Source organism: Schistocerca serialis, chromosome 11, assembly GCF_023864345.2.
Source record: "Schistocerca serialis cubense isolate TAMUIC-IGC-003099 chromosome 11, iqSchSeri2.2, whole genome shotgun sequence".
Lineage (NCBI taxonomy): Eukaryota > Metazoa > Arthropoda > Insecta > Orthoptera > Acrididae > Schistocerca > Schistocerca serialis.
This window is the reverse complement of record NC_064648.1, coordinates 9,001,454-9,145,632: the sequence shown is the minus strand read 5'-3', so window position 1 is coordinate 9,145,632 and position 144,179 is coordinate 9,001,454.

Sequence of the window (144,179 nt, the reverse complement as noted above, 5' to 3'; positions counted from 1 at the left end):
ATCGGAATCTATAACTAGTGTCTCAGGAATGGTTCAAACATAGACAGTAAGAGGAGTTAGTTTTCTTGTACTTAAGTCGGCATTGTGCCTTTTGTATTTAATTCCGATGCAATTTCTGTCTTTCATCGTCAATGAGAAGGTCAGAGGGATGCAGCAAACCTGAAGTGATACATCGGAATCTATAACTAGTGTCACGGGAATGGTTCGATCATAGACAGTAAGAAGAGTCAGTTTTCTTGTACTTAAGTCGGCATTGTGCCTTTTGTATTTAATTCCGATGCAATATCTGTGTTTCATCGTCAATAAGAAAGTCAGAGGGATACAGTAAACCTTAAGTGCTGCATCGGAATCTATAACTAGTGTCACATGAATGTCTCAAACATAGACAGTAAGAAGAGTCAGTTTTCTTGTACATAAGTCGGCATTGTGCCCTTTGTATTTAATTCCGATGCAATTTCTGTGTTTCATCGTCAATAAGAAGGTCAGAGGGATGCAGTAAACCTGAAGTGAAGCATCGGAATCTATAACTAGTCTCACAGGAATGTTTCAAACATAGACAGTAAGAAGAGTCAGTTTTCTTGTACTTAAGTCGGCATTGTGCCTTTTGTATTTAATTCCGATGTAATTTCTGTGTTTCATCGTCAATAAGAGAGTCAGAGGGATACAGTAAACCTGAAGTGAAGCATCGCAATCTATAACTAGTGTCACATTAATGGTTCAAACATAGACAGTAAGAAGAGTCAGTTTTCTTGTACTTAAGTCGGCATTGTGCCTTTTGTATTTAATTCCGAAGCAATTTCTGTGTTTCATCTTCAATAAGAAGGTCCGGGGGATACAGTAAACCTGAAGTGAAGCATCGGAATCTATAACTACTGTCACAGGAATGGTTCAAAAAATAGACAGTAAGAAGAGTCAGATTTCTTGTACTTAAATCGGAATTGTGCCTTTTGTATTTAATTCCGATGCAATTTCTGTGTTTCATCGTCAATAAGAAGGTCAGAGGGATACAGTAAACCTGAAGTGAAGCATCTGAATCTATAACTAGTGTCACAGGAATGGTTCAAAGCATAGACAGGAAGAAGAGCCAGACTTCTTGTACTTGAGTCGGCATTGTGCCTTTTGTATTTAATTCCGATGCAATTTCTGAGTTTCATCGTCAATAAGAAGGTCAGAGGGATACAGTAAACCTGAAGTGAAGCATCGGAATCTATAACTAGTGACACAGGTATGGTTCAAACCTTAGACAGTAAGAAGAGTCAGTTTTCTTGTACTTAAGTCGGCATTGTGCCTTTTGTATTTGATTCCGATGCAATTTCTGTGTTCATCGTCAATAAGAAGGTCAGAGGGATACGGTAAACCTGAAGTGAAGCATCGAAATCTACAACTAGTGTCACAGAAATGGCTCAAAGCATAGACAGTAAGAGGAGTCAGTTTCTTGTACTTGAGTATGCATTGTGCTTTAAGTATTTAATTTCGATGCATTTTCTGTGTTTCATCGTCAATAAGAAGGTCAGAGCGATACAGTAAACCTGATGTGAAGTATCGGAATCTAAATGTAGTGTCACAGGAATGGTTCAAAGCATAGACAGTAATAAGAGTCAGTTTTCATGTACTTAAGTCGGCATTGTGCATTTTGTATTTAATTCCGAAGCAATTTCTGTGTATCATCGTCAAAAAGAAGGTCAGAGGGATACAGTAAACTTGGAGTAAAGCATCAGAATCTATATGTAGTGTCACAGGAATGGTTCAAAACATAGATTGTAAGAAGAGTCAGTTATCTTGTACTTAAGTCGGCATTGTGCCATTTGTATTTAATTCCGAAGCAATTTCTGTGTTTCATCCTCCATAAATAGGGTCAGAGGGATACAGTAAAACTGAAGTGAAGCATCGGAATCTATAACTAGTGTCGCAGGAATGGTTCAAAACATAGACAGTAAGAAGAGTCTGTTTTCTTGTAGTTAAGTCGGCATTGTGGCGTTTGTATTTAAATCCGATGCAATTTCAGTGTTTCATCGTCAGTAAGAAGGTCAGAGGGATATAGTGAACCTGAAGTGAAGCATCGGATTCTATAACTAGTGTCACAGGAATGGTTCCAAACATAGACAGTAAGAAGGTCAATTTTCTTGTACTTAAGTCGGCATTGTGCTTTTTGTATTTAATCCGATGCAATTTCTGTGTTTCATCGTCAATAAGTTGTCGGAGGGATACGGTAAACCTGAAGTGAAGCAACGGAATCTATAACTAGTGTAACAGGAATTGTTCAAAACATAGACAGTAAGAAGAGTCAGTTTTCTTGTACTTAAGTCGGCATTGTGCCTTTTGTATTTAATTCCGATGCAATTTCCGTGTTTCATCGTCAATAAGAAAGTCAGAGGGATACAGTAAGCCTGCAGTGAAGAATCGGAATCTATAACTAGTGTCACATGAATGGTTCAAAACATAGACAGTAAGAAGAGTCAGTTTTCTTGTACTTAAGTCGGCATTGTGCCTTTTGTATTTATTTCCGATGCAATTTCTGTGGCTCATCGTCAATAAGAAGGTCAGAGGTATACAGTAAACCTGAAGTGAAGCGTCGGAATCTATAACTAGTGTCACAGGTATGGTTCAAAACATGGACAGTAAGATGAGTCCGTTTTCTTTTACTTAAGTCGGCATTGTGCTTTTTTGTATTTAATTCCGATGCAATTTCTGTGTTTCATCGTGAATAAGAAAGTCAGAGGGATACAGTAAACCTGAAGAGAAGCATCGAAATCTATAACTAGAGTCACAGGAATGGTTCAAAACTTAGACAGTAAGAAGAGTCCGTTTTCTTGTACTTAAGTCGGCATTGTGCCTTTTCTATTTAATTCCGATGCAATTTCTGTGTTTCATCGTTAATAAGAAAGTGAGAGGGATACAGTAAACCTGAAGTGAAGCATCGGAATCTATAACTAGTGTCACAGGAATGGTTCAAAGCATAACACAGTAAGAAGAGTCAGTTTTCTAGTACTTAAGTCGGCATTGTGCCTTTTGTATTTAATTCCGATGCAATTTCTGTGTTTCATCCTCAATAAGAAGGTCAGAGGGATACAGTAAACCTGAAGTGAAGCATCGGAATCTATAACTAGTGTCACAGGATTGGTTCAAAACATAGACAGTAAGAAGAGACAGTTTTCTTGTACTTAAGTAGGCATTGTGCCTTTTGTATTTAATTCCGATGCAATTTCTGTGTTTCATCGTCAATAAGAAGGTCAGAATGCATACAGTAAACCTGAAGTGAAGCATCGGAATCTATAACAAGTGTCACAGGAATGGTTCCAAACATAGACAGTAAGAAGGTCAATTTTCTTGTACTTAAGTCGGCATTGTGCTTTTTGTATTTAATCCGATGCAATTTCTGTGTTTCATCGTCAATAAGCTGTCGGAGGCATACGGTAAACCTGAAGTGAAGCAACGGAATCTATAACTAGTGTAACAGGAATTGTTCAAAACATAGACAGTAAGATGAGTCAGTTTTCTTTTACTTAAGTCGGCATTGTCCTTTTTTGTATTTAATTCCGATGCAATTTCTGTGTTTCATCGTGAATAAGAAAGTCAGAGGGATACAGTAAACCTGAAGAGAAGCATCGAAATCTATAACTAGAGTCACAGGAATGGTTCAAAACTTAGACAGTAAGAAGAGTCCGTTCTCTTGTACTGAAGTCGGCATTGTGCCTTTTCTATTTAATTCCGATGCAATTTCTGTGTTTCATCGTTAATAAGAAAGTGAGAGGGATACAGTAAACCTGAAGTGAAGCATCGGAATCTATAACTAGTGTCACAGGAATGGTTCAAAGCATAACACAGTAAGAAGAGTCAGTTTTCTTGTACTTAAGTCGGCATTGTGCCTTTTGTATTTAATTCCGATGCAATTTCTGTGTTTCATCCTCAATAAGAAGGTCAGAGGGATACAGTAAACCTGAAGTGAAACATCGGAATCTATAACTAGTGTCACAGGAATGGTTCAAAACATAGACAGTAAGAAGAGACAGTTTTCTTGTACTTAAGTAGGCATTGTGCATTTTGTATTTAATTCCGATGCAATTTCTGTGTTTCATCGTCATTAAGAAGGTCAGAATGCATACAGTAAACCTGAAGTGAAGCATCGGAATCTATAACAAGTGTCACAGGAATGGTTCAAAACATAGACAGTAAGAAGAGTCAGTTTTCTTGTACTTAAGTCGGCATTGTGCCTTTTGTATTTAATTCCGATGCAATTTCTGTGTTCATCGTCAATAAGAAGGTCAGAGGGATACCTTAAACCTGAAGTGAAGCATCGGAATCTATAACTAGTGTCACAGGAATGGCTCAAAACATAGACAGTAAGAGGAGTCAGTTTTCTTGTACTTAAGTCTGCATTGTGCTTTTTGTATTTAATTCCGATGAATTTTCTGTGTTTCATCGTCAATAAGAAGGTCAGAGGGATACAGTAAACCTGATGTGAAGCATCGGAATCTATATGTAGTGTTACAGGAATGGTTCAAAACATAGACAGTAAAAAGAGTCAGTTTTCTTGTACTTAAGTGGGCATTGTGCCATTTGTATTTAATTCCGATGCAATATCTGTGTTTCATCGTCAATAACAAGGTCAGAGGGATACAGTAAACCTGAAGTAAAGCATCGGAATCTATAACTAGTGTCACACGAATGGTTCAAAACATAGACTGTAAGAAGAGTCAGTTTTCTTGTACTTAAGTCGGAATTGTGCCTTTTGTATTTAACTCCGATGTAATTTCTGTGTTTCATCTTCAATAAGAAGGTCAGAGCGATACAGTAAACCTGAAGTGAAGCAGCAGAATCTATAACTAGTGTCACAGGAGTGGTTCAAAACATAGACAGTAAGAAGAGTCAGTTTTCTTGTACTTCAGAGGGCATTGAGCTTTTAGTATTTAATTCCGATGCAATTTCTGTGTTTCATCGTCAATAAGGTGGTCAGAGGGATACAGTAAACCTGAAGTGAAGCATCGGAATCTATAATTAGTGTCGCAGCAATAATTCACACATAGACAGTAAGAAGAGTCAGTTTTCTTGTACTTAAGTCGGCATTGTGCCTTTTGTATTTAATTCCGGAGCAATTTCTGTGTTTCATCGTCAATAAGAAGGTCAGAGGTATAAGGTAAACCTGAAGTGAAGCATCGGAATCTATAACTAGTGTCACAGGAATGGCTCAAAACATAGACAGTAAGAGGAGTCAGTTTTCTTGTACTTAAGTATGCATTGTGCTTATAGTATTTAATTCCGATGCATTTTCCGTGTTTCATCGTCAATAAGAAGGTCGGAGGGATACAGTAAACCTGATGTGAAGCCTCGGAAGAGTCCGTTATCTTGTACTTAAGTCGGCATTGTGCCATTTGTATTTAATTCCAAGCAATTTCTGTGTTTCATCCTCAATAAGTAGGGTCAGAGGGATACAGTAAACCTGAAGTAAAGCATCGGAATCCATAACGAGTGTCACATGAATGGTTCAAGACATAGACAGTAAGAAGAGTCAGTTTCCTTGTACTTAAGTCGGCATTGTACCTTTTGTATTTAATTCCGATGCAATTTCTGTGTTTCATCGTCAATAAGAAGGTCAGAGAGATACAATAAACCTGAAGTGAAGCATCGGATTCTATAACTAGTGTCACAGGAATGTTTCAAACATAGACAGTAAGAAGAGTCAGTTTTCTTGCACTTAAGTCGGCATTGTGCCTTTTCTAATTAATTTCGATGCAATTTCTGTGTTTCATCGTCAATAAGAAGGTCAGAGGTATACAGTAAACCTGAAGTGAAGCATCGGAATCTATAACTAGTGTCACAGGAATGGTTCAAAACATAGACATTATGAGGAGTCAGTTTTCTTGTACTTAAGTCGGCATTGTGCCTTTTGTATTTACTTCCGATGCAATTTCTGTGTTTCATCGTCAATAAGAAGGTCAGAGGCATACAGTAAACCTGATGTGAAGCATCGGAATCTATAACTAGTGTCACAGGAATGGTTCAAACCATAGACAGTAAGAAGAGTCAGTTTTCTCGTACTTAAGTCGGCATTGTGCCTTTTGTATTTAATTCCGATGCAATTTCTGTGTTTCGTCGTCAATAAGAAGGTCAGAGGGATATAGTGAACCTGAAGTGAAGCATCGGGTTCTATAACTAATGTCACAGGAATGGTTCAAAGCATAGACAGTAAGAAGATCAGTTTCCTTGTACTTAAGTCGGCATTGTGCCTTTTGTATTTACTTCCGATGCAATTTCTGTGTTTCATCGTCAATAAGAAAGTCAGAGGGATACAGTAAACCTGCAGTGAAGAATCGGAATCTATAACTCGTGTCACATGAATGGTTCAAAACATAGACAGTAAGAAGAGTCAGTTTTCTTGTACTTAAGTCGGCATTGTGCCTTTTGTATTTATTTCCGATGCAATTTCTGTGTTTCATCGTCAATAAGAAGGTCAGAGGTATACAGTAAACCTGAAGTGAAGCATCGGAATCTATAACTAGTGTCACAGGTATGGTTCAAAACATAGACAGTAAGATGAGTCAGTTTTCTTGTACTTAAGTCGGCATTGTGCTTTTTTGTATTTAATTTCGATGCAATTTCTGTGTTTCATCGTCAATAAGAAGGTCAGAGGGATACAGTAAACCTGAAGTGAAGCATCGGAATCTATAACTAGAGTCACAGGAATGGTCAAAACATAGACAGTAAGAAGAGTCCGTTTTCTTGTACTTAAGTCGGCATTGTGCCTTTTGTATTTAATTCCGATGCAATTTCTGTGTTTCATCCTCAATAAGAAGGTCAGAGGTATACAGTAAACCTGAAGTGAAGCATCGGAATCTATAACTAGTGTCACAGGAATGGTTCAAAGCATGGACAGTAAGAAAGTCAGTTTTCTTGTACTTAAGTAGGCATTGTGCCTTTTGTATTTAATTCCGATGCAATTTCTGTGTTTCATCGTCAATAAGAAGGTCAGAGGCATACAGTAAACCTGAAGTGAAGCATCGGAACCTATAACTAGTGTCACAGGAATGGTTCAAACCATAGACAGTAAGAAGAGTCAGTTTTCTTGTACTTAAGTCGGCATTGTGCCTTTTTTATTTAATTCCGATGCAAATTCTGTGTTTCATCGTCAATAAGAAGGTCAGAGGGATACAGTAAACCTGAAGTGAAGCATCGGATTCTATAACTAGTGTCACAGGAATGGTTCAAACATAGACAGTAAGAAGAGTCAGTTTTCTTGCACTTAAGTCGGCATTGTGCCTTTTCTAATTAATTTCGATGCAATTTCTGTGTTTCATCGTCAATAAGAAGGTCAGAGGTATACAGTAAACCTGAAGTGAAGCATCGGAATCTATAACTAGTGTCACAGGAATGGTTCAAAACATAGACATTATGAGGAGTCAGATTTCTTGTACTTAAGTCGGCATTGTGCCTTTTGTATTTAATTCCGATGCAATTTCTGTGTTTCGTCGTCAATAAGAAGGTCAGAGGGATATAGTGAACCTGAAGTGAAGCATCGGATTCTATAACTAATGTCACAGGAATGGGTCAAAGAATAGACAGTAAGAAGATCAGTTTTCTTGTACTTAAGTCGGCATTGTGCCTTTTGTATTTACTTCCGATGCAATTTCTGTGTTTCATCGTCAATAAGAAAGTCAGAGGGATACAGTAAACCTGCAGTGAAGAATCGGAATCTATAACTAGTGTCACATGAATGGTTCAAAACATAGACAGTAAGAAGAGTCAGTTTTCTTGTACTTAAGTCGGCATTGTGCCTTTTGTATTTATTTCCGATGCAATTTCTGTGGCTCATCGTCAATAAGAAGGTCAGAGGTATACAGTAAACCTGAAGTGAAGCGTCGGAATCTATAACTAGTGTCACAGGTATGGTTCAAAACATGGACAGTAAGATGAGTCAGTTTTCTTTTACTTAAGTCGGCATTGTGCATTTTTGTATTTAATTCCGATGCAATTTCTGTGTTTCATCGTGAATAAGAAAGTCAGAGGAATACAGTAAACCTGCAGTGAAGAATCGGAATCTATAACTAGTGTCACATGAATGGTTCAAAACATAGACAGTAAGAAGTGTCAGTTTTCTTGTACTTAAGTCGGCATTGTGCCTTTTGTATTTATTTCCGATGCAATTTCTATGTTTCATCGTCAATAAGAAGGTCAGAGGTATACAGTAAACCTGAAGTGAAGCATCGGAATCTATAACTAGTGTCACAGGTATGGTTCAAAAGATAGACAGTAAGATGAGTCAGTTTTCTTGTACTTAAGTCGGCATTGTGCTTTTTTGTATTTAATTTCGATGCAATTTCTGTGTTTCATCGTCAATAAGAAGGTCAGAGGGATACAGTAAACCTGAAGTGAAGAATCGGAATCTATAACTAGAGTCACAGGAATGGTCAAAACATAGACAGTAAGAAGAGTCCGTTCTCTTGTACTTAAGTCGGCATTGTGCCTTTTGTATTTAATCCGATGCAATTTCTGTGTTTCATCCTCAATAAGAAGGTCAGAGGCATACTGTAAACCTGATGTGAAGCATCGGAATCTATAACTAGTGTCACAGGAATGGTTCAAACCATAGACGGTAAGAAGAGTCAGTTTTCTTGTACTTAAGTCGGCATTGTGCCTTTTGTATTTAATTCCGATGCAAATTCTGTGTTTCATCGTCAATAAGAAGGTCAGAGGGATACAGTAAACCTGAAGTGAAGCATCGGATTCTATAACTAGTGTCACAGGAATGGTTCAAACATAGACAGTAAGAAGAGTCAGTTTTCTTGCACTTAAGTCGGCATTGTACCTTTTCTAATTAATTTCGATGCAATTTCTGTGTTTCATCGTCAATAAGAAGGTCAGAGGTAAACAGTAAACCTGAAGTGAAGCATCGGAATCTATAACTAGTGTCACAGGAATGGTTCAAAACATAGACATTATGAGGAGTCAGTTTTCTTGTACTTAAGTCGGCATTGTGCCTTTTGTATTTAATTCCGATGCAATTTCTGTGTTTCGTCGTCAATAAGAAGGTCAGGGGGATATAGTGAACCTGAGGTGAAGCATCGGATTCTATAACTAATGTCACAGGAATGGTTCAAAGCATAGACAGTAAGAAGATCAGTTTTCTTGTACTTAAGTCGGCATTGTGCCTTTTGTATTTACTTCCGATGCAATTTCTGTGTTTCATCGTCAATAAGAAAGTCAGAGGGATACAGTAAACCTGCAGTGAAGAATCGGAATCTATAACTAGTGTCACATGAATGGTTCAAAACATAGACAGTAAGAAGAGTCAGTTTTCTTGTACTTAAGTTTTCATTGTGCCTTTTGTAATTATTTCCGATGCAATTTCTGTGGCTCATCGTCAATTAGAAGGTCAGAGGTATACAGTAAACCTGAAGTGAAGCGTCGGAATCTATAACTAGTGTCACAGGTATGGTTCAAAACATGGACAGTAAGATGAGTCAGTTTTCTTTTACTTAAGTCGGCATTGTGCTTTTTTGTATTTAAATCCGATGCAATTTCTGTGTTTCATCGTGAATAAGAAAGTCAGAGGGATACAGTAAACCTGAAGTGAAGCATCGAAATCTATAACTAGAGTCACAGGAATGGTTCAAAACTTAGACAGTAAGAAGAGTCCGTTTTCTTGTACTTAAGTCGGCATTGTGCCTTTTCAATTTAATTCCGATGCAATTTCTGTGTTTCATCGTTAATAAGAAAGTGAGAGGGATACAGTAAACCTGAAGTGAAGCATCGGAATCTATAATTAGTGTCGCAGCAATAATTCACACATAGACAGTAAGAAGAGTCAGTTTTCTTGTACTTAAGTCGGCATTGTACCTTTTGTATTTAATTCCGATGCAATTTCTGTGTTTCATCCTCAATAAGAAGGTCTGAGGGATACAGTAAACCTGAAATGAAGCATCGGAATCTATAACTAGTGTCACAGGAATGGTTCAATACATAGACAGTAAGAAGAGACAGTTTTCTTGTACTTAAGTAGGCATTGTGCCTTTTGTATTTAATTCCGATGCAATTTCTGTGTTTCATCGTCAATAAGAAGGTCAGAATGCATACAGTAAACCTGAAGTGAAGCATCGGAATCTATAACAAGTGTCACAGGAATGGTTCAAATCATAGACAGTAAGAAGAGTCAGTTTTCTTGTACTTAAGTCGGCATTGTGCCTTTGTATTTAATTCCGCTGCAATTTCTGTGTTTCATCGTTAATAAGAAGGTAAGAGGGATACAGAAAACATGAGTGAAGCATCGGAATCTATAACTAGTGTCACAGGAATGGTTTAAAACATAGACAGTAAGAAGAGTCAGTTTTCTTGTACTTAAGTCGGCGTTGTGCCATTTGTATTTAATTCCGATGCAATTTTTGTGTTTCATCTTAAATAAGAAGGTCAGTGGGATACAGTAAACCTGAATTGAAGCATCGGAATCTATAACAAGTGTCACAGGAATGGTTCAAAACATAGACAGTAAGAAGAGTCAGTTTTCTTTTACTTAAGTTGGCATTTTGCCTTTTGTATTTATTTCCGTCGCAATATCTGTGTTTCATCGTCAATAAGAAGGTCAGAGGGATACAGTAAACCTGAAGTGAAGCATCGGAATCTATAACTAGTGTCACAGGAATGGTTCAAAACATAGACAGTTAGAAGAGTCAGTTTTCTTGTACTTAAGTCGGCATTGTACCTTTTGTATTTAATTCCGATGCCATTTCTGTGTTTCATCGTCAATAAGAAGGTCAGAGGGATTCAGTAAACCTGAAGTGAAGCATCGGATTCTATAACTAGTGTCACAGGAATGGTTCAAACATAGACAGTAAGAAGAGTCAGTTGTCTTGTACTTAAGTCGGCATTGTGCCTGTTATATTTAAATCCGATGCAATTTCTGTGTTTCATCGTCAATAAGAAGGTCAGAGGGATACAGTAAACCTGAAGTGAAGCATCGGAATCTATAACTAGTGTCACAGAAATGGTTCAAGGCATAGACAGTGAGGAGAGTCAGTTTTCTTGTACTTAAGTCGGTATTGTGCCTTTTGTATTTAACTCCGATGCAATTTCTGTGTTTCATCTTCAATAAGAAGGTCAGAGCGATACAGTAAACCTGAAGTGAAGCAGCAGAATCTATAACTAGTGTCACAGGAGTGGTTCAAAACATAGACAGTAAGAAGAGTCAGTTTTCTTTTACTTCAGAGGGCATTGAGCTTTTTGTATTTAATTCCGATGCAATTTCTGTGTTTCATCGTCAATAAGGTGGTCAGAGGGATACAGTAAACCTGAAGTAAAGCATCGGAATCTATAACTAGTGTCACACGAATGGTTCAAAACATAGACTGTAAGAAGAGTCAGTTTTCTTGTACTTAAGTCGGAATTGTGCCTTTTGTATTTAACTCCGATGCAATTTCTGTGTTTCATCTTCAATAAGAAGGTCAGAGCGATTCAGTAAACCTGAAGTGAAGCAGCAGAATCTATAACTAGTGTCACAGGAGTGGTACAAAACATAGACAGTAAGAAGAGTCAGTTTTCTTGTACTTATGTCGGCATTGTGCCTTTTGTATTTAATTCCGATGCAATTTTTGTGTTTCATCGTCAATAAGGTGGTCAGAGGGATACAGTAAACCTGAAGTGAAGCATCGGAATCTATAATTAGTGTCGCAGCAATAATTCACACATAGACAGTAAGAAGAGTCAGTTTTCTAGTACTTAAGTCGGCATTGTGCCTTTTGTATTCAATTCCGATGCAATTTCTGTGTTTCATCGTCAATAAGAAGGTCATAGGTATACAGTAAACCTGAAGTGAAGCATCGGAATCTATAACTAGTGTCACAGGAATGGCTCAAAACATAGACAGTAAGAGGAGTCAGTTTTCTTGTACTTAAGTATGCATTGTGCTTTTAGGATTTAATTCCGATGCATTTTCCGTGTTTCATCGTCAATAAGAAGGTCAGAGGGATACAGTAAACCTGATGTGAAGCCTCGGAAGAGTCCGTTATCTTGTACTTAAGTCGGCATTGTGCCATTTGTATTTAATTCCAAGCAATTTCTGTGTATCATCCTCAATAAGTAGGGTCAGAGGGATACAGTAAACCTGAAGTAAAGCATCGGAATCCATAACGAGTGTCACATGAATGGTTCAAGACATAGACAGTAAGAAGAGTCAGTTTCCTTGTGCTTAAGTCGGCATTGTACCTTTTGTATTTAATTCCGATGCAATTTCTGTGTTTCATCGTCAATAAGAAGGTCAGAGAGATACAGTAAACCTGAAGTGAAGCATCGGATTCTATAACTAGTGTCACAGGAATGGTTCAAACATAGACAGTAAGAAGAGTCAGTTTTCTTGCACTTAAGTCGGCATTGTGCCTTTTCTAATTAATTTCGATGCAATTTCTGTGTTTCATCGTCAATAAGAAGGTCAGAGGTATACAGTAAACCTGAAGTGAAGCATCGGAATCTATAACTAGTGTCACAGGAATGGTTCAAAACATAGACATTATGAGGAGTCAGTTTTCTTGTACTTAAGTCGGCATTGTGCCTTTTGTATTTACTTCCGATGCAATTTCTGTGTTTCATTGTCAATAAGAAGGTCAGAGGCATACAGTAAACCTGAAGTGAAGCATCGGAATCTATAACTAGTGTCACAGGAATGGTTCAAACCATAGACAGTAAGAAGATTCTGTTTTCTTGTACTTAAGTCGGCATTGTGCCTTTTGTATTTAATTCCGATGCAATTTCTGTGTTTCGTCGTCAATAAGAAGGTCAGAGGGATATAGTGAACCTGAAGTGAAGCATCGGGTTCTATAACTAATGTCACAGGAATGGTTCAAAGCATAGACAGTAAGAAGATCAGTTTTCTTGTACTTAAGTCGGCATTGTGCCTTTTGTATTTAGTTCCGATGCTATTTCTGTGTTTCATCGTCAATAAGAAAGTCAGAGGGATACAGTAAACCTGCAGTGAAGAATCGGAATCTATAACTAGTGTCACATGAATGGTTCAAAACATAGACAGTAAGAAGAGTCAGTTTTCTTGTACTTAAGTCGGCATTGTGCCTTTTGTATTTATTTCCGATGCAATTTCTGTGTTTCATCGTCAATAAGAAGGTCAGAGGTATACAGTAAACCTTAAGTGAAGCATCGGAATGTATAACTAGTGTCACAGGTATGGTTCAAAACATAGACAGTAAGATGAGTCAGTTTTCTTGTACTCAAGTCGGCATTGTGCTTTTTGTATTTAATTTCGATGCAATTTCTGTGTTTCATCGTCAATAAGAAGGTCAGAGGGATACAGTAAACCTGAAGTGAAGCATCGGAATCTATAACTAGAGTCACAGGAATGGTCAAAACATAGACAGTAAGAAGAGTCCGTTTTCTTGTACTTAAGTCGGCATTGTGACTTTTGTATGTAATTCCGATGCAATTTCTGTGTTTCATCCTCAATACGAAGGTCAGAGGTATACAGTAAACCTGAAGTGAAGCATCGGAATCTATAACTAGTGTCACAGGAATGGTTCAAAACATAGACAGTAAGAAGAGTCAGTTTTCTTGTACTTAAGTAGGCATTGTGCCTTTTGTATTTAATTCCGATGCAATTTCTGTGTTTCATCGTCAATAAGAAGGTCAGAGGCATACAGTAAACCTGAAGTGAAGCATCGGAATCTATAACTAGTGTCACAGGAATGGTTCAAACCATAGACAGTAAGAAGAGTCAGTTTTCTTGTACTTAAGTCGGCATTGTGCCTTTTGTATTTAATTCCGATGCAATTTCTGTGTTTCGTCGTCAATAAGAAGGTCAGAGGGATATAGTGAACCTGAAGTGAAGCATCGGATTCTATAACTAATGTCACAGGAATGGTTCAAAGCATAGACAGTAAGAAGATCAGTTTTCTTGTACTTAAGTCGGCATTGTGCCTTTTGTATTTAATTCCGATGCAATTTCTGTGTTTAATCCTCAATAAGAAGGTCAGAGGTATACAGAAAACCTGAAGTGAAGCATCGGAATCTATAACTAGTGTCACAGGAATGTTTCAAAACATAGACAGTAAGAAGAGTCAGTTTTCTTGTACTTAAGTAGGCATTGTGCCTTTTGTATTTAATTCCGATGCAATTTCTGTGTTTCATCGTCAATAAGAAGGTCAGAGGCATACAGTAAACTTGAAGTGAAGCATCGGAATCTATAACTAGTGTCACAGGAATGGTTCAAACCATAGTCAGTAAGAAGAGTCAGTTTTCTTGTACTTAAGTCGGCATTGTGCCTTTTGTATTTAATTCCGATGCAATTTCTGTGTTTCGTCGTTAATAAGAAGGTCAGAGGGATATAGTGAACCTGAAGTGAAGCATCGGATTCTATAACAAATGTCACAGTAATGGTTCAAAGCATAGACAGTAAGAAGAGTCAGTTTTCTTGTACCTAAGTCGGCATTGTGCCTTTCGTATTTAATCCGATGCAATTTCTGTGTTTTATCGTCAATAAGAAGGTCGGAGGGATACGGTTTACCTGAAGTGAAGCATCGGAATCTATAACTAGTGTCACAGGAATTGTTCAAAACATAGACAGTAAGGAGAGGAATTTTTCTTTTACTTAAGTCGGCATTGTGCCTTTTGTATTTAATTCCGATGCAATTTATGTGTTTCATCGTCAATAAGAAGGTCAGGGGAATACAGTAAACCTGAAGTGAAGCATCGGAATCTATAACTAGAGTCACAGGAATGGTCCAAAACATAGACAGTAAGAAGAGTCAGTTTTCTTGTACTTAAGTCGGCATTGTGCCTTTTGTATTTAATTCCGATGCAATTTCTGTGTTTCGTCGTCAATAAGAAGGTCAGAGGGATATAGTGAACCTGAAGTGAAGCATCGGATTCTATAACTAATGTCACAGGAATGGTTCAAAGCATAGACAGTAAGAAGATCAGTTTTCTTGTACTTAAGTCGGCATTGTGCCTCTTGTATTTACTTCCGATGCAATTTCTGTGTTTCATCGTCAATAAGAAGGTCAGAGGGATACAGTAAACCTGCAGTGAAGAATCGGAATCTATAACTAGTGTCACATGAATGGTTCAAAACATAGACAGTAAGAAGAGTCAGTTTTCTTGTACTTAAGTCGGCATTGTGCCTTTTGTATTTAATTCCGATGCAAATTCTGTGTTTCATCGTCAATAAGAAGGTCAGAGGGATACAGTAAACCTGCAGTGAAGAATCGGAATCTATAACTAGTGTCACATGAATGGTTCAAAACATAGACAGTAAGAAGAGTCAGTTTTCTTGTACTTAAGTCGGCATTGTGCCTTTTGTATTTATTTCCGATGCAATTTCTGTGTTTCATCGTCAATAAGAAGGTCAGAGGTATACAGTAAACCTGATGTGAAGCATCGGAATCTATAACTAGTGTCACAGGTATGGTTCAAAACATAGACAGTAAGATGAGTCAGTTTTCTTGTACTTAAGTCGGCATTGTGCTTTTTTGTATTTAATTTCGATGCAATTTCTGTGTTTCATCGTCAATAAGAAGGTCAGAGGGATACAGTAAACCTGAAGTGAAGCATCGGAATCTATAACTAGAGTCACAGGAATGGTCAAAACATAGACAGTAAGAAGAGTCAGTTTTCTTGTACTTAAGTCGGCATTGTGCCTTTTGTATTTAATTCCGATGCAATTTCTGTGTTTCGTCGTCAATAAGAAGGTCAGAGGGATATAGTGAACCTGAAGTGAAGCATCGGATTCTATAACTAATGTCACAGGAATGGTTCAAAGCATAGACAGTAAGAAGATCAGTTTTCTTGTACTTTAGTCGGCATTGTGCCTTTTGTATTTACTTCCGATGCAATATCTGTGTTTCATCGTCAATAAGAAAGTCAGAGGGATACAGTAAACCTGCAGTGAAGAATCGGAATCTATAACTAGTGTCACATGAATGGTTCAAAACATAGACAGTAAGAAGAGTCAGTTTTCTTGTACTTAAGTCGGCATTGTGCCTTTTGTATTTATTTCCGATGCAATTTCTGTGTTTCATCGTCAATAAGAAGGTCAGAGGTATACAGTAAACCTGAAGTGAAGCATCGGAATCTATAACTAGTGTCACAGGTATGGTTCAAAACATAGACAGTAAGATGAGTCAGTTTTCTTGTACTTAAGTCGGCATTGTGCTTTTTTGTAATTAATTTCGATGCATTTTCTGTGTTTCGTCGTCAATAAGAAGGTCAGAGGGATATAGTGAACCTGAAGTGAAGCATCGGGTTCTATAACTAATGTCACAGGAATGGTTCAAAGCATAGACAGTAAGAAGATCAGTTTTCTTGTACTTAAGTCGGCATTGTGCCTTTTGTATTTACTTCCGATGCAATTTCTGTGTTTCATCGTCAATAAGAAAGTCAGAGGGATACAGTAAACCTGCAGTGAAGAATCGGAATCTATAACTAGTGTCACATGAATGGTTCAAAACATAGACAGTAAGAAGAGTCAGTTTTCTTGTACTTAAGTCGGCATTGTGCCTTTTGTATTTATTTCCGATGCAATTTCTGTGTTTCATCGTCAATAAGAAGGTCAGAGGTATACAGTAAACCTTAAGTGAAGCATCGGAATGTATAACTAGTGTCACAGGTATGGTTCAAAACATAGACAGTAAGATGAGTCAGTTTTCTTGTACTCAAGTCGGCATTGTGCTTTTTGTATTTAATTTCGATGCAATTTCTGTGTTTCATCGTCAATAAGAAGGTCAGAGGGATACAGTAAACCTGAAGTGAAGCATCGGAATCTATAACTAGAGTCACAGGAATGGTCAAAACATAGACAGTAAGAAGAGTCCGTTTTCTTGTACTTAAGTCGGCATTGTGACTTTTGTATTTAATTCCGATGCAATTTCTGTGTTTCATCCTCAATACGAAGGTCAGAGGTATACAGTAAACCTGAAGTGAAGCATCGGAATCTATAACTAGTGTCACAGGAATGGTTCAAAACATAGACAGTAAGAAGAGTCAGTTTTCTTGTACTTAAGTAGGCATTGTGCCTTTTGTATTTAATTCCGATGCAATTTCTGTGTTTCATCGTCAATAAGAAGGTCAGAGGCATACAGTAAACCTGAAGTGAAGCATCGGAATCTATAACTAGTGTCACAGGAATGGTTCAAACCATAGACAGTAAGAAGAGTCAGTTTTCTTGTACTTAAGTCGGCATTGTGCCTTTTGTATTTAATTCCGATGCAATTTCTGTGTTTCGTCGTCAATAAGAAGGTCAGAGGGATATAGTGAACCTGAAGTGAAGCATCGGATTCTATAACTAATGTCACAGGAATGGTTCAAAGCATAGACAGTAAGAAGATCAGTTTTCTTGTACTTAAGTCGGCATTGTGCCTTTTGTATTTAATTCCGATGCAATTTCTGTGTTTAATCCTCAATAAGAAGGTCAGAGGTATACAGAAAACCTGGAGTGAAGCATCGGAATCTATAACTAGTGTCACAGGAATGTTTCAAAACATAGACAGTAAGAAGAGTCAGTTTTCTTGTACTTAAGTAGGCATTGTGCCTTTTGTATTTAATTCCGATGCAATTTCTGTGTTTCATCGTCAATAAGAAGGTCAGAGGCATACAGTAAACCTGAAGTGAAGCATCGGAATCTATAACTAGTGTCACAGGAATGGTTCAAACCATAGACAGTAAGAAGAGTCAGTTTTCTTGTACTTAAGTCGGCATTGTGCCTTTTGTATTTAATTCCGATGCAATTTCTGTGTTTCGTCGTTAATAAGAAGGTCAGAGGGATATAGTGAACCTGAAGTGAAGCATCGGATTCTATAACAAATGTCACAGTAATGGTTCAAAGCATAGACAGTAAGAAGAGTCAGTTTTCTTGTACCTAAGTCGGCATTGTGCCTTTCGTATTTAATCCGATGCAATTTCTGTGTTTTATCGTCAATAAGAAGGTCGGAGGGATACGGTTTACCTGAAGTGAAGCATCGGAATCTATAACTAGTGTCACAGGAATTGTTCAAAACATAGACAGTAAGGAGAGGAATTTTTCTTTTACTTAAGTCGGCATTGTGCCTTTTGTATTTAATTCCGATGCAATTTATGTGTTTCATCGTCAATAAGAAGGTCAGGGGAATACAGTAAACCTGAAGTGAAGCATCGGAATCTATAACTAGAGTCACAGGAATGGTCCAAAACATAGACAGTAAGAAGAGTCAGTTTTCTTGTACTTAAGTCGGCATTGTGCCTTTTGTATTTATTTCCGATGCAATTTCTGTGTTTCATCGTCAATAAGAAGGTCAGAGGTATACAGTAAACCTGATGTGAAGCATCGGAATCTATAACTAGTGTCACAGGTATGGTTCAAAACATAGACAGTAAGATGAGTCAGTTTTCTTGTACTTAAGTCGGCATTGTGCTTTTTTGTATTTAATTTCGATGCAATTTCTGTGTTTCATCGTCAATAAGAAGGTCAGAGGGATACAGTAAACCTGAAGTGAAGCATCGGAATCTATAACTAGAGTCACAGGAATGGTCAAAACATAGACAGTAAGAAGAGTCCGTTTTCTTGTACTTAAGTCAGCATTGTGACTTTTGTATTTAATTCCGATGCAATTTCTGTGCTTCATCCTCAATACGAAGGTCAGAGGTATGCAGTAAACCTGAAGTGAAGCATCGGAATCTATAACTAGTGTCACAGGAATGGTTCAAATCATAGACAGTAAGAAGAGTCAGTTTTCTTGTACTTAAGTAGGCATTGTGCCTTTTGTATTTAATTCCGATGCAATTTCTGTGTTTCATCGTCAATAAGAAGGTCAGAGGCATACAGTAAACCTGAAGTGAAGCATCGGAATCTATAACTAGTGTCACAGGAATGGTTCAAACCATAGACAGTAAGAAGAGTCAGTTTTCTTGTACTTAAGTCGGCATTGTGCCTTTTGTATTTAATTCCGATGCAATTTCTGTGTTTCGTCGTCAATAAGAAGGTCAGAGGGATATAGTGAACCTGAAGTGAAGCATCGGATTCTATAACTAATGTCACAGGAATGGTTCAAAGCATAGACAGTAAGAAGATCAGTTTTCTAGTACTTTAGTCGGCATTGTGCCTTTTGTATTTACTTCCGATGCAATATCTGTGTTTCATCGTCAATAAGAAAGTAAGAGGGATACAGTAAACCTGAAGTGAAGCATCCGAATCTATAACTAGTGTCACAGGAATGGTTCAAATCTTAGACAGTAAGAAGAGTCAGTTTTCTTGTACGTAAATCGGCATTGTGCCTTTTGTATTTAATTCCGATGAAATATCTGTGTTTCATCGTCAATAAGAAGGTCAGAGGGATACAGTAAACCTGAAGTGAAGCATCGGAATCTATAACTAGTGTCACAGGAATGGTTCAAACATAGACAGTAAGAAGAGTCAGTTTTCTTGTAGTTAAGTCGGCATTGTGCCTTTTCTATTTAATTTCGATTCAATTTCTGTGTTTCATCGTCATTAAGAAGGTCAGAGGGATACAGTAAACCTGAAGTGAAGCATCCGAATCTATAACTAGTGTCACAGGAATGGTTCAAAACTTAGACAGTAAGAAGAGTCAGTTTTCTTGTACGTAAATCGGCATTGTGCCTTTTGTATTTAATTCCGATGAAATATCTGTGTTTCATCGTCAATAAGAAGGTCAGAGGGATACAGTAAACCTGAAGTGAAGCATCGGAATCTATAACTAGTGTCACAGGAATGGTTCAAACATAGACAGTAAGAAGAGTCAGTTTTCTTGTAGTTAAGTCGGCATTGTGCCTTTTGTATTTAAATCCGATGTAATTTCAGTGCCTCATCATCAGTAAGAAGGTCTGAGGGATATAGTGAACCTGAAGTGAAGCATCGGATTCTATAACTAGTGTCACAGGAATGGTTCAAAACATAGACAGTAAGAAGATCAGTTTTCTTGTACTTAAGTCGGCATTGTGCCTTTTGTATTTAATCCGATGCAATTTCTGTGTTTCATCGTAAATAAGAAGGTCGGAGGGGTACGATAAACCTGAAGTGAAGCATCGGAATCTATAACTAGTGTCACAGAAATTGTTCAAAACATAGACAGTAAGAAGAGCTCGTTTTCTTGTACTTAAGTCGGCATTGTGCCTTTTCTATTTACTTCCGATGCAATTTCTGTGTTTCATCGTCAATAAGAAGGTCTGAGGGATACAGTAAACCTGAAGTGAAGCATCGGAATCTATAACTAGTGTCACAGGAATGGTTCAAAACATAGACAGTAAGAAGAGTCAGTTTTCTTGTACTTAAGTCGGCATTGTGCCTTTTGTATTTAATTCCGATGCAATTTCTGTGTTTCATCGTCAATAAGTAGGTCAGAGGAATACAGTAAACCTGAAGTGAAGCATCGGAAACTATAACTAGTGTCACAGGAATGGTTCAAAACATAGACTGAAAGAAGAGTCAGTTTTCTTGTACTTAAGTCGGCATTGTGCCTTTTATATATAATTCCGATGCATTTTCTGTGTTTCATCGTCAATAAGAAGGTCAGAGGGACACAGTAAATCTGAAGTGAAGCATCGGAATCCATAAGTAGTGTCACAGGAATGGTTCAAAACATAGACATTATGAAGAGTCAGTTTTCTTGTACTTAAGTCGGCATTGTGCCTTTTGTATTTAATTCCGAAGCAAAATCTGTGTTTCATCGTCAATAAGAAAGTCAGAGGGATACAGTAAACCTAAAGTAAAGCATCGGAATCTATAACTAGTGTCACAGGTATGATTCAAAACATAGACAGTAAGAAGAGCCCGTTTTCTTGTACTTAAGTCGGCTTTGTGCCTATTCTATTTAATTCCGATGCAATTTCTGTGTTTCAATGTCAATAAGAAGGTCAGAGAGATACAGTAAACCTGAAGTGAAGCATCGGAATGTATAACTAGTGTCACAGGAATGGTTCAAAACTTAGACAGTAAGAAGAGTCAGTTTTCTTGTACGTAAGTCTGCATTGTGCCTTTTGTATTTAATTCCGACGCAATATCTGTGTTTCATCGTCAATAAGAAAGTCGGAGGGATACAGTAAAGCTGAAGTGAAGAATCGGAATCTATAACTAGTGTCACAGGAATGGTTCAAAACATAGACAGTAAGAAGAGTCAGTCTTCTTGTACTTAAGTCGGCATTGTGCCCTTTGTATTTAATTCCGATGCAATTTCTGAGTTTCATCGTCAATAAGAAGGGCAGAGGGATACAGTAAACCTGAAGTGAAGCATCGGAATCTATAACTAGTGTCACAGGAATGGTTCAAACATAGACAGTAAGAAGAGCCAGTTATCTTGTACTTAAGTCGGCATTGTGCCATTTGTATTTAATTCCGAAGAATTTTCTGTGTTTCATCCTCAATAAGAAGGTCAGAGGGATACAGTAAACCTGAAGTAAAGCATCGGAATCTATAACGAGTGTCACATGAATGGTTCAAGACATAGACAGTAAGAAGAGTCAGTTTCCTTGTACTTAAGTCGGCATTGTACCTTTTGTATTTAATTCCGAAGCAATTTCTGTGTTTTATCGTCAATAAGAAGGTCAGAGGGATACAGTAAACCTGAAGTGAAGCATCGGATTCTATAACTAGTGTCACAGGAATGGTTCAAAACATAGACCGTAAGAAGAGTCAGTCTTCTTGTACTTAAGTCGGCATTGTGCCTTTTCTATTTAATTTCGATGCAATTTCTGTGTTTCATCGTCAATAAGAAGGTCAGAGGTATACAGTAAACATGAAGCGAAGCATCGGAATCTATAACTAGTGTCACAGGAATGGTTCAAATCATAGACAGTATGAGGAGTCAGTTTTCTTGTACTTAATTCGGCACTGTGCCTTTTGTATTTAATTCCGCTGCAATTTCTGTGTTTCATCGTCAATAAGAAGGTCAGAGGGATACAGTAAACCTGAAGTGAAGCATCGGAATCTATAACTAGTTTCACAGGAATGGTTTAAACATAGACAGTAAGAAGAGTCAGTTTTCTTGTAGTTAAGTCGGCATTGTGCCTTTTGTATTTAAATCCGATGTAATTTCAGTGTTTCATTGTCAGTAAGAAGGTCAGAGGGATATAGTGAACCTGAAGTGAATCATCGGATTCTATAACTAGTGTCACAGGAATGGTTCAAAACATAGACAGTAAGAAGATCAGTTTTCTTGTACTTAAGTCGGCATTGTGCCTTTTGTATTGAATCCGATGCAATTTCTGTGTGTCATCGTAAATAAGAAGGTTGGAGGGATACGGTAAACCTGAAGTGAAGCATCGGAATCTATAACTAGTGTCACAGGAATTGTTCAAAACATAGACAGTAAGAAGAGTCAGTTTTCTTGTACTTAAGTCGGCATTGTGCCTTTTGTATTTAATTCCGATGCAATTTCTATGTTTCATTGTCAATAAGAAGGTCAGAGGGATACAGTAAACCTGCTGTGAAGAATCGGAATCTATAACTAGTGTCACATGAATAGTTCAAAGCATAGACATTAAGAAGAGTCAGTTTTCTTGTACTTAAGTCGGCATTGTGCTTTTTTGTATTTAATTCCGATGCAATTTCTGTGTTTCACCGTCAATAAGAAGGTCAGAGGGATACAGTAAACCTGAAGTGAAGCATCGGAATCTATAACTAGTGTCACAGGAATGGTTCAAAACATAGACACTAAGAAGAGCCCGTTTTCTTATACTTAAGTCGGCATTGTGCCTTTTCTATTTAATTCCGATGCAATTTCTGTGTTTCATCGTCAATAAGAAGGTCAGAGGGATACAGTAAACCTGAAGTGAAGCATCGGAATCTTTAACTAGTGTCACAGGACTGGTTCAAAACATTGACAGTAAGAAGAGTCAGTTTTCTGGCACTTAAGTCGGCATTGTGCCTTTTATATATAATTCCGATGCAATTTCTGTGTTTCATCATCAATAAGAAGGTCAGAGGGATACGGTAAACCTGAAGTGAAGCATCGGAATCTATAACTAGTGTCACAGCATTGTTCAAAACATAGATAGTAAGAAGAGTCAGTGTTCTTGTACTTAAGTCGGCATTGTGCCTTTTGTATTTAATTCCGATTCAATTTCTGTGTTTCATCGTCAATAAGACGGTCAGAGGGATACAGTAAACCTACAGTGAAGCATCGGAATCTATAACTAGTGTCACAGGAATGGTTCAAAACATAGACAGTAAGAAGATCAGTTTTCTTGTACTTATGTCGGCATTGTGCCTTTTGTATTTAATTCCGATGCAATTTCAGTGTTTCATCGTCAATAAGAAGGTCAGAGGGATGTAGTGAACCTGAAGTGAAGCATCGGATTCTATAACTAGTGTCACAGGAATGGTTCAAAACATAGACAGTAAGAAGATCAGTTTTCTTGTACTTAAGTCGGCATTGTGCCTTTTGTATTTAATCCGATGCAATTTCTGTGTTTCATCGTCAATAAGAAGGTCAGAGGGATACAGTAAACCTTAAGTAAAGCATCGGAATCTATAACTAGTGTCACAGGAATGGTTTAAATCATAGACAGTATGAAGAATCAGTTTTCTTGTACTTAAGTCGGCATTGTGCCTTTTGTATTTAATTCCGATGCAATTTCTGTGCTTCATCGTCAATAAGTAGGTCAGTGGGATACAGTAATCCTGAAGTGAAGCATAGGAATCTGTAACTAGTGTCACAGGAAGGGTTCAAAGAAAAGACAGTATGAAGAGTCAGTTTTCTTGTATTTAAGTCGGCATTGTGCCTTTTGTATTTAATTCCGATGCAATTTCTGTGTTTCATCGTCAATAAGAAAGTCAGAAGCAAACAGTAAACCTGACGTGAAGCATCGGAATCTATAACTAGTGTCACAGGTATGGTTCAAAACATAGAGAGTAAGATGAGTCAGTTTTCTTGTACTTAAGTCGGCATTGTGCTTTTTTGTATTTAATTCCGATGCGATTTCTGTGTTTCATCGTCAATAAGAAGGTCAGAGGGATACAGTAAACATGAAGTGAAGCATCGGAATCTCTTACTAGTGTCACAGGAATGGTTCAAAACATAGACAGTAAGAAGAGCCCGTTTTCTTGTACTTAAGTCGGCATTGTGCCTTTTCTATTTAATTCCGATGCAATTTCTGGGTTTCATCGTCAAAAAGAAGGTCAGAGGGATACAGTAAACCTGAAGTGAAGAATCGGAATCTATAACTAGTGTCACAGGAATGGTTCAAAACATAGACAGTAAGAAGAGTCATTTTTCTTGTACAAAGTCGGCATTGTGCCTTTTATAAATAATTCCGATGTAATTTCTGTGTTTTATCGTCAATAAGAAGGTCAGAGGGATACAGTAAACCTGAAGTGAAGCATCGGAATCTATAACTAGTGTCACAGGAATGGTTCAAAACATAGACAGCATGAAGAGTCAGTTTTCTTGTACTTAAGAAGGCATTGTGCCTTTTGTATTTACTTCCGATGCAATTTCTGTGTTTCATCGTCATTAAGAAAGTCAGAGGCATACAGTAAACCTGAAGTGAAGCATCGGAATCTATAACTAGTGTCACAGGAATGGTTCAAAACATAGACAGTAAGAAGAGTCAGTTTTCTTGTACTTAAGTCGGCATTGTGCCTTTTGTATTTAATTCCGATGCAATTTCAGTGTTTCATCGTCAAAAAGGAGGTCAGAGGGATATAGTGAACCTGAAGTGAAGCATCGGATTCTATAACTAGTGTCACAGGAATGGTTCAAAACATAGACAGTAAGAAGATCAGTTTTCTTGTACTTAAGTTGGCTTTGTGCCTTTTGTATTTAATCCGATGCAATTTCTGTGTTTCATCGTCAATAAGAAGGTCGGAGGGATACGGTAAACCTGAAGTGAAGCATCGGAATCTATAACTAGTGTCACAGCATGGTTCAAAACATAGATAGTACGAAGAGTCAGTTTTCTTGTACTTAAGTCGGCATTGTGCCTTTTGTAATATATTCCGATTCAATTTCTGTGTTTCATCGTCAATAAGAAGGTCAGAGGGATACAGTAAACCTACAGTGAAGCATCGGAATCTATAACTAGTGTCACAGGTATGGTTCAAAACATAGACAGTAAGAAGAGTCAGTTTTCTTGTACTTAAGTCGGCATTGTGCCTTTTGTATTTAATTCCGATGCAATTTCAGTGACTCATCGTCAATAATAAGGTCAGAGGGATATAGTGAACCTGAAGTGAAGCATCGGATTCTATAACTAGTGTCACAGGAATGGTTCAAAACATACACAGTAAGAAGATCAGTTTTCTTGTACTTAAGTCGGCATTGGGCATTTTGTATTTAATTCCGATGCAATTTCAGTGTTTCATCGTCAATAAGAAGGTCAGAGGTATACAGTAAACATGAAGTGAATCATCGGAATCTATAACTAGTGTCGCAGGAATGGTTCAAAACATAGACAGTATAAGGAGTCAGTTTTCTTGTACTTAATTCGGCATTGTGCCTTTTGTATTTCATTCCGATGCAATTTCTGTGTTTCATCGACAATAAGAAGGTCACAGGCATACAGTAAACCTGAAGTGAAGCATCGGAATCTATAACTAGTTTCACAGGAATGGTTTAAAACATAGACAGTAAGAAGAGTCAGTTTTCTTGTAGTTAAGTCGGAATTGTGCCTTTTGTATTTAAATCCGATGAAATTTCAGTGTTTCATCGTCAGTAAGAAGGTCAGAGGGATATAGTGAACCTGAAGTGAAGCATGGGATTCTATAACTAGTGTCACAGGAATGGTTCAAAACATAGACAGTAAGAAGAGTCAGTTTTCTTATACAAATTCGGCATTGTGCCTTTTATATATAATTCCGATGTAATTTCTGTGTTTCATCGTCAATAAGAAGGTCAGAGGGATACAGTAAACCTGAAGTGAAGCATCGGAATCTATAACTAGTGTCACAGGAATGGTTCAAAACATAGACAGTAAGAAGATCAGTTTTATTGTACTCAAGTTGGCATTGTGCCTTTTGTATTTAATCCGATGCAACTTCTGTGTTTCATCGTCAATAAGAAGGTCAGAGGGATACAGTAAACCTACTGTGAAGCATCGGAATCTATAACTAGTGTCACAGGATTGGTTCAAAACATAGACAGTAAGAAGAATCCGTTTTCTTGTACTTAAGTCGGCATTGTGCCTTTTCTATTTATTTCCGATGGAATTTCGATGTTTCATCGTCAATAAGAAGGTTCAGAGGGACACAGTAAACCTGAAGTGAAGCATCGGAATCTATAACTAGTGTCACAGGAATGGTTCAAAGCATAGACAGTAAGAAGAGTCAGTTTTCTTGTACTTAAGTCGGCATTGTGCCTTTTCTATTTAATTTTGAATCAATTTCTGTGTTTCATTGTCATTAAGAAGGTCAGAGGGATACAGTAAACCTGAAGTGAAGCATCGGAATCTATAACTAGTGTCACAGGAATGGTTCAAAACTTATACAGTAAGAAGACTCAGTTTTCTTGTACGTAAGTCGGCATTGTGCCTTTTGTATTTAATTCCGATGCAATATCTGTGTTTCATCGTCAATAAGAAGGTCAGAGGGATACAGTAAAGCTGAAGTGAAGAATCGGAATTTATAACTAGTGTCACAGGAATGGTTCAAAACATAGACAGTAAGAAGAGTCAGTTATCTTGTACTTAAGTCGGCATTGTGCCTTTTGTATTTAATTCCGAAGCAATTTCTGTGTTTCACCCTCAATAAGAAGGTCAGAGGGATACAGTAAACCTGAAGTAAAGCATCGGAATCTATAACTAGTTTCACATGAATGGATTAAAACATAGACAGTAAGAAGAGTCAGTTTTCTTGTACTTAAGTCGGCATTGTACGTATTGTATTTAATTCCGATGCAATTTCTGTGTTTTATCGTCAATAAGAATGTCAGAGGGATACAGTAAACCTCAAGTGAAGAATCGGATTCTATAACTAGTGTCACAAAATGGTTCATAACATAGACAGTATGAAGAGTCAGATTTCTTGTACTTAAGTCGGCATTGTGCCTTTTCTATTTAATTTCGATGCAATTTCTGTGTTTCATCGTCAATAAGAAGGTCAGAGGTATACAGTAAACATGAAGTGAATCATCGGAATCTATAACTAGTGTCGCAGGAATGGTTCAAAACATAGACAGTATAAGGAGTCAGTTTTCTTGTACTTAATTCGGCATTGTGCCTTTTGTATTTCATTCCGATGCAATTTCTGTGTTTCATCGACAATAAGAAGGTCACAGGCATACAGTAAACCTGAAGTGAAGCATCGGAATCTATAACTAGTTTCACAGGAATGGTTTAAAACATAGACAGTAAGAAGAGTCAGTTTTCTTGTAGTTAAGTCGGAATTGTGCCTTTTGTATTTAAATCCGATGAAATTTCAGTGTTTCATCGTCAGTAAGAAGGTCAGAGGGATATAGTGAACCTGAAGTGAAGCATGGGATTCTATAACTAGTGTCACAGGAATGGTTCAAAACATAGACAGTAAGAAGAGTCAGTTTTCTTGTACAAATTCGGCATTGTGCCTTTTATATATAATTCCGATGTAATTTCTGTGTTTCATCGTCAATAAGAAGGTCAGAGGGATACAGTAAACCTGAAGTGAAGCATCAGAATCTATAACTAGTGTCACAGGAATGGTTCAAAACATAGACAGTAAGAAGAGTCAGTTTTCTTGTACTTAAGTCGGCATTGTGCCTTTTGTATTTAATTCCGATGCAATTTCAGTGTTTCATCGTCAATAAGAAGGTCAGAGGGATATAGTGAACCTGAAGTGAAGCATCGGATTCTATGACTAGTGTCACAGGAATGGTTCAAAACATAGACAGTAAGAAGATCAGTTTTCTTGTACTTAAGTTGGCATTGTGCCTTTTGTATTTAATCCGATCCAATTTCTGTGTTTCATCGTCAATAAGAAGGTCGGAGGGATACGGTAAACCTGAAGTGAAGCATCGGAATCTATAACTAGTGTCACAGCATAGTTCAAAACATAGATAGTAAGAAGAGTCAGTTTTCTTGTACTTAAGTCGGCATTGTGCCTTTTGTATTTTATTCCGATTCAATGTCTGTGTACCATCGTCAATAAGAAGGTCAGAGGGATACAGTAAACCTACAGTGAAGCATCGGAATCTATAACTAGTGTCACAGGTATGGTTCAAAACATAGACAGTAAGAAGAGTCAGTTTTCTTGTACTTAAGTCGGCATTGTGCCATTTGTATTTAATTCCGATGCAATTTGAGTGACTCATCGTCAATAATAAGGTCAGAGGGATATAGTGAACCTGAAGTGAAGCATCGGATTCTATAACTAGTGTCACAGGAATGGTTCAAAACATAGACAGTAAGAAGATCAGTTTTCTTGTACTCAAGTTGGCATTGTGCCTTTTGTATTTAATCCGATGCAACTTCTGTGTTTCATCGTCAATAAGAAGGTCAGAGGGATACAGTAAACCTACAGTGAAGCATTGGAATCTATAACTAGTGTCACAGGAATGGTTCAAAACATAGACAGTAAGAAGAATCCGTTTTCTTGTACTTAAGTCGGCATTGTGACTTTTCTATTTATTTCCGATGCAATTTCGATGTTTCATCGTCAATAAGAAGGTCAGAGGGACACAGTAAACCAGAAGTGAAGCATCGGAATCAATAACTAGTGTCACAGGAATGGTTCAAAGCATAGACAGTAAGAAGAGTCAGTTTTCTTGTACTTATGTCGGCATTGTGCCTTTTCTATTTAATTTTGATTCAATGTCTGTGTTTCATTGTCATAAAGAAGGTCAGAGGGATACAGTAAACCTGAAGTGAAGCATCGGAATCTATAACTAGTGTCACAGGAATGGTTCAAAACTTATACAGTAAGAAGAGTCAGTTTTCTTGTACAAATTCGGCATTGTGCCTTTTATATATAATTCCGATGTAATTTCTGTGTTTCATCGTCAATAAGAAGGTCAGAGGGATACAGTAAACCTGAAGTGAAGCATCAGAATCTATAACTAGTGTCACAGGAATGGTTCAAAACATAGACAGTAAGAAGAGTCAGTTTTCTTGTACTTAAGTCGGCATTGTGCCTTTTGTATTTAATTCCGATGCAATTTCAGTGTTTCATCGTCAATAAGAAGGTCAGAGGGATATAGTGAACCTGAAGTGAAGCATCGGATTCTATGACTAGTGTCACAGGAATGGTTCAAAACATAGACAGTAAGAAGATCAGTTTTCTTGTACTTAAGTTGGCATTGTGCCTTTTGTATTTAATCCGATCCAATTTCTGTGTTTCATCGTCAATAAGAAGGTCGGAGGGATACGGTAAACCTGAAGTGAAGCATCGGAATCTATAACTAGTGTCACAGCATAGTTCAAAACATAGATAGTAAGAAGAGTCAGTTTTCTTGTACTTAAGTCGGCATTGTGCCTTTTGTATTTTATTCCGATTCAATGTCTGTGTACCATCGTCAATAAGAAGGTCAGAGGGATACAGTAAACCTACAGTGAAGCATCGGAATCTATAACTAGCGTCACAGGTATGGTTCAAAACATAGACAGTAAGAAGAGTCAGTTTTCTTGTACTTAAGTCGGCATTGTGCCATTTGTATTTAATTCCGATGCAATTTGAGTGACTCATCGTCAATAATAAGGTCAGAGGGATATAGTGAACCTGAAGTGAAGCATCGGATTCTATAACTAGTGTCACAGGAATGGTTCAAAACATAGACAGTAAGAAGATCAGTTTTCTTGTACTCAAGTTGGCATTGTGCCTTTTGTATTTAATCCGATGCAACTTCTGTGTTTCATCGTCAATAAGAAGGTCAGAGGGATACAGTAAACCTACAGTGAAGCATTGGAATCTATAACTAGTGTCACAGGAATGGTTCAAAACATAGACAGTAAGAAGAATCCGTTTTCTTGTACTTAAGTCGGCATTGTGACTTTTCTATTTATTTCCGATGCAATTTCGATGTTTCATCGTCAATAAGAAGGTCAGAGGGACACAGTAAACCAGAAGTGAAGCATCGGAATCAATAACTAGTGTCACAGGAATGGTTCAAAGCATAGACAGTAAGAAGAGTCAGTTTTCTTGTACTTATGTCGGCATTGTGCCTTTTCTATTTAATTTTGATTCAATGTCTGTGTTTCATTGTCATAAAGAAGGTCAGAGGGATACAGTAAACCTGAAGTGAAGCATCGGAATCTATAACTAGTGTCACAGGAATGGTTCAAAACTTATACAGTAAGAAGAGTCAGTTTTCTTGTACGTAAGTCGGCATTGTGCCTTTTGAATTTAATTCCGATGCAATATCTGTGTTTCATCGCCAATAAGAAGGTCAGAGGGATACAGTAAAGCTGAAATGAAAAATCGGAATCTATAACTAGTGTCACAGGAATGGTTCAAAACATAGACAGTAAGAAGAGTCAGTTATCTTGCACTTAAGTCGGCATTGTGCCTTTTGTATTTAATTCTGAAGCGATTTCTGTGTTTCATCCTCAATAAGAAGGTCAGAGGGATACAGTAAACCTGAAGTAAAGCATCGAAATCTATAACTAGTTTCACAGGAATGGTTTAAAACATAGACAGTAAGAAGAGTCAGTTTTCTTGTACTAAAGTCGGCATTGTACGTTTTGTATTTAATTCCGATGCAATTTCTGTGTTTTATCGTCAATAAGAATGTCAGAGGGATACAGTAAACCTCAAGTGAAGAATCGGATTCTATAACTAGTGTCACAGGAATGGTTCATAACATAGACAGTATGAAGATTCAGTTTTCTTGTACTTAAGTCGGCATTGTGCCTTTTCTATTTAATTTCGATGCTATCTCTGTGTTTCATCGTCAATAAGAAGGTCAGAGGTACACAGTAAACATGAAGTGAATCATCGGAATCTATAACTAGTGTCGCAGGAATGGTTCAAAACATAGACAGTATAAGGAGTCAGTTTTCTTGTACTTAATTCGGCATTGTGCCTTTTGTATTTCATTCCGATGCAATTTCTGTGTTTCATCGACAATAGGAAGGTCACAGGCATACAGTAAACCTGAAGTGAAGCATCGGAATCTATAACTAGTTTCACAGGAATGGTTTAAAACATAGACAGTAAGAAGAGTCAGTTTTCTTGTAGTTAAGTCGGAATTGTGCCTTTTGTATTTATATCCGATGAAATTTCAGTGTTTCATCGTCAGTAAGAAGGTCAGAGGGATATAGTGAACCTGAAGTGAAGCATCGGATTCTACAACTAGTGTCACAGGAATGGTTTAAATCATAGACAGTAGGAAGATCAGTTTTCTTGTACTTAAGTCGGTATTGTGCCTTTTGTATTTAATCCGATGCAATTTCTGTGTTTCATCGTAAATAAGAAGGTCGGAGGGATACGGTAAACCTGAAGTGAAGCATCGGAATCTATTACTAGTGTCACAGGAATTGTTCAAAACATAGACAGTAAGAAGAGTCAGTTTTCTTGTACTTAAGTCGGCATTGTGCCTTTTGTATTTAATTCCGATGCAATTTCTGTGTTTCATCGTCAATAAGAAGGTCAGAGGGATACAGTAAACCTGCAGTGAAGAATCGGAATCTATAACTAGTGTCACATGAATGGTTCAAAACATAGACAGTAAGAAGAGCCCGTTTTCTTGTAATTAAGTCGGCATTGTGCCTATTCTATTTAATTCCGATGCAATTTCTGTGTTTCATCGTCAATAAGAAGGTCAGAGGGATACAGTAAACCTGAAGTGAAGCATCGGAATCTATAACTAGTGTCACAGGAATGGTTCAAAACATAGACAGTAAGAAGAGTCAGTTTTCTTGTACTTAACTCGGCATTGTGCCTTTTGTATTTAATTCCGATGCAATTTCTGTGTTTCATCGTCAATAAGTACGTCAGAGGGATACAGTAAACCTGAAGTGAAGCATCGGAAACTATAACTAGTGTCACAGGAATGGTTCAAAACATAGACAGTAAGAATAGTCTGTTTTCTTGTACTTAAGTCGGCATTGTGCCTTTTATATATAATTCCGAAGCAATTTCTGTGCTTCATCGTCAATAAGAATGTCAGAGGGATACAGTAAACCTGAAGTGAAGCATCGGAATCTATAACTAGTGTCACATGAATGTTTCAAATCATAGACAGTAAGAAGAGGCAGTTTCCTTGTACTTAAGTCGGCATTGTGCCTTTTGTATTTATTTCCGAGCAATTTCTGTGTTTCATCGTCAATAAGAAGGTCAGAGGGATACAGTAAACCTGCAGTGAAGAATCGGAAAATGATAACTAGTGTCACATGAATGGTTCAAAACATAGACAGTAAGAAGAGGCAGTTTCCTTGTACTTAAGTCGGCATTGTGCCTTTTGTATTTATTTCCGAGCAATTTCTGTGTTTCATCGTCAATAAGTAGGTCAGAGGTATACTGTAAACCTGAAGTGAAGCATCGGAATCTATAACTAGTGTCACAGCATTGTTCAAAACATAGATAGTAAGAAGAGTCAGTTTTCTTGTACTTAAGTCGGCATTGTGCCTTTTGTATTTAATTCCGATTCAATTTCTGTGTTTCATCGTCAATAAGACGGTCAGAGGGATACAGTAAATCTACAGTGAAGCATCGGAATCTATAACTAGTGTCACAGGAATGGTTCAAAACATAGACAGTAAGAAGATCAGTTTTCGTGTACTTAAGTCGGCATTGTGCCTTTTGTATTTAATTCCGATGCAATTTCAGTGTTTCATCGTCAATAAGATGGTCAGAGGGATGTAGTGAACCTGAAGTGAAGCATCGGATTCTATAACTAGTGTCACAGGAATGGTTCAAAACATAGACAGTAAGAAGGTCAGTTTTCTTGTACTTAAGTCGGCATTGTGCCTTTTGTATTTAATCCGATGCAATTTCTGTGTTTCATCGTCAATAAGAAGGTCAGAGGGATAGAGTAAACCTTAAGTAAAGCATCGGAATATATAACTAGTGTCACAGGAATGGTTCAAATCATACACAGTATGAAGAATCAGTTTTCTTGTACTTAAGTCGGCATTGTGCCTTTTTTATTTAATTCCGATGCAATTTCTGTGTTTCATCGTCAATAAGAAAGTCAGTGGGATACAGTAAACCTGAAGTGAAGCATAGGAATCTGTAACTAGTGTCACAGGAATGGTTCAAAAAAAAGACAGTATGATGAGTCAGTTTTCTTGTATTTAAGTCGGCATTGTGCCTTTTGTATTTAATTCCGATGTAATTTCTGTGTTTCATCGTCAATAAGAAGGTCAGAAGCATACAGTAAACCTGACGTGAAGCATCGGAATCTATAATTAGTGTCACAGGTATGGTTCAAAACATAGAGAGTAAGATGAGTCAGTTTTCTTGTACTTAAGTCGGCATTGTGCTTTTTTGTATTTAATTCCGATGCAATATCTGTGTTTCATCGTCAATGAGAAGGACAGAGGGATACAGTAAACATGAAGTGAAGCATCGGAATCTCTTACTAGTGTCACAGGAATGGTTCAAAACATAGACAGTAAGAAGAGCCCATTTTCTTGTACTTAAGTCGGGATTGTGCCTTTTCTATTTAATTCCGATGCAATTTCTGTGTTTCATCGTCAAAAAGAAGGTCAAAGGGATACAGTAAACCTGAAGTGAAGAATCGGAATCTATAACTAGTGTCACAGGAATGGTTCAAAACATAGACAGTAAGAAGAGTCAGTTTTCTTGTACTTAAGTCGGCATTGTGCCTTTTGTATTTAATTCCGATGCAATTTCAGTGTTTGATCGTCAATAAGAAGGTCAGAGGGATATGGTGAACCTGAAGTGAAGCATCGGATTCTATAACTAGTGTCACAGGAATGGTTCAAAACATAGACAGTAAGAAGATCAGTTTTATTGTACTTAAGTTGGCATTGTGCCTTTTGTATTTAATCCGATGCAATTTCTGTGTTTCATCGTCAATAAGAAGGTCGGAGGGATACGGTAAACCTGAAGTGAAGCATCGGAATCTATAACTAGTGTCACAGCATAGTTCAAAACATAGATAGTAAGAAGAGTCAGTTTTCTTTTACTTAAGTCGGCATTGTGCCTTTTGTATTTAATTCCGATTCAATTTCTGTGTTTCATCGTCAATAAGAAGGTCAGAGGGATATAGTGAACCTGAAGTGAAGCATCGGATTCTATAACTAGTGTCACAGGAATGGTTCAAAACATAGACAGTAAGAAGATCAGTTTTCTTGTACTTAAGTCGGCATTGTGCCTTTTGTATTTAATTCCGATGCAATTTCAGTTTTTCATCGTCAATAAGAAGGACAGAGGGATAAAGTAAACCTGAAATGAAGCATCGGATTCTATAGCTAGTGTCACAGGAATGGTTCAAAACATAGACAGTAAGAAGATCAGTTTTATTGTACTTAAGTTGGCATTGTGCCTTTTGTATTTAATCCGATGCAATTTCTGTGTTTCATCGTCAATAAGAAGGTCGGAGGGATACGGTAAACCTGAAGTGAAGCATCGGAATCTATAACTAGTGTCACAGCATAGTTCAAAACATAGATAGTAAGAAGAGACAGTTTTCTTGTACTTAAGTCGGCATTGTGCCTTTTGTATTTAATTCCGATTCAATTTCTGTGTATCATCGTCAATAAGAAGGTCAGTGGGATACAGTAAACCTACAGTGAAGCATCGGAATCTATAACTAGTGCCACAGGTATGTTTCAAAACATAGACAGTAAGAAGAGTCAGTTTTCTTGTACTTAAGTCGGCATTGTGCCTTTTGTATTTAATTCCGATGCAATTTCAGTGACTCATCGTCAATAATAAGGTCAGAGGGATATAGTGAACCTGAAGTGAAGCATCGGATTCTATAACTAGTGTCACAGGAATGGTTCAAAACATAGACAGTAAGAAGATCAGTTTTCTTGTACTTAAGTCGGCATTGTGGCTTTTGTATTTAATTCCGATGCAATTTCAGTTTTTCATCGTCAATAAGAAGGTCAGAGGGATACAGTAAACCTGAAGTGAAGCATCGGAATCTATAACTAGTGTCACAGGAATGGTTCAAAACATAGACAGTAAGAAGAATCCGTTTTCTTGTACTTAAGTTGGCATTGTGCCTTTTCTATTTATTTCCGATGCAATTTCGGTGTTTCATCGTCAATAAGAAGGTCAGAGGGACACAGTAAACCTGAAGTGAAGCATCGGAATCTATAACTAGTGTCACAGGAATGGTTCAAAGCATAGACAGTAAGAAGAGGCAGTTTTCTTGTACTTAAGTCGGCATTGTGCCTTTTCTATTTAATTTTGATTCTATTTCTGTGTTTCATTGTCATTAAGAAGGTCAGAGGGATACAGTAAACCTGAAGTGAAGCTTCGGAATCTATAACTAGTGTCACAGGAATGGTTCAAAACTTATACAGTAAGAAGAGTCAGTTTTCTTGTACGTAAGTCGGCATTGTGCCTTTTGTATTTAATTCCGATGCAATATCTGTGTTTCATCGTCAATAAGAAGGTCAGAGGGATACAGTAAAGCTGAAGTGAAGAATCGGAATCTATAACTAGTGTCACAGGAATGGTTCAAAACATAGACAGTAAGAAGAGTCAGTTAACTTGTACTTAAGTCGGCATTGTGCCTTTTGTATTTAATTCTGATGCAATTTCTGTGTTTCATCCTCAATAAGAAGGTCAGAGGGATACAGTAAACCTGAAGTAAAGCATCGGAATCTATAACTAGTTTCACAGGAATGGTTTAAAACATAGACAGTAAGAAGAGTCAGTTTTCTTGTACTTAAGTCGGCATTGTACGTTTTGTATTTAATTCCGATGCAATTTCTGTGTTTTATCGTCAATAAGAATGTCAGAGGGATACAGTAAACCTCAAGTGAAGAATCGGATTCTATAACTAGTGTCACAGGAATGGTTCATAACATAGACAGTATGAAGAGTCAGTTTTCTTGTACTTAAGTCGGCATTGTGCCTTTTCTATTTAATTTCGATGCAATTTCTGTGTTTCATCGTCAATAAGAAGGTCAGAGGTATACAGTAAACATGAAGTGAAGCATCGGAATCTATAACTAGTGTCGCAGGAATGGTTCAAAACATAGACAGTATAAGGAGTTAGTTTTCTTGTACTTAATTCGGCATTGTGCCTTTTGTATTTAATTCCGATGCAATTTCTGTGTTTCATCGTCAATAAGAAGGTCAGATGCATACAGTAAACCTGAAGTGAAGCATCGGAATCTATAACTAGTTTCACAGGAATGGTTTAAAACATAGACAGTTAGAAGAGTCAGTTTTCTTGTAGTTAAGTCGGAATTGTGCCTTTTGTATTTAAATCCGATGAAATTTCAGTGTTTCATCGTCAGTAAGAAGGTCAGGGGGATATAGTGAACCTGAAGTGAAGCATCGGATTCTATAACTAGTGTCACAGGAATGGTTCAAATCATAGACAGTAAGAAGATCAGTTTTCTTGTACTTAAGTCGGTATTGTGCCTTTTGTATTTAATCCGTTGCAATTTCTGTGTTTCATCGTAAATAAGAAGGTCGGAGGGATACGGTAAACCTGAAGTGAAGCATCGGAATCTATTACTAGTGTCACAGGAATTGTTCAAAACATAGACAGTAAGAAGAGTCAGTTTTCTTGTACTTAAGTCGGCATTGTGCCTTTTGTATTTAATTCCGATGCAATTTCTGTGTTTCATCGTCAATAAGAAGGTCAGAGGGATACAGTAAACCTGCAGTGAAGAATCGGAATCTATAACTAGTGTCACATAAATGGTTCAAAACATAGACAGTAAGAAGAGGCAGTTTCCTTGTACTTAAGTCGGCATTGTGCCTTTTGTATTTATTTCCCAGCAATTTCTGTGTTTCATCGTCAATAAGAAGGTCAGAGGTATACAGTAAACCTGAAGTGAAGCATCGGAATCTATAACTAGTGTCACAGGTATGGTTCAAAACATAGACATTATGATGAGTCAGTTTTCTTGTACTTAAGTCGGCATTGTGCTTTTTTGTATTTAATTCCGATGCAATTTCTGTGTTTCATCGTCAATAAGAAGGTCAGAGGGATACAGTAAACCTGAAGTGAAGCATCGGAATCTATAACTAGTGTCGCAGGAGTGGTTCAAAAACATAGACAGTAAGAAGAGCCCGTTTTCTTGTAATTAAGTCGGCATTGTGCCTATTTTATTTAATTCCGATGCAATTTCTGTGTTTCATCGTCAATAAGAAGGTCAGAGGGATACAGTAAACCTGAAGGGAAGCATCGGAAACTATAACTAGTGTCACAGGAATGGTTCAAAACATAGACAGTAAGAATAGTCAGTTTTCTTGTACTTAAGTCGGCATTGTGCCTTTTATATATAATTCCGATGCAATTTCTGTGTTTCATCGTCAATAAGAAGGTCAGAGGGATACAGTAAACCTGAAGTGAAGCATCGGAATCTATAACTAGTGTCACAGGAATGGTTCTATAAATAGACAGCTTGAAGAGTCAGTTTTCTTGTACTTAAGTCGGCATTGTGCCTTTTGTATTTAATTCCGATGCAATTTCTGTGTTTCATCGTCAATGAGAAAGTCAGAGGCATACAGTAAACCTGAAGTGAAGCATCGGAAACTATAACTAGTGTCACAGGAATGGTTCAAAACATAGACAGTAAGAAGAGTCAGTTATCTTGTACTTAAGTCGGCATTGTGTATTTTGTATTTAATTCCGATGCAATTTCAGTGTTTCATCGTCAATAAGAAGGTCGGAGGGATACGGTTAACCTGAAGTGAAGCATCGGAAACTATAACTAGTGTCACAGGAATCGTTCAAACATAGACAGTAAGAAGAGTCAGTTTCCCTCTACTTAAGTCGGCATTGTATCTTTTGTATATAATTCTGATGCAATTTCTGTGTTTTATCGTCAATAAGAAGGTCAGAGGGATACAGTAACCCTGACGTGAAGCATCGGATTCTATAACTAGTGTCACAGGAATGGTTCAAAACATAGACAGTAAGAAGAGCCAGTTTTCTTGTACTTAAGTCGGCATTGTGCCTTTTCTATTTAATTTCGATGCAATTTCTGTGTTTCATCGTAAATAAGAAGGTCGGAGGGATACGGTAAACCTGAAGTGAGGCATCGGAATCTATAACTAGTGCCACAGGAATTTTTCAAAACATAGACAGTAAGAAGAGTCAGTTTTCTTGCACTTAAGTCGGCATTGTGCCTTTTGTATTTAATTCCGATGCAATTTCTGTGTTTCATCGTCAATAAGAAGGTCAGAGGGATACAGTAAACCTGCAGTGAAGAAACGGAATCTATAACTAATGTCACATGAATGGTTCAAAACATAGACAGTAAGAAGACTCAGTTTCCTTGTACTTAAGTCGGCATTGTGCCTTTTGTATTTATTTCCGAGCAATTTCTGTGTTTCATCGTCAATCAGAAGGTCAGAGGTATACAGTAAACCTGAAGTGAAGCATCGGAATCTATAACTAGTGTCAAAGGTATGGTTCAAAACATAGACAGTAAGATGAGTCAGTTTTCTTGTACTTAAGTCGGCATTGTGCTTTTTTGTATTTAATTCCGGTGCAATTTCTGTGTTTCATCGTCAATAAGAAAGTCAGAGGGATACAGTAAACCAGAAGTGGAGCATCGGAATCTATAACTAGTGTCACAGGAATGGTTCAAAACATAGACAGTAAGAAGTGTCAGTTTTCTTGTACTTATGTCGGCATTGTGCCTTTTGTATTTAATTCCGATGCAATTTCAGTGTTTCATCGTCAATAAGAAGGACAGAGGGATATAGTGAACCTGAAGTGAAGCATCGGATTCTATAACTAGTGTCACAGGTATGGTTCAAAACATAGACAGTAAGAAGATCAGTTTTCTTGTACTTAAGTCGGCATTGTGCCTTTTGTATTTAATTCCGATGCAATTTCTGTGTTTCATCGGCAATAAGAAGGTCAGAAGCATACAGTAAACCTGAAGTGAAGCATCGGAATCTATAACTAGTGTCACAGGTATGGTTCAAAGCATAGACAGTAAGATGAGTCAGTTTTCTTGTACTTCAGTCCGCATTGTGCTTTTTTGTATTTAATTCCGATGCAATTTCTGTGTTTCATCGTCAATAAGAAGGTCAGAAGCATACAGTAAACCTGAAGTGAAGCATCGGAATCTATGACTAGTGTCACAGGTATGGTTCAAAACATAGACAGTAAGAAGAGCCCGTTTTCTTGTACTTAAGTCGGCATTGTGCCTTTTCTATTTAATTCCGATGCAATTTCTGTGTTTCATCGTCAATAAGAGGGTCAGAGGTATACAGTAAACCTGAAGTGAAGCATCGGAATCTATAACTAGTGTCACAGGAATGGTTCAAAACATAGACAGTAAGAAGAGTGAGTTTTCTTGTACTTAAGTCGGCATTGTGCCTTTTGTATTTAATTCCGATGCAATTTCTGTGTTTCATCGTCAATAAGTCGGTCAGAGGGATACAGTAAACCTGAAGTGAAGCATCGGATACTATAACTAGTGTCACAGGTCTGGTTCAAATCATAGACAGTAAGAAGAGTCAGTTTTCTTGTACTTAAGTCGGCATTGTGCCTTTTATATATAATTCCGATGCAATTTCTGTGTTTCATCGTAAATAAGAAGGTCGGAGGGATACGGTAAACATGAAGTGAAGCATCGGAATCCATAACTAGTGTCACAGGTATTGTTCAAAACATAGACAGTAAGAAGAGTCAGTTTTCTTGCACTTAAGTCGGCATTGTGCCTTTTGTATTTAATTCCGATGCAATTTCTGTGTTTCATCGTCAATAAGAAGGTCAGAGGGATACAGTAACCTGCAGTGAAGAATCGGAATCTATAACTAGTGTCACATGAATGGTTCAAAACATAGACAGTAAGAAGAGACAGTTTCCTTGTACTTAAGCCGGCATTGTGCCTTTTGTATTTATTTCCGAGCAATTTCTGTGTTTCTTCGTTAATAAGAAGGTCAGAGGTATACAGTAAACCTGAATTGAAGCATCGGAATCTATAACTAGTGTCACAGGTATGGTTCAAAACACAGATAGTAAGATGAGTCAGTTTTCTTGTACTTAAGTCGGAATTGTGCTTTTTTCTATTTAATTCCGATGCAGTTTCTGTGTTTCATCGTCAATAAGAAGGTCAGAGGGATACAGTAAACCTGAAGTGAAGCATCAGAATCTATACCTAGTGTCACAGGAAATGGTTCAAAACATAGACAGTAAGAAGAGTCAGTTTTCTTGTACTTAAGTCGTCATTGTGCCTTTTGTATATAATTCCGATGCAATTTCAGAGTTTCATCGTCAATAAGTAGGTCAGAGGGATACAGTAAACCTGAAGTGAAGCATCGGAAACTATAACTAGTGTCACAGGAATGGTTCAAATCATAGACAGTAAGAAGAGTTAGTTCTCTTGTACTTAAGTCGGCATTGTGCCTTTTATATATAATTCCGATGCAATTTCTGTGTTTCATCGTCAATAAGAAGGTCAGAGGGATACAGTATACCTAAAGTGAATCATCGGAATCTATAACTAGTGTCACAGGAATGGTTCAAAACATAGACAGCATGAAGAGTCAGTTTTATTGTACTTAGGAAGGCATTGTGCCTTTTGTATTTAATTCCGAGGCAATTTCTGTGTTTCATCGTCAATAAGAAAGTCAGAGGCATACAGTAAACCTGAAGTGAAGCATCGGATTCTATAACTAGTGTCACAGGAATGGTTCAAAACATAGACAGTAAGAAGAGTCAGTTTTCTTGTACTTAAGTCGGCATTGTGCCTTTTCTATTTAATTTCGATGCAATTACTGTGTTTCATCGTAAATATGAAGGTCAGAGGGATACAGTAAACCTGCAGTGAAGAATCGGAATCTATACCTAGTGTCACATGAATGGTTCAAAACATAGACAGTAAGATGAGTCAGTTTCCTTGTACTTAAGTCGGCATTGTGCCATTTGTATTTATTTCCCAGCAATTTCTGTGTTTCATCGTCAATCAGAAGGTCAGAGGTATACAGTAAACCTGAAGTGAAGCATCGGAATCTATAACTAGTGTCACAGGTATGGTTCAAAACATAGACAGTAAGAAGATCAGTTATCTTGTACTTAAGTCGGCATTGTGCCTTTTGTATTTAATTCCGATGCAATTCCTGTGTTTCATCGGCAATAAGAAGGTCAGAAGCATACAGTAAACCTGAAGTGAAGCATCGGAATCTATAACTAGTGTCATAGGTAGGGTTCAAAGCATAGAGAGTAAGATGAGTCAGTTTTCTTGTACTTAAGTCGGCATTGTGCTTTTTTGTATTTAATTCCGATGCAATTTCTGTGTTTCATCGTCAATAAGAAGGTCAGAAGCATACAGTAAACCTGAAGTGAAGCATCAGAATCTATAACTGGTGTCACAGGTATGGTTCAAAACATAGACAGTAAGAAGAGGGAGTTTTCTTGTATTTAAGTCGGCATTGTGCCTTTTGTATTTAATTCCGATGCAATTTCTGTGTTTCATCGTCAATAAGTAGGTCAGAGGGATACAGTAAACCTGAAGTGAAGCATCGGAAACTATAACTAGTGTCACAGGAATGGTTCAAATCATAGACAGTAAGAAGAGTCAGTTTTCTTGTACTTAAGTCGGCATTGTGCCTTTTATATATAATTCCGATGCAATTTCTGTGTTTCATCGTCAATAAGAAGGTCAGAGGGATACATTAAACCTGAAGTGAAGCATCGGAATCTATAACTAGTGTCACAGGAATGGTTCAAAACATAGACAGTAAGAAGAGTCAGTTTTCTTGTACATAAGTCGGCATTGTGCCTTTTGTATTTAATTCCGATGCAATTTCAGTGTTTCATCGTCAATAAGAAGGTCAGAGGGGTATAGTGAACCTAAAGTGAAGCACCGGATTCTATAACTAGTGTCACAGGAATGGTTCAAAACATAGATAGTAAGAAGATCAGTTTTCTTGTACTTAAGTCGGCATTGTGCCTATGTATTTTATCCGATGCAATTTCTGTGTTTCATCGTCAATAAGAAGGTCGGAGGGATACGGTAAACCTGAAGTGAGCATCGGAATCTATAACTAGTGTCACAGCATTGTTCAAAACATAGATAGTAAGAAGAGTCAGTTTTCTTGTACTTAAGTCGGCATTGTGCCTTTTGTATTTAATTCCGATTCAATTTCTGTGTTTCATCGTCAATAAGAAGGTCTGAGGGATACAGTAAACCTACAGTGAAGCATCGGAATCTATAACTAGTGTCACAGGTATGGTTCAAAACATAGACAGTAAGAAGAGTCAGTTTTCTTGTACTTAAGTCAGCATTGTGCCTTTTGTATTTAATTCCGATGCTATTTCAGTGACTCATCGTCAATAAGAAGGTCAGAGGGATATAGTGAACCTGAAGTGAAGCATCGGATTCTATAACTAGTGTCACAGGAATGGTTCAAACATAGATAGTAAGAAGATCAGTCCTCTTGTACTTAAGTCCGCATTGTGCCTTTTGTATTTAATTCCGATGCAATTTCAGAATGTCATCGTCAATAACAAGGTCAGAGGGATATAGTGAACCTGAAGTGAGGCATCGGATTCTATAACTAGTGTCACAGGAATGGATCAAAACATAGACAGTAAGAAGATCAGTTTTCTTGTACTTATGTCGGCATTGTGCCTTTTGTATTTAATCCATTGCAATTTCAGTGTTTCATCGTCAAGAAGAAGGTCGGAGGGATGCGGTAAACCTGAAGTGAAGCATCGGAATCTATAACTAGTGTCACAGGCATTGTTCAAAACATAGACAGTAAGAAGAGTCAGTTTTCTTGTACTTAAGTCGGCATTGTGCCTTTTGTATTTAATTCCGATTCAATTTCTGTGTTTCATCGTCAATAAGATGGTCAGAGGGATACACTAAACCTACAGTGAAGCATCGGAATCTATAACTAGTGTAACAGGTATGGTTCAAAACATAGTAAGAAGAGTCAGTTTTCTTTGACTTAAGTCGGCATTGTGCCGTTTGCAATTAATTCCGATGCAATTTCTGTGTTTCATCGTCAATAAGAAAGTCAGAGTGATACAGTAAACCTGAAGTGAAGCATCGGAAACTATAACTAGTGTCACAGGAATGGTTCAAATCATAGACAGTAAGAAGAGTCAGTTTTCTTGTACTTAAGTCGGCATTGTGCCTTTTATATATAATTCCGATGCAATTTCTGTGTTTCATCGTCAATAAGAAGGTCAGAGGGATACAGTAAACCTGAAGTGAAGCATCGGAATCTATAACTAGTGTCACAGGAATGGTTCAAAACATAGACAGTAAGAAGAGTCAGTTTTCTTGTACATAAGTCGGCATTGTGCCTTTTGTATTTAATTCCGATGCAATTTCAGTGTTTCATCGTCAATAAGAAGGTCAGAGGGGTATAGTGAACCTGAAGTGAAGCACCGGATTCTATAACTAGTGTCACAGGAATGGTTCAAAACATAGATAGTAAGAAGATCAGTTTTCTTGTACTTAAGTCGGCATTGTGCCTATGTATTTTATCCGATGCAATTTCTGTGTTACATCGTCAATAAGAAGGTCGGAGGGATACGGTAAACCTGAAGTGAAGCATCGGAATCTATAACTAGTGTCACAGCATGGTTCAAAACATAGATAGTAAGAAGAGTCAGTTTTCTTGTACTTAAGTCGGCATTGTGCCTTTTGTATTTAATTCCGATTCAATTTCTGTGTTTCATCGTCAATAAGAAGGTCAGAGGGATACAGTAAACCTACAGTGAAGCATCGGAATCTATAACTAGTGTCACAGGTATGGTTCAAAACATAGACAGTAAGAAGAGTCAGTTTTCTTGTACTTAAGTCAGCATTGTGCCTTTTGTATTTAATTCCGATGCTATTTCAGTGACTCATCGTCAATAAGAAGGTCAGAGGGATATAGTGAACCTGAAGTAAAGCATCGGAATCTATAACTAGTGTCACAGGAATGGATTCAATACATAGACAGTAAGAAGATCAGTTTTCTTGTTCTTAAGTCGGCATTGTGCCTTCTGTATTTAATCCGATGCAATTTCTGTGTTTCATCGTCAATAAGAAGGGCGGAGGGATACGGTAAACCTGAAGTGAAGCATCGGAATCAATACCTAGTGCCACAGGAATTGTTCAAAACATAGACAGTAAGAAGAGTCAGTTTTCTTGTACTTAAGTCGGCATTGTGCCTTTTGTATTTAATTCCTATTCAATTTCTGTGTTTCATCGTCAATAAGAAGGTCAGAGGGATACAGTAACCCTACAGTGAAGCGTCGGAAACTATAACTAGTGTCACATGAATGGTTCAAAACATAGACAGTAAGAAGAGTCAGTTTTCTTGTACTTAAGTCGGCATTGTGCATTTTGTATTTAATTCCGAAGCAATTTCTGAGTTTCATCGTCAAGAAGAGGGTCAGAGGGACACAGTAAACATGAAGTAAAGCATCGTAATCTATATCTAGTGTCACAGGAATGGTTCAAAACATAGACATTAAAAAGCGTCAGTTTTGTTGTACTTAAGTCGGCATTGTGCCTTTTGTATTTAATTCCTAAGCAATTTCTGTGCTTCATCGTCAATAAGATGGTCAGAGGGATACAGTAAACCTGAAGTGAAGCATCGGATTCTATAACTAGTGTCGCAGGAATGGTTCAAAAGATAGACAGTATGAAGGGTCAGTTTTCTTGTACTTAAGTCGGCATTGTGCCTTTTGTATTTATTTCCGATGCAATTTCTGTGTTTCATCGTCAATAAGAAGGTCAGTGGCATACAGTAAACCTGAAGTGAAGCATCAAAATCTATAACTAGTGTCACAGGAATGTTTGAAGACATAGACAGTAAGAAGATCAGTTTTCTTGTACTTAAGTCGGCATTGTGCCTTTTGTATTTATTCCGATGCAATTTCTGTGTTTCATCGTCAATAAAAAGGTCGGAGGAATACGGTAAACCTGAAGTGAAGCATTGGAGTCTGTAACTACTGTCACAGGAATGGTTCAAAACATAGACAGTAAGAAGAGTCAGTTTTCTTGTACTTAAGTCGGCATTGTGCCTTTTGAATTTAATTCCGATGCATTTTCTGTGTTTCATCGTCAATAAGAAGGTCAGAGGTATACAGTAAACCTGAAGTGAAGCATCGGAATCTACAATTAGTGTCACAGGTATGGTTCAAAACATAGACAGTGTGAAGAGTCAGTTTTCTTGTACTTAAGTCGTCATTGTGCCTTTTGTATTTAATTTCGATGCAATTTCAGTGACTCATCGTCATAAGAAGGTCAGATGGGATATGGTGAACCTGAAGTGAAGCATCTGATTCTATAACTAGTTGCACGGGAATGGTTCAAAATATAGACAGTAAGAAGATCAGTTTTCTTGTACTTAAGTCGGCATTGTGCCTTTTGTATTAAATTCCGATGCAATTTCAGTGTATCATTGTCAATAAGAAGGTCAGAAGCATACAGTAAACCTGAAGTGAAGCATCGGAATCTATAACTAGTGTCAGAGGAATGGATCAGAACATAGACAGTAAGAAGAGTCAGTTTTCATGTACTTAAGTCGGCATTGTGCCTTTTGTATTTAATTCCGATGCAATTTCAGTGACTCATCGTCAATAAGAAGGTCAGAGGGATATAGTGAACCTGAAGTGAAGCATCGGATTCTATAACTAGTGTCACAGGAATTGTTCAAAACATAGTCAGTAAGAAGAGTCAGTTTTCTTGTACTTAAGTCGGCATTGTGCCTTTTGTATTTAATTCCGATTCAATTTCTGTGTTTCATCGTCAATAAGAAGGTCAGTGGGATACAGTAAACCTCCAGTGAAGCATCGGAATCTATAACTGGTCTCACATGAATGGTTCAAAACATAGACAGTAAGAAGAGTCAGTTATCTTGTACTTAAGTCGGCATTGTGCCTTTTGTATTTAATTCCGATGCATTTTCTGTGTTTCATCGTCAATAAGAAGGTCAGAGGGATACAGTAAACCTGAAGTAAAGCATCGGAATCTATAACTAGTGTCACAAGAATGGTTCAAAACATAGACAGTATGAAAAGTCAGTTTTCTTGTACTTAAGTCGGCATGGTGCCTTTTGTATTTAATTCCGATCCAATTTCTGTGTTTCATCGTCCATAACAAGGTCAGAAGCATACAGCAAACCTAAAGTGAAGCATCGGAATCTATAACTAGTGTCACAGGAATGGTTCTAAACATAGATAGTAAGAAGAGTCAGTTTTCTTGTACTTAAGTCGGCATTGTGCCTTTTGTATTTAATTCCGATGTAATTTCAGTGACTCATCGTCAATAAGAAGGTTAGAGGGATATAGTGAACCTGAAGTGAAGCATCGGATTCTATAACTAGTGTCACAGGAATGGTTCAAAACATAGACAGTAAGAAGATCACTTTTCTTGTACTTAAGTCGGCATTGTGCCTTTTGTATTTAATCCGATGCAATTTCTGTGTTTCATCGTCAATAAGAAGGTCGGAGGGATATGGTAAACCTGAAGTGAAGAATCGGAATCTATAACTAGTGTCACAGGAATGGTTCAAACATAGACAGTAAGAAGAGTCAGTTATCTTGTACTTAAGACGGCATTGTACTTTTTGTATTTAATTCCGAAGCAATTTCTGTGTTTCATCGTCAATAGGTAGGTCAGAGGGATACAGTAAACCTAAAGTAAAGCATCGGAATCAATAACTAGTGTCACAGGAATGGATTCAAAACATAGACAGTAAGAAGATCAGTTTTCTTGTTCTTAAGTGGGCATTGTGCCATATGTATTTAGTCCGATGCAATTTCTGTGTTTCATCGTCAATAAGAAGGTCGGAGGGATACGGTAAACCTGAAGTGAAACATCGGAATCTATACCTAGTGCCACAGGAATTGTTCATAACATAGACAGTAAGAAGAGTCAGTTTCCTTGTACTTAAGACGGCAATGTGCCTTTTGTATTTAATTCCGATTCAATTTCTGTGTTTCATCGTCAATATGAAGGTCAGAGGGATACAGTAAACCTACAGTGAAGCATCGGAATCTATAACTAGTGTCACATGAATGGTTCAAAACATAGACAGTAAGAAGAGTCAGTTTTCTTGTACTTAAGTCGGAATTGTGCCTTTTGTATTTAATTCCGATGCAATTTTTGTGTTTCATCGTCAATAAGATGTTTATAGGGATACAGTAAACCTGAAGTGAAACATCGGAATCTATAACAAGTGTCACAGGAATGGTTCAAAACACAGACAGTAAGAAAAGTCAGTTATCTTGTACTTAAGTCGGCATTGTGCCTTTTGTATTTAATTCCGAAGCAATTTCTGAGTTTGATCGTCAAGAAGTGGGTCAGAGGGATACAGTAAACCTAAAGTTAAGCATCGTAATCTATATCTAATGTCACAGGAATGGTTCAAAACATAGACATTAAGAAGAGTAACTTTTCTTGTACCTAAGTCGGCATTGTGCTTTTTGTATTTAATTCCGAAGCAATTTCTGTGTTTCATCGTCAATAAGATGGTCAGAGGGATACAGTAAACCTGAAGTGAAGCATCGGAATCTATAACTAGTGTCACAGGAATGGTTCAAAACATAGACAGTATGAAGAGTCAGTTTTCTTGTACTTAAGTCGGCATTGTGCCTTTTGTATTTAATTCCGATGCAATTTCTGTGTTTCATCGTCAATAAGAAGGTCAGAGGCATACAGTAAACCTGAAGTGAAGCATCAAAATCTATAACTAGTGTCACAGGAATGGTTCAAGACATAGACAGTTAGAAGATCAGTTTTCTTGTACTTAAGTCGGCATTGTGCCTTTTGTATTTATTCCGACGCAATTTCTGTGTTTCATCGTCAATAAGAAGGTCGGAGGGATACGGTAAACCTGAAGTGTAGCATTGGAATCTATAACTAGTGTCACAGGAATGGTTCAAAACATAGACAGTAAGAAGTGTCAGTTATCTTGTACTTAAGTCGGCATTGTGCCTTTTGTATTTAATTCCTAAGCAATTTCTGTGCTTCATCGTCAATAAGATGGTCAGAGGGATACAGTAAACCTGAAGTGAAGCATCGGATTCTATAACTAGTGTCGCAGGAATGGTTCAAAAGATAGACTGTATGAAGGGTCAGTTTTCTTGTACTTAAGTCGGCATTGTGCCTTTTGTATTTATTTCCGATGCAATTTCTGTGTTTCATCGTCAATAAGAAGGTCAGTGGCATACAGTAAACCTGAAGTGAAGCATCAAAATCTATAACTAGTGTCACAGGAATGGTTGAAGACATAGACAGTAAGAAGATCAGTTTTCTTGTACTTAAGTCGGCATTGTGCCTTTTGTATTTATTCCGATGCAATTTCTGTGTTTCATCGTCAATAAAAAGGTCGGAGGAATACGGTAAACCTGAAGTGAAGCATTGGAATCTGTAACTACTGTCACAGGAATGGTTCAAAACATAGACAGTAAGAAGAGTCAGTTTTCTTGTACTTAAGTCGGCATTGTGCCTTTTGAATTTAATTCCGATGCATTTTCTGTGTTTCATCGTCAATAAGAAGGTCAGAGGTATACAGTAAACCTGAAGTGAAGCATCGGAATCTACAATTAGTGTCACAGGTATGGTTCAAAACATAGACAGTATGAAGAGTCAGTTTTCTTGTACTTAAGTCGTCATTGTGCCTTTTGTATTTAATTTCGATGCAATTTCAGTGACTCATCGTCATAAGAAGGTCAGATGGGATATGGTGATCCTGAAGTGAAGCATCTGATTCTATAACTAGTTGCACGGGAATGGTTCAAAATATAGACAGTAAGAAGATTAGTTTTCTTGTACTTAAGTCGGCATTGTGCCTTTTGTATTAAATTCCGATGCAATTTCAGTGTATCATTGTCAATAAGAAGGTCAGAAGCATACAGTAAACCTGAAGTGAAGCATCGGAATCTATAACTAGTGTCAGAGGAATGGATCAAAACATAGACAGTAAGAAGAGTCAGTTTTCTTGTACTTAAGTCGGCATTGTGCCTTTTGTATTTAATTCCGATGCAATTTCAGTGACTCATCGTCAATAAGAAGGTCAGAAGGATATAGTGAACCTGAAGTGAAGCATCGGATTCTATAACTAGTGTCACAGGAATTGTTCAAAACATAGTCAGTAAGAAGAGTCAGTTTTCTTGTACTTAAGTCGGCATTGTGCCTTTTGTATTTAATTCCGATTCAATTTCTGTGTTTCATCGTCAATAAGAAGGTCAGTGGGATACAGTAAACCTCCAGTGAAGCATCGGAATCTATAACTAGTCTCACATGAATGGTTCAAAACATAGACAGTAAGAAGAGTCAGTTATCTTGTACTTAAGTCGGCATTGTGCCTTTTGTATTTAATTCCGATGCATTTTCTGTGTTTCATCGTCAATAAGAAGGTCAGAGGGATACAGTAAACCTGAAGTAAAGCATCGGAATCTATAACTAGTGTCACAAGAATGGTTCAAAACATAGACAGTATGAAAAGTCAGTTTTCTTGTACTTAAGTCGGCATGGTGCCTTTTGTATTTAATTCCGATCCAATTTCTGTGTTTCATCGTCCATAAGAAGGTCAGAAGCATACAGCAAACCTAAAGTGAAGCATCGGAATCTATAACTAGTGTCACAGGAATGGTTCTAAACATAGATAGTAAGAAGAGTCAGTTTTCTTGTACTTAAGTCGGCATTGTGCCTTTTGTATTTAATTCCGATGTAATTTCAGTGACTCATCGTCAATAAGAAGGTCAGAGGGATATAGTGAACCTGAAGTGAAGCATCGGATTCTATAACTAGTGTCACAGGAATGGTTCAAAACATAAACAGTAAGAAGATCACTTTTCTTGTACTTAAATCGGCATTGTGCCTTTTGTATTTAATCCGATGCAATTTCTGTGTTTCATCGTCAATAAGAAGGTCGGAGGGATATGGTAAACCTGAAGTGAAGAATCGGAATCTATAACTAGTGTCACAGGAATGGTTCAAACATAGACAGTAAGAAGAGTCAGTTATCTTGTACTTAAGACGGCATTGTACTTTTTGTATTTAATTCCGAAGCAATTTCTGTGTTTCATCGTCAATAAGAAGGTCAGAGGGATACAGTAAACCTAAAGTAAAGCATCGGAATCAATAACTAGTGTCACAGGAATGGATTCAAAACATAGACAGTAAGAAGATCAGTTTTCTTGTTCTTAAGTCGGCATTGTGCCTTATGTATTTAGTCCGATGCAATTTCTGTGTTTCATCGTCAATAAGAAGGTCGGAGGGATACGGTAAACCTGAAGTGAAACATCGGAATCAATACCTAGTGCCACAGGAATTGTTCATAACATAGACAGTAAGAAGAGTCAGTTTCCTTGTACTTAAGTCGGCAATGTGCCTTTTGTATTTAATTCCGATTCAATTTCTGTGTTTCATCGTCAATATGAAGGTCAGAGGGATACAGTAAACCTACAGTGAAGCATCGGAATCTATAACTAGTGTCACATGAATGGTTCAAAACATAGACAGTAAGAAGAGTCAGTTTTCTTGTACTTAAGTCGGAATTGTGCCTTTTGTATTTAATTCCGATGCAATTTTTGTGTTTCATCGTCAATAAGATGTTTATAGGGATACAGTAAACCTGAAGTGAAACATCGGAATCTATAACAAGTGTCACAGGAATGGTTCAAAACACAGACAGTAAGTAAAGTCAGTTATCTTGTACTTAAGTCGGCATTGTGCCTTTTGTATTTAATTCCGAAGCAATTTCTGAGTTTGATCGTCAAGAAGAGGGTCAGAGGGATACAGTAAACCTGAAGTTAAGCATCGTAATCTATATCTAATGTCACAGGAATGGTTCAAAACATAGACATTAAGAAGAGTAACTTTTCTTGTACCTAAGTCGGCATTGTGCCTTTTGTATTTAATTCCGAAGCAATTTCTGTGTTTCATCGTCAATAAGATGGTCAGAGGGATACAGTAAACCTGAAGTGAAGCATCGGAATCTATAACTAGTGTCACAGGAATGGTTCAAAACATAGACAGTATGAAGAGTCAGTTTTCTTGTACTTAAGTCGGCATTGTGCCTTTTGTATTTAATTCCGATGCAATTTCTGTGTTTCATCGTCAATAAGAAGGTCAGAGGCATACAGTAAACCTGAAGTGAAGCATCAAAATCTATAACTAGTGTCACAGGAATGGTTCAAGACATAGACAGTTAGAAGATCAGTTTTCTTGTACTTAAGTCGGCATTGTGCCTTTTGTATTTATTCCGACGCAATTTCTGTGTTTCATCGTCAATAAGATGGTCGGAGGGATACGGTAAACCTGAAGTGTAGCATTGGAATCTATAACTAGTGTCACAGGAATGGTTCAAAACATAGACAGTAAGAAGTGTCAGTTATCTTGTACTTAAGTCGGCATTGTGCCTTTTGTATTTAATTCCGATGCATTTTCTGTAATTCATCGTCAATAAGAAGGTCAGAGGTATACAGTAAACCTGAAGTGAAGCATCGCAATCTACAATTAGTGTCACAGGTATGGTTCAAAACATAGACAGTATGAAGAGTCAGTTTTCTTGTACTTAAGTCGTCATTGTGCCTTTTGTATTTATTTCCGATGCAATTTCAGTGACTCATCGTCAATAAGAAGGTCAGAGGGATATGGTGAACCTGAAGTGAAGCATCGGATTCTATAACTAGTTGCACAGGAATGGTTCAAAACATAGACTGTAAGAAGATCAGTTTTCTTGTACTTAAGTCGGCATTGTGCCTTTTCTATTTAATTCCGATGCAATTTCAGTGTTTCATTGTCAATAAGAAGGTCAGAGGGATATAGTGAACCTGAAGTGAAGCATTGGATTCTATAACTAGTGTCACAGGAATGGTTCAAAACATAGACAGTAAGAAGATCAGTTTTCTTGTACTTAAGTCGTCATTGTGCCTTTTGTATTTAATCCGATGCAATTTCTGTGTTTCATCGGCGATAAGAAGGTCAGAGGGATACAGTAAACCTGAAGTAAAGCATCGGAATCTATAACTAGTGTCACAGGAATGGTTAAAAACATAGACAGTATGAAGAGTCAGTTTTTTTGTACTTAAGTGGGCATGGTGCCTTTTGTATTTAATTCCGATCCAATTTATGTGTTTCATCGTCAATAAGAAGGTCAGAAGCATACAGTAAACCTGAAGTGAAGCATCGGAATCTATAACTAGTGTCACAGGAATGGTTCAAAACATAGACAGTAAGAAGAGTCAGTTTTCTTGTACTTAAGTCGGCATTGTGCCTTTTGTATTTAATTCCGATGTAATTTCAGTGACTCATCGTCAATAAGAAGGTCAGAGGGATATAGTGAACCTGAAGTGAAGCATCGGATTCTATAACTAGTGTCACAGGAATGCTTCAAAGATAGACAGTAAGAAGATCGGTTTTCTTGTACTTAAGTCGGCATTGTGCCTTTTGTATTTAATCCGATGCAATTTCTGTGTTTCATCGTCAATAAGAAGGTCGGAGGGATACGGTAAACCTGAAGTGAAGCATCGGAATCTGTAACTAGTGTCACAGGCATTGTTCAAAACATAGACAGTAAGAAGAGATCAGTTTTCTTGTACTTAAGTCGGCTTTGTGCCTTTTGTATTTAATTCCGATTCAATTTCTGTGTTTCATCGACAATAAGAAGGTCAGAGGGATACAGTAAACCTACAGCGAAGCATCGGAATCTATAACTAGTGTCACAGTTATGGTTCAAAACATAGACAGGAAGAAGAGTCAGTTATCTTGTACTTAAGTCGGCATTGTGCCTTTTGTATTTAATTCCGAAGCAATTTCTGTGTTTCATCGTCAATAAGAAGGTCAGAGGGATACAGTAAACCTTATGTAAAGCATCGGAATCTATAACGAGTGTCACACGAATGGTTCAAAACATAGACAGTAAGAAGAGTCAGTTTTCTTGTACTTAAGTCGGCATTGTGCCTTTTGTATTTAATTCCGATGTAATTTCAGTGACTCATCGACAATAAGAATGTAAGAGGGATATAGTGAACCTGAAGTGAAGCATCGGATTTTATAACTAGTGTCATAGGAATGGTTCAAAACACAGACAGTAAGAAAAGTCAGTTATCTTGTACTTTAGTCGGCATTGTGCCTTTTGTATTTAATTCCGAAGCAATTTCTGTGTTTCATCGTCAATAAGAAAGTCAGAGGGATATGGTAAACCTGAAGTGAAGCATCGGAATCTACAACTAGTGCCACAGGAATTGTTCAAGGCATAGACAGTAAGAAGAGTCAGTTTTCTTGTACTTAAGTCGGCATTGTGCTTTTTGTATTTAATTCCAATGCAATTTCTGTGTTTCATCGTCAATAAGAAGGTCAGAGGTATACAGTAAACCTGAAGTGAAACATCGGAATCTACAATTAGTGTCACAGGTATGGTTGAAAACATAGACAGTATGAAGAGTCAGTTTTCTTGTACTTATGTCGGCATTGTGCCTTTTGTATTTAATTCCGATGCAATTTCAGTGACTCACCGTCAATAAGAAGGTCAGAGGGATATAGTGAACCTGAAGTGAAGCATCGGATTCTATAACTAGTGTCACAGGAATGGTTCAAAACATAGACAGTAAGAAGATCATTTTTCTTGTACTTAAGTCGGCATTGTGCCTTTTGTATTTAATTCCGATGCAATTTCAGTGTTTCATCGTCAATAAGAAGGTCAGAGGGATATAGTGAACCTGAAGTGAAGCATCGGATTCTATAACTAGTGTCACAGGAATGGTTCAAAACATAGACAGTAATAAGATTAGTTTTCTTGTATTTAAGTCGGCATTGTGCCTTTTGTATGTAATCCGATGCAATTTCTGTGTTTCATCGTCAATAAGAAGGTCAGAGGGATACAGTAAAACTGAAGTAAACCATCGGAATCAGTAACTAGTGTCACAGGAATGGTTTAAAACATAGATAGTATGAAGAGTCAGTTTTCTTGTACTTAAGTCGGCATGGTGGCTTTTGTATTTAATTCCGATCCAATTTCTGTGTTTCATCGTCAATAAGAAGGTCAGAAGCATACAGTAAACCTGAAGTGAAGCATCGGAATCTATAACTAGTGTCACAGGAATGGTTCAAAACATAGATAGTAAGAAGAGTCAGTTTTCTTGTACTTAAGTCGGCATTGTGCCTTTTGTATTTAATTCCGATGTAATTTCAGTGACTCATCGTCAATAAGAAGGTCAGAGGGATATAGTGAACCTGAAGTGAAGCATCGGATTCTATAACTAGTGTCACAGGAATGGTTCAAAACATAGACAGTAAGAAGATCAGTTTTCTTGTACTTAAGTCGGCATTGTGCCTTTTGTATTTAATCCGATGCAATTTCTGTGTTTCATCGTCAATAAGAAGGTCGGAGGGATATGGTAAACCTGAAGTGAAGAATCGGAATCTATAACTAGTGTCAGAGGCATTGTTCAAAACATAGACAGTAAGAAGAGTCAGTTTTCTTGTACTTACGTCGGCATTGTGCCTTTTGTATATAATTCCGATTCAATTTCTGTGTTTCATCGTCAATAAGAAGGTCAGAGGGATACGGTAGACCTGAAGTGCAACATCGGAATCTATACCTAGTGCCACAGGAATTGTTCAAAATATAGACAGTAAGAAGAGTTAGTTTCCTTGTATTTAAGTCGGCAATGTGCCTTTTGTATTTAATTCCGATTCAATTTCTGTGTTTCATCGTCAATATGAAGGTCAGAGGGATACAGTAAACCTACAGTGAAGCATCGGAATCTATAACTAGTGTCACATGAATGGTTCAAAACATAGACAGTAAGAAGAGTCAGTTTTCTTGTACTTAAGTCGGCATTGTGCCTTTTGTATTTAATTCCGATGCAATTTTTGTGTTTCATCGTCAATAAGATGTTCATAGGGATACAGTAAACCTGAAGTGAAACATCGGAATCTATAACTAGTGTCACAGGAATGGTTCAAATCACAGACAGTAAGTAAAGTCAGTTATCTTGTACTTAAGTCGGCATTGTGCCTTTTGTATTTAATTCCGAAGCAATTTCTGAAATTCATCGTCAAGAAGAGGGTCAGAGGGATACAGTAAAACTGAAGTAAAGCATCGTAATCTATATCTAGTGTCACAGGAATGGTTCAAAACATAGACATTAAGAAGAGTCACTTTTCTTGTACTTAAGTCGGCATTGTGCCTTTTGTATTTAATTCCGAAGCAATTTCTGTGTTTCATCGTCAATAAGATGGTCAGAGGGATACAGTAAACCTGAAGTGAAGCATCGGAATCTATAACTAGTGTCACAGGAATGGTTCAAAACATAGACAGTATGAAGAGTCAGTTTTCTTGTACTTAAGTCGGCATTGTGCCTTTTGTATTTAATTCCGATGCAATTTCTGTGTTTCATCGTCAATAAGAAGGTCAGAGGGATACAGTAAACCTACAGTGAAGCATCAAAATCTATAACTAGTGTCACAGGAATGGTTCAAGGCATAGACAGTTAGAAGATCAGTTTTCTTGTACTTAAGTCGGCATTGTGCCTTTTGTATTTATTCCGATGCAATTTCTGTGTTTCATCGTCAATAAGAAGGTCGGAGGGATACGGTAAACCTGAAGTGTAGCATTGGAATCTATAACTAGTGTCACAGGAATGGTTCAAAACATAGACAGTAAGAAGAGTCAGTTATCTTGTACTTAAGTCGGCATTGTGCCTTTTGTATTTAATTCCGATGCATTTTCTGTGTTTCATCGTCAATAAGAAGGTCAGAGGTATACAGTAAACCTGAAGTGAAGCATCGGAATCTACAATTAGTGTCACAGGTATGGTTCAAAACATAGACAGTATGAAGAGTCAGTTTTCTTGTACTTAAGTCGTCATTGTGCCTTTTGTATTTAATTCCGATGCAATTTCAGTGACTCATCGTCAATAAGAAGGTCAGAGGGATATGGTGAACCTGAAGTGAAGCATCGGATTCTATAACTAGTGTCACAGGAATGGTTCAAAGCATAGACAGTAAGAAGATAAGTTTTCTTGTACTTAAGTCGTCATTGTGCCTTTTGTATTTAATCCGATACAATTTCTGTGTTTCATCGTCAATAAGAAGGTCAGAGGGATACAGTAAACCTGAAGTAAAGCATCGGAATCTATAACTAGTGTCACAGGAATGGTTAAAAACATAGACAGTATGAAGAGTCAGTTTTTTTGTACTTAAGTCGGCATGGTGCCTTTTGTCTTTAATTCCGATCCAATTTATGTGTTTCATCGTCAATAAGAAGGTCAGAAGCATACAGTAAACCTGAAGTGAAGCATCGGAATCTATAACTAGTGTCACAGGAATGGTTCAAAACATAGACAGTAAGAAGAGTCAGTTTTCTTGTACTTAAGTCGGCATTCTGCCTTTTGTATTTAATTCCGATGTAATTTCAGTGACTCATCGTCAATAAGAAGGTCAGAGGGATATAGTGAACCTGAAGTGAAGCATCGGATTCTATATCTAGTGTCACAGGAGTGCTTCAAACGTAGACAGTAAGAAGATCGGTTTTCTTGTACTTAAGTCGGCATTGTGCCTTTTGTATATAATCCGATTCAATTTCTGTGTTTCATCGTCAATAAGAAGGTCGGAGGGATACGGTAAACCTGAAGTGAAGCATCGGAATCTATAACTAGTGTCACAGGCATTGTTCAAAACATAGACAGTAAGAAGAGTTCAGTTTTCTTGTACTTAAGTCGGCATTGTGCTTTTTGTATTTAATTCCAATGCAATTTCTGTGTTTCATCGTCAATAAGAAGGTCAGAGGTATACAGTAAACCTGAAGTGAAACATCGGAATCTACAATTAGTGTCACAGGTATGGTTGAAAACATAGACAGTATGAAGAGTCAGTTTTCTTGTACTTATGTCGGCATTGTGCCTTTTGTATTTAATTCCGATGCAATTTCAGTGACTCACCGTCAATAAGAAGGTCAGAGGGATATAGTGAACCTGAAGTGAAGCATCGGATTCTATAACTAGTGTCACAGGAATGGTTCAAAACATAGACAGTAAGAAGATCATTTTTCTTGTACTTAAGTCGGCATTGTGCCTTTTGTATTTAATTCCGATGCAATTTCAGTGTTTCATCGTCAATAAGAAGGTCAGAGGGATATAGTGAACCTGAAGTGAAGCATCGGATTCTATAACTAGTGTCACAGGAATGGTTCAAAACATAGACAGTAACAAGATTAGTTTTCTTGTATTTAAGTCGGCATTGTGCCTTTTGTATGTAATCCGATGCAATTTCTGTGTTTCATCGTCAATAAGAAGGTCAGAGGGATACAGTAAAACTGAAGTAAACCATCGGAATCAGTAACTAGTGTCACAGGAATGGTTTAAAACATAGATAGTATGAAGAGTCAGTTTTCTTGTACTTAAGTCGGCATGGTGGCTTTTGTATTTAATTCCGATCCAATTTCTGTGTTTCATCGTCAATAAGAAGGTCAGAAGCATACAGTAAACCTGAAGTGAAGCATCGGAATCTATAACTAGTGTCACAGGAATGGTTCAAAACATAGATAGTAAGAAGAGTCAGTTTTCTTGTACTTAAGTCGGCATTGTGCCTTTTGTATTTAATTCCGATGTAATTTCAGTGACTCATCGTCAATAAGAAGGTCAGAGGGATATAGTGAACCTGAAGTGAAGCATCGGATTCTATAACTAGTGTCACAGGAATGGTTCAAAACATAGACAGTAAGAAGATCAGTTTTCTTGTACTTAAGTCGGCATTGTGCCTTTTGTATTTAATCCGATGCAATTTCTGTGTTTCATCGTCAATAAGAAGGTCGGAGGGATATGGTAAACCTGAAGTGAAGAATCGGAATCTATAACTAGTGTCAGAGGCATTGTTCAAAACATAGACAGTAAGAAGAGTCAGTTTTCTTGTACTTACGTCGGCATTGTGCCTTTTGTATATAATTCCGATTCAATTTCTGTGTTTCATCGTCAATAAGAAGGTCAGAGGGATACGGTAGACCTGAAGTGAAACATCGGAATCTATACCTAGTGCCACAGGAATTGTTCAAAATATAGACAGTAAGAAGAGTTAGTTTCCTTGTATTTAAGTCGGCAATGTGCCTTTTGTATTTAATTCCGATTCAATTTCTGTGTTTCATCGTCAATATGAAGGTCAGAGGGATACAGTAAACCTACAGTGAAGCATCGGAATCTATAACTAGTGTCACATGAATGGTTCAAAACATAGACAGTAAGAAGAGTCAGTTTTCTTGTACTTAAGTCGGCATTGTGCCTTTTGTATTTAATTCCGATGCAATTTTTGTGTTTCATCGTCAATAAGATGTTCATAGGGATACAGTAAACCTGAAGTGAAACATCGGAATCTATAACTAGTGTCACAGGAATGGTTCAAATCACAGACAGTAAGTAAAGTCAGTTATCTTGTACTTAAGTCGGCATTGTGCCTTTTGTATTTAATTCCGAAGCAATTTCTGAAATTCATCGTCAAGAAGAGGGTCAGAGGGATACAGTAAAACTGAAGTAAAGCATCGTAATCTATATCTAGTGTCACAGGAATGGTTCAAAACATAGACATTAAGAAGAGTCACTTTTCTTGTACTTAAGTCGGCATTGTGCCTTTTGTATTTAATTCCGAAGCAATTTCTGTGTTTCATCGTCAATAAGATGGTCAGAGGGATACAGTAAACCTGAAGTGAAGCATCGGAATCTATAACTAGTGTCACAGGAATGGTTCAAAACATAGACAGTATGAAGAGTCAGTTTTCTTGTACTTAAGTCGGCATTGTGCATTTTGTATTTAATTCCGATGCAATTTCTGTGTTTCATCGTCAATAAGAAGGTCAGAGGGATACAGTAAACCTACAGTGAAGCATCAAAATCTATAACTAGTGTCACAGGAATGGTTCAAGGCATAGACAGTTAGAAGATCAGTTTTCTTGTACTTAAGTCGGCATTGTGCCTTTTGTATTTATTCCGATGCAATTTCTGTGTTTCATCGTCAATAAGAAGGTCGGAGGGATACGGTAAACCTGAAGTGTAGCATTGGAATCTATAACTAGTGTCACAGGAATGGTTCAAAACATAGACAGTAAGAAGAGTCAGTTATCTTGTACTTAAGTCGGCATTGTGCCTTTTGTATTTAATTCCGATGCATTTTCTGTGTTTCATCGTCAATAAGAAGGTCAGAGGTATACAGTAAACCTGAAGTGAAGCATCGGAATCTACAATTAGTGTCACAGGTATGGTTCAAAACATAGACAGTATGAAGAGTCAGTTTTCTTGTACTTAAGTCGTCATTGTGCCTTTTGTATTTAATTCCGATGCAATTTCAGTGACTCATCGTCAATAAGAAGGTCAGAGGGATATGGTGAACCTGAAGTGAAGCATCGGAATCTATAACTAGTGTCACAGGAATGGTTCAAAGCATAGACAGTAAGAAGATCAGTTTTCTTGTACTTAAGTCGTCATTGTGCCTTTTGTATTTAATCCGATACAATTTCTGTGTTTCATCGTCAATAAGAAGGTCAGAGGGATACAGTAAACCTGAAGTAAAGCATCGGAATCTATAACTAGTGTCACAGGAATGGTTAAAAACATAGACAGTATGAAGAGTCAGTTTTTTTGTACTTAAGTCGGCATGGTGCCTTTTGTCTTTAATTCCGATCCAATTTATGTGTTTCATCGTCAATAAGAAGGTCAGAAGCATACAGTAAACCTGAAGTGAAGCATCGGAATCTATAACTAGTGTCACAGGAATGGTTCAAAACATAGACAGTAAGAAGAGTCAGTTTTCTTGTACTTAAGTCGGCATTCTGCCTTTTGTATTTAATTCCGATGTAATTTCAGTGACTCATCGTCAATAAGAAGGTCAGAGGGATATAGTGAACCTGAAGTGAAGCATCGGATTCTATATCTAGTGTCACAGGAGTGCTTCAAACGTAGACAGTAAGAAGATCGGTTTTCTTGTACTTAAGTCGGCATTGTGCCTTTTGTATATAATCCGATTCAATTTCTGTGTTTCATCGTCAATAAGAAGGTCGGAGGGATACGGTAAACCTGAAGTGAAGCATCGGAATCTATAACTAGTGTCACAGGCATTGTTCAAAACATAGACAGTAAGAAGAGTTCAGTTTTCTTGTACTTAAGTCGGCATTGTGCCTTTTGTATTTAATTCCGATTCAATTTCTGTGTTTCATTCACAATAAGAAGGTCAGAGGGATACAGTAAACCTACAGCGAAGCATCGGAATCTATAACTAGTGTCACAGTTATGGTTCAAAACATAGACAGTAAGAAGAGTCAGTTATCTTGTACTTAAGTCGGCATTGTGCCTTTTGTATTTAATTTCAAAGCAATTTATGTGTTTCATCGTCAATAAGAAGGTCAGTGGGATACAGTAAACCTGATGTAAAGCATCGGAATCTATAACGAGTGTCACACGAATGGTTCAAAACATAGACAGTAAGAAGAGTCAGTTTTGTTGTACTTAAGTCGGCATTGTGCCTTTTGTATTTAATTCCGATGCAATTTTTGTTTTTCATCGTCAATAGGATGTTCAGAGGGATACAGTAAACCTGAAGTGAAGCATCGGAATCTATAACTAGTGGCATAGGAATGGTTCAAAACACAGACAGTAAGAAAAGTCAGTTACCTTGTACTGAAGTCGGCATTGTGCCTTTTGTATTTAATTCCGAAGCAATTTCTGTGTTTCATCGTCAAGAAGAAAGTCAGAGGGATACATTAAAATTAAGTAAAGCTTCGTAATCTATATCTAGTGTCACAGGAATGGTTCAAAACATAGACAGTAAGAAGGGTCACTTTTCTTGTACTTAAGTCGGTATTGTGCCTTTTGTATTTAATTCCGAAGCAATTTCTGTGTTTCATCGTCAATAGGAAGGTCAGAGGGATACAGTAAACCTGAAGTGAAGCATCGGAATCTATAACTAGTGTCACAGGAATGGTTCAAAACATAGACAGTATGATGAGTCAGTTTTCTTGTACTTAAGTCGGCATTGTGCCTTTTGTATTTAATTCCGATGTAATTTCAGTGACTCATCGACAATAAGAATGTAAGAGGGATATAGTGAACCTGAAGTGAAGCATCGGATTCTATAACTAGTGTCATAGGAATGGTTCAAAACACAGACAGTAAGAAAAGTCAGTTATCTTGTACTTAAGTCGGCATTGTGCCTTTTGTATTTAATTCCGAAGCAATTTCTGTGTTTCATCGTCAATAAGAAGGTCAGAGGGATATGGTAAACCTGAAGTGAAGCATCGTAATCTACAACTAGTGCCACAGGAATTGTTCAAGACATGGGCAGTAAGAAGAGTCAGTTTTCTTGAACTTAAGTCGGCATTGTGCCTTTTGAATTTAATTCCGATTCAATTTCTGTGTTTCATCGTCAATAAGAAGGTCAGAGGGATACAGTAAACCTACAGTGAAGCATCGGAATCTATAACTAGTGTCACATGAATGGTTCAAAACATAGACAGTAAGAAGGGTCAGTTTTCTTGTACTTAAGTCGGCATTGTGCTTTTTGTATTTAATTCCGATGCAATTTCTGTGTTTCATCGTCAATAAGAAGATCAGAGGTATACAGTAAACCCGAAGTGAAGCATCGGAATCTATAATTAGTGTCACAGGTATGGTTCAAAACATAGACAGTAAGAAGAGTCAGTTTTCTTCTACTTAAGTCGGCATTGAGGCTTTTCTATTTCATTTCGATGCAATTTCTGTGTTTCATCGTCAATAAGAAGGTCAGAGGTATACAGTAAATCTGAAGTGAAGCATCGGAATCTATGACTAGTGTCATATAAATGGTTCACAACATAGACAGTATGAAGAGTCAGTTTTCTTGTACTTAAGTCGGCATTGTGCCTTTTGTATTTAATTCCGATGCAATATCTGTGTTTCATCGTCAATAAGAAGGTCAGAGGCATACAGAAAACCTGAAGTAAAGCATCGTCATCTATATCTAGTGTCACAGGAATAGTTCAAAACATAGACATTAAGAAGAGTCACTTTTCTTGTACTTAAGTCGGCATTGTGCCTTTTATATTTAATTCCCAAGCAATTTCTGTGTTTCATTGTCAATAAGATGGTCAGAGGGATACAGTAAACCTGAAGGGAAGCATCGGAATCTATAACTAGTGTCACAGGAATGGTTCAAAACATAGACAGTATGAAGAGTCAGTTTTCTTGTACTTAAGTCGGCATTGTGCCTTTTGTATTTAATTCCGATGCAATTTCTGTGTTTCATCGTCAATAAGAAGGTCAGAGGCATACAGTAAACCTGAAGTGAAGCATTAGAATCTATAACTAGTGTCACAGGAATGGTTCAAGACATAGACAGTAAGAAGATCAGTTTTCTTGTACTTAAGTCGGCATTGTGCCTTTTGTATTTATTCCGATGAAATATCTGTGTTTCATCGTCAATAAGATGGTCGGAGGGATACGGTAAACCTGAAGTGAAGCATTGGAATCTATAACTAGTGTCACAGGAATGGTTCAAGACATAGACAGTAAGAAGATCAGTTTTCTTGTACTTAAGTCGGCATTGTGCCTTTTGTATTTATTCCGATGCAATATCTGTGTTTCATCGTCAATAAGAAGGTCAGAGGCATACAGAAAACCTGAAGTAAAGCATCGTAATCTATATCTAGTGTCACAGGAATGGTTCAAAACATAGACATTAAGAAGAGTCACTTTTCTTGTACTTAATTCGGCATTGTGCCTTTTGTATTTAATTCCGATGCATTTTCTGTGTTTCATCGTCAATAAGAAGGTCAGAGGTATACAGTAAACCTGAAATGAAGCATTGGAATCTACAATTAGTGTCACAGGTATGGTTCAAAACATAGACAGTATGAAGAGTCAGTTTTCTTGTACTTAAGTCGGCATTGTGCCTTTTGTATTTAATTCCGATGCAATTTCTGTGTTTCATCGTCAATAAGTAGGTCAGAGGAATACAGTAAACCTGAAGTGAACCATCGGAAACTATAACTAGTGTCACAGGAATGGTTCAAAACATAGACTGAAAGAAGAGTCAGTTTTCTTGTACTTAAGTCGGCATTGTGCCATTTATATATAATTCCGATGCAATTTCTGTGTTTCATCGTCAATAAGAAGGTCAGAGGGATACAGTAAATCTGAAGTGAAGCATCGGAATCCATAAGTAGTGTCACAGGTATGGTTCAAAACATAGACATTATGAAGAGTCAGTTTTCTTGTACTTAAGTCGTCATTGTGCCTTTTGTATTTAATTCCGATGCAAGTTCAGTGACTCATCGTCAATAAGAAGGTCAGAGGGATATGGTTCACCTGAAGTGATGCATCGGATTCTATAACTAGTTGCAAAGGAATGGTTCAAATCATAGACAGTAAGAAGATCAGTTTTCTTGTACTTAAGTCGGCATTGTGCCTTTTGTATTTAATTCCGATGCAATTTCAGTGTTTCATTGTCTATAAGAAGGTCAGAGGGATATAGTGAACCTGAAGTGAAGCATCGGATTCTATAACTAGTGTCACAGGAATGGTTCAAAACATAGACAGTAAGAAGATCAGTTTTCTTGTATTTATGTCGTCATTGTGCCTTTTGTATTTAATCCGATGCAATTTCTGTGTTTCATCGTCAATAAGAAGGTCAGAGGGATACAGTAAACCTGAAGTAAAGCATCGAAATCTATAACTAGTGTCACAGGAATGGTTAAATACATAGACAGTATGAAGAGTCAGTTTTCTTGTACTTAAGACGGCATTGTGCCTTTTGTATTTAATTCCGAAGCAATTTCTGTGTTTCATCGTCAATAAGAAGGTCAGAGGGATACAGTAGACCTGATGTAAAGCATCGGAATCTATAACGAGAGTCACACGAATGGTTCAAAACATAGACAGTAAGAAGAGTCAGTTTTCTTGTACTTACGTCGGCATTGTGCCTTTTGTATTTAATTCCGATGCAATTTTTGTGTTTCATCGTCAATACGATGTTCAGATGGATACAGTAATCCTGAAGTGAAGCATCGGAATCTATAACTAGTGGCATAGGAATGGTTCAAAACACAGACAGTACGAAAAGTCAGTTATCTTGTACTTAAGTCGGCATTGTGCCTCTTGTATTTAATTCCGAAGCAATTTCTGTGTTTCATCGTCAAGAAGAATGTCAGAGGGATACAGTAAACCTGAAGTAAAGCTTCGTAATCTATATCTAGTGTCACAGGAATGGTTCAAAACATAGACAGTAAGAAGGGTCACTTTTCTTGTACTTATGTCGGCATTGTGCCTTTTGTATTTAATTCCGAAGCAATTTCTGTGTTTCATCGTCAATAGGAAGGTCAGAGGGATACAGTAAACCTGAAGTGAAGCATCGGAATCTATAACTAGTGTCACAGGAATAGTTCAAAACATAGACAGTATGAAGAGTCAGTTTTCTTGTACTTAAGTCGGCTTTGTGCCTTTTGTATTTAATTCCGATGTAATTTCAGTGACTCATCGACAATAAGAATGTAAGAGGGATATAGTGAACCTGAAGTGAAGCATCTGATTCTATTACTAGTGTCATAGGAATGGTTCAAAACACAGACAGTAAGAAAAGTCAGTTATCTTGTACTTAAGTCGGCATTGTGCCTTTTGTATTTAATTCCGAAGCAATTTCTGTGTTTCATCGTCAATAAGAAGGTCAGAGGGAAATGGTAAACCTGAAGTGAAGCATCGTAATCTACAACTAGTGCCACAGGAGTTGTTCAAGACATGGACAGTAAGAAGAGTCAGTTTTCTTGAACTTAAGTCGGCATTGTGCCTTTTGTATTTAATTCCGATTCAATTTCTGTGTTTCATCGTCAATAAGAAGGTCAGAGGGATACAGTAAACCTACAGTGAAGCATCGGAATCTATAACTAGTGTCACATGAATGGTTCAAAACATAGACAGTAAGAAGGGTCAGTTTTCTTGTACTTAAGTCGGCATTGTGCTTTTTGTATTTAATTCCGATGCAATTTCTGTGTTTCATCGTCAATAAGAAGATCAGAGGTATACAGTAAACCTGAAGTGAAGCATCGGAATCTATAATTAGTGTCACAGGTATGGTTCAAAACATAGACAGTAAGAAGAGTCAGTTTTCTTCTACTTAAGTCGGCATTGAGTCTTTTCTATTTCATTTCGATGCAATTTCTGTGTTTCATCGTCAATAAGAAGGTCAGAGGGATACAGTAAATCTGAAGTGAAGCATCGGAATCTATGACTAGTGTCATATAAATGGTTCACAACATAGACAGTATGAAGAGTCAGTTTTCTTGTACTTAAGTCGGCATTGTGCCTTTTGTATTTAATTCCGATGCAATATCTGTGTTTCATCGTCAATAAGAAGGTCAGAGGCATACAGAAAACCTGAAGTAAAGCATCGTCATCTATATCTAGTGTCACAGGAATAGTTCAAAACATAGACATTAAGAAGAGTCACTTTTCTTGTACTTAAGTCGGCATTGTGCCTTTTGTATTTAATTCCCAAGCAATTTCTGTGTTTCATCGTCAATAAGATGGTCAGAGGGATACAGTAAACCTGAAGTGAAGCATCGGAATCTATAACTAGTGTCACAGGAATGGTTCAAAACATAGACAGTATGAAGAGTCAGTTTTCTTGTACTTAAGTCGGCATTGTGCCTTTTGTATTTAATTCCGATGCAATTTCTGTGTTTCATCGTCAATAAGAAGGTCAGAGGCATACAGTAAACCTGAAGTGAAGCATTAGAATCTATAACTAGTGTCACAGGAATGGTTCAAGACATAGACAGTAAGAAGAACAGTTTTCTTGTACGTAAGTCGGCATTGTGCCTTTTGTATTTATTCCGATGAAATTTCTGTGTTTCATCGTCAATAAGATGGTCGGAGGGATACGGTAAACCTGAAGTGAAGCATTGGAATCTATAACTAGTGTCACAGGAATGGTTCAAGACATAGACAGTAAGAAGATCTGTTTTCTTGTACTTAAGTCGGCATTGTGCCTTTTGTATTTATTCCGATGCAATATCTGTGTTTCATCGTCAATAAGAAGGTCAGAGGCATACAGAAAACCTGAAGTAAAGCATCGTAATCTATATCTAGTGTCACAGGAATGGTTCAAAACATAGACATTAAGAAGAGTCACTTTTCTTGTACTTAAATCGGCATTGTGCCTTTTGTATTTAATTCCGATGCATTTTCTGTGTTTCATCGTCAATAAGAAGGTCAGAGGTATACAGTAAACCTCAAATGAAGCATTGGAATCTACAATTAGTGTCACAGGTATGGTTCAAAACATAGACAGTATGAAGAGTCAGTTTTCTTGTACTTAAGTCGTCATTGTGCCTTTTCTATTTAATTCCGATGCAATTTCAGTGACTCATCGTCAATAAGAAGGTCAGAGGGATATGGTTAACCTGAAGTGATGCATCGGATTCTATAACTAGTTGCAAAGGAATGGTTCAAATCATAGACAGTAAGAAGATCAGTTTTCTTGTACTTAAGTCGGCATTGTGCCTTTTGTATTTAATTCCGATGCAATTTCAGAGTTTCATTGTCAATAAGAAGGTCAGAGGGATATAGTGAACCTGAAGTGAAGCATCGGATTCTATAACTAGTGTCACAGGAATGGTTCAAAACATAGACAGTAAGAAGATCAGTTTTCTTGTACTTATGTCGTCATTGTGCCTTTTGTATTTAATCCGATGCAATTTCTGTGTTTCATCGTCAATAAGAAGGTCAGAGGGATACAGTAAACCTGAAGTAAAGCATCGAAATCTATAACTAGTGTCACAGGAATGGTTAAAAACATAGACAGTATGAAGAGTCAGTTTTCTTGTACTTAAGTCGGCATTGTGCCTTTTGTATTTAATTCCGAAGCAATTTCTGTGTTTCATCGTCAATAAGAAGGTCAGAGGGATACAGTAGACCTGATGTAAAGCATCGGAATCTATAACGAGAGTCACACGAATGGTTCAAAACATAGACAGTAAGAAGAGTCAGTTTTCTTGTACTTACGTCGGCATTGTGCCTTTTGTATTTAATTCCGATGCAATTTTTGTGTTTCATCGTCAATACGATGTTCAGATGGATACAGTAATCCTGAAGTGAAGCATCGGAATCTATAACTAGTGGCATAGGAATGGTTCAAAACACAGACAGTACGAAAAGTCAGTTATCTTGTACTTAAGTCGGCATTGTGCCTCTTGTATTTAATTCCGAAGCCATTTCTGTGTTTCATCGTCAAGAAGAATGTCAGAGGGATACAGTAAACCTGAAGTAAAGCTTCGTAATCTATATCTAGTGTCACAGGAATGGTTCAAAACATAGACAGTAAGAAGGGTCACTTTTCTTGTACTTAAGTCGGCATTGTGCCTTTTGTATTTAATTCCGAAGCAATTTCTGTGTTTCATCGTCAATAAGAAGGTCAGAGGGATACGGTAAACCTGAAGTGAAGCATCGGAATCTACAACTAGTGCCACAGGAATTGTTCAAGACATAGACAGTAAGAAGAGTCAGTTTTCTTGTACTTAACTCGGCATTGTGCCTTTTGTATTGATTTCCGATTCAATTTCTGTGTTTCATCGTCAATAAGAAGGTCAGAGGGATACAGTAAACCTACAGTGAAGCATCGGAATCTATAACTAGTGTCACATGAATGGTTCAAAACATAGACAGTAAGAAGGGTCAGTTTTCTTGTACTTAAGTCGGCATTGTGCCTTTTGTATTTAATTCCGATGCAATTTCTGTGTTTCATCGTCAATAAGAAGGTCAGAGGTATACAGTAAACCTGAAGTGAAGCATCGGAATCTATAATTAGTGTCACAGGTATGATTCAAAACATAGACAGTTAGAAGAGTCAGGTTTCTTGCACTTAAGTCGGCATTGTGCCTTTTGTATTTAATTCCGATGCAATATCTGTGTTTCATCGTCAATAAGAAGGTCAGAGGGATACAGTAAACTTGAAGTGAAGCATCGGAATCTATAACTAGTGTCACAGTAAGGGTTCAAGGCATAGACAGTAAGAAGAGTCAGTTTTCTTGTACTTAAGTCGGCATTGTGACTTTTGTATTTAATTCCGATGCAATTTCTGTGTCTCATAGTCAATAAGAATGTCAGAGGGATACATTAAACATGAAGTGAAGCATCTGAATCTATAACTAGTGTCACAGGAATGGGTCAAAACATAGACAGTAAGAAGAGCCAGTTTTCTTGAAGTTGGCATTGTGCCTTTTGTATTTAATTCCAATGCAATTTCTGTGTTTCATTGTCAATAAGAAGGTCAGAGGTATACAGTAAACCAGAAGTGAAGCATCGGAAACTATAACTAGTGTCACTGGTATGGTTCAAAACATAGACAGTAAGAAGAGTGAGTTTTCTTGTACTTAAGGCGGCATTGTGCTTTTTTTGTATTTAATTCCGATGCAATTTCTGTGTTTCATCATCAATAAGAAGGTCAGAGGGATACAGTAAACCTGAAGTGAAGCATCGGAATCTATAACTAGTGGCATAGGAATGGTTCAACACACAGACAGTAAGAAAAGTCAGTTTTCTTGTACTTAAGTCGGCATTGTGCCTTTTGTATTTAATTCCGAAGCAATTTCTGTGTTTCATCGTCAAGAAGAATGTCAGAGGGATACAGTAAACCTGAAGTAAAGCTTCGTAATCTATATCTAGTGTCACAGGAATGGTTCAAAACATAGACAGTAAGAAGGGTCACTTTTCTTGTACTTAAGTCGGCATTGTGCCATTTGTATTTAATTCCGAAGCGATTTCTGTGTTTCATCGTCAATAGGAAGGTCAGAGGGATACAGTAAACCTGAAGTGAAGCATCGGAATCTATAACTAGTGTCACAGGAATGGTTCAAAACATAGACAGTATGAAGAGTCAGATTTCTTGTACTTAAGTCGGCATTGTGCATTTTGTATTTAATTCCTATGTAATTTCAGTGACTCATCGACAATTAGAATGTAAGAGGGATATAGTGAACCTGAAGTGAAGCATCGGATTCTATAACTAGTGTCATAGGAATGGTTCAAAACACAGACAGTAAGAAAAGTCAGTTATCTTGTACTTAAGTCGGCATTGTGCCTTTTGTATTTAATTCCGAAGCAATTTCTGTGTTTCATCGTCAATAAGAAGGTCAGAGGGATACGGTAAACCTGAAGTGAAGCATCGGAATCTACAACTAGTGCCACAGGAATTGTTCAAGACATAGACAGTAAGAAGAGTCAGTTTTCTTGTACTTAAATCGGCATTGTGCCTTGTGTATTTAATTCCGATTCAATTTCTGTGTTTCATCGTCAATAAGAAGGTCAGAGGGTTACAGTAAACCTACAGTGAAGCATCGGAATCTACAACTAGTGTCACATGAATGGTTCAAAACATAGACAGTAAGAAGGGTCAGTTTTCTTGTACTTAAGTCGGCATTGTGCCTTTTGTATTTAATTCCGATGCAATTTCTGTGTTTCAATGTCAATAAGAAGGTCAGAGGGATACAGTAAACCTGAAGTGAAGCATCGGAATCTATAACTAGTGGCACAGTAAGGGTACAAAACATAGACAGTAAGAAGAGTCAGTTTTCTTCTACTTAAGTCGGCATTGAGTGTTTTCTATTTAATTTCGATGCAATTTCCGTGTTTCATCGTCAATAAGAAGGTCAGAGGGATACAGTAAACCTGAACTGAAGCATCGGAATCTATGACTAGTGTCATAGGAATGGTTCACAACATAGACAGTATGAAGAGTCAGTTTTCTTGTACTTAAGTCGGCATTGTGTCTTTTGTGTTTAATTCCGATGCAATACATGTGTTTCATCAGCAATAAGAAGGTCAGAGGCTTACAGAAAACCTGAAGTGAAGCATCGGAATCTATAACTAGTGTCACAGGAATTGTTCAAAGCATTGACAGTAAGAAGAGTCAGTTTTCTTGTACTTAAGTCGGCATTGTGACTTTTGTATTTAATTCCGATGCAATTTCTGTGTTTCATCGTCAATAAGAAGGTCAGAGGGATACAGTATACCTGCAGTGAAGAATCGGAATCTATAACTAGTGTCACATGTATGGTTCAAAACATAGACAGTAAGAAAAGTCAGTTTTCTTGAAGTCGGCATTGTGCCTTTTGTATTTAAATCCGATGCAATTTCTGTGTTTCATCGTCAATAATAAGGTCAGAGGCATACAGTAAACCTGAAGTGAAGCATCGGAAACTATAACTAGTGTCACTGGTATGGTTCAAAACATAGACAGTAAGAAGAGTGAGTTTTCTTGTACTTAAGTCGGCATTGTGCTTTTTTTGTATTTAATTCCGATGCAATTTCTGTGTTTCATCATCAATAAGAATGTCAGAGGGATACAGTAAACCTGAAGTGAAGCATCGGAATCTATAACTAGTGTCACAGGAATGGTTCAAAACACAGACAGTAAGAAGAGTCAGTTTTCTTTTACTTAAATCGGGATTGTGCCTTTTCTATTTAATTCCGATGCAATTTCTGTGTTTCATCGTTAGTAAGAAGGTCAGAGGGATACAGTAAACCTGAAGGGAAGAATCGGAATCCATAACTAGTGTCACAGGAATGGTTCAAAACATAGACAGTAAGAAGAGTCAGTTTTGTTGTACTTAAGTCGGCATTGGGCCTTTTGTATTTAATTCCGATGCAATTTCTGTGTTTCATCGTCAATAAGAAGGTCAGAGGCATACAGTAAACCTGAGGTGAAGCGTCGGAATCTATAGCTAGTGTCACAGGAATGGTTCAAAACATAGACAGTAAGAAGAGTGAGTTTTCTTGTACTTAAGTCGGCATTGTGCCTTTTGTATTTAATTCCGATGCAATTTCAGTGTTTTATCGTCAATAAGAAGGTCAGAGGGATACAGTGAACCTGAAGTGAAGCATCGGAATCTATAACTAGTGTCACAGGAATGGGTCAAAACATAGAGAGTAAGAAGAGTCAGTTTTCTTGTACTTAAGTCGGCATTGTGCCTTTTGTATTTAATTCCGATGCAATTTCTGTGTTTCATCGTCAATAAGAAGGTCAGAGGGATACAGTAAACCTGCAGTGAAGAATCGGAATCTATAACTAGTGTCACATGAATGGTTCAAAACATAGACAGTAAGAAGAGTCAGTTTTCTTGAAGTCGGCATTGTGACTTTTGTATTTAATTCCGATGCAATTTCTGTGTTTCATCGTCAATAAGAAGGTCAGAGGTATACAGTAAACCTGAAGTGAGGCATCGGAATCTATAACTAGAGTCACTGGTATGGTTCAAAACATAGGCAGAAAGAAGAGTGAGTTTTCTTGTACTTAAGTCGGCATTGTGCTTTTTTTGTATTTAATTCCGATGCAATTTCTGTGTTTCATCGTCAATAAGAAGGTCAGAGGGATACAGTAAACCTGAAGTGAAGCATCGGAATCTATAACTAGTGTCACAGGAATGGTTCAAAACATAGACAGTAAGAAGAGTCAGTTTTCTTGTACTTAAATCGGCATTGTGCCTTTTCTATTTAATTCCGATGCAATTTCTGTGTTTCATCGTCAATAAGAAGGTCAGAGGGATACAGTAAACCTGAAGTGAAGCATCGGAATCTATAACTAGTGTCACAGGAATGGTTCAAAACATAGACAGTAAGAAGAGTCAGTTTTGTTGTACTTAAGTCGGCATTGGGCCTTTTGTATTTAATTCCGATGCAATTTCTGTGTATCATCGTCAGTAATAAGGTCAGAGGCACACAGTAAACCTGAACTGAAACGTCGGAATCTGTAGCTCGTGTCACAGGAATGGTTCAAAACATAGATAGTAAGAAGAGTGAGTTTTCTTGTACTTAAGTCGGCATTGTGCCTTTTGTATTTAATTCCGATGCAATTTCAGTGTTTCAACGTCAATAAGAAGGTCAGAGGGATACAGTGAACCTGAAGTGAAGCATCGGAATCTACAACTAGTGTCACAGGAATGGGTCAAAACATAGAGAGTAAGAAGAGTCAGTTTTCTTGTACTTAAGTCGGCATTGTGCCTTTTGTATTTATTTCCGATGCAATTTCAGTGTTTCATCGTCAATAAGAAGGTCATAGGGATACAGTAAACCTGAAGTGAAGCATCGGAATCTATAAATACTGTCACATGAATGGTTCAAAACATAGACAGTAAGAAGAGACAGTTTTCTTGTATTTAAATCAGCATTGTGCCTTTTGTATTTAATTCCGATGCAGTTTCTGTGTTTCATCGTCAATAAGAAGGTCAGAGGGATACAGTAAACCTGAAATGAAGCATCGGAATCTATCAATAGTGTCACAGGAATGGTTCAAACATAGACAGTAAAAAGAGTCAGTTTTCTTGTACTTAAGTCGGCATTGTACCTTTTGTATTTAATTCCGATGCAATTTCTGTGTTTCATCGTCAATAAGAAGGTCAGAGGGATACAGTAAACCTGAAGTGAAGCATCGGAATCCATAACTAGTGTCACAGGAATGGTTCAAAACATAGACAGTAAGAAGAGTCAGTTCTCTTGTACTTAAGTCGGCATTGCGCCTTTTGTATTTTATTCCGATGCAATTTCTGCGTTTCATCGTCAATACGAAGGTCAGAGGGATACAGTAAACCGGAAGTGAAGCATCGGAATCTATAACTAGTGTCACAGGAATGGTTCAAAACATAGACAGTAGGAAGAGTCAGTTTTCTTGTACTTAAGTCGGAATTGTGCCTTTTGTATTTTATTCCGATGCAATTTCTGCGTTTCATCGTCAATAAGAAGGTCAGAGGGATACAGTAAACCTGAAGTCAAGCATCGGAATCTAAAACCGGCCTCACAGGAAAGTTTCAAAACATAGACAGTAAGATGAGCCAGTCTTCTTGTACATGAGTCGGCATGGTGGCTTTTGTATTTAATTCCGATGCAATATCTGTGTTTCATCGTCAATAAGAAGGTCAGAGGCATACAGTAAACCTGAAGTGAAGCATCGGAATCTATAACTAGTGTCACAGGAATTGTTCAAAGCATTGACATTAAGAAGAGTCAGTTTTCTTGTACTTAAGTCGGCATTGTGCCTTTTGTATTTAATTCCGATGCTATTTCTGGGTTTCATCGTCAATAAGAAGGTCAGAGGGATACAGTAAACCTGCAGTGAATAATGGGAATCTATAACTAGTGTCACATGAATGGTTCAAAACATAGACAGTAAGAAGGGTCAGTTTTCTTGAAGTCGGCATTGTGCCTTTTGTATTTAATTCCGATGCAATTTCTGTGTTTCATCGTCAATAAGAAGGTCAGAGGTATACAGTAAACCTGAAGTGAAGCATCGGAATCTATAACTAGTGTCACTGGTATGGTTCAAAACATAGGCAGTAAGAAGAGTGAGTTTTCTTGTACCTAAGTCGGCATTGTGCTTTTTTTGTATTTAATTCCGATGCAATTTCTGGGTTTCATCGTCAATAAGAAGGTCATAGGGATACAGTAAACCTGAAGTGAAGCATCGGAATCTATAACTAGTGTCACAGGAATGGTTCAAAACATAGACAGTAAGAAGAGTCAGTTTTCATGTACTTAAATCGGCATTGTGCCTTTTCTATTTAATTCCGATGCAGTTTCTGTGTTTCATCGTCAGTAAGAAGGTCAGAGGGATACAGTAAACCTGAAGGGAAGCATCGGAATCTATAACTAGTGTCACAGGAATGGTTCAAAACATAGACAGTAAGAAGAGTCAGTTTTCTTGTACTTAAGTCGGCATTGTGCCTTTTGTATTTAATTCCGACGCAATTTCTGTGTTTCATCGTCAATAAGAAGGTCAGAGGGATACAGTAAACCTGAAGTGAAGCATCGGAATCTATAACTAGTGTCACAGGAATGGTTCAAAACATAGACAGTAAGAAGAGTCAGTTTTGTTGTACTTAGGTCGGCATTGGGCCTTTGGTATTTAATTCCGATGCAATTTCTGTGTTTCATCGTCAATAATAAGGTCAGAGGCATACGGTAAACCTGAAGTGAAGCGTCGGAATCTATAACTAGTGTCACAGGACTGGTTCAAAACATAGACAGTAAGATGAGTCACTTTTCTTGTACTTAAGTCCGCATTGTGCCTTTTTTATTTAATTCCGATGCAATTTCAGTGTTTCATCGTCAATAAGAAGGTGAGAGGGATACAGTGAACCTGAAGTGAAACATCGGAATCTATAACTAGTGTCACATGAATGGTTCAAAACATAGACAGTAAGAAGAGTCAGTTTTCTTGTAGTTCAGTCGGCATTGTGCCTTTTGTATTTAATTCCGATGCAATTTCTGTATTTCACCGTCAATAAGAAGGTCAGAGGGATACAGTAAACCTGAAGTGAAGCTTCGGAATCTATAATTAGAGTCACATGAATGGTTCAAAACATAGACAGTAAGAAGAGTCAGTTTTCTTGTATTTATATCAGCATTGTGCCTTTTGTATCTAATTCCGATGCAATTTCTGTGTTTCATCGTCAATAAGAAGGTCAGAGGGATACAGTAAACCTGAAGTGAAGCATCGGAATCATAACTAGTGTCACAGGAATGGTTCAAAACATAGACAGTAGGAAGAGTCAGTTTTCTTGTACTTAAGTCGGCATTGTGCCTTTTGTATTTAATTCAGATGCAATTTCTGTGTTTCATCGTCAGTAAGAGGGTCAGAGGGATACAGTAAACCTGAAGTGAAGCATCGGAATCTAAAACCGGTCTCACAGGAAAGTTTCAAATCATAGACAGTAAGATGAGCCAGTCTTCTTGTACTTGAGTCGGCATGGTGTCATTTGTATTTAATTCAGACGCAATTTCTGTGTTTAATCGTCAATAAGAAGGTCAGAGGTATACAGTAAACCTGAAGTGAAGCATCGGAATCTATAACTAGTGTCACATGAATGGTTCAAAACATAGACAGTAAGAAGAGTCAGTTTTCTTGTACTTAAGTGGGCATTGTGCATTTGTAATTAATTCCGATGCAATATCTGTGTTTCATCGTCAATAAGAAGGTCAGAGGGATACAGTAAACCTGAAGTGAAGCATCGGAATCTATAACTAGTGTCACAGAAATGGTTCAAAACATAGACAGTAAGAAGAATCAGAATTCATGTACTTAATCGGCATTGTGCCTTTTCTATTTCATTCCGATGCAATTTCTGTGTTTCATCGTCAATAAGAAGGTCAGAGGTATACAGTAAACCTGAAGTGAAGCATCGGAATCTATAACTAGTGTCACATGAATGGTTCAAAACATAGACAGTAAGAAGAGTCAGTTTTTTTGTATTTAAGTCGGATTTGTGCCTTTTGTATTTAATTCCGATGCATTTTCTGTGTTTCATCGTCAATAAGAAGGTCAGAGGTATACAGTAAACCTGAAGTGAAGCATCGGAATCTATAATTAGTGTCACAGGTATGGTTCAAAACATAGACGGTATGAAGAGTCAGTTTTCCTGTACTTAAGTCGGCATTGTGCCTTTTGTATTTAACTCCGATGCTATTTCATTGACTCATCGTCAATAAGAAGGTCAGAGGGATATAGTGAACCTGAAGTGAAGCATCGGATTCTATAACTAGTGTCACAGGAATGGTTCAAAACATAGACAGTAAGAAGATCAGTTTTCTTGTACTTAAGTCGGCATTGTCCCTTTTGTCTTTAATCCGATGCAATTTCTGTGTTTCATCGTCAATAAGAAGGTCAGAGGGATACAGTAAACCTGAAGTAAAGCATCGGAATCTATAACTAGTGTCACAGGAATGGTTCAAAGCATAGACAGTATGAAGAGTCAGTTTTCTTGTACTTAAGTCGGCATGGTGCCTTTTGTATTTAATTCCGATGCAATTTCTGTGTTTCATCGTCAATAAGAAGGTCAGAAGCATACAGTAAACCTGAAGTGAAGCATCGGAATCTATAACTAGTGTCACAGGAATGGTTCAAAACATAGACAGTAAGAAGAGTCAGTTTTCTTGTACTTAAGTCGGCATTGTGCCTTTTGTATTTAATTCCGATGCAATTTCAGCGACTCATCGTCAATAAGAAGGTCAGAGGGATATAGTGAACCTGAAGTGAAGCATCGGATTCTATAACTAGTGTCACAGGAATGCTTCAAACATAGACAGTAAGAAGATCAGTTTTCTTGTACTTAAGTCGGCATTGTGCCTTTTGTATTTAATCCGATGCAATTTCTGTGTTTCATCGTCAATAAGAAGGTCAGAGGGATACAGTAAACCTGAAGTAAAGCATCGGAATCTATAACTAGTGTCACAGGAATGGTTCAAAAGCATAGACAGTAAGAAGAGTCAGTTTTCTTGTACTTAAATCGGCATTCTGCCATTTCTATTTAATTGCGATGCAATTTCTGTGTTTCATCGTCAGTAAGAAGGTCAGAGGGATACAGTGAACCTGAAGTGAAGCATCGGAATCTATAACTAGTGTCACAGGAATGGATCAAACAAAGACAGTAAGCGTCGGAATCTATAACTAGTCTTACAGGAATGGTTCGAAACATAGACAGTAAGAAGAGTCAGTTTTCTTGTACTTAAGTCCGCATTGTGCCTTTTGTATTTAATTCCGATGCAATTTCAGTGTTTCATCGTCAATAAGAAGGTGAGAGGGATACAGTGAACCTGAAGTGAAACATCGGAATCTATAACTAGTGTCACAGGAATGGTTCAAAACCTAGACAGTAAGAAGAGTCAGTTTTCTTGTAGTTCAGTCGACATTGTGCATTTTGTATTTAATTCCGATGCAATTTCTGTATTTCACCGTCAATAAGAAGGTCAGAGGGATACAGTAAACCTGAAGTGAAACTTTGGAATCCATAATTAGAGTCACATGAATGGTTCAAATCAGAGACAGTAAGAAGAGTCAGTTTTCTTGTATTTATATCAGCATTGTGCCTTTTGTATCTAATTCCGATGCAATTTCTGTGTTTCATCGTCAATAAGAAGGTCAGAGGGATACAGTAAACCTGAAGTGAGGCATCGGAATCTATAATTAGAGTCACATTAATGGTTCAAACATAGACAGTAAGAAGAGTCAGTTTTCTTGAATTTATATCAGCATTGTGCCTTTTGTATCTAATTCCGAAGCAATTTCTGTGTTTCATCGTCAATAAGAGGGTCAGAGGGATACAGTAAACCTGAAGTGAAGCATCGGAATCTAAAACCGGTCTCACAGGAAAGTTTCAAATCATAGACAGTAAGATGTGCCAGTCTTCTTGTACTTCAGTCGGCATGGTGCCTTTTGGATTTAATTCCGACGCAATTTCTGTGTTTCATCGTCACTAAGAAGGTCAGAGGTATACAGTAAACCTGAAGTGAAGCATCGGAAACTATAACTAGTGTCTCATGAATGGTTCAAAACATAGACAGTAAGAAGAGTCAGTTTTCTTGTACTTAAGTCGGCATTGTGCATTTGTAATTAATTCCGATGCAATATCTGTGTTTCATCGTCAATACGAAGGTCAGAGGTATACAGTAAACCTGAAGTGAGGCATCGGAATCTATAACTAGAGTCACAGGTATGGTTCAAAACATAGGCAGAAAGAAGAGTGAGTTTTCTTGTACTTAAGTCGGCATTGTGCTTTTTTTGTATTTAATTCCGATGCAATTTCTGTGTTTCAGCGTCAATAAGAAGGTCAGAGGGATACAGTAAACCTGATGTGAAGCATCGGAATCTATAACTAGTGTCACAGGAATGGTTCAAAACATAGACAGTTAGAAGAGTCAGTTTTCATGTACTTAAGTCGGCATTGTGCCTTTTGTATTTAATTCCGACGCAATTTCTGTGTTTCATCGTCAATAAGAAGGTCAGAGGGATACAGTGAACCTGAAGTGAAGCATCGGAATCTATAACTAGTGTCACAGGAATGGTTCAAAACATAGACAGTAAGAAGAGTCAGTTTTGTTGTACTTAAGTCGGCATTGGGCCTTTTGTATTTAATTCCGATGCAATTTCTGTGTTTCATCGTCAATAAGAAGGTCTGAGGCATACAGTAAACCTGAAGTGAAGCGTCGGAATCTATAACTAGTGCCACAGGAATGGTTCAAAACATAGACAGTAAGAAGAGTCAGTTTTCTTGTACTTAAGTCTGCATTGTGCCTTTTGTATTTAATTCCGATGCAATTTCAGTGTTTCATCGTCAATAAGAAGGTGAGAGGGATACAGTGAACCTGAAGTGAAACATCGGAATCTATAACTAGTGTCATAGGAATGGTTCAAAACATAGACAGTAAGAAGAGTCAGTTTTCTTGTAGTTCAGTCGGCATTGTGCCTTTTGTATTTAATTCCGATGCAATTTCTGTATTTCATCGTCAATAAGAGGGTCAGAGGGATACAGTAAACCTGAAGTGAAGCATCGGAATCTAAAACCGGTCTCACAGGAAAGTTTCAAATCATAGACAGTAAGATGAGCCACTCTTCTTGTACTTGAGTCGGCATGGTGCCTTTTGTATTTAATTCCGACGCAATTTCTGTGTTTAATCGTCAATAAGAAGGTCAGAGGTATACAGTAAACCTGAAGTGAAGCATCGGAATCTATAACTAGTGTCACATGAATGGTTCAAAACATAGACAGTAAGAAGAGTCAGTTTTCTTGTACTTAAGTCGGCATTGTGCATTTGTAATTAATTCCGATGCAATATCTGTGTTTCATCGTCAATAAGAAGGTCAGAGCGATACAGTAAACCTGAAGTGAAGCATCGGAATCTATAACTAGTGTCACAGAAATGGTTCAAATCATAGACAGTAAGAAGAATCAGTTTTCATGTACTTAATCGGCTTTGTGCCTTTTCTATTTCATTCCGATGCAATTTCTGTGTTTCATCGTCAATAAGAAGGTCAGAGGGATACTGTAAACCTGAAGTGAAGCATCGGAATCTATAACTTGTGTCACAGGAAGGGTTGAAAACACAGACAGTAAGAAGAGCCAGTCTTATTGTACTTAAGTCGGCATTGTGCCTTTTGTATTTGATTCCGATTCAATTTCTGTGTTTCATCGTCAATAAGAAGGTGAGAGGGATACAGTAAACCAACAGTGAAGCATCGAAATCTATAACTAGTGTCACATGAATGGTTCAAAACATAGACAGTAAGAAGAGTCAGTTTTCTTGTATTTAAGTCGGATTTGTGCCTTTTGTATTTAATTCCGATGCATTTTCTGTGTTTCATCGTCAATAAGAAGGTCAGAGGTATACAGTAAACCTGAAGTGAAGCATCGGAATCTATAATTAGTGTCACAGGTATGGTTCAAAGCATAGACGCTATGAAGAGTCAGTTTTCTTGTACTTAAGTCGGCATTGTGCCTTTTGTTTTTAATTCCGATGCTATTTCAATGACTCATCGTCAATAAGAAGGTCAGAGGGATATAGTGAACCTGAAGTGAAGCATCGGATTCTATAACTAGTGTCACAGGAATGGTTCAAAACATAGACAGTAAGAAGAGTGAGTTTTCTTGTACTTAAGTCGGCATTGTGCCTTTTGTTATTAATTCCGATGCAATTTCAGTGTTTCGCCGTCAATAAGAAGGTCAGAGGGATATAGTGAACCTGAAGTGAAGCATCGGATTCTATAACTAGTGTCACATGAATGGTTCAAAACTTAGACAGTAAGAATGGTCAGTTTTCTTGAAGTCGGCATTGTGCCTTTTGTATTTAATTCCGATGCAATTTTTGTGTTTCATCGTCAATAAGAAGGTCAGAGGTATACAGTAAACCTGAAGTGAAGCTTCGGAATCTATAACTAGTGTCACTGGTATGGTTCAAAACATAGGCAGTAAGAAGAGTGAGTTTTCTTGTACCTAAGTCGGCATTGTGCTTTTTTTGTATTTAATTCCGATGCAATTTCTGTGTTTCATCGTCAATAAGAAGGTCAGAGGGATACAGTAAACCTGAAGTGAAGCATCGGAATCTATAACTAGTGTCACAGGAATGGTTCAAAACATAGACAGTAAGAAGATTCAGTTTTCTTGTACTTAAATCGGCATTGTGCCTTTTCTATTTAATTCCGATGCAGTTTCTGTGTTTCATCGTCAGTAAGAAGGTCAGAGGGATACAGTAAACCTGAAGGGAAGCATCGGAATCTATAACAAGTGTCACAGGAATGGTTCAAAACATAGACAGTAAGAAGAGTCAGTTTTCTTGTACTTAAGTCGGCATTGTGCCTTTTGTATTTAATTCCGACGCAATTTCTGTGTTTCATCGTCAATAAGAAGGTCAGAGGGATACAGTAAACCTGAAGTGAAGCATCGGAATCTATAACTAGTGTCACAGGAATGGTTCAAAACATAGACAGTAAGAAGAGTCAGTTTTGTTGTACTTAAGTCGGCATTGGGCCTTTTGTATTTAATTCCGATGCAATTTCTGTGTTTCATCGTCAATAAGAAGGTCTGAGGCATACAGTAAACCTGAAGTGAAGCGTCGGAATCTATAACTAGTGCCACAGGAATGGTTCAAAACATAGACAGTAAGAAGAGTCAGTTTTCTTGTACTTAAGTCTGCATTGTGCCTTTTGTATTTAATTCCGATGCAATTTCAGTGTTTCATCGTCAATAAGAAGGTGAGAGGGATACAGTGAACCTGAAGTGAAACATCGGAATCTATAACTAGTGTCACAGGAATGGTTCAAAACATAGACAGTAAGAAGAGTCAGTTTTCTTGTAGTTCAGTCGGCATTGTGCCTTTTGTATTTCATTCCGATGCAATTTCTGTGTTTCATCGTCAATAAGAGGGTCAGAGGGATACAGTAAACCTGAAGTGAAGCATCGGAATCTAAAACCGGTCTCACAGGAAAGTTTCAAATCATAGACAGTAAGATGAGCCACTCTTCTTGTACTTGAGTCGGCATGGTGCCTTTTGTATTTAATTCCGACGCAATTTCTGTGTTTAATCGTCAATAAGAAGGTCAGACGTATACAGTAAACCTGAAGTGAAGCATCGGAATCTATAACTAGTGTCACATGAATGGTTCAAAACATAGACAGTAAGAAGAGTCAGTTTTCTTGTACTTAAGTTGGCATTGTGCATTTGTAATTAATTCCGATGCAATATCTGTGTTTCATCGTCAATAAGATGGTCAGAGCGATACAGTAAACCTGAAGTGAAGCATCGGAATCTATAACTAGTGTCACAAAAATGGTTCAAATCATAGACAGTAAGAAGAATCAGTTTTCATGTACTTAATCGGCTTTGTGCCTTTTCTATTTCATTCCGATGCAATTTCTGTGTTTCATCGTCAATAAGAAGGTCAGAGGGATACAGTAAACCTGAAGTGAAGCATCGGAATCTATAACTTGTGTCACAGGAAGGGTTGAAAACACAGACAGTAAGAAGAGCCAGTCTTATTGTACTTAAGTCGGCATTGTGCCTTTTGTATTTGATTCCGATTCAATTTCTGTGTTTCATCGTCAATAAGAAGGTGAGAGGGATACAGTAAACCAACAGTGAAGCATCGAAATCTATAACTAGTGTCACATGAATGGTTCAAAACATAGACAGTAAGAAGAGTCAGTTTTCTTGTATTTAAGACGGATTTGTGCCTTTTGTATTTAATTCCGATGCATTTTCTGTGTTTCATCGTCAATAAGAAGGTCAGAGGTATACAGTAAACCTGAAGTGAAGCATCGGAATCTATAATTAGTGTCACAGGTATGGTTCAAAGCATAGACGCTATGAAGAGTCAGTTTTCTTGTACTTAAGTCGGCATTGTGCCTTTTGTTTTTAATTCCGATGCTATTTCAATGACTCATCGTCAATAAGAAGGTCAGAGGGATATAGTGAACCTGAAGTGAAGCATCGGATTCTATAACTAGTGTCAAAGGAATGGTTCAAAACATAGACAGTAAGAAGAGTGAGTTTTCTTGTACTTAAGTCGGCATTGTGCCTTTTGTTATTAATTCCGATGCAATTTCAGTCTTTCGCCGTCAATAAGAAGGTCAGAGGGATATAGTGAACCTGAAGTGAAGCATCGGATTCTATAACTAGTGTCACAGGAATGGTTCAAAACATAGACAGTAAGAAGATCAGTTTTCTTGTAATTAAGTCGTCATTGTGCCTTTTGTATTTAATCCGATGCAATTTCTGTGTTTCATCGTCAATAAGAAGGTCAGAGGGATACGGTAAACCTGAAGTAAAGCATCGGAATCTATAACTAGTGTCACAGGAATGGTTCAAAACATAGACAGTAAGAAGAGTCAGTTTTCTTGTACTTAAATCGGCATTCTGCCATTTCTATTTAATTGCAATGCAATTTCTGTGTTTCATCGTCAGTAAGAAGGTCAGAGGGATACAGTAAACCTGAAGGGAAGTATCGGAATCTATAACTAGTGTCACAGGAATGGTTCAAAACATAGACAGTAAGAAGGGTCAGTTTTCTTGTACTTAAGTCGGCATTGTGCCTTTTGTATTTAAATCCGATGCAATTTCTGTGTTTAATCGTCAATAAGAAGGTCAGAGGGATACAGTAAACCTGAAGTGAAGCATCGGAATCTATAACTAGTGTCACAGGAATGGATCAAAACATAGACAGTAAGAAGAGTCAGTTTTGTTGTACTTAAGTGGGCATTGGGCCTTTTGTATTTAATTCCGATGCAATTTCTGTGTTTCATTGTCAATAATAAGGTCAGAGCCATACAGTAAACCTGAAGTGAAGCGTCGGAATCTATAACTAGTGTCACAGGAATGGTTCAAAACATAGACAGTAAGGAGAGTCAGTTTTCTTGTACTTACGTCGGCATTGTGCCTTTTGTATTTAATTCCGATGCAATTTCAGTGACTCATCGTCAATAAGAAGGTCAGAGGTATATAGTGAACCTGAAGTGAAGCATCGGATTCTATAACTAGTGTCACAGGAATGCTTCAAAACATAGACAGTAAAAAGATCAGTTTTCTTGTACTTACGTCGGCATTGTGCCTTTTGTATTTAATCCGTTGCAATTTCTGTGATTCATCGTCAATAAGAAGGTCAGAGGGATACGGTAAACCTGAAGTGAAGCATTGGAATCTATAACTAGTGTCACAGGCATTGTTCAAAACATAGATAGTAAGAAGAGTCAGTTTTCTTGTACTTAAGTCGGCATTGTGCCTTTTGTATTTAACTCCGATTCAATTTCTGTGTTTCATCGTCAATAAGAAGGTCAGAGAGATACAGTAAACCTGAAGTGAACCATCGGAATCTATAACTAGTGTCACAGGAATGGTTCAAAACATAGACAGTAAGAAGAGTCAGTTTTCTTGTACTAAAATCGGCATTCTGCCATTTCTATTTAATTGCAATGCAATTTCTGTGTTTCATCGTCAGTAAGAAGGTCAGAGGGATACAGTAAACCTGAAGGGAAGCATCGGAATCTATAACTAGTGTCACAGGAATGGTTCAAAACATAGACAGTAAGAAGAGTCAGTTTTCTTGTACTTAAGTCGGCATTGTGCCTTTTGTATTTAAATCCGATGCAATTTCTGTGTTTCATCGTCAATAAGAAGGTCAGAGGGATACAGTAAACCTGAAGTGAAGCATCGGATACTATAACTAGTGTCACAGGAATGGATCAAAACATAGACAGTAAGAAGAGTCAGTTTTGTTGTACTTAAGTGGGCATTGGGCCTTTTGTATTTAATTCCGATGCAATTTCTGTGTTTCATTGTCAATAATAAGGTCAGAGCCATACAGTAAACCTGAAGTGAAGCGTCGGAATCTATAACTAGTGTCACAGGAATGGTTCAAAACATAGACAGTAAGGAGAGTCAGTTTTCTTGTACTTACGTCGGCATTGTGCCTTTTGTATTTAATTCCGATGCAATTTCAGTGTTTCATCGTCAATAAGAAGGTCAGAGGGATACAGTGAACCTGAAGTGAAGCATCGGAATCTATAACTAGTGTCACAGGAATGGTTCAAATCATAGAGAGTAAGAAGAGTCAGTTTTCTTGTAGAAAAGTTGGCAATGTGCCTTTTGTATTTAATTCCGATGCAATTTCGGTGTTTCATCGTCAATAAGATGGTCAGAGGGATACAGTAAACCTGAAGTGAAGCATCGGAATCTATAACTAGTGTCACAGGAATGGTTCAATACATAGACAGTAAGAAGAGTCAGTTTTCTTGTACTTAAATCGGCATTGTGCCTTTTCTATTTAATTCCGATGTAGTTTCTGTGTTTCATCGTCAGTAAGAAGGTCAGAGGGATCCAGTAAACCTGAAGGGAAGCATCGGAATCTATAACTAGTGTCACAGGAATGGTTCAAACATAGACAGTAAGAAGAGACAGTTTTCTTGTACTTAAGTCGGCATTTTGCCTTTTGTATTTAATTCCGATGCAATTTCTGTGTTTCATCGTGAATAAGAAGGTCAGAGGGATACAGTAAACCTGAAGTGAAGCATCGGATTCTATAACTAGTGTCACAGGAATGGTTCAAAACATAGACAGTAAGAAGAGTCAGTTTTGTTGTACTTAAGTCGGCATTGGGCCTATTGTATTTAATTCCGATGCAATTTCTGTGTTTCATCGTCAAAAATAAGGTCAGAGGCATACAGTAAACCTGAAGTGAAGCGTCGGAATCTATAACTAGTCTCACAGGAATGGTTCAAAACATAGACAGTAAGATGAGTAAGTTTTCTTGTAGTTCAGTCGTCATTGTGCCTTTTGTATTTAATTCCGATGCAATTTCTGTATTTCACCGTCAATAAGAAGGTCATAGGGATACAGTAAACCTGAAGTGATGCATCGGAATCTATAATTAGAGTCACATGAATGGTTCAAAACATAGACAGTAAGAACAGTCAGTTTTCTTGTATTTATATCAGCATTGTGCCTTTTGTATCTAATTCCGATGCAATATCTGTGTTTCATCGTCAATAAGAGGGTCAGAGGGATACAGTAAACATGAAGTGAAGCATCGGAATCTATAACTAGTGTCTCATGAATGTTTCAAAACATAGACAGTAAGAAGAGTCAGTTTTCTTGTACTTAAGTCGGCATTGTGCATTTGTAATTAATTCCGATGCAATATCTGTGTTTCATCGTCAATAAGAAGGTCAGAGGGATACAGTAAACCTGAAGTGAAGCATCGGAATCTATAACTAGTGTCACAGGAATGGTTCAAAACATAGACAGTAAGAAGATTCAGTTTTCTTGTACTTAAATCGGCATTGTGCCTTTTCTATTTAATTCCGATGCAGTTTCTGTGTTTCATCGTCAGTAAGAAGGTCAGAGGGATACAGTAAACGTGAAGGGAAGCATCGGAATCTATAACAAGTGTCACAGGAATGGTTCAAAACATAGACAGTAAGAAGAGTCAGTTTTCTTGTATTTAAGTCGGCATTGTGCCTTTTGTATTTAATTCCGACGCAATTTCTGTGTTTCATCGTCAATAAGAAGGTCAGAGGGATACAGTAAACCTGAAGTGAAGCATCGGAATCTATAACTAGTGTCACAGGAATGGTTCAAAACATAGACAGTAAGAAGAGTCAGTTTTGTTGTACTTAAGTCGGCATTGGGCCTTTTGTATTTAATTCCGATGCAATTTCTGTGTTTCATCGTCAATAAGAAGGTCTGAGGCATACAGTAAACCTGAAGTGAAGCGTCGGAATCTATAACTAGTGCCACAGGAATGGTTCAAAACATAGACAGTAAGAAGAGTCAGTTTTCTTGTACTTAAGTCTGCATTGTGCCTTTTGTATTTAATTCCGATGCAATTTCAGTGTTTCATCGTCAATAAGAAGGTGAGAGGGATACAGTGAACCTGAAGTGAAACATCGGAATCTATAACTAGTGTCACAGGAATGGTTCAAAACATAGACAGTAAGAAGAGTCAGTTTTCTTGTAGTTCAGTCGGCATTGTGCCTTTTGTATTTAATTCCGATGCAATTTCTGTGTTTCATCGTCAATAAGAGGGTCAGAGGGATACAGTAAACCTGAAGTGAAGCATCGGAATCTAAAACCGGTCTCACAGGAAAGTTTCAAATCATAGACAGTAAGATGAGCCACTCTTCTTGTACTTGAGTCGGCATGGTGCCTTTTGTATTTAATTCCGACGCAATTTCTGTGTTTAATCGTCAATAAGAAGGACAGAGGTATACAGTAAACCTGAAGTGAAGCATCGGAATCTATAACTAGTGTCACATGAATGGTTCAAAACATAGACAGTAAGAAGAGTCAGTTTTCTTGTACTTAAGTCGGCATTGTGCATTTGTAATTAATTCCGATGCAATATCTGTGTTTCATCGTCAATAAGAAGGTCAGAGCGATACAGTATACCTGAAGTGAGGCATCGGAATCTATAACTAGTGTCACAGAAATGGTTCAAATCATAGACGGTAAGAAGAATCAGTTTTCATGTACTTAATCGGCTTTGTGCCTTTTCTATTTCATTCCGATGCAATTTCTGTGTTTCATCGTCAATAAGAAGGTCAGAGGGATACAGTAAACCTGAAGTGAAGCATCGGAATCTATAACTTGTGTCACAGGAAGGGTTGAAAACACAGACAGTAAGAAGAGCCAGTCTTATTGTACTTAAGTCGGCATTGTGCCTTTTGTATTTGATTCCGATTCAATTTCTGTGTTTCATCGTCAATAAGAAGGTGAGAGGGATACAGTAAACCAACAGTGAAGCATCGAAATCTATAACTAGTGTCACATGAATGGTTCAAAACATAGACAGTAAGAAGAGTCAGTTTTCTTGTATTTAAGTCGGATTTGTGCCTTTTGTATTTAATTCCGATGCATTTCCTGTGTTTCATCGTCAATAAGAAGGTCAGAGGTATACAGTAAACCTGAAGTGAAGCATCGGAATCTATAATTAGTGTCACAGGTATGGTTCAAAGCATAGACGCTATGAAGAGTCAGTTTTCTTGTACTTAAGTCGGCATTGTGCCTTTAGTTTTTAATTCCTATGCTATTTCAATGACTCATCGTCAATAAGAAGGTCAGAGGGATATAGTGAACCTGAAGTGAAGCATCGGATTCTATAACTAGTGTCACAGGAATGGTTCAAAACATAGACAGTAAGAAGAGTGAGTTTTCTTGTACTTAAGTCGGCATTGTGCCTTTTGTTATTAATTCCGAAGCAATTTCAGTGTTTCGCCGTCAATAAGAAGGTCAGAGGGATATAGTGAACCTGAAGTGAAGCATCGGATTCTATAACTAGTGTCACAGGAATGGTTCAAAACATAGACAGTAAGAAGATCAGTTTTCTTGTAATTAAGTCGTCATTGTGCCTTTTGTATTTAATCCGATGCAATTTCTGTGTTTCATCGTCAATAAGAAGGTCAGAGGGATACAGTAAACTTGAAGTAAAGCATCGGAATCTATAACTAGTGTCACAGGAATGGTTCAAAACATAGACAGTAAGAAGAGTCAGTTTTCTTGTACTTAAATCGGCATTCTGCCATTTCTATTTAATTGCAATGCAATTTCTGTGTTTCATCGTCAGTAAGAAGGTCAGAGGGATACAGTAAACCTGAAGGGAAGTATCGGAATCTATAACTAGTGTCACAGGAATGGTTCAAAACATAGACAGTAAGAAGGGTCAGTTTTCTTGTACTTAAGTCGGCATTGTGCCTTTTGTATTTAAATCCGATGCAATTTCTGTGTTTAATCGTCAATAAGAAGGTCAGAGGGATACAGTAAACCTGAAGTGTAGCATCGGAATCTATAACTAGTGTCACAGGAATGGATCAAAACATAGACATTAAGAAGAGTCAGTTTTGTTGTACTTAAGTGGGCATTGGGCATTTTGTATTTAATTCCGATGCAATTTCTGTGTTTCATTGTCAATAATAAGGTCAGAGCCATACAGTAAACCTGAAGTGAAGCGTCGGAATCTATAACTAGTGTCACAGGAATGGTTCAAAACATAGACAGTAAGGAGAGTCAGTTTTCTTGTACTTACGTCGGCATTGTGCCTTTTGTATTTAATCCGTTGCAATTTCTGTGATTCATCGTCAATAAGAAGGTCAGAGGGATACGGTAAACCTGAAGTGAAGCATTGGAATCTATAACTAGTGTCACAGGCATTGTTCAAAACATAGATAGTAAGAAGAGTCAGTTTTCTTGTACTTAAGTCGGAATTGTGCCTTTTGTATTTAACTCCGATTCAATTTCTGTGTTTCATCGTCAATAAGAAGGTCAGAGAGATACAGTAAACCTGAAGTGAAGCATCGGAATCTATTACTAGTGTCACAGGAATGGTTCAAAACATAGACAGTAAGAAGAGTCAGTTTTCTTGTACTAAAATCGGCATTCTGCCATTTCTATTTAATTGCAATGCAATTTCTGTGTTTCATCGTCAGTAAGAAGGTCAGAGGGATACAGTAAACCTGAAGGGAAGCATCGGAATCTATAACTAGTGTCACAGGAATGGTTCAAAACATAGACAGTAAGAAGAGTCAGTTTTCTTGTACTTAAGTCGGCATTGTGCCTTTTGTATTTAAATCCGATGCAATTTCTGTGTTTCATCGTCAATAAGAAGGTCAGAGGGATACAGTGAACCTGAAGTGAAGCATCGGAATCTATAACTAGTGTCACAGGAATGGTTCAAATCATAGAGACTAAGAAGAGTCAGTTTTCTTGTACAAAAGTTGGCAATGTGCCTTTTGTATTTAATTCCGATGCAATTTCGGTGTTTCATCGTCAATAAGATGGTCAGAGGGATACAGTAAACCTGAAGTGAAGCATCGGAATCTATAACTAGTGTCACAGGAATGGTTCAATACATAGACAGTAAGAAGAGTCAGTTTTCTTGTACTTAAATCGGCATTGTGCCTTTTCTATTTAATTCCGATGCAGTTTCTGTGTTTCATCGTGAATAAGAAGGTCAGAGGGATACAGTAAACCTGAAGTGAAGCATCGGATTCTATAATTAGAGTCACATGAATGGTTCAAAACATAGACAGTAAGAACAGTCAGTTTTCTTGTATTTATATCAGCATTGTGCCTTTTGTATCTAATTCCGATGCAATATCTGTGTTTCATCGTCAATAAGAGGGTCAGAGGGATACAGTAAACATGAAGTGAAGCATCGGAATCTATAACTAGTGTCTCATGAATGGTTCAAAACATAGACAGTAAGAAGAGTCAGTTTTCTTGTACTTAAGTCGGCATTGTGCATTTGTAATTAATTCCGATGCAATATCTGTGTTTCATCGTCAATAAGAAGGTCAGAGGGATACAGTAAACCTGAAGTGAAGCATCGGAATCTATAACTAGTGTCACAGAAATGGTTCAAAACATAGACAGTAAGTAGAATCAGTTTTCATGTACTTAATCGGCATTGTGCCTTTTCTATTTCATTCCGATGCAATTTCTGTGTTTCATCGTCAATAAGAAGGTCAGAGGGATACAGTAAACCAACAGTGAAGCATCGAAATCTATAACTAGTGTCACATGAATGGTTCAAAACATAGACAGTAAGAAGAGTCAGTTTTCTTGTACTTAAATCGGCATTGTGCCTTTTCTATTTAATTCCGATGCAGTTTCTGTGTTTCATCGTCAGTAAGAAGGTCAGAGGGATCCAGTAAACCTGAAGGGAAGCATCGGAATCTATAACTAGTGTCACAGGAATGGTTCAAACATAGACAGTAAGAAGAGACAGTTTTCTTGTACTTAAGTCGGCATTTTGCCTTTTGTATTTAATTCCGATGCAATTTCTGTGTTTCATCGTGAATAAGAAGGTCAGAGGGATACAGTAAACCTGAAGTGAAGCATCGGATTCTATAACTAGTGTCACAGGAATGGTTCAAAACATAGACAGTAAGAAGAGTCAGTTTTGTTGTACTTAAGTCGGCATTGGGCCTATTGTATTTAATTCCGATGCAATTTCTGTGTTTCGTCGTCAATAAGAAGGTCAAAGGTATACAGTAAACCTGAAGTGAAGCGTCGGAATCTATAACTAGTGTCACAGGAATGGTTCAAAACATAGACAGTAAGAAGAGTCAGTTTTCTTGTACTTACGTCGGCATTGTGCCTTTTGTATTTAATTCCGATGCAATTTCAGCGACTCATCGTCAATAAGAAGGTCAGAGAGATATAGTGAGCCTGAAGTGAAGCATCGGATTCTATAACTAGTGTCACAGGAATGGTTCAAAACATAGACAGTAAGAAGATCAGTTTTCTGGTACTTAAGTCGGCATTGTGCCTTTTGTTATTAATTCCGATGCAATTTCAATGTTTCTTTGTCAATAGGAATGTCAGAGGGATATAGTGAACCTGAAGTGAAGCATCGGATTCTATAACTAGTGTCACAGGAATGGTTCAAAACATAGACAGTAAGAAGATCAGTTTTCTTGTACTTAAGTCGGCATTGTGCCTTTTGTATTTAATCCGATGCAATTTCTGTGTTTCATCGTCAATAAGAAGGTCAGAGGGATACAGTAAACCTGAAGTGAAGCATCGGAATCTATAACTAGTGTCACAGTAATGGTTCAAAACATAGACGGTAAGAAGAATCAGTTTTCATGTACTTAATCGGCATTGTGCCTTTCCTATTTCATTCCGATGCAATTTCTGTGTTTCATCGTCAATACGAAAGTCAGAGGGATACAGTAAACCTGAAATGAAGCATCGGAATCTATAACTTGTGTCACAGGAAGGGTTGAAAACACAGACAGTAAGAAGAGCCAGTCTTATTGTACTTAAGTCGGCATTGTGCCTTTTGTATTTGATTCCGATTCAATTTCTGTGTTTCATCGTCAATAAGAAGGTCAGAGGGATACAGTAAACCAACAGTGAAGCATCGACATCTATAACTAGTGTCCCATGAATGGTTCAAAACATAGACAGTAAGAAGAGTCAGTTTTCTTGTATTTAAGTCGGATTTGTGCCTTTTGTATTTAATTCCGATGCATTTTCTGTGTTTCATCGTCAATAAGAAGGTCAGAGGTATACAGTAAACCTGAAGTGAAGCATGGGAATCTATAATTAGTGTCACAGGTATGGTTCAAAACACAGACGGTATGAAGAGTCAGTTTTCTTGTACTTAAGTCGGCATTGTGCCTTTTGTATTTAATTCCGATGCTATTTCAATGACTCATCGTCAATAAGAAGGTCAGAGGGATATAGTGAACCTGAAGTGAAGTATCGGATTCTATAACTAGTGTCACAGGAATGGTTCAAAACATAGACAGTAAGAGGAGTTAGTTTTCTTGTACTTAAGTCGCCATTGTGCCTTTTGTTATTAATTCCGATGCAATTTCAGTGTTTCATCGTCAATAAGAAGGTCAGAGGGATATAGTGAACCTGAAGTGAAGCATCGGATTCTATAACTAGTGTCACAGGAATGGTTCAAAAGATAGACAGTAAGAAGATCAGTTTTCTTGTACTTAAGTCGGCATTGTGCCTTTTGTATTTAATCCGACGCAATTTCTGTGTTTCATCGTCAATAAGAAGGTCAGAGGGATACAGTGAACCTGAAGTGAAGCATCGGATTCTATAACTAGTGTCACAGGAATGCTTCAAAACATAGACAGTAAGAAGATCAGTTTTCTTGTACTTAAGTCGGCATTGTGCCTTTTGTATTTAATCCGTTGCAATTTCTGTGTTTCATCGTCAATAAGAAGGTCGGAGGGATGCGGTAAACCTGAAGTGAAGCATCGGAATCTATAACTAGGGTCACAGGCATTGTTCAAAACATAGATAGTAAGAAGAGTCAGTTTTCTTGTACTTAAGTCGGCATTGTGCCTTTTGTTTTTAATTCCGATTTAATTTCTGTGTTTCATCGTCAATACGAAGGTCAGAGAGATACAGCAAACCTGAAGTGAAGCATCGGAATCAATAACTAGTGTCACAGGAATGGTTCAAAGCATAGACAGTAAGAAGAGTCAGTTTTGTTGTACTTAAATCGGCATTCTGCCATTTCTATTTAATTGCGATGCAATTTCTGTGTTTCATCGTCAGTAAGAAGGTCAGAGGGATACAGTAAACCTGAAGTGAAGCATCGGAATCTATAACTAGTGTCACAGGAATGGATCAAAACATAGACAGTAAGAAGAGTCAGTTTTGTTGTACTTAAATCGGCATTCTGCCATTTCTATTTAATTGCGATGCAATTTCTGTGTTTCATCGTCAGTAAGAAGGTCAGAGGGATACAGTAAACCTGAAGTGAAGCATCGGATTCTATAACTAGTGTCACAGGAATGGTTCAAAAGATAGACAGTAAGAAGATCAGTTTTCTTGTACTTAAGTCGGCATTGTGCCTTTTGTATTTAATCCGACGCAATTTCTGTGTTTCATCGTCAGTAAGAAGGTCAGAGGGATACAGTAAACCTGAAGGGAAGCATCGGAATCTATAACTAGTGTCACAGGAATGGTTCAAAACATAGACAGTAAGAAGAGTCAGTTTTCTTGTACTTAAGTCGGCATTGTGCCTTTTGTATTTAAATCCGATGCAATTTCTGTGTTTCATCGTCAATAAGAAGGTCAGAGGGATACAGTGAACCTGAAGTGAAGCATCGGAATCTATAACTAGTGTCACAGGAATGGTTCAAATCATAGAGACTAAGAAGAGTCAGTTTTCTTGTACAAAAGTTGGCAATGTGCCTTTTGTATTTAATTCCGATGCAATTTCGGTGTTTCATCGTCAATAAGATGGTCAGAGGGATACAGTAAACCTGAAGTGAAGCATCGGAATCTATAACTAGTGTCACAGGAATGGTTCAATACATAGACAGTAAGAAGAGTCAGTTTTCTTGTACTTAAATCGGCATTGTGCCTTTTCTATTTAATTCCGATGCAGTTTCTGTGTTTCATCGTGAATAAGAAGGTCAGAGGGATACAGTAAACCTGAAGTGAAGCATCGGATTCTATAATTAGAGTCACATGAATGGTTCAAAACATAGACAGTAAGAACAGTCAGTTTTCTTGTATTTATATCAGCATTGTGCCTTTTGTATCTAATTCCGATGCAATATCTGTGTTTCATCGTCAATAAGAGGGTCAGAGGGATACAGTAAACATGAAGTGAAGCATCGGAATCTATAACTAGTGTCTCATGAATGGTTCAAAACATAGACAGTAAGAAGAGTCAGTTTTCTTGTACTTAAGTCGGCATTGTGCATTTGTAATTAATTCCGATGCAATATCTGTGTTTCATCGTCAATAAGAAGGTCAGAGGGATACAGTAAACCTGAAGTGAAGCATCGGAATCTATAACTAGTGTCACAGAAATGGTTCAAAACATAGACAGTAAGTAGAATCAGTTTTCATGTACTTAATCGGCATTGTGCCTTTTCTATTTCATTCCGATGCAATTTCTGTGTTTCATCGTCAATAAGAAGGTCAGAGGGATACAGTAAACCAACAGTGAAGCATCGAAATCTATAACTAGTGTCACATGAATGGTTCAAAACATAGACAGTAAGAAGAGTCAGTTTTCTTGTACTTAAATCGGCATTGTGCCTTTTCTATTTAATTCCGATGCAGTTTCTGTGTTTCATCGTCAGTAAGAAGGTCAGAGGGATCCAGTAAACCTGAAGGGAAGCATCGGAATCTATAACTAGTGTCACAGGAATGGTTCAAACATAGACAGTAAGAAGAGACAGTTTTCTTGTACTTAAGTCGGCATTTTGCCTTTTGTATTTAATTCCGATGCAATTTCTGTGTTTCATCGTGAATAAGAAGGTCAGAGGGATACAGTAAACCTGAAGTGAAGCATCGGATTCTATAACTAGTGTCACAGGAATGGTTCAAAACATAGACAGTAAGAAGAGTCAGTTTTGTTGTACTTAAGTCGGCATTGGGCCTATTGTATTTAATTCCGATGCAATTTCTGTGTTTCGTCGTCAATAAGAAGGTCAAAGGTATACAGTAAACCTGAAGTGAAGCGTCGGAATCTATAACTAGTGTCACAGGAATGGTTCAAAACATAGACAGTAAGAAGAGTCAGTTTTCTTGTACTTACGTCGGCATTGTGCCTTTTGTATTTAATTCCGATGCAATTTCAGCGACTCATCGTCAATAAGAAGGTCAGAGAGATATAGTGAGCCTGAAGTGAAGCATCGGATTCTATAACTAGTGTCACAGGAATGGTTCAAAACATAGACAGTAAGAAGATCAGTTTTCTGGTACTTAAGTCGGCATTGTGCCTTTTGTTATTAATTCCGATGCAATTTCAATGTTTCTTTGTCAATAAGAATGTCAGAGGGATATAGTGAACCTGAAGTGAAGCATCGGATTCTATAACTAGTGTCACAGGAATGGTTCAAAACATAGACAGTAAGAAGATCAGTTTTCTTGTACTTAAGTCGGCATTGTGCCTTTTGTATTTAATCCGATGCAATTTCTGTGTTTCATCGTCAATAAGAAGGTCAGAGGGATACAGTAAACCTGAAGTGAAGCATCGGAATCTATAACTAGTGTCACAGTAATGGTTCAAAACATAGACGGTAAGAAGAATCAGTTTTCATGTACTTAATCGGCATTGTGCCTTTCCTATTTCATTCCGATGCAATTTCTGTGTTTCATCGTCAATAAGAAAGTCAGAGGGATACAGTAAACCTGAAATGAAGCATCGGAATCTATAACTTGTGTCACAGGAAGGGTTGAAAACACAGACAGTAAGAAGAGCCAGTCTTATTGTACTTAAGTCGGCATTGTGCCTTTTGTATTTGATTCCGATTCAATTTCTGTGTTTCATCGTCAATAAGAAGGTCAGAGGGATACAGTAAACCAACAGTGAAGCATCGACATCTATAACTAGTGTCCCATGAATGGTTCAAAACATAGACAGTAAGAAGAGTCAGTTTTCTTGTATTTAAGTCGGATTTGTGCCTTTTGTATTTAATTCCGATGCATTTTCTGTGTTTCATCGTCAATAAGAAGGTCAGAGGTATACAGTAAACCTGAAGTGAAGCATGGGAATCTATAATTAGTGTCACAGGTATGGTTCAAAACACAGACGGTATGAAGAGTCAGTTTTCTTGTACTTAAGTCGGCATTGTGCCTTTTGTATTTAATTCCGATGCTATTTCAATGACTCATCGTCAATAAGAAGGTCAGAGGGATATAGTGAACCTGAAGTGAAGTATCGGATTCTATAACTAGTGTCACAGGAATGGTTCAAAACATAGACAGTAAGAGGAGTGAGTTTTCTTGTACTTAAGTCGCCATTGTGCCTTTTGTTATTAATTCCGATGCAATTTCAGTGTTTCATCGTCAATAAGAAGGTCAGAGGGATATAGTGAACCTGAAGTGAAGCATCGGATTCTATAACTAGTGTCACAGGAATGGTTCAAAAGATAGACAGTAAGAAGATCAGTTTTCTTGTACTTAAGTCGGCATTGTGCCTTTTGTATTTAATCCGACGCAATTTCTGTGTTTCATCGTCAATAAGAAGGTCAGAGGGATACAGTGAACCTGAAGTGAAGCATCGGATTCTATAACTAGTGTCACAGGAATGCTTCAAAACATAGACAGTAAGAAGATCAGTTTTCTTGTACTTAAGTCGGCATTGTGCCTTTTGTATTTAATCCGTTGCAATTTCTGTGTTTCATCGTCAATAAGAAGGTCGGAGGGATGCGGTAAACCTGAAGTGAAGCATCGGAATCTATAACTAGGGTCACAGGCATTGTTCAAAACATAGATAGTAAGAAGAGTCAGTTTTCTTGTACTTAAGTCGGCATTGTGCCTTTTGTTTTTAATTCCGATTTAATTTCTGTGTTTCATCGTCAATACGAAGGTCAGAGAGATACAGCAAACCTGAAGTGAAGCATCGGAATCAATAACTAGTGTCACAGGAATGGTTCAAAGCATAGACAGTAAGAAGAGTCAGTTTTGTTGTACTTAAATCGGCATTCTGCCATTTCTATTTAATTGCGATGCAATTTCTGTGTTTCATCGTCAGTAAGAAGGTCAGAGGGATACAGTAAACCTGAAGTGAAGCATCGGAATCTATAACTAGTGTCACAGGAATGGATCAAAACATAGACAGTAAGAAGAGTCAGTTTTGTTGTACTTAAGTGGGCATTGGGCCTTTTGTATTTAATTCCGATGCAATTTCAGTGTTTCATCGTCAATAAGAAGGTCAGAGGGATACAGTAAACCTGAAGTGAAGCATCGGAATCTATAACTAGTGTCACAGGAATGGATCAAAACATAGACAGTAAGAAGAGTCAGTTTTGTTGTACTTAAGTGGGCATTGGGCGTTTTGTATTTAATTCCGAAGGAATTTCAGTGTTTCATCGTCAATAAGAAGGTCAGAGGGATACAGTGAACCTGAAGTGATGTATCGGAATCTATAACTAGTGTCACTGGTATGGTTCAAAACATAGGCAGTAAGAATAGTGAGTTTTCTTGTACCTAAGTCGGCATTGTGCTTTTTTTGTATTTAATTCCGATGCAATTTCTGTGTTTCATCGTCAATAAGAAGGTCAGAGGGATACAGTAAACCTGAAGTGAAGCATCGGAATCTATAACTAGTGTCACAGGAATGGTTCAAAACATAGACAGTAAGAAGAGTCAGTTTTCTTGTACTTAAGTCGGCATTGTGCCTTTTGTATTTAATTCCGATGCAATTTCTGTGTTTCATCGTCAATAAGAAGGTCAGAGGGATACAGTAAACCTGAAGTGAAGCATCGGAATCTATAACTAGTGTCACAGGAATGGTTCAAAACATAGACAGTAAGAAGAGCCAGTTTTGTTGTACTTAAGTCGGCATTGGGCCTTTTGTATTTAATTCCGATGCAATTTCTGTGTTTCATCGTCAATAATAAGGTCAGAGGCATACAGTAAACCTGAAGTGAAGCGTCGGAATCTATAACTAGTCTCACAGGAATGGTTCAAAACATAGACAGTAAGAAGAGTCAGTTTTCTTGTACTTAAGTCCGCATTGTGCATTTTGTATTTAATTCCGATGCAATTTCAGTGTTTCATCGTCAATAAGAAGGTGAGAGGGATACAGTGAACCTGAAGTGAAACATCGGAATCTATAACTAGTGTCACAGGAATGGTTCAAAACATAGACAGTAAGAAGAGTCAGTTTTCTTGTAGTTCAGTCGGCATTGTGCCTTTTGTATTTAATTCCGATGCAATTTCTGTATTTCTACGTCAATAAGAAGGTCAGAGGGATACAGTAAACCTGAAGTGAAGCATCGGAATCTATAATTAGAGTCACATGAATGGTTCAAAACATAGACAGTAAGAAGAGTCAGTTTTCTTTTATTTATATCAGCACTGTGCCTTTTGTATCTAATTCCGATGCAATTTCTGTGTTTCATCGTCAATAAGAAGGTCAGAGGGATACAGTAAACCTGAAGTGATGCATCGGAATCTATAATTAGAGTCACATGAATGGTTCAAAACATAGACAGTAAGAAGAGTCAGTTTTCTTGTATTTATATCAGCATTGTGCCTTTTGTATCTAATTCCGATGCAATATCTGTGTTTCATCGTCAATAAGAGGATCAGAGGGATACAGTAAACCTGAAGTGAAACATCGGAATCTAAAACCGGTCTCACAGGAAAGTTTCAAATCATAGACAGTAAGATGAGCCAGTCTTCTTGTACTTGAGTCGGCATGGTGCCTTTTGTATTTAATTCCGACGCAATTTCTGTGTTTCATCGTCAATAAGAAGGTCAGAGGTATACAGTAAACCTGAAGTGAAGCATCGGAATCTATAACTAGTGTCTCATGAATGGTTCAAAACATAGACAATAAGAAGAGTCAGTTTTCTTGTACTTAAGTCGGCATTGTGCATTTGTAATTAATTCCGATGCAATATCTGTTTTTCATCGTCAATGAGAAGGTCAGAGGGATACAGTAAACCTGAAGTGAAGCATCGGAATCTATAACTAGTGTCACAGAAATGGTTCAAAACATAGACAGTAAGAAGAATCAGTTTTCATGTACTTAATCGGCATTGTGCCTTTTCTATTTCATTCCGATGCAATTTCTGTCTTTCATCGTCAATAAGAAGGTCAGAGGGATACAGTAAACCAACAGTGAAGCATCGAAATCTATAACTAGTGTCACATGAATGGTTCAAATAATAGTCAGTAAGAAGAGTCAGTTTTCTTGTATTTAAGTCGGATTTGTGCCTTTTGTATTTAAATCCGATGCATTTTCTGTGTTTCATCGTCAATAAGAAGGTCAGAGGTATACAGTAAACCTGAAGTGAAGCATCGGAATCTATAATTAGCGTCACAATTATGGTTCAAAACATAGACGGTATGAAGAGTCAGTTTTCTTGTACTTAAGTCGGCATTGTGCCTTTTGTATTTAATTCCGATGCTATTTCAATGACTCATCGTCAATAAGAAGGTCAGAGGGATATAGTGAACCTGAAGTGAAGCATCGGATTCTATAACTAGTGTCACAGGAATGGTTCAAAACATAGACAGTAAGAAGATCAGTTTTCTTGTACTTAAGTCGGCATTGTGCCTTTTGTTATTAATTCCGATGCAATTTCAGTGTTTCATCGTCAATAAGAAGGTCAGAGGGATATAGTGAACCTGAAGTGAAGCATCGGATTCTATAACTAGTGTCACAGGAATGGTTCAAAACATAGACAGTAAGAAGATCAGTTTTCTTGTACTTAAGTGGGCATTGTGCCTTTTGTATTTAATCCGATGCAATTTCTGTGTTTCATCGTCAATTAGAAGGTCAGAGGGATACAGTAAACCTGAAGTAATGCATCGGAATCTATAACTAGTGTCACAGGAATGGTTCAAAACATAGACAGTATGAAGAGTCAGTTTTCTTGTACTTATGTCGGCATGGTGCCTTTTGTATTTAATTCCGATGCAATTTCTGTGTTTCATCGTCAATAAGAAGGTCAGAAGCATAAAGTAAACCTGAAGTGAAGCATCGGAATCTATAACTAGTGTCACAGGAATGATTCAAAACATAGACAGTAAGAACAGTCAGTTTTCTTGTACTTAAGTCGGCATTGTGCCTTTTGTATTTAATTCCGATGCAATTTCAGTGACTCATCGTCAATATGAAGGTCAGAGGGATATAGTGAACCTAAAGTGAAGCATCGGATTCTATAACTAGTGTCACAGGAATGCTTCAAAACATAGACAGTAAGAAGATCAGTTTTCTTGTACTTAAGTCGGCATTGTGCCTTTTGTATTTAATCCGTTGCAATTTCTGTGTTTCATCGTCAATAAGAAGGTCAGAGGGATACGGTAAACCTGAAGTGAAGCATCGGAATCTATAACTAGTGTCACAGGCATTGTTCAAAACATAGATAGTAAGAAGAGTCAGTTATCTTGTACTTAAGTCGGCATTGTACCTTTTGTATTTAATTCCGATTCAATTTCTGTGTTTCATCGTCAATAAGAAGGTCAGAGGGATACAGTAAACCTGAAGTGAAGCATCGGAATCTATAACTAGTGTCACAGGAATGGTTCAAATCATAGACAGTAAGAAGAGTCAGTTTTCTTGTACTTAAATCGGCATTGTGCCATTTCTATTTAATTCCGATGCAATTTCTGTGTTTCATCGTCAGTAAGAAGGTCAGAGGGATACAGTAAACCTGAAGGGAAGCATCGGAATCTATAACTAGTGTCACAGGAATGGTTCAAAACATAGACAGTAAGAAGAGTCAGTTTTCTTGAACTTAAGTCGGCATTGTGCTTTTTGTATTTAATTCCGATGCAATTTCTGTGTTTCCTCGTCAATAAGAAGGTCAGAGGGATACAGTAAACCTGAAGTGAAGCATCGGAATCTATAAATAGTGTCACAGGAATGGATCAAAACATAGACAGTAAGAAGAGTCAGTTTTGTTGTACTTAAGTGGGCATTGGGCCTTTTGTATTTAATTCCGATGCAATTTCTGTGTTTCATTGTCAATAATAAGGTCAGAGGCATACAGTAAACCTGAAGTGAAGCGTCGGAATCTATAACTAGTGTCACAGGAATGGTTCAAAACATAGACAGTAAGAAGAGTCAGTTTTCTTGTACTTACGTCGGCATTGTGCCCTTTGTATTTAATTCCGATGCAATTTCAGTCATTCATCGTCAATAAGAAGGTCAGAGGGATACAGTGAATCTGAAGTGAAGCATCGGAATCTATAACTAATGTCACAGGAATGGTTCAAAGCATAGAAAGTAAGAAGAGTCAGTTTTTTGTACTTAAGTTGGCATTGTGACTTTTGTATTTAATTCCGATGCAATTTCTGTGTTTCATCGTCAATAAGATGGTCAGAGGGATACAGTAAACCTGAAGTGAAGCATCGGAATCTATAACTAGTGTCACAGGAATGGTTCAAAACATAGACAGTAAGAAGAGTCAGTTTTCTTGTAATTAAGTCGGCATTGTGCCTTTTGTATTTAATTCCGATGCAATTTCTGTATTTCATCGTCAATAAGAAGGTCAGAGGGATACAGTAAACCTGAAGTGAAGCATCGGAATCTATAATTAGAGTCACATGAATGGTTCAAAACATATACAGTAAGAAGAGTCAGTTTTCTTGTATTTAAATCAGCATTGTGCCTTTTGTATCTAATTCCGATGCAGTTTCTGTCTTTCATCGTCAATAAGAAGGTCAGAGGGATACAGTAAACCTGAAGGGAAGCATCGGAATCTATAACTAGTGTCACTGGTATGGTTCAAAACATAGGCAGTAAGAAGAGTGAGTTTTCTTGTACCTAAGTCGGCATTGTGCTTTTTTGTATTTAATTCCGATGCAATTTCTGTGTTTCATCGTCAATAAGAAGGTCAGACGGATACAGTAAACCTGAAGTGAAGCATCGGAATCTGTAACTAGTGTCACAGGAATGGTTCAAAACATAGACAGTAAGAAGAGTCAGTTTTCTTGTACTTAAATCGGCATTGTGCCTTTTCTATTTAATTCCGATGCAGTTTCTGTGTTTCATCGTCAGTAAGAAGGTCAGAGGGATACAGTAAAACCGAAGGGAAGCATCGGAATCTATAACTAGTGTCACAGGAATGGTTCAAAACATAGACAGTAAGAAGAGTCAGTTTTCTTGTACTTAAGTCGGCATTGTGCCTTTTGTATTTAATTCCGATGCAATTTCTGTGTTTCATCGTCAATAAGAAGGTCAGAGGGATACAGTAAACCTGAAGTGAAGCATCGGAATCTATAACTAGTGGCACAGGAATGGTTCAAAACATAGACAGTAAGAAGAGTCAGTTTTGTTGTACTTAAGTCGGCATTGTGCCTTTTGTATTTAATTCCGATGCAATTTCTGTATTTCACCGTGAATAAGAAGGTCAGAGGGATACAGTAAACCTGAAGTGAAGCATCGGAATCTATAATTAGAGTCACATGAATGGTTCAAAACATAGACAGTAAGAAGAGTCAGTTTTCTTGTATTTATATCAGCATTGTGCCTTTTGTATCTAATTCCGATGCAATTTCTGTGTTTCATCGTCAATAAGAAGGTCAGAGGGATACAGTAAACCTGAAGTGAAGCATCGGAATCTATAAGTAGTGTCACTGGTATGGTTCAAAACATAGGCAGTAAGAAGAGTGAGTTTTCTAGTACCTAAGTCGGCATTGTGCTTTTTTTTTATTTAATTCCGATGCAATTTATGTGTTTCATCGTCAATAAGAAGGTCAGTGGGATACAGTAAACCTGAAGTGAAGCATCGGAATCTATAACTAGTGTCACAGGAATGGTTCTAAACATAGACAGTAAGAAGAGTCAGTTTCCTTCTACTTAAATCGGCATTGTGCCTTTTCTATTTAATTCCGATGCAGTTTCTGTGTTTCATCGTCAGTAAGAAGGTCAGAGGGATACAGTAAACCTGAAGGGAAGCATCGGAATCTATAACTAGTGTCACAGGAATGGTTCAAAACATAGACAGTAAGAAGAGTCAGTTTTCTTGTACTTAAGTCGGCATTGTGCCTTTTGTATTTAATTCCGATGCAATTTCTGTGTTTCATCGTCAATAAGAAGGTCAGAGGGATACAGTAAACCTGAAGTGAAGCATCGGAATCTATAACTAGTGTCAAAGGAATGGTTCAAAACATAGACAGTAAGAAGCGTCAGTTTTGTTGTACTTAAGTCGGCATTGGGCCTTTTGTATTTAATTCCGATGTAATTTCTGTGTGTCATCGTCAATAATAAGGTCAGAGGGATACAGTAAACCTGAAGTGAAGCGTCGGAATCTATAACTATTGTCACAGGAATGGTTCAAAACATAGACAGTAAGAAGAGTCAGTTTTCTTGTACTTAACTTCGCATTGTGCCTTTTGTATTTAATTCCGATGCAATTTCAGTGTTTCATCGTCAATAAGAAGGTGAGAGGGATACAGTGAACCTGAAGTGAAACATCGGAATCTATAACTAGTGTCACAGGAATGGTTCAAAACATAGACAGTAAGAAGAGTCAGTTTTCTTGTAGTTCAGTCGGCATTGTGCCTTTTGTATTTAATTCCGATGCAATTTCTGTTTTTCACCGTCAATAAGAAGGTCAGAGTAATACAGTAAACCTGAAGTGAAGCATCGGAATCTATAATTAGAGTCACATGAATGGTTCAAAGCATAGACAGTAAGAAGAGTCCGTTTTCTTGTATTTATATCAGCATTGTGCCTTTTGTATCTAATTCCGTTGCAATTTCTGTGTTTCATCGTCAATAAGAAGGTCAGAGGGATACAGTAAACCTGAAGTGAAGCATCGGAATCTATAAGTAGTGTCACTGGTATGGTTCAAAACATAGGCAGTAAGAAGAGTGAGTTTTCTAGTACTTAAGTCGGCATTGTGCTTTTTTTGTAGTAAATTCCGATGCAATTTATGTGTTTCATCGTCAATAAGACGGTCAGAGGGATACAGTAAACCTGAAGTGAAGCATCGGAATCTATAACTAGCGTCACAGGAATGGTTCAAAACATGGACAGTAAGAAGAGTCAGTTTTCTTGTACTTAAATCGGCATTGTGCCTTTTCTATTTAATTCCGATGCAGTTTCTGTGTTTCATCGTCAGTAAGAAGGTCAGAGGGATACAGTAAACCTGAAGGGAAGAGTCGGAATCTATAACTAGTGTCACAGGAATGGTTCAAAACATAGACAGTAAGAAGAGTCAGTTTTCTTGTACTTAAGTCGGCATTGTGCCTTTTGTATTTAATTCCGATGCAATTTCTGTGTTTCATCGTCAATAAGAAGGTCAGAGGGATACAGTATACCTGAAGTGAAGCATCGGAATCTATAACTAGTGTCAAAGGAATGGTTCAAACATAGACAGTAAGAAAAGTCTGTTTTGTTGTACTTAAGTCGGCATTGGGCCTTTTGTATTTAATTCCGATGCAATTTCTGTGTGTCATCGTCAATAATAAGGTCAGAGGGATACAGTAAACCTGAAGTGAAGCGTCGGAATCTATAACTAGTGTCACAGGAATGGTTCAAAACATAGACAGTAAGAAGAGTCAGTTTTCTTGTACTTAAGTCCGCATTGTGCCTTTTGTATTTTATTCCGATGCAATTTCAGTGTTTCATCGTCAATAAGAAGGTCCAAGGGATACAGTGAACCTGAAGTGAAACATCGGAATCTATAACTAGTGTCACAGGAATGGTTCAAATCATAGACAGTAAGAAGAGTCAGTTTTCTTGTAGTTCAGTCGGCATTGTGCCTTTTGTATTTAATTCCGATGCAATTTCTGTTTTTCACCGTCAATAAGAAGGTCAGAGGGATACAGTAAACCTGAAGTGAAGCAGCGGAATCTATAATTAGAGTCACATGAATGGTTCAAAACATAGACAGTAAGAAGAGTAAGTTTTCTTGTATTTATATCAGCATTGTGCCTTTTGTATCTAATTCCGATGCAATTTCTGTGTTTCATCGTCAATAAGAAGGTCAGAGGGATACAGTAAACCTGAAGTGAAGCATCGGAATCATAACTAGTGTCACAGGAATGGTTCAAAACATAGACAGTAAGAAGAGTCAGTTTTCTTGTTCTTAAGTCGGCATTGTGCCTTTTGTATTTAATTCCGATGCAATTTCTGCGTTTCATCGTCAATAAGAGGGTCAGAGGGATACAGTAAACCTGAAGTGAAGCATCGGAATATAAAACCGGTCTCACAGGAAAGTTTCAAATCATAGACAGTAAGATGAGCCAGTCTTCTTGTACTTGAGTCGGCATGGTGCCTTCTCTATTTAATTCCGACGCAATTTCTGTGTTTCATCGTCAATAAGAAGGTCAGAGGTATACAGTAAACCTGAAGGGAAGCATCGGAATCTATAACTAGTGTCACTGGTATGGTTCAAAACATAGGCAGTAAGAAGAGTGAGTTTTCTTGTACCTAAGTCGGCATTGTGCTTTTTTGTATTTAATTCCGATGCAATTTCTGTGTTTCATCGTCAATAAGAAGGTCAGACGGATACAGTAAACCTGAAGTGAAGCATCGGAATCTGTAACTAGTGTCACAGGAATGGTTCAAAACATAGACAGTAAGAAGAGTCAGTTTTCTTGTACTTAAATCGGCATTGTGCCTTTTCTATTTAATTCCGATGCAGTTTCTGTGTTTCATCGTCAGTAAGAAGGTCAGAGGGATACAGTAAAACTGAAGGGAAGCATCGGAATCTATAACTAGTGTCACAGGAATGGTTCAAAACATAGACAGTAAGAAGAGTCAGTTTTCTTGTACTTAAGTCGGCATTGTGCCTTTTGTATTTAATTCCGATGCAATTTCTGTGTTTCATCGTCAATAAGAAGGTCAGAGGGATACAGTAAACCTGAAGTGAAGCATCGGAATCTATAACTAGTGGCACAGGAATGGTTCAAAACATAGACAGTAAGAAGAGTCAGTTTTGTTGTACTTAAGTCGGCATTGTGCCTTTTGTATTTAATTCCGATGCAATTTCTGTATTTCACCGTGAATAAGAAGGTCAGAGGGATACAGTAAACCTGAAGTGAAGCATCGGAATCTATAATTAGAGTCACATGAATGGTTCAAAACATAGACAGTAAGAAGAGTCAGTTTTCTTGTATTTATATCAGCATTGTGCCTTTTGTATCTAATTCCGATGCAATTTCTGTGTTTCATCGTCAATAAGAAGGTCAGAGGGATACAGTAAACCTGAAGTGAAGCATCGGAATCTATAAGTAGTGTCACTGGTATGGTTCAAAACATAGGCAGTAAGAAGAGTGAGTTTTCTAGTACCTAAGTCGGCATTGTGCTTTTTTTTTATTTAATTCCGATGCAATTTATGTGTATCATCGTCAATAAGAAGGTCAGTGGGATACAGTAAACCTGAAGTGAAGCATCGGAATCTATAACTAGTGTCACAGGAATGGTTCTAAACATAGACAGTAAGAAGAGTCAGTTTCCTTCTACTTAAATCGGCATTGTGCCTTTTCTATTTAATTCCGATGCAGTTTCTGTGTTTCATCGTCAGTAAGAAGGTCAGAGGGATACAGTAAACCTGAAGGGAAGCATCGGAATCTATAACTAGTGTCACAGGAATGGTTCAAAACATAGACAGTAAGAAGAGTCAGTTTTCTTGTACTTAAGTCGGCATTGTGCCTTTTGTATTTAATTCCGATGCAATTTCTGTGTTTCATCGTCAATAAGAAGGTCAGAGGGATACAGTAAACCTGAAGTGAAGCATCGGAATCTATAACTAGTGTCAAAGGAATGGTTCAAAACATAGACAGTAAGAAGCGTCAGTTTTGTTGTACTTAAGTCGGCATTGGGCCTTTTGTATTTAATTCCGATGTAATTTCTGTGTGTCATCGTCAATAATAAGGTCAGAGGGATACAGTAAACCTGAAGTGAAGCGTCGGAATCTATAACTATTGTCACAGGAATGGTTCAAAACATAGACAGTAAGAAGAGTCAGTTTTCTTGTACTTAACTTCGCATTGTGCCTTTTGTATTTAATTCCGATGCAATTTCAGTGTTTCATCGTCAATAAGAAGGTGAGAGGGATACAGTGAACCTGAAGTGAAACATCGGAATCTATAACTAGTGTCACAGGAATGGTTCAAAACATAGACAGTAAGAAGAGTCAGTTTTCTTGTAGTTCAGTCGGCATTGTGCCTTTTGTATTTAATTCCGATGCAATTTCTGTTTTTCACCGTCAATAAGAAGGTCAGAGTAATACAGTAAACCTGAAGTGAAGCATCGGAATCTATAATTAGAGTCACATGAATGGTTCAAAGCATAGACAGTAAGAAGAGTCAGTTTTCTTGTATTTATATCAGCATTGTGCCTTTTGTATCTAATTCCGTTGCAATTTCTGTGTTTCATCGTCAATAAGAAGGTCAGAGGGATACAGTAAACCTGAAGTGAAGCATCGGAATCTATAAGTAGTGTCACTGGTATGGTTCAAAACATAGGCAGTAAGAAGAGTGAGTTTTCTAGTACTTAAGTCGGCATTGTGCTTTTTTTGTAGTAAATTCCGATGCAATTTATGTGTTTCATCGTCAATAAGACGGTCAGAGGGATACAGTAAACCTGAAGTGAAGCATCGGAATCTATAACTAGCGTCACAGGAATGGTTCAAAACATGGACAGTAAGAAGAGTCAGTTTTCTTGTACTTAAATCGGCATTGTGCCTTTTCTATTTAATTCCGATGCAGTTTCTGTGTTTCATCGTCAGTAAGAAGGTCAGAGGGATACAGTAAACCTGAAGGGAAGAGTCGGAATCTATAACTAGTGTCACAGGAATGGTTCAAAACATAGACAGTAAGAAGAGTCAGTTTTCTTGTACTTAAGTCGGCATTGTGCCTTTTGTATTTAATTCCGATGCAATTTCTGTGTTTCATCGTCAATAAGAAGGTCAGAGGGATACAGTATACCTGAAGTGAAGCATCGGAATCTATAACTAGTGTCAAAGGAATGGTTCAAACATAGACAGTAAGAAAAGTCTGTTTTGTTGTACTTAAGTCGGCATTGGGCCTTTTGTATTTAATTCCGATGCAATTTCTGTGTGTCATCGTCAATAATAAGGTCAGAGGGATACAGTAAACCTGAAGTGAAGCGTCGGAATCTATAACTAGTGTCACAGGAATGGTTCAAAACATAGACAGTAAGAAGAGTCAGTTTTCTTGTACTTAAGTCCGCATTGTGCCTTTTGTATTTTATTCCGATGCAATTTCAGTGTTTCATCGTCAATAAGAAGGTCCAAGGGATACAGTGAACCTGAAGTGAAACATCGGAATCTATAACTAGTGTCACAGGAATGGTTCAAATCATAGACAGTAAGAAGAGTCAGTTTTCTTGTAGTTCAGTCGGCATTGTGCCTTTTGTATTTAATTCCGATGCAATTTCTGTTTTTCACCGTCAATAAGAAGGTCAGAGGGATACAGTAAACCTGAAGTGAAGCAGCGGAATCTATAATTAGAGTCACATGAATGGTTCAAAACATAGACAGTAAGAAGAGTAAGTTTTCTTGTATTTATATCAGCATTGTGCCTTTTGTATCTAATTCCGATGCAATTTCTGTGTTTCATCGTCAATAAGAAGGTCAGAGGGATACAGTAAACCTGAAGTGAAGCATCGGAATCATAACTAGTGTCACAGGAATGGTTCAAAACATAGACAGTAAGAAGAGTCAGTTTTCTTGTTCTTAAGTCGGCATTGTGCCTTTTGTATTTAATTCCGATGCAATTTCTGCGTTTCATCGTCAATAAGAGGGTCAGAGGGATACAGTAAACCTGAAGTGAAGCATCGGAATATAAAACCGGTCTCACAGGAAAGTTTCAAATCATAGACAGTAAGATGAGCCAGTCTTCTTGTACTTGAGTCGGCATGGTGCCTTCTCTATTTAATTCCGACGCAATTTCTGTGTTTCATCGTCAATAAGAAGGTCAGAGGTATACAGTAAACCTGAAGTGAAGCATCGGAATCATAACTAGTGTCACATGAATGGTTCAAAACATAGACAGTAAGAAGAGTCAGTTTTCTTGTACTTAAGTCGGCATTGAGCATTTGTAATTAATTCCGATGCAATATCTGTGTTTCATCGTCAATAAGAAAGTCAGAGGGATACAGTAAACCTGAAATGAAGCATAGGAATCTAAAACTAGTGTCACAGAAATGGTTCAAAACATAGACAGTAAGAAGAATCAGTTTTCATGTACTTAATCGGCATTGTGCCTTTTCTATTCCTTTCCGATGCAATTTCTGTGTTTCATCGTCAATAAGAAGGTCAGTGGGATACAGTAAACCTGAAGTGAAGCATCGGAATCTATAACTTGTGTCACAGGAAGGGTTGAAAACACAGACAGTAAGAAGAGCCAGTCTTATTGTACTTAAGTCGGCATTGTGCCTTTTGTATTTGATTCCGATTCAATTTCTGTGTTTCATCGTCAATAAGAAGGTCAGAGGGATACAGTAAACCAACAGTGAAGCATCGAAATCTATAACTAGTGTCACATGAATGGTTCAAAACATAGACAGTAAGAAGAGTCAGTTTTCTTGTATTTAAGTCGGATTTGTGCCTTTTGTATTTAATTCCGATGCATTTTCTGTGTTTCATCGTCAATAAGAAGGTCAGAGGTATACAGTAAACCTGAAGTGAAGCATCGGAATCTATAATTAGTGTCACAGGTATGGTTCAAACCATAGAAGGTATGAAGAGTCAGTTTTCTTGTACTTAAGTCGGCATTGTGCCTTTTGTATTTAATTCCGATGCTATTTCAATGACTCATCGTCAATAAGAAGGTCAGAGGGATATAGTGAACCCGAAGTGAAGCATCGGATTCTATAACTAGGGTCACAGGAATGGTTCAACACATAGACAGTAAGAAGATCAGTTTTCTTGTACTTAAGTTGGCCTTGTGCCATTTGTTATTAATTCCGATGCAATTTCAGTGTTTCATCGTCAATAAGAAGGTCAGAGGGATATAGTGAACCTGTAGTGAAGCATCGGATTCTATAACTAGTGTCACAGGAATGGTTCAAAACATAGACAGTAAGAAGATCAGTTTTTTTGTACTTAAGTCGGCATTGTGGCTCTTGTATTTATTCCGATGCAATTTCTGTGTTTCATCGTCAATAAGAAGGTCAGAGGGATACAGTAAACCTGAAGTAAAGCATCGGAATCTATAACTAGTGTCACAGGAATGGTTCAAAACATAGACAGTATGAAGAGTCAGTTTTCTTGTACTTAAGTCGGCATGGTGCCTTTTGTATTTAATTCCGATGCAATATCTGTGTTTCATCGTCAATAAGAAGGTCAGAAGCATACAGTAAACCTGAAGTGAAGCATCGGAATCTATAAATTGTGTCACAGGAATGGTTCAAAACATAGACAGTAGGAAGAGTCAGTTTTCTTGTACTTAAGTCGGCATTGTGCTTTTTGTATTTAATTCCGATGCAATTTCAGTGACTCATCGTCAATAAGAAGGTCAGAGGGATATAGTGAACCTGAAGTGAAACATCGGATCCTATAACTAGTGTCACAGGAATGCTTCAAAACATAGACAGTAAGAAGATCAGTTTTCTTGTACTTAAGTCGGCATTGTGCCTTTTGTATTTAATCCGTTACAATTTCTGTGTTTCATCGTCAATAAGAAGGTCAGAGGGATACGGTAAACCTGAAGTGAAGCATCGGAATCTATAACTAGTGTCACAGGCATTGTTCAAAACATAGATAGTAAGAAGAGTCAGTTTTCTTGTACTTATGTCGGCATTGTGCCTTTTGTATTTAATTCCGATTCAATTTCTGTGTTTCATCTTCAATAAGATGGTCAGAGGGATACAGTAAACCTGAAGGGAAGCATCGGAATCTATAACTAGTGTCACAGGAATGGTTCAAAACATAGACAGTAAGAAGAGTCAGTTTTCTTGTACTTATGTCGGCATTGTGCCTTTTGTGTTTAATTCCGATGCAATTTCTGTGTTTCATCGTCAATAAGAAGGTCAGAGGGATACAGTAAACGTGAAGTGAAGCGTCGGAATCTATAACTAGTGTCACAGGAAAGGTTCAAAACATAGACAGTAAGAAGAGTCAGTTTTCTTGTACTTACGTCGGCATTGTGCCTTTTGTATTTAATTCCGATGCAATTTCTGTGTTTCATCGTCAAAAAGAAGGTCAGAGGGATACAGTGAACCTGAAGTGAAGCATCGGAATCTATAACTAGTGTCACAGAAATGGTTCAAAACATTGAGAGTAAGAAGAGTCAGTTTTCTTGTACTTAAGTTGGCATTGTGCCTTTTGTATTTAATTCCGATGCAATTTCTGTGTTTCATCGTCAATAAGATGGTCAGAGGGATACAGTAAACCTGAAGTGAAGCATCAGAATCTATAACTAGTGTCACAGGAATGGTTCAAAACATAGACAGTAAGAAGAGTCAGTTTTCTTGTAATTAAGTCGGCATTGTGCCGTTTGTATTTAATTCCGATGCAATTTCTGTATTTCATCGTCAATAAGAAGGTCAGAGGGATACAGTCAACCTGAAGTGAAGCATCGGAATCTATAATTAGAGTCACAGGAATGGTTCAAAACATAGACAGTAAGAAGGGTCAGTTTTCTTGTATTTAAATCAGCATTGTGCCTTTTGTATCTAATTCCGATGCAGTTTCTGTGTTTCATCGTCAATAAGAAGGTCAGAGGGATACAGTAAACCTGAAGTGAAGCATCGGAATCTATAACTAGTGTCACAGGAATGGTTCAAAACATAGACAGTAAGAGAAGTCAGTTTTCTTGTACTTAAGTCGGCATTGTGCCTTTTTATTTTAATTCGATGCAATTTCTGTGTATCATCGTAAATAAGAAGGTCAGAGGGATACAGTAAACCGGAAGTGAAGCATCGAAATCATAACTAGTGTCACAGGAATGGTTCAAAACATAGACAGTAAGAAGAGTCAGTTTTCTTGTACTTAAGTCGGCATTGTGCCTTTTGTATTTAATTCCGATGCAATTTCTGTGTTTCATCGTCAATAAGAGGGTCAGAGGGATACAGTAAACCTGAAGTGAAGCATCGGAATCTATAACTAGTGTCACAGAAATGGTTCAAATCATAGACAGTTAGAAGAATCAGTTTTCATGTACTTAATCGGCATTGTGCCTTTTGTATTTAATTCCGATGCAATTTCTGTGATTCATCGTCAATAAGAAGGTCAGAGGGATACAGTAAACCTGAAGTGAAGCATCGGAATCTATAACTAGTGTCACAGGAAGGGTTCAAAACACAGACAGTAAGAACAGCCAGTCTTATTGTACTTAAGTCGGCATTGTGCCTTTTGTATTTAATTCCGATGAAATTTCTGTGTTTCATCGTCAATAAGAAGGTCAGAGGGATACAGTAAACCAACAGTGAAGCATCTGAATCTATAACTAGTTTCACATGAATGGTTCAAAACATAGACAGTAAGAAGAGTCAGTTTTCTTGTATTTAAGTCGGCATTGTGCCTTTTGTATTTAATTCCGATGCTATTTATGTGTTTCATCGTCAATAAGAAGGTCAGAGGTATACATTAAACCTGAAGTGAAGCATCGGAATCTATAATTAGTGTCACAGGTATGGTTCAAAACATAGACGGTATGAAGAGTCAGTTTTCTTGTACTTAAGTCGGCATTGTGCCTTTTGTATTTAATTCCGATGCAATTTCGGTGACTCATCGTCAATAAGAAGGTCAGGGGGATATAGTGAACCTGAAGTGAAGCATCAGATTCTATAACTAGTGTCACAGGAATGCTTCAAACATAGACAGTAAGAAGTTCAGTTTTCTTGTACTTAAGTCGGCATTGTGCCTTTTGTATTTAATCCGATGCAATTTCTGTGTTTCATCGTCAATAAGAAGGTCAGAGGGATACAGTAAACCTGAAGTAAAGCATCGGAATCTATAACTGGTGTCACAGGAATGGTTCAAAACATAGACAGTATGAAGAGTCAGCTGTCTTGTACTTAAGTCGGCATGGTGCCTTTTGTATTAAATTCCGAAGCAATTTCTGTGTTTCATCGTCAATAAGAAGGTCAGAAGCATACAGTAAACCTGAAGTGAAGCATCGGAATCTATAACTAGTGTCACAGGAATGGTTCAAAACATAGTCAGTAAGAAGAGTCAGTTTTCTTGTACTTAAGTCGGCGTTGTGCCTTTTGTATTTAATTCCGATGCAATTTCAGTGACTCATCGTCAATAAGAAGGTCAGAGGGATATAGTGAACCTGAAGTGAAGCATCGAATTCTATAACTAGTGTCACAGGAATGCTTCAAAACATATACAGTAAGAAGATCAGTTTTCTTGTACTTAAGTCGGCATTGTGCCTTTTGTATTTAATCCGATGCAATTTCTGTGTTTTATCGTCAATAAGAAGGTCGGGGGGATACGGTAAACCTGAAGTGAAGCATCGGAATCTATAACTAGTGTCGCAGGAATTGTTCAAAACATAGACAGTAAGAAGAGTCAGTTTTCTTCTACATAAGTCGGCATTGTGCCTTTTGTATTTAATTCCCCTCAATTTCTGTGTTTCATCGTCAATAACAAGGTCAGAGGTATACAGTAAACCTGAAGTGAAGCATCGGAATCTATAATTAGAGTCACAGGTATGGTTCAAAACATAGACAGTAAGAAGAGTCAGTTTTCTTGTACTTAAGTCGGCATTGTGCCTTTTGTATTTAATCCGATGCAATTTCTGTGTTTCATCGTCATTAAGAAGGTCAGAGGGATACAGTAAACCTGAAGTGAAGCATCGGAATCTATAACTAGTGTCACAGGAATGGTACAAAACATAGACAGTAAGAAGAGTCAGTTTTCTTCTACTTAAGTCGGCATTGTGCCTTTTCTATTTAATTTCGATGCAATTTCTGTGTTTCATCGTCAATAAGAAGGTCAGAGGGATACAGTAAACTTGAAGTGAAGCATCGGAAACTATAACTAGTGTCATAGGAATGGTTCAAAACATAGACAGTATGAAGAGTCAGTTTTCTTGTACTTAAGTCGGCATTGTGCCTTTTGTATTTAATTCCGATGCAATTTCTGTGTTTCATCGTCAATAAGGAGGTCAGAGGCATACAGTAGACCTGAAGTGAAGCATCGGAATCTATAACTAGTGTCACAGGAATTGTTCAAAACATTGACAGTAAGAAGAGTCAGTATTCTTGTACTTAAGTCGGCATTGTGCCTTTTGTATTTAATTCCAATGCAATTTCTGTGTTTCATCGTCAATAAGAAGGTCAGAGGGATACAGTAAACCTGCAGTGAAGAATCGGAATCTATAACTAGTGTCACATGAATGGTTCAAAACATAGACGGTAAGAAGAGTCAGTTTTTTTGTACTTAAGTCGGCATTGTGCCTTTTGTATTTAATTCTGATGCAATTTCTGTGTTTCATCGTCAATAAGAAGGTCAGAAGTATACAGTAAACCTGAAGTGAAGCATCGGAATCTATAACTGGTGTCACTGGTATGGTTCAAAACATAGACAGTCAGAAGAGTGAGTTTTCTTGTACTTAAGTCGGCATTGTGCTTTTTTGAATTTAATTCCGATTTAATTTCTGTGTTTCATCGTCAATAAGAAGGTCAGAGGGATACAGTAAACCTGAAGTGAAGCATCGGAATCTATAACTAGTGTCACAGGAATGGTTCAAATCATAGACAGTAAGAAGAGTCAGTTTTCTTGTTATTAAGTCGGCATTGTGCCTTTTGTATTTAATTCCGATGCAATTTATGTATTTCATCGTCAATAAGAAGGTCAGAGGGATACAGTAAACCTGAAGTGAAGCATCGGAATCTATAATTAGAGTCACATGAATGGTTCAAAACATAGACAGTAAGAAGAGTCAGTTTTCTTGTATTTAAATCAGCATTGTGCCTTTTGTATCTAATTCCGATGCAGTTTCTGTGTTTCATCGTCAATAAGAAGGTCAGAGGGATACAGTAAACTTGAAGTGAAGCATCGGAATCTATAACTAGTGTCATAGGAATGGTTCAAAACATAGACAGTATGAAGAGTCAGTTTTCTTGTACTTAAGTCGGCATTGTGCCTTTTTATTTTATTCCGATTCAATTTCTGTGTTTCATCGTCAATAAACAGGTCAGAGGGATACAATAAACCGGAAGTGAAGCATCGGAATCATAACTAGTGTCACAGGAATGGTTCAAAACATAGACAGTAAGAAGAGTCAGTTTTCTTGTACTTAAGTCGGCATTGTGCATTTGTAATTAATTCCGATGCAATATCTGTATTTCATCGTCAATAAGAAGGTCAGAGGGATACAGTAAACCTGAGGTGAAGCATCGGAATCTATAACTAGTGTCACAGAAATGGTTCAAAACATAGACAGTAAGTAGAATCAGTTTTCATGTACTTCATCGGCATTGTGCCTTTTGTATTTAATTCCGATGCAATTTCTGTGTTTCATCGTCAATAAGAGGGTCAGAGGGATACAGTAAACCTGAAGTGAAGCATCGGAATCTATAACTAGTGTCACAGGAAGGGTTCAAAGTACAGACAGTTAGAAGAGCCAGTCTTATTGTACTTAAGTCGGCATTGTGCCTTTTGTATTTAATTCCGATGAAATTTCTGTGTTTCATCGTCAATAAGAAGGTCAGAGGGATACAGTAAACCTACAGTGAAGCATCGGAATCTATAACTAGTGTCACATGAATGGTTCAAAACATAGACTGTAAGAAGAGTAAGTTTTCTTGTATTTAAGTCGACATTGTGCCTTTTGTATTTAATTCCGATGCTATTTCTGTGTTTCATCGTCAATAAGAAGGTCAGAGGTATACAATAAACCTGAAGTGAAGCATCGGAATCTATAATTAGTGTCACAGGTATGGTTCAAAACATTGACAGTATGAAGAGTCAGTTTTCCTGTACTTAAGTCGGCATTGTGCCTTTTGTATTTAATTCCGATGCAATTTCAGTGACTCATCGTTAATAAGAAGGTCAGAGGGATATAGTGAACCTGAAGTGAAGCATCGGATTCTATAACTAGTGTCACAGGAATGCTTCAAACATAGACAGTAAGAAGTTCAGTTTTATTGTACTTAAGTCGGCATTGTGCCTTTTGTATTTAATTCCGATTCAATTTCTGTGTTTCATCGTCAATAAGAAGGTCAGAGGGATATAGTGAACCTGAAGTGAAGCATCGGATTCTATAACTAGTGTCACAGGAATGGTTCAAAACATAGACAGTGAGAAGATCAGTTTTCTTGTACTTAAGTCGGCATTGTGCCTTTTGTATTTAATCCGATGCAATTTCTGTGTTTCATCGTCAATAAGAAGGTCAGAGGGATACAGTAAACCTGAAGTAAAGCATCGGAATCTATAACTAGTGTCACAGGAATGGTTCAAAACATAGACAGTATGTAGAGTCAGCTTTCTTGTACTTAAGTCGGCATGGTGCCTTTTCTATTTAATTTCGATGCAATTTCTGTGTTTCATCGTCAATAAGATGGTCAGAGGGATACAGTAAACCTGAAGTGAAGCATCGGAATCTATAACTAGTGTCATAGGAATGGTTCAAAACATAGACAGTATGAAGAGTCAGTTTTCTTGTACTTAAGTCGGCATTGTGCTTTTTTGTATTTAATTCCGATGCAATTTCTGTGTTTCATCGTCAATAAGAAGGTCAGAGGGATACAGTAAACCTGAAGTGAAGCATCGGAATCTATAACTAGTGTCATAGGAATGGTTCAAAACATAGACAGTATGAAGAGTCAGTTTTCTTGTACTTAAGTCGGCATTGTGCTTTTTTGTATTTAATTCCGATGCAATTTCTGTGTTTCATCGTCAATAAGAAGGTCAGAGGGATACAGTAAACCTGAAGTGAAGCATCGGAATCTATAACTAGTGTCACAGGAATGGTTCAAAACATAGACAGTAAGAAGAGTCAGTTTTCTTGTAATTAAGTCGGCATTGTGCCTTTTGTATTTAATTCCGATGCAATTTCTATATTTCATTGTCAATAAGAAGGTCAGAGGGATACAGTAAACCTGAAGTGAAGCATCGGAATCTATAATTAGAGTCACATGAATGGTTCAAAACATAGACAGTAAGAAGAGTCAGTTTTCTTGTATTTAAGTCAGCATTGTGACTTTTGTATCTAATTCCGATGCAGTTTCTGTGTTTCATCGTCAATAAGAAGGTCAGAGGGATACAGTAAACCTGAAGTGAAGCATCGGAATCTATAACTAGTGTCACAGGAATGGTTCAAAACATAGACAGTAAGAGAAGTCAGTTCTCTTGTACTTAAGTCGGCATTGTGCCTTTTTATTTTATTCCGATGTAATTTCTGTGTTTCATCGTCAATAAGAAGGTCAGAGGGATACAATAAACCGGAAGTGAAGCATCGGAATCTATAACTAGTGTCATAGGAATGGTTCTAAACATAGACAGTATGAAGAGTCAGTTTTCTTGTACTTAAGTCGGCATTGTGCTTTTTTGTATTTAATTCCGATGCAATTTCTGTGTTTCATCGTCAATAAGAAGGTCAGAGGGATACAGTAAACATGAAGTGAAGCATCGGAATCTATAACTAGTGTCACAGGAAGGGTTCAAAGTACAGACAGTTAGAAGAGCCAGTCTTATTGTACTTAAGTCGGCATTGTGCCTTTTGTATTTAATTCCGATGAAATTTCTGTGTTTCATCGTCAATAAGAAGGTCAGAGGGATACAGTAAACCTACAGTGAAGCATCGGAATCTATAACTAGTGTCACATGAATGGTTCAAAACATAGACTGTAAGAAGAGTAAGTTTTCTTGTATTTAAGTCGACATTGTGCCTTTTGTATTTAATTCCGATGCTATTTCTGTGTTTCATCGTCAATAAGAAGGTCAGAGGTATACATTAAACCTGAAGTGAAGCATCGGAATCTATAATTAGTGTCACAGGTATGGTTCAAAACATAGACGGTATGAAGAGTCAGTTTTCCTGTACTTAAGTCGGCATTGTGCCTTTTGTATTTAATTCCGATGCAATTTCAGTGACTCATCGTCAATAAGAAGGTCAGAGGGATATAGTGAACCTGAAGTGAAGCATCGGATTCTATAACTAGTGTCACAGGAATGCTTCAAACATAGACAGTAAGAAGTTCAGTTTTATTGTACTTAAGTCGGCATTGTGCCTTTTGTATTTAATTCCGATTCAATTTCTGTGTTTCATCGTCAATAAGAAGGTCAGAGGGATATAGTGAACCTGAAGTGAAGCATCGGATTCTATAACTAGTGTCACAGGAATGGTTCAAAACATAGACAGTGAGAAGATCAGTTTTCTTGTACTTAAGTCGGCATTGTGCCTTTTGTATTTAATCCGATGCAATTTCTGTGTTTCATCGTCAATAAGAAGGTCATAGGGATACAGTAAACCTGAAGTGAAGCATCGGAATCTATAACTAGTGTCACAGGAATGTTCAAGACATAGACAGTAAGAAGAGTCAGTTTTCTTGTACTTAAGTCGGCATTGTGCCTTTTGTATTTAATTCCGATGCAATTTCAGTGACTCATCGTCAATAAGAAGGTCAGAGGGATATAGTGAACCTGAAGTGAAGCATCGGATTCTATAACTAGTGTCACAGGAATGCTTCAAACATAGACAGTAAGAAGATCAGTTTTCTTGTACTTAAGTCGGCATTGTGCCTTTTGTATTTATTCCGATGCAATTTCTGTGTTTTATCGTCAATAAGAAGGTCGGAGGGATACGGTAAACCTGAAGTGAAGCATCGGAATCTATAACTAGTGTCGCAGGAATTGTTCAAAACATATACAGTAAGAAGAGTCAGTTTTCTTGTACTTAAGTCGGCATTGTGCCTTTTGTATTTAATTCCCATCAATTTCTGTGTTTCATCGTCAATAACAAGGTCAGAGGTATACAGTAAGCCTGAAGTGAAGCATCGGAATCTATAATTAGAGTCACATGAATGGTTCAAAACATAGACAGTAAGAAGAGTCCGTTTTCTTGTATTTAAGTCGGCATTGTGACTTTTGTATTTAATTCCGATGCTATTTCTGTGTTTCATCGTCAATAAGAATGTCAGAGGTATACATTAAACCTGAAGTGAAGCATCGGAATCTATAATTAGTGTCACAGGTATGGTTCAAAACATAGACGGTATGAAGAGTCAGTTTTCCTGTACTTAAGTCGGCATTGTGCCTTTTGTATTTAATTCCGATGCAATTTCAATGACTCATCGTCAATAAGAAGGTCAGAGGGTTATATTGAACCTGAAGTGAAGCATCGGATTCTATAACTAGTGTCACAGGAATGCTTCAAAACATAGACAGTAAGAAGTTCAGTTTTATTGTACTTAAGTCGGCATTGTGCCTTTTGTATTTATTTCCGATACAATTTCTGTGTTTCATCGTCAATAAGAAGGTCAGAGGGATATAGTGAACCTGAAGTGAAGCATCGGATTCTATAACTAGTGTCACAGGAATGGTTCAAAACATAGACAGTGAGAAGATCAGTTTTCTTGTACTTAAGTCGGCATTGTGCCTTTTGTATTTAATCCGATGCAATTTCTGTGTTTCATCGTCAATAAGAAGGTCAGAGGGATACAGTAAACCTGAAGTAGAGCATCGGAATCTATAACTAGTGTCACAGGAATGGTTCAAAACATAGACAGTATGTGGAGTCAGCTTTCTTGTACTTAAGTCGGCATGGTGCCCTTTGTATTTAATTGCGATGCAATTTCTGTGTTTCATCGTCAATAAGAAGTTCAGAAGCATACAGTAAACCTGAAGTGAAGCATCGGAATCTATAACTAGTGTCACAGGAATGCTTCAAAACATAGACAGTAAGAAGTTCAGTTTTCTTGTACTTAAGTCGACATTGTGCGTTTTGTATTTAATTCCCATCAATTTCTGTGTTTCATCGTCAATACCAAGATCAGAGGAATACAGTAAGCCTGAAGTGAAGCATCGGAATCTATAATTAGAGTCACAGGAATGGTTCAAATCATAGACAGTAAGAAGAGTCAGTTTTCTTGTACTTAAGTCGGCATTGTGCCTTTTGTATTTAATTCCGATGCAATATCTGTGTTTCATCGTCAATAAGAAGGTCAGAGGGAAACAGTAAACCTGAAGTGAAGCATCGGAATCAATAACTAGTGTCACAGGAATGTTTCAAAACATAGACAGTAAGAAGAGTCAGTTTTCTTCTACTTAATTCGGCATTGTGCCTTTTCTATTTAATTTCGATGCAATTTCTGTGTTTCATCGTCAATAAGAAGGTCAGAGGGATACAGTAAACCTGAAGTGAAGCATCGGAATCTATAACTAGTGTCATAGGAATGGTTCAAAACATAGACAGTATGAAGAGTCAGTTTTCTTGTACTTAAGTCGGCATTGTGCTTTTTTGTATTTAATTCCGATGCAATTTCTGTGTTTCATCGTCAATAAGAAGGTCAGAGGGATACAGTAAACCTGAAGTGAAGCATCGGAATCTATAACTAGTGTCACAGGAATGGTTCAAAACATAGACAGTAAGAAGAGTCAGTTTTCTTGTAATTAAGTCGGCATTGTACCTTTTGTATTTAATTCCGATGCAATTTCTATATTTCATCGTCAATAAGAAGATCAGAGGGATACAGTAAACCTGAAGTGAAGCATCGGAATCTGTAATTAGAGTCACATGAATGGTTCAAAACATAGACAGTAAGAAGAGTCAGTTTTCTTGTATTTAAGTCAGCATTGTGCCTTTTGTATCTAATTCCGATGCAGTTTCTGTGTTTCATCGTCAATAAGAAGGTCAGAGGGATACAGTAAACCTGAAGTGAAGCATCGGAATCTATAATTAGTGTCACAGGTATGGTTCAAAACATAGACAGTAAGAAGAGTCAGTTTTCTTGTACTTAAGTCGGCATTGTGCCTTTTTATTTTATTCCGATGCAATTTCTGTGTTTCATCGTCAATAAGAAGGTCAGAGGGATACAATAAACCGGAAGTGAAGCATCGGAATCATAACTAGTGTCACAGGAATGGTTCAAAACATAGACAGTAACAAGAGTCAGTTTTCTTGTACTTAAGTCGGCATTGTGCCTTTTGTATTTAATTCCGATGCAATTACTGTGTTTCATCGTAAATAAGAGGGTCAGAGGGATACAGTAAACTTTAAATGAAGCATCGGAATCTAAAACCGGTCTCACAGGAAAGTTTCAAATCATAGACAGTAAGATGAGCCAGTCTTCTTGTACTTGAGTCGGCATGGTGCCTTTTCTATTTACATCCGATGCAATTTCAGTGTTTCATCGTCAATAAGAAGGTCAGAGGTATACAGTAAACCTGAAGTGAAGCATCGGAATCTATAACTAGTGTCACATGAATGGTTCAAAACATAGACAGTAAGAAGAGTCAGTTTTCTTGTACTTAAGTCGGCATTGTGCATTTGTAATTAATTCCGATGAAATATCTGTATTTCATCGTCAATAAGAAGGTCAGAGGGATACAGTAAACCTGAAGTGAAGCATCGGAATCTATAATTAGTGTCACAGGTATGGTTCAAAACATAGACAGTAAGAAGAGTCAGTTTTCTTGTACTTAAGTCGGCATTGTGCCTTTTTATTTTATTCCGATGCAATTTCTGTGTTTCATTGTCAATAAGAAGGTCAGAGGGATACAATAAACCGGAAGTGAAGCATCGGAATCATAACTAGTGTCACAGGAATGGTTCAAAACATAGACAGTAACAAAAGTCAGTTTTCTTGTACTTAAGTCGGCATTGTGCCTTTTGTATTTCATTCCGATGCAAATACTGTGTTTCATCGTAAATAAGAGGGTCAGAGGGATACAGTAAACTTTAAGTGAAGCATCGGAATCTATAACTAGTGTCACAGAAATGGTTCAAAACATAGACAGTAAAAAGAATCAGTTTTCATGTACTTAATCGGCATTTTCCCTTTTGTATTTAATTCCGATGCAATTTCTGTGTTTCATCGTCAATAAGAAGGTCAGAGGGATACAGTAAGCCTGAAGTGAAGCATCGGAATCTATAATTAGAGTCACATGAATGGTTCAAAACATAGACAGTAAGAAGAGTCCGTTTTCTTGTATTTAAGTCGGCATTGTGACTTTTGTATTTAATTCCGATGCTATTTCTGTGTTTCATCGTCAATAAGAATGTCAGAGGTATACATTAAACCTGAAGTGAAGCATCGGAATCTATAATTAGTGTCACAGGTATGGTTCAAAACATAGACGGTATGAAGAGTCAGTTTTCCTGTACTTAAGTCGGCATTGTGCCTTTTGTATTTAATTCCGATGCAATTTCAATGACTCATCGTCAATAAGAAGGTCAGAGGGTTATAGTGAACCTGAAGTGAAGCATCGGATTCTATAACTAGTGTCACAGGAATGCTTCAAAACATAGACAGTAAGAAGTTCAGTTTTATTGTACTTAAGTCGGCATTGTGCCTTTTGTATTTATTTCCGATACAATTTCTGTGTTTCATCGTCAATAAGAAGGTCAGAGGGATATAGTGAACCTGAAGTGAAGCATCGGATTCTATAACTAGTGTCACAGGAATGGTTCAAAACATAGACAGTGAGAAGACCAGTTTTCTTGTACTTAAGTCGGCATGGTGCCTTTTGTATTTAATTACGTTGCAATTTCTGTGTTTCATCGTCAATAAGAAGGTCGGAAGCATACAGTAAACCTGAAGTGAAGCATCGGAATCTATAACTAGTGTCACAGGAATGGTTCAAATCATAGACAGTAAGAAGAGTCAGTTTTCTTGTACTTAAGTCGGCATTGTGCCTTTTGTATTTAATTCCGATGCAATTTCAGTGACTCATCGTCAATAAGAAGGTCAGAGGGATATAGTGAACCTGAAGTGAAGCATCGGATTCTATAACTAGTGTCACAGGAATGCTTCAAAACATAGACAGTAAGAAGATCACTTTTCTTGTACTTAAGTCGGCATTGTGCCTTTTGTATTTAATCCGATGCAATTTCTGTGTTTTATCGTCAATAAGAAGGTCGGAGGGATACGGTATACCTGAAGTGAAGCATCGGAATCTATAACTAGTGTCGCAGGAATTGTTCAAAACATAGACAGTAGGAAGAGTCAGTTTTCTTGTACTTAAGTCGGCATTGTGACTTTTGTATTTAATTCCCATTCAATATCTGTTTTTCATCGTCAATAAGAAGGTCAGAGGTATACAGTAAACCTGAGTGAAGCATCGGAATCTATAATTAGAGTCACAGGTATGGTTCAAAACATAGACAGTAAGAAGAGTCAGTTTTCTTGTACTTAAGTCGGCATTGTGCCTTTTGTATTTAATTTCGATGCAATTTCTGTGTTTCATCGTCAATAAGAAGGTCAGAGGGATACAGTAAACCTGAAGTGAAGCATCGTAATGTATAACTAGGGTCACAGGAATGGTTCAAAACATAGACAGTCAGAAGAGTCAGTTTTCTTCTACTTAAGTCGGCATTGTGACTTTTGTATTTAATTCCCATTCAACATCTGTTTTTCATCGTCAATAAGAAGGTCAGAGGTATACAGTAAACCTGAGGTGAAGCATCGGAATCTATAACTGGTGTCACTGGTATGGTTCAAAACATAGATTGTAAGAAGAGTGAGTTTTCTTGTACTTAAGTCGGCATTGTGCTTTTTTGTATTTAATTCCGATGCAATTTCAGTGTTTCATCGTCAATGAGAAGGTCAGAGGGATACAATAAACCTGAAGTGAAGCATCGGAATCTATAACTAGTGTCACAGGAATGGTTCAAAAAATAGACAGTAGGAAGAGTCAGTTTTCTTGTAATTAAGTCGGCATTGTGCCTTTTGTATTTAATTCCGATGCAATTTCTGTATTTCATCGTCAATAAGAAGGTCCGAGGGATATAGTAAACCTCAAGTGAAGCATCGGAATCTATAATTAGAGTCACATGAATGGTTCAAAACATAGACAATAAGAAGAGTCAGTTTTCTTGTATTTAAATCAGCATTGTGCCTTTTGTATCTAATTCCGATGCAGTTTCTGTGTTTCATCGTCAATAAGAAGGTCAGAGGGATACAGTAAACCTGAAGTGAAGCATCGGAATCTATAACTAGTGTCACAGGAATGGTTCAAAACATAGACAGTAAGAGAAGTCAGTTCTCTTGTACTTAAGTCGGCATTGTGCCTTTTTATTTTATTCCGATGCAATTTCTGTGTTTCATCGTCAATAAGAAGGTCAGAGGGATACAGTAAACCGGAAGTGAAGCATCGGAATCATAACTAGTGTCACAGGAATGGTTCAAAACATAGACAGTAAGAAGAGTCAGTTTTCTTGTACTTAAGTCGGCATTGTGCCTTTTGTATTTAATTCCGATGCAATTTCTGTGTTTCATCGTCAATAAGAAGGTCAGAGGGATACAGTAAACCTGAAGTGAAGCATCGGAATCTATAACTAGTGTCACAGGAATGGTTCAAAACATAGACAGTAAGAGTAGTCAGTTCTCTTGTACTTAAGTCGGCATTGTGCCTTTTCATTTTATTCCGATGCAATTTCTGTGTTTCATCGTCAATAAGAAGGTCAGAGGGATACAATAAACCGGAAGTGAAGCATCGGAATCATAACTAGTGTCACAGGAATGGTTCAAATCATAGACAGTAAGAAGAGTCAGTTTTCTTGTACTTAAGTCGGCATTGTGCTTTTTGTATTTAATTCCGATTCAATATCTGTGTTTCATCGTCAATAAGAGGGTCAGAGGGATACAGTAAACTTGAAGTGAGGCACCGGAATCTAAAACCGGTCTCACAGGAAAGTTTCAAATCATAGACAGTAAGAAGAGTCAGTTTTCTTGTACTTAAGTCGGCATTGTGCATTTGTAATTAATTCCGATGCAATATCTGTATTTCATCGTCAATAAGGTCAGAGGGATACAGTTAACCTGAAGTGAAGCATAGGAATCTATAACTAGTGTCACAGAAATGATTCAAAACATAGACAGTAAGAAGAATCAGTTTTCATGTACTTAATCGGCATTGTGACTTTAGTATTTAATTCCGATGCAATTTCTGTGTTTCATCGTCAATAAGAAGGTCAGAGGGATACAGTAAACCTGAAATGAAGCATCGTAATCTATAACTTGTGTCACAGGAAGGGTTCAAAACACAGACATAAGAAGAGCCAGTCTTATTGTACTTAAGTCGGCATTGTGCCTTTTGTATTTAATTCCGATTCAATTTCTGTGTTTCATCGTCAATAAGAAGGTCAGAGGGATACAGTAAACCTACAGCGAAGCATCGGAATCTATAACTAGTGTCACATCAATGGTTCAAAACATAGACAGTAAGAAGAGTCAGTTTTCTTGTATTTATGTCGGCATTGTGCCTTTTGTATTTAATTCCGATGCAATTTCTGTGTTTCATCGTCAATAAGAAGGTCAAAGGTATACATTAAACCTGAAGTGAAGCATCGGAATCTATAACTAGTGTCACAGGAATGGTTCAAAACATAGACAGTATGAAGAGTCAGTTTTCTTGTACTTAAGTCGGCATGGTGCCTTTTTTATTTAATTCCGATGCAATTTCTGTGTTTCATCGTCAATAAGAAGGTCAGAAGCATACAGTAAACCTGAAGTGAAGCATCGGACTCTATAACTAGTGTCACAGGAATGGTTCAAAACATAGACAGTAAGAAGAGTCAGTTTTCCTGTACTTAAGTCGGCATTGTGCCTTTTGTATTTAATTCCGATGCAATTTCAGTGAATCATCGTCAATAAGAAGGTCAGAGGGATATAGTGAACCTGAAGTGAAGCATCGGATTCTATAACTAGTGTCACAGGAATGCTTCAAAACATAGACAGTAAGAAGATCAGTTTTGTTGTACTTAAGTCGGCATTGTGCCTTTTGTATTTAATCCGATGCAATTTCTGTGTTTTATCGTCAATAAGAAGGTCGGAGGGATACGGTAAACCTGAAGTGAAGCATCGGAATCTATAACTAGTGTCGCAGGAATTGTTCAAAACATAGACAGTAAGAAGTGTCAGTTTTCTTGTACTTAAGTCGGCATTGTGCCTTTTGTATTTAATTCCCATTCAATTTCTGTGTTTCATCGTCAAAAAGAAGGTCAGAGGTATACAGTAAACCTGAAGCGAAGCATCGGTATGTATAATTAGTGTCACAGGTATGGTTCAAAACATAGACAGTAAGAAGAGTGAGTTTTCTTGTACTTAAGTCGGCATTGTGCCTTTTGTATTTAATTCCGATGCAATTTCTGTGTTTCATCGTCAATAAGAAGGTCAGAAGGATACAGTAAACCTGAAGTGAAGCATCGGAATCTATAACTAGTGTCACAGGAATGGTTCAAAACATAGACAGTAAGAAGAGTCAGTTTTCTTCTACTTAAGTCGGCATTGTGCCTTTTCTATTTAATTTCGATGAAATTTCTGTGTTTCATCGTCAATAAGAAGGTCAGAGGGATACAGTAAACCTGAAGTGAAGCATCGGAATCTATAACTAGTGTCATAGGAATGGTTCAAAGATAGACAGTATGAAGAGTCAGTTTTCTTGTACTTAAGTCGGCATTGTGCCTTTTGTATTTAATTCCGATGCAATTTCTGTGTCTCATCGTCAATAAGAAGGTCAGAGGCACACAGTAAACCTGAAGTGAAGCATCGGAATCTATAACTAGTGTCACAGGAATTGTTCAAAACATTGACAGTAAGAAGAGTCAGTTTTCATGTACTTAAGTCGGCATTGTGCCTTTTGTATTTAATTCCGATGCAATTTCTGTGTTTCATCGTCAATAAGAAGGTCAGAGGGATACAGTAAACCTGCAGTGAAGAATCGGAATCTATAACTAGTGTCACATGAATGGTTCTAAACATAGACGGTAAGAAGAGTCAGTTTTTTTTTACTTAAGTCGGCATTGTGCCTTTTGTATTTAATTCCGATGCAATTTCGGTGTTTCATCGTCAATAAGAAGGTCAGAGGTATACAGTAAACCTGAAGTGAAGCAACGGAATCTATAACTGGTGTCACTGGTATGGTTCAAAACATAGACAGTAAGAAGAGTGAGTTTTCTTGTACTTAAGCCGGCATTGTGCTTTTTTGTATTTAAATCCGATGCAATTTCTGTGTTTCATCGTCAATAAGAAGGTCAGAGGGATACAGTAAACCTGAAGTGAAGCATCGGAATCTATAACTAGTGTCACAGGAATGGTTTAAAACATAGACAGTAAGAAGAGTGAGTTTTCTTGTACTTAAGCCGGCATTGTGCTTTTTTGTATTTAATTCCGATCCAATTTCTGTATTTCATCGTCAATTAGAAGGTCAGAGGGATACAGTAAACCTGGAGTGAAGCATCGGAATCTATAATTAGAGTCACATGAATGGTTCAAAACATAGACAGTAAGAAGAGTCAGTTTTCTTGTATTTAAATCAGCATTGTGCCTTTTGTATCTAATTCCGATGCAGTTTCTGTGTTTCATCGTCAATAAGAAGGTCAGATGGATACAGTAAACCTGAAGTGAAGCATCGGAATCTATAACTAGTGTCACAGGAATGGTTCAAAACATAGACAGTAAGAGAAGTCAGTTCTCTTGTACTTAAGTCGGCATTGTGCCTTTTTATTTTATTCCGATGCAATTTCTGTGTTTCATCGTCAATAAGAAGGTCAGAGGGATACAATAAACCGCAAGTGAAGCATCGGAATCATAACTAGTGTCACAGGAATGTTTCAAAACATAGACAGTAAGAAGAGTCAGTTTTCTTGTAGTTAAGTCGGCATTGTGCCTTTTGTATTTAATTCCGATGCAATTACTGTGTTTCATCGTCAATAAGAGGGTCAGAGGGATACAGTAAACTTGAAGTGAAGCATTGGAATGTAAAACCGGTCTCACAGGAAAGTTTCAAATCATAGACAGTAAGATGAGCCAGTCTTCTTGTACTTGAGTCGGCATGGTGCCATTTGTATTTAATTCCGATGCAATTTCTGTGTTTCATCGTCAATAAGAAGGTCAGAGGTATACAGTAAACCTGAAGTGAAGCATCGGAATCTATAAATAGTGTCACATGAATGGTTCAAAACATATACAGTAAGAAGAGTCAGTTTTCTTGTACTTAAGTCGGCATTGTGCATTTGTAATCAATTCCGATGCAATATCTGTATTTCATCGTCAATAAGAAGGTCAGAGGGATACAGTAAACCTGAAGTGAAGCATCGGAATCTATAACTAGTGTCACAGAAATGGTTCAAAACATAGACAGTAAGAAGAATCAGTTTTCATGTACTTAATCGGCATTGTGCCTTTTGTATTTAATTCCGATGCAATTTCTGTGTTTCATCGTCAATAAGAAGGTCAGAGGGATACAGTAAACCTGAAATGAAGCATCGGAATCTATAACTTGTGTCACAGGAAGGGTTCAAAACACAGACAGTAAGAAGAGCCAGTCTTATTGTACTTAAGTCGGCATTGTGCCTTTTGTATTTAATTCCGATTCAATTTCTGTGTTTCATCGTCAATAAGAAGGATACAGTAAACCTACAGTGAAGCATCGGAATCTATAACTAGTGTCACATGAATGGTTCAAAACATAGACAGTAAGAAGAGTCAGTTTTCTTGTATTTAAGTCGGCCTTGTGCCTTTTGTATTTAATTCCGATGCAATTCTGTGTTTCGTCGTCAATAAGAAGGTCAGAGGTATACATTAAACCTGAAGTGAAGCATCGGAATCTATAATTAGTGTCACAGGAATGGTTCAAAACATAGACAGTATGAAGAGTCAGTTTTCTTGTACTTAAGTCGGCTTTGTTCCTTTTGTATTTAATTCCCATTCAATATCTGTGTTTCATCGTCAATCAGAAGGTCAGAGGTATACAGTAAACCTGAAGAGATGCATCGGAATCTATAATTAGAGTCACAGGTATGGTTCAAGACATAGACAGTAAGAAGAGTCAGTTTTCTTGTACTTAAGTCGGCATTGTGCATTTTGTATTTAATTCCCATTCAATATCTGTGTTTCAGCGTCAATAAGAAGGTCAGAGGTATAGAGTAAACCTGAAGTGAAGCATCGGAATCTATAATTAGAGTCATAGGTATGGTTCAAAACATAGACAGTAAGAAGAGTCAGTTTTCTTGTACTTAAGTCGGCATTGTGCCTTTTGTATTTAATTCCGATGCAATTTCTGTGTTTCATCGTCAATAAGAAGGTCAGAGGGATACAGTAAACCTGAAGTGAAGCATCGGAATCTATAACTAGTGTCACAGGAATGGTTCAAAGCATAGACAGTAAGAAGAGTCAGTTTTCTTCTACTTAAGTCGGCATAGTGCCTTTTCTATTTAATTTCGATGCAATTTCTGTGTTTCATCGTCAATAAGAAGGTCAGAGGGATACAGTAAACCTGAAGTGAAGCATCGGAATCTATAACTAGTGTCATAGGAATGGTTCAAAACATAGACAGTACGAAGAGTCAGTTTTCTTGTACTTAAGTCGGCATTGTGCCTTTTGTATTTAATTCCGATGCAATTTCTGTGTTTCATCGTCAATAAGAAGGTCAGAGGCATACAGTAAACCTGAAGTGAAGCATCGGAATCTATAACTAGTGTCACAGGAATGGTTTAAAACATAGACAGTAAGAAGAGTGAGATTTCTTGTACTTAAGCCGGCATTGTGCTTTTTTGTATTTAATTCCGATGCAATTTCTGTATTTCATCGTCAATAAGAAGGTCAGAGGGATACAGTAAACCTGGAGTGAAGCATCGGAATCTATAATTAGAGTCACATGAATGGTTCAAAACATAGACAGTAAGAAGAGTCAGTTTTCTTGTATTTAAATCAGCATTGTGCCTTTTGTATCTAATTCCGATGCAGTTTCTGTGTTTCATCGTCAATAAGAAGGTCAGATGGATACAGTAAACCTGAAGTGAAGCATCGGAATCTATAACTAGTGTCACAGGAATGGTTCAAAACATAGACAGTAAGAGAAGTCAGTTCTCTTGTACTTAAGTCGGCATTGTGCCTTTTTATTTTATTCCGATGCAATTTCTGTGTTTCATCGTCAATAAGAAGGTCAGAGGGATACAATAAACCGGAAGTGAAGCATCGGAATCATAACTAGTGTCACAGGAATGGTTCAAAACATAGACAGTAAGAAGAGTCAGTTTTCTTGTAGTTAAGTCGGCATTGTGCCTTTTGTATTTAATTCCGATGCAATTACTGTGTTTCATCGTCAATAAGAGGGTCAGAGGGATACAGTAAACTTGAAGTGAAGCATCGGAATCTAAAACCGGTCTCACAGGAAAGTTTCAAATCATAGACAGTAAGATGAGCCAGTCTTCTTGTACTTGAGTCGGCATGGTGCCTTTTGTATTTAATTCCGATGCAATTTCTGTGTTTCATCGTCAATAAGAAGGTCAGAGGTATACAGTAAACCTGAAGTGAAGCATCGGAATCTATAAATAGTGTCACATGAATGGTTCAAAACATATACAGTAAGAAGAGTCAGTTTTCTTGTACTTAAGTCGGCATTGTGCATTTGTAATTAATTCCGATGCAATATCTGTATTTCATCGTCAATAAGAAGGTCAGAGGGATACAGTAAACCTGAAGTGAAGCATCGGAATCTATAACTAGTGTCACAGAAATGGTTCAAAACATAGACAGTAAGAAGAATCAGTTTTCATGTACTTAATCGGCATTGTGCCTTTTGTATTTAATTCCGATGCAATTTCTGTGTTTCATCGTCAATAAGAAGGTCAGAGGGATACAGTAAACCTACAGTGAAGCATCGGAATCTATAACTAGTGTCACATGAATGGTTCAAAACATAGACAGTAAGAAGAGTCAGTTTTCTTGTATTTAAGTCGGCCTTGTGCCTTTTGTATTTAATTCCGATGCAATTCTGTGTTTCGTCGTCAATAAGAAGGTCAGAGGTATACATTAAACCTGAAGTGAAGCATCGGAATCTATAATTAGTGTCACAGGAATGTTTCAAAACATAGACAGTATGAAGAGTCAGTTTTCTTGTACTTAATTCGGCATTGTGCCTTTTGTATTTAATTCCCATTCAATATCTGTGTTTCATCGTCAATAAGAAGGTCAGAGGTATACAGTAAACCTGAAGTGATGCATCGGAATCTATAATTAGAGTCACAGGTATGGTTCAAGACATAGACAGTAAGAAGAGTTAGTTTTCTTGTACTTAAGTCGGCATTGTGCATTTTGTATTTAATTCCCATTCAATATCTGTGTTTCATCGTCAATAAGAAGGTCAGATGTATAGAGTAAACCTGAAGTGAAGCATCGGAATCTATAATTAGAGTCATAGGTATGGTTCAAAACATAGACAGTAAGAAGAGTCAGTTTTCTTGTACTTAAGTCGGCATTGTGCCTTTTGTATTTAATTCCGATGCAATTTCTATGTTTCATCGTCAATAAGAAGGTCAGAGGGATACAGTAAACCTGAAGTGAAGCATCGGAATCTATAACTAGTGTCACAGGAATGGTTCAAAGCATAGACAGTAAGAAGAGTCAGTTTTCTTCTACTTAAGTCGGCATTGTGCCTTTTCTATTTAATTTCGATGCAATTTCTGTGTTTCATCGTCAATAAGAAGGTCAGAGGGATACAGTAAACCTGAAGTGAAGCATCGGAATCTATAACTAGTGTCATAGGAATGGTTCAAAACATAGACAGTACGAAGAGTCAGTTTTCTTGTACTTAAGTCGGCATTGTGCCTTTTGTATTTAATTCCGATGCAATTTCTGTGTTTCATCGTCAACAAGAAGGTCAGAGGCATACAGTAAACCTGAAGTGAAGCATCGGAATCTATAACTAGTGTCACATGAATGGTTCAAAACATAGATGGTAAGAAGAGTCAGTTTTTTTGTACTTAAGTTGGCATTGTGCCTTTTGTATTTAATTCCGATGTAATTTCGGTGTTTCATCGTCAATAGGAAGGTCAGAGGTATACAGTAAACCTGAAGTGAAGCATCGGAATCTATAACTGGTGTCACTGGTATGGTTCAAAACATAGACAGTAAGAAGAGTGAGTCTTCTTGTACTTAAGTCGGCATTGAGCTTTTTTGTATTTAATTGCGATGCAATTTCTGTGTTTCATCGTCAATGAGAAGGTCAGAGGGATACAGTAAACCTGAAGTGAAGCATCGGAATCTATAACTAGTGTCACAGGAATTGTTCAAAACATTGACAGTAAGAAGAGTCTGTTTTCTTGTACTTAAGTCGGCATTGTGCCTTTTGTATCTAATTCCGATGCAATTTCTGTGTTTCATCGTCAATAAGAATGTCAGAGGGATACAGTAAACCTGCAGTGAAGAATCGGAATCTATAACTAGTGTCAAATGAATGGTTCTAAACATAGACGGTAAGAAGAGTCAGTTTTTTTTTACTTAAGTCGGCATTGTGCCTTTTGTATTTAATTCCGATGCAATTTCGGTGTTTCATCGTCAATAAGAAGGTCAGAGGTATACAGTAAACCTGAATTGAAGCATCGGAATCTATAACTGGTGTCACTGGTATGGTTCAAAGCATAGACAGTAAGAAGAGTGAGTTTTCTTGTACTTAAGCCGGCATTGTGCTTTTTTGTATTTAATTCCGATGCAATTTCTGTGTTTCATCGTCAATAAGAAGGTCAGAGGGATACAGTAAACCTGAAGTGAAGCATCGGAATCTATAACTAGTGTCACAGGAATGGTTCAAAACATACACAGTCAGAAGAGTCAGTTTTCTTGTAATTAAGTCGGCATTGTGCCTTTTGTATTTAATTCCGATCCAATTTCTGTATTTCATCGTCAATAAGAAGGTCAGAGGGATACAGTAAACCTGAAGTGAAGCATCGGAATCTATAATTAGAGTCACATGAATGGTTCAAAACATAGACAGTAAGAAGAGTCAGTTTTCTTGTATTTAAATCAGCATTGTGCCTTTTGTATCTAATTCCGATGCAGTTTCTGTGTTTCATCGTCAATAAGAAGGTCAGATGGATACAGTAAACCTGAAGTGAAGCATCGGAATCTATAACTAGTGTCACAGGAATGGTTCAAAACATAGACAGTAAGAGAAGTCAGTTCTCTTGTACTTAAGTCGGCATTGTGCCTTTTTACTTTATTCCGATGCAATTTCTGTGTTTCATCGTCAATAAGAAGGTCAGAGGGATACAATAAACCGGAAGTGAAGCATCGGAATCATAACTAGTGTCACAGGAATGGTTCAAAACGTAGACAGTAAGAAGAGTCAGTTCTCTTGTACTTAAGTCGGCATTGTGCCTTTTGTATTTAATTCCGATGCAATTACTGTGTTTCATCGTCAATAAGAGGGTCAGAGGGATACAGTAAACTTGAAGTGAAGCATCGGAATCTAAAACCGGTCTCACAGGAAAGTTTCAAATCATAGACAGTAAGATGAGCCAGTCTTCTTGTACTTGAGTCGGTATGGTGCCTTTTGTATTTAATTCCGATGCAATTTCTGTGTTTCATCGTCAATAAGAAGGTCAGAGGTATACAGTAAACCTACAGTGAAGCATCGGAATCTATAACTAGTGTCACATGAATGGTTCAAAACATAGACAGTAAGAAGAGTCAGTTTTCTTGTATTTAAGTCGGCATTGTGCCTTTTGTATTTAATTCCGATGCAATTTCTGTGTTTCGTCGTCAATAAGAAGGTCAGAGGTATACATTAAACCTGAAGTGAAGCATCGGAATCTATAATTAGTGTCACAGGAATGGTTCAAAACATAGACAGTATGAAGAGTCAGTTTTCTTGTACTTAAGTCGGCATTGTGCCTTTTGTATTTAATTCCCATTCAATATCTGTGTTTCATCGTCAATAAGAAGGTCAGAGGTATACAGTAAACCTGAAGTGAAGCATCGGAATCTATAATTAGAGTCACAGGTATGGTTCAAAACATAGACAGTAAGAAGAGTCAGTTTTCTTGTACTTAAGTCGGCATTGTGCATTTTGTATTTAATTCCCATTCAATATCTGTGTTCCATCGTCAATAAGAAGGTCAGAGGTATAGAGTAAACCTGAAGTGAAGCATCGGAATCTATAATTAGAGTCATAGGTATGGTTCAAAACATAGACAGTAAGAAGAGTCAGTTTTCTTGTACTTAAGTCGGCATTGTGCCTTTTGTATTTAATTCCGATGCAATTTCTGTGTTTCATCGTCAATAAGGAGGTCAGAGGGATACAGTAAACCTGAAGTGAAGCATCGGAATCAATAACTAGTGTCACAGGAATGGTTCAAAACATAGACAGTAAGAAGAGTCAGTTTTCTTCTACTTAAGTCGGCATTGTGCCTTTTCTATTTAATTTCGATGCAATTTCTGTGTTTCATCGTCAATAAGAAGGTAAGAGGGATACAGTAAACCTGAAGTGAAGCATCGGAATCTATAAATAGTGTCATAGGAATGGTTCATATCATAGACAGTATGAAGAGTCAGTTTTCTTGTACTTAAGTCGGCATTGTGCCTTTTGTATTTAATTCCGATGCAATTTCTGTGTTTCATCGTCAATAAGAAGGTCAGAGGCATACAGTAAACCTGAAGTGAAGCATCGGAATCTATAACTAGTGTCACATGAATGGTTCAAAACATAGACGGTAAGAAGAGTCAGTTTTTTTGTACTTAAGTTGGCATTCTGCCTTTTGTATTTAATTCCGATGCAATTTCGGTGTTTCATCGTCAATAGGAAGGTCAGAGGTATACAGTAAACCTGAAGTGAAGCATCGGAATCTATAACTGGTGTCACTGGTATGGTTCAAAACATAGACAGTAAGAGAGTGAGTTTTCTTGTACTTAATTTGGCATTGAGCTTTTTTGTATTTAATTCCGATGCAATTTCTGTGTTTCTTCGTCAAAGAGAAGGTCAGAGGGATACAGTAAACCTGAAGTGAAGCATCGGAATCTATAACTAGTGTCACAGGAATGTTTCAAAACATAGACAGTAAGAAGATTCAGTTTTCTTGTAATTAAGTCGGCATTGTGCCTTTTGTATTTAATTCCGATGCAATTTCTGTATTTCATCGTCAATAAGAAGGTCAGAGGGATACAGTAAACCTGAAGTGAAGCATCGGAATCTATAATTAGAGTCACATGAATGGTTCAAAACATAGACTGTAAGAAGAGTCAGTTTTCTTGTACTTAAGTCGGCATTGTGCATTTGTAATTAATTCCGATGCAATATCTGTATTTCATCGTCAATAAGAAGGTCAGAGGGATACAGTAAACCTGAAGTGAAGCATCGGAATCTATAACTAGTGTCACAGAAATGGTTCAAAACATAGACAGTAAGAAGAATCAGTTTTCATGTACTTAATCGGCATTGTGCCTTTTGTATTTAATTCCGATGCAATTTCTGTGTTTCATCGTCAATAAGAAGGTCAGAGGGATACAGTAAACCTGAAATGAAGCATCGGAATCTATAACTTGTGTCACAGGAAGGGTTCAAAGCACAGACAGTAAGAAGAGCCAGTCTTATTGTACTTAAGTCGGCATTGTGCCTTTTGTATTTAATTCCGATTCAATTTCTGTGTTTCATCGTCAATAAGAAGGTCAGAGGGATACAGTAAACCTACAGTGAAGCATCGGAATCTATAACTAGTGTCACATGAATGGTTCAAAACATAGACAGTAAGAAGAGTCAGTTTTCTTGTATTTAAGTCGGCATTGTGCCTTTTGTATTTAATTCCGATGCAATTTCTGTGTTTCGTCGTCAATAAGAAGGTCAGAGGTATACATTAAACCTGAAGTGAAGCATCGGAATCTATAATTAGTGTCACAGGAATGGTTCAAAACATAGACAGTATGAAGAGTCAGTTTTCTTGTACTTAAGTCGGCATTGTGCCTTTTGTATTTAATTCCCATTCAATATCTGTGTTTCATCGTCAATACGAAGGTCAGAGGTATACAGTAAACCTGAAGTGAAGCATCGGAATCTATAATTAGAGTCACAGGTATGGTTCAAAACATAGACAGTAAGAAGAGTCAGTTTTCTTGTACTTAAGTCGGCATTGTGCCTTTTGTATTTAATTCCGATGCAATTTCTGTGTTTCATCGTCAATAAGAAGGTCAGAGGGATACAGTAAACCTGAAGTGAAGCATCGGAATCTATAACTAGTGTCACAGGAATGGTTCAAAACATAGACAGTAAGATGAGTCAGTTTTCTTCTACTTAAGTCGGCATTGTGCCTTTTCTATTTCATTTCGATGCAATTTCTGTGTTTCATCGTCAATAAGAACGTCAGAGGGATACAGTAAATCTGAAGTGAAGCATCGGAATCTATAACTAGTGTCATAGGAATGGTTCAAAACATAGACAGTATGAAGAGTCAGTTTTCTTGTACTTAAGTCGGCATTGTGCCTTTTGTATTTAATTCCGATGCAATTTCTGTGTTTCATCGTCAATAAGAAGGTCAGAGGCATACAGTAAACCTGAAGTGAAGCATCGGAATCTATAACTAGTGTCACATGAATGGTTCAAAACATAGACGGTAAGAAGAGTCAGTTTTTTTGTACTTAAGTTGGCATTCAGCCTTTTGTATTTAATTCCGATGCAATTTCGGTGTTTCATCGTCAATAGGAAGGTCAGAGGTATACAGTAAACCTGAAGTGAAGCATCGGAATCTATAACTGGTGTCACTGGTATGGTTCAAAACATAGACAGTAAGAGAGTGAGTTTACTTGTACTTAAGTCGGCATTGAGCTTTTTTGTATTTAATTCCGATGCAATTTCTGTGTTTCTTCGTCAATGAGAAGGTCAGAGGGATACAGTAAACTTGAAGTGAAGCATCGGAATCTATAACTAGTGTCACAGGAATGTTTCAAAACATAGACAGTAAGAAGATTCAGTTTTCTTGTAATTAAGTCGGCAATGTGCCTTTTGTATTTAATTCCGATGCAATTTCTGTATTTCATCGTCAATAAGAAGGTCAGAGGGATACAGTAAACCTGAAGTGAAGCATCGGAATCTATAACTAGTGTCACAGGAATGGTTCAAATCATAGACAGTAAGAGAAGTCAGTTCTCTTGTACTTAAGTCGGCATTGTGCCTTTTTATTTTATTCCGATGCAATTTCTGTGTTTCATCGTCAATAAGAAGGTCAGAGGGATACAGTAAACCGGAAGTGAAGCATCGGAATCATAACTAGTGTCACAGGAATGGTTCAAAACATAGAAAGTAAGAAGAAACTGTTTTCTTGTACTTAAGTCGGCATTGTGCTTTTTGTATTTAATCCGATGCAATTTCTGTGTTTTATCGTCAATAAGAAGGTCGCAGGGATACGGCAAACCTGAAGTGAAGCATCGGAATCTATAACTAGTGTCACAGGAATTGTTGAAAACATAGACAGTAAGAAGAGTCAGTTTTCTTGTACTTAAGTCGGCATGGTGCCTATTGTATTTAATTCCGATGCAATTTCTGTGTTTCATCGTCAATAAGAAGGTCAGAAGCATACAGTAAACCTGAAGTGAAGCCTCGGAATCTATAACTAGTGTCACAGGAGTGGTTCAAAACATAGACAGTAAGAAGAGTCAGTTTTCTTGTACTTAAGTCGGCATTGTTCCTTTTGTATTTAATTCCGAAGCAATTTCTCTGTTTCATCGTCAATAAGCAGGTCAGAGGTATACAATAAGCCTGAAGTGAAGCATCGGAATCTATAATTAGAGTCACAGGTATGGTTCAAAACATAGACAGTAAGAGGAGTCAGTTTTCTTGTACTTAAGTCGGCATTGTGCCTTTAGTATTTAATTCCTATGCAATTTCTGTGTTTCATTGTCAGTTTGAAGGTCAGAGGCATACAGTAAACCTGAAGTGAAGCATCGGAATCTATAACTAGTGTCACAGATATTGTTCAAAACATAGATAGTAAGAAGAGTCAGTTTTCTTCTACTTAAGACGGCATTGTGCCTTTTGTGTTTAAATCCGATTCAATTTCTGTGTTTCATCGTCAATAAGAAGGTCAGAGGGATACAGTAACCCTACAGTGAAGCATCGGAATCTATAACTAGTGTCACAGGTATGGTTCAAAACATAGACAGTAAGAAAGTCAGTTTTCTTGTACTTAAGCCGGCATTGTACCTTTTGTATTTAATCCGATGCAATTTCTGTGTTTTATCGTCATTAAGAAGGTCGGAGGGATACAGTAAACCTGAAGTGAAGCATCGGAATCTATAACTAGTGTCACAGGAATTGTTCAAAACATAGACAGTTAGAAGATTCAATTTTTTTGTACGTAAGTCGGCATTGTGCCTTTTGTATTTAATTCCGATGCAATTTCAGTGTTTCATCGTCAATAAGAAGGTCAGAGGGGTATAGTGAACCTGAAGTGAAGCATCGGATTCTATAACTAGTGTCACAGGAATGGTTCAAAACATAGACAGTAAGAAGATCAGTTTTATTGTACTTAAGTCGGCATTGTGCCTTTGGTATTTAATTCCCATTCAATTTCTGTGTTTCATCGTCCATAAGAAGGTCAGAGGGATATAGTGAACCTGAGTGAGGCATCGGATTCTATAACTAGTGTCACAGGAATGGTTCAAAACATAGACAGTAAGAAGATCAGTTTTCTTGTACTTAAGTCGGCATTGTGCCTTTTGTATTTAATCCGATGCAATTTCCTTGTTTCATCGTCAATAAGAAGGTCAGAGGGATACAGTAAACCTGAAGTAAAGCATCGGAATCTATAACTAGTGTCACAGGAATGGTTCAAAACATAGACAGTATGAAGAGTCAGTTTTCTTGTACTTAAGTCGGCATGGTGCCTTTTGTATTTAATTCCGATGCAATTTCTGTGTCTCATCGTCAATAAGAAGATCAGAAACATACAGTAAACCTGAAGTGAAGCATCGGAATCTATAACTAGTGTCACAGGAATGGTACAAAACATAGACAGTAAGAAGAGTCGGTTTTCTTGTATTTAAGTCGACATTGTGCCTTTTGTATTTAATTCCGATGCAATTTCAGTGACTCATCGTCAATAAGAAGGTCATAGGGATATAGTGACCCTGAAGTGAAGCATCGGATTCTATAAATAGTGTCACAGGCATTGTTCAAAACATAGATAGTAAGAAGAGTCAGTTTTCTTGTAAATAAGTCGGCATTGTGCCTTTTGTATTTAATTCCGATTCAATTTCTGTGTTTCATCGTCAATAAGAAGGTCAGAGGGATACAGTAAACCTACAGTGAAGCAACGGAATCTATAACTAGTGTCACAGGTATGGTTCAAAACATAGACAGTAAGAAGAGTCAGTTTTCTTGTACTAAAGTCGGCATTGTGCTTTTTGTATTTAATCCGATGCAATTTCTGTGTTTTATCGTCAATAAGAAGGTCGGAGGGATATGGCAAACCTGAAGTGAAGCATCGGAATCTATAACTAGTGTCAGAGGAATTGTTGAAAACATAGACAGTAAGAAGAGTCAGTTTTCTTGTACTAAAGTCGGCATTGTGCCTTTCGTATTTAAATCCGATGCAATTTCTGTGTTTCATCGTCAATAAGAAGGTAAGAGGGATACAGTAAACCTGAAGTGAAGCATAGGAATATATAACTAGTGTCACAGGAATGGTTCAAAACGTAGACAGTAAGAAGAGTCATTTTCTTCTACTTAAGTTGGCATTGTGCCTTTTCTATTTAATTTCGATGCAATTTCTGTGTTTCATCGTCAATAAGAAGGTCAGAGGGATACAGTAAACCTGAAGTGAATCATCGGAATCTATAACTAGTGTCATAGGAATGGTTCAAATCATAGACAGTATGAAGAGTCAGTTTTCTTGTACTTAAGTCGGCATTGTGCCTTTTGTATTTAATTCCGATGCAATATCTGTGTTTCATCGTCAATAAGAAGGTCAGAGGGATACAGTAAACCTGCAGTGAAGAATCGGAATCTATAACTAGTGTCACATGAATGGTTCAAAACATAGACGGTAAGAAGAGTCAGTTTTTTTGTACTTAAGTCGGCAATGTGCCTTATGTATTAAATTCCGATGCAATTTCTGTGTTTCATCGTCAATAAGAAGGTCAGAGGTATACTGTGAACCTGAAGTGATGCATCGGATTCTATAACTAGTGTCACTGGTACGGTTCAAAAGATAGACAGTAAGAAGAGTGAGTTTTCTTGTACTTAAGTCGGCATTGTGCTTTTTTGTATTTAATTCCGATGCAATTTCTGTGTTTCATCGTCAATACGAAGGTCAGACGGATACAGTAAACCTGAAGTGAAGCATCGGAATCTATAACTAGTGTCACAGGAATGGTTCAAAACATGGACAGTAAGAAGAGGCAGTTTTCTTGTACTTAAGTCGGCATTGTGCCTTTTGTATTTAATTCCGATGCAATTTCTGTGTTTCATCGTCAATAAGATGGTCAGAGGGATACAGTAAACCTGAAGTGAAGCATCGGAATCTATAACTAGTGTCATAGAAATGGTTCAAAACATAGAGAGTAAGAGGAGTCAGTTTTCTAGTAGTTAAGTCGGCATTGTGCCTTTTGTATTTAATTCCGATGCAATATCTGTATTTCATCGTCAATAAGAAGGTCGGAGGGATACAGTAAACCTGAAGTGAAGCATCGGAATCTATAATTAGTGTCACAGGAATGGATCAAATCATAGACAGTAAGAAGAGTCAGTTTTCTCGTATTTAAATCAGCATTGTGCCTTTTGTATTTAATTCCGATGCAATTTCTGTGTTTCGTCGTCAATAAGAAGGTCAGAGGGATACAGTAAACCTGAAGTCAAGCATCGGAATCTAAAACCGGTCTCACAGGAAAGTTTCAAAACATAGACCGTAAGATGAGCCATCCTTCCTGTACTTGAGTCGGCATTGTGCCTTTTGTATTTAATTCCGATTCAATTTCTGTGTTTCATCGTCAATAAGAAGGTCAGAGGAATACAGTAAACCTACAGTGAAGCAACGGAATCTATAACTAGTGTCACATGATTGGTTCAAAACATAGACAGTAAGAACAGTCAGTTTTATTGTACTTAAATCGGCATTGTGCCTTTTGTATTTAATTCCGAAGCAACTTCTGTGTTTCATCGTCAATAAGAAGGTCAGAGGTATACAATAAACCTGTAGTGAAGCATCGGTATCTATAACTAGAGTTACAGGTATGGTTCAAAACATAGACAGTAAGAAGAGTCAGTTTTCTTGTACTTATGTCGGCATTGTGCCTTTTGTATTTAATTCCGATGCAATTTCTGTGTTTCATCGTCAATAAGAAGGTAAGAGGGATACAGTAAACCTGAAGTGAAGCATCGGAAACTATAACTAGTGTCATAGGAATTGTTCAAAACATTGACAGTAAGAAGAGTAAGTTTTCTTGTACTTAAATCGGCATTGTGTCTTTTCTATTTGATTCCGATGAAATTTCTGTGTTTCATCGTCAGTAAGAAGGTCAGAGGGATACAGTAAACTTGAAAGGAAGCATCGGAATCTATAACTAGTGTCACAGGAATGGTTCAAAATATAGACATTAAGAAGAGTCAGTTTTCTTGTACTTGAGTCGGCATTGTGCCTTTTGTATTTAATTCCGATGCAATTTCTGTGTTTCATCGTCAATAAGAAGGTCAGAGGTATACAGTAAACCTGAGGTGAAGCATCGGAATCTATAACTAGTGTCACATGAATGGTTCATAGCATAGACAGTAAGAAGAGTCAGTTTTCTTGTACTTAAGTCGGCATTGTGCATTTGTAATTAATTCCGAAGCAATATCTGTGTTTCATCGTCAATAAGAAGGTCAGAGGGATACAGTAAACCTGAAGTCAAGCATCGGAATCTATAACTAGTGTCACAGGAATGGTTCAAAACATAGAAAGTAAGAAGAGTCAGTTCCCTTGTACTTAACTCGGCATGGTGCTTTTGTATTTAATTCTGATGCAATTTATGTGTTTCATCGTCAAGAAGAAGGTCAGAGGGATACAGTAAACCTGAAGTGTAACATCGGAACCAATACTAGTGTCACAGGAATGGTTCAAAACATAAACTGTAGGAACAGTCAGTTCTACTGTACTTAAGTCGGCATTGTGCCTTTTCTATTTAATTCTGATGCAATTTCTGTGTTTCATCGTCAATAAGAAGGTCAAAGGGATACAGTAAACCTGAAGTGACGCATTGGAATCTCTAACTAGTGTCACATGAATGGTTCAAAACATAGACAGTAGGAAGAGTCAGTTTTCTTGTACTTAAGTCGGCATTGTACCTTTTGTATTTAATTCCAATGCAATTTCTGTGTTACATCGCCAATAAGAAGGTCAGAGGGACACAGTAAACCTGAAGTGAAGCATCGGAATCTATAACTAGTGTCACAGGAATGGTTCAAAACATAGACAGTAAGAAGAGTCAGTTTTCTTGAACTTAAGTCGGCATTGCGCCTTTTGTAATTAATTCCGATGCGCTTTATGTATTTCATCGTCAATAAGAAAGTCAGAGGGATACAGTAAACCGGAAGTGAAGCATCGGAATCTATAACTAGTGTCACAGGAATGGTTCAAACATAGACAGTAAGAAGAGTCAGTTTTCTTGTACTTAAGTCGGCATTGTGCCTTTTGTATTTAATTCCGATACAATTCCTGTGTTTCATCGTCAATAAGAAGGTCAGAGGGATACAGTAAACCTGAAGTGAAGCATCGGAATCTATAACTAGTGTCACAGGAATGATTCAAAACTTAGACAGTAAGAAGAGTCAGTTATCTTGTACTTAAGTCGGCATTGTGCCTTTAGTATTTAATTCCGATGCTATTTCTGTGTTTCATCGTCCATAAGAAGGTCAGAGGGATACAGTAAACCTTAAGGGAAGCATCGAAATCTAAAACCGGTCTCACAGGAAAGTTTCAAAACATAGACAGTAAGAAGAGCCAGTCTTCTTGTACTTGAGTCGGCATTGCGCCTTTTGTATTTAATTCCGATGCAATTTCCTTGTTACATCGTCAATAAGAAGGGCAGAGGGACACAGTAAACCTGAAGTGAAGCATCGGAATCTATAACTAGTGCCACAGGAATGGTTCAAAACATAGACAGTAAGAAGAGTCAGTTTTCTTGTACTTAAGTCGGCATTGTGCCTTTTGTATTTAATTCTGATGCAATTTCAGTGTTTCATCGTCAATAAGAAGGTCAGAGGGATACAGTGAACCTGAAGTGAAGCATCGGAATCTATAACTAGTGTCACAGGAATGGTTCAAAACATAGACAGTAAGAAGAGTCAGTTTTCTTGTACTTAAGTCGGCATTGTGCCTTTTGTATTTAATTCCGATGCAATTTGTGTGTTTCATCGTCAATAAGATGGTCAGAGGGATACAGTAAACCTGAAGTGAAGCATCGGAATCTATAACTAGTGTCATAGAAATGATTCAAAACATAGACAGTAAGAAGAGTCAGTTTTCTTGTAGTTAAGTCGGCATTGTGCCTTATGTATTTAATTCCGATGCAATGTATGTATTTCATCGTCAATAAGAAGGTCAGAGGGATACAGTAAACCTGAAGTGAAGCATCGGAATCTATAATTAGTGTCACAGGAATGGTTCAAAACATAGACAGTAAGAAGAGCCAGTCTTCTTGTACTTGAGTCGGCATTGCGCCTTTTGTATTTAATTCCGATGCAATTTCCTTGTTACATGGTCAATAAGAAGGGCAGAGGGACACAGTAAACCTGAAGTGAAGCATCGGAATCTATAACTAGTGCCACAGGAATGGTTCAAAACATAGACAGTAAGATGAGCCAGTCTTCTTGTACTTGAGTCGGCATTGTGCCTTTTGTATTTAATTCCGATGCAATTTCTGTGTTTCATCGTCAATAAGAAGGTCAGAGGTATACAGTAAACCCGAAGTGAAGCATCAGAATCTATAACTAGTGTCACATGAATGGTTCAAACCATAGACAGTAAGAAGAGTCAGTTTTCTTGTACTTAAGTCGGCATTGTGCATTTGTTGTTAATTCCGAAGCAATATCTGTGTTTCATCGTCAATAAGAAGGTCAGAGGGATACAGTAAACCTGAAGTGAAGCATCGGAATCTATAACTAGTGTCACAGGAATGGTTCAAATCATAGACAGTAAGAAGAGTCAGTTCCCTTGTACTTAAGTCGGCATGGTGCTTTTGTATTTAATTCTGATGCAATTTCTGTGTTTCATCGTCAAGAAGAAGGTCAGAGGGATACAGTAAACCAGAAATGTAGCATTGGAACCAATACTAGTGTCACAGGAATGGTTCAAAACATAAACTGTAGGAAGAGTCAGTTCTACTGTACTTAAGTCGGCATTGTGCCTTTTCTATTTAATTCTGATGCAATTTCTGTGTTTCATCATCAATAAGAAGCTCGGAGGGATACAGTAAAGCTGAAGTGACGCATTGGAATCTCTAACTAGTGTCACATGAATGGTTCAAAACATAGACAGTGGGAAGAGTCAGTTTTCTTGTACTTAAGTCGGCATTGTACCTTTTGTATTTAATTCCGATGCAATTTCTGTGTTACATCGTCAATAAGAAGGTCAGAGGGACACAGTAAACCTTAAGTGAAGCATCGGAATCTATAACTAGTGTCACAGGCATGGTTCAAAACATAGACAGTAAGAAGAGTCAGTTACCTTGTACTTAAGTCGGCATTGTGCCTTTTGTATTTAATTCCGATGCAATATCTGTGTTTCATCGTCCATAAGAAGGTCAGAGGGATACAGTAAACCTTAAGGGAAGCATCGAAATCTAAAACCGGTCTCACAGGAAAGTTTCAAAACATAGACAGTAAGAAGAGCCAGTCTTCTTGTACTTGAGTCGGCATTGTGCCTTTTGTATTTAATTCCGATGCAATTTCTGTGTTTCATCGTCAATAAGAAGGTCAGAGGGATACACTAAACCTGAAGTGTAACATCGGAACCAATACTAGTGTCACAGGAATGGTTTAAAACATAAAATGTAGGAAGAGTCATTTCTACTGTACTTAAGTAGGCATTGTGCTTTTGTATTTAATTCCGATGCAATATCTGTGTTTCATCGGCAATAAGAAAGTCATAGGGATACAGTAAACCTGAAGTGAAGCATCGGAATCTATAACTAGTGTCACATGAATGGTTCAAAACATAGAGAGTAAGAAGTGTCAGTTTTCTTGTACTTAAGTCGGCATTGTGCCTTTTCTATTTAATTCTGATGCACTTTCTGTGTTTCATCGTCAATAAGAAGGTCAGAGGGATACAGTAAACCTGAAGTGAAGCATCGGAATCTATAACTAGTGTCACAGGAATGGTTCAAAACATAGACAGTAAGAGGAGCCAGCCTTCTTGTACTTGAGTCGGCATTGTGCCTATGTATTTAATTCCGATGCAATTTCTGTGTTTCATCGTCAATAAGAAGGTCAGAGGGATACAGTAAAGCTGAAGTGAAGCATCGGAATCCATAACTAGTGTCACATGAATGGTTCAAAACATAGACAGTTGGAAGAGTCAGTTTTCTTGTACTTAAGTCGGCATTGTACCTTTGCATTTAATTCCGATGCAATTTCTGAGTTACATCGTCAAAAAGAAGGTCAGAGGGACACAGTAAACCTGAAGTGAAGCATCGGAATCTATAACTAGTGTCACAGGAATGGTTCAAAACATAGACAGTAATAA